We start from the raw sequence: 144,179 nt of genomic DNA on the forward strand, positions 1-144,179 counted from the left end.
GAGGGTGGTGCTGGTAAGGGGGGGTGGTGGAGGTTAGTGCTGAGATGGACCCAGATGCGTACACCACCGCCAGGGAGATTCCACCAGAGGAGGAATATGAAGATGATGTTGCTGTACTGGTCTCCCCATGGTATTCCCCTTGCCCTCCATCCCACTGGTCCCTTCAACATCGGTGGACTCTGCCTCCTGGGTCCTGTGGGCTGCAGCTTCCCCACTCACTGTTGCCCCCTCTTCCTTCGCCTGATGATGCTGATGCACACAAGGATAGAAGAGGACAGGGAGAGAGGGTGGGTGAGAAAAAAGGGAGGAAAGGGTCAATACCTACCCATCAAGTACACATACTAACAAGTAATCTACTCCTCCTCTGGCGTGGCAAGGAATGGCTATGAAACATTGTCCCCAAACATTGGTCATGAAGACATAACCCAATATGCAAGCTGGTACCTTCTAATTCTAACAAACTGACTAGATTGGACATGCTGCAGTCTGTCATTAGTTGTTCTACAATGGTAAAACCTACCAACTACCCACATATACTTACTAATCTAACAATTTTGACGCATTGTTTTTCAAATGTCCTGGATAGGTACATTGCACCCAAAATATAGGACAGGTAGGTATGGGACACATCATGTACAGGAGTCCATTGAGAATGCAATGATTTCACTATAGAAGTTCCCTACTCACAGGACTTATTGCCCAATATCAGCCTTAACTAGGTGACATTGGCTATCTAAAGCAGACACAGGAATAGGGAAATAAGGTTTTGAAATCACTGAACATAGGAGTGTGCCTATATGTATCTGAACAATGAGGTATAGCGCCAACGTATCACTGCTTACATGATGTTTAAAAGCTAGCTCACACCACTTCTAACCAGTGGAAGTAATAGCCAGGACTATATTCTTATCTAATTTACGCACACCTCATTAGTACCTACGTAATCTTACTGACACAATTGAAGCCCATACAACTGATATTAAACAGTCTGTACTCTCCCCCTTGTGACTGCTAGGCTGCTCTCAAGCGCCCATCTATCTCCAGGTAGGCTACTGCCATTATGCAGGCCATTAGAGGGGTCAGGGTCAGATGGGCACCCCTCCCTTGTTGGAGGACGTCTCCAGCAGGGCCTCTGCTGTCTTTTGGGCCGAGTGTCTCAGGTCTGCAGTGTGTGCTCCGCTGGCTATGGACCCCCAGGTGGGAGACACAGACAAAAAAAGATATTCGTATGGAGTTAGGGTACACCTACAGCAGTGGCCTACACACAGCATTCACAGCACATGCTCATACAGAGGCCTCAATACGCCATTATCATTCATACAGCACAACCCTAGCAGTCAATCATGCCATGTCTAAAGTCACACAATTTCGCTGTCAAACACCACCCTAGCTGATAAGTATACCACATTGTACTGACCTGTTTATCTGGAACCCCATACAACTGTCCATACCGAGGTGGAACCCCTTCCACCAGTTTCTCCATTTCCTCTGGGTTGAAGGCTGGGGCCCTATCTCCTGCAGGATGTGCCAATGTGGCTTCCAGATACAGAACATAGCAGCTCACGCGGTGGAGGACTTGCTTGCTCAAGTGTCAGGAGTCAAGTGAGCTGGATTATAGAAAATGGCAGTCACAGCCGCCGTGGTCATGACCGTCACCACCGGCAGTGATCATCATTTACCCCAGTTTCCTATAGACATCAATGTTAACCAATGTGGAGTTGCACGGAGGTTCCGAACGCCTTCCGCCATGACAACTAACGCCAGCGGAATTAGGTCACTTTCATCTGTCCTCTGCATGCATGCGGCTGCCATTTTACATATTTTTAGGATATCTATGTCACCCTAGTGAGTCAGTTGTGTGGTTACATTCTGCTTTCTGACACGACTGTTGGCACCCTTGGCATAGGATTACAGTACAGGAAGGATATCATGACCAACCTGATGAACATTCCTGCCAGATCTGTCAGACTTATTGGCTTCTATATGTGCATTTCAATTTACATATATCACAATAAACGGTACTGGTGACAATGATGGCACATAAGCCATTACTATGCTGAAATGTGTTTATTGTGATTCAAAGTTCATTTGCTGAGGAGTGGGGTCATGGGACTAGAAAGCATCAAAGTAGGTGGCCCAGCTGTGGGTTTCACAGGTCGAGTTTCCAAGGACCAAGGGGAAATGGAGTTTTGGCAGTGGACAGTCAACTGGGTGTCTCAGTGGCACACAAGGGAGAATGTTCAGGAGAGAGATCACTTCTTGGCCTGGTGTTTTTGGTCATGGCCTCAGGTCCTGCAGGATGCCTTGATGGATGACCTAGTTTGTGTGGGGGATCCTCAGCTGCAAAAGCAGGGGTGCTCATAGCGTGTGAGTCCTCTAGCTGGGCCTCCACTGCAGTAGCTGTGGCAGATGTAGAAGGCATAGGTGTTGATTGGCTACTGGTAGGGGTCTGCTGGTGGGTGGAGGCGCATGCAGGATGCTGGAAAGTTTTGTTAGCACCCCACAAATGGAGGCCATGGTGGTATTGTGTGTCTGCAACTGCTGCATAACCTCCTGGTGGTATTCCCTCTGCAGCCTCTGGCTCTCCTGCAAGGTTTGTCAGTATTTGACCCATCCTGTCCTGGGATTGCTGGTATGCTTCCAGGACTCTGGAGATGGCCTCCTAACCAGTCGTGTCCCGTTGGTGCTTCATCCCTTGACCCAAGGTTGCCCTCCCACTGCCCCTTTCCCCCTGTGCTTGTGACCCTGGCAAAGTGTGCCCACTCCCACTAAAACCAGGACCTTCATCATCTTGGATGTTAGGGTTCGACTCAGGTCCCTGTACTGTAGGGCACACTATAGATTGATCTGTCCTTGGGACACAGGTTTGAGGAGGAGGGGTTTCCTGTGCTGAAGTAGCAACAGAGGTGGGGGACTCAGATGAGGGCAGGTTGAGGCTGGTGGTGGTGGACTGACCAGTCATTCCGAATGGGGCAGGTGAGGTGTCCCCTTCCAGACATCCAGAGTTGTAGTCCTTGTTGGACTTGGCCCTTTCTACAGGGTCATTCTCCAAACGTCTCCTCCTCATTTTGCTGACCCTTTTTGGCTGACGTTATAACTCTGGTCACTTTATCACTGCTAATCAGTGCAAAGGTGCAGGTGTGCTTCCTTGTAAACTTGGTATGATTAGCGTATACCTGATTGGAACATTTAATTTATACAGTGACATTCCTATACCTAAGACCTGTAAAATTAAATGCTACTAGTGAGCCTGCAGTGCTGAGTGAGCCACCCACAGAAGTAGACTTTCAAACCTGTCTTAGGCCTGCTAGAGCAAGGCCTGCGTGCGTATTTTACTGCCACAGGGACCTGACATCTAAATCTGCTTGCCAGACCCAGAACTCTCATTTTACTACATGTAAGTCACCCCTAAGGTAGGCCCTAGCTAGCTCCATGGACAGGGTGCTATGTGTGTAGAAGGCAGGACATGTGCCTGGTTGCGTGGCCTGTCCTGATAGTGACAAACAGCCTATTTGGTTTCTCACTGCGATGAGTTCTGCCTTCTCATAGGATTGCATTTGAAATGCCCTGCTTTATGTATAGGGGGGATTGTCTGATTTGGAGGGGTAGCGTAGGCATGTTTGGTATGGTTGTAATGGTTGTCAGAATGCTGCTTAGTGGTGTAGGTGGGTTTTTTGTTACCATTATAGAATTGACACTTCTAGAAAGTGAGCATTTCTCTGTGCTTATGACTCTGGTATTTTGCAGCCTGACTCCAATCCACGGCGGGGCTTTGTGCAATCTTTTCAGACAGCCTGTACACAGGAAGGGGAGAGGTGTCACAGAGGTGCATCTCCATATTGAATAGTCTTCCTTGGCTGAGAAAAGGGGAGGTGGGGCACACCTGCATTTGTAAAGGCTGTGCCCTGGACTCACACAATGGGCTCATTTACCCCCAACTGATGTCTGGAGCCTGTGCTGGAGGAGAGAGGGGACACTCCTAGAACCAGTTGTAATTGGTTGGAACCTCCTCTCCCTCTCATTGAAAATGCTTTGGAAAACTGAGTATAAGTAAAGGGGATTTTTCCCCATTTTTGAGAGCACTTTCGGAACTGGGACCAAACCTCTGCCAGGGAGGCTACTGGATGGCAAAAGGACTCATCTGGACTGCACTTCTGTGTGTTGCCCTGCACCCTGGCTTCTACCAGGTAACACAAGGTACTCTTCAGGATCGCTCTTCTGCTTGTTGCCCTGCTGACGAGCTGCCTCCCTAGTCTTGAGCTGGACTGGCTTTGCTGGGTTGGTTGTGGAGATCACCCCTACCTGCCTGTGGGATGCTGGTCTGCCTCTCCACTACCGCCTGCCTTCTTGTCCCCCTGATTGTTCCTGGGGAGCGCTGTGTCTAGCTCCTTACTTTATTTCTTTTTCCTTCAGCGCATGGAGAGCGCTGCATTCTTGCAGTAGTGTGTGATGAGTGCTTCACTTGAAATTCTTTGCACATTAGAGCTCTCTCCATGTCCTACCCGAGGGAGAAATCACTGTTGCGGCCCGAGGCAGCTCATATTTTCCGAGCGTGTCTGAAATGCAGTGCAATTGGTACCACCGGGGCACAAGGAAATCAAGCCTGGAGCGAGCGTGCTCCTAGAGGTGTCCTCAGAGCGAGGCATGGGGAGAGGAGCGCCCCCCAGGGCACCGGCAGGCCTTTCCTTTTGGTTGAACTCACCACTGCGGACCGGGAAGATTGCAGTGAGGCCCGTGCACCATGTCAGGTGTGGGCACTTCACAGGGGGGGAGGAAGACTCATCAGAGGCCCCCGCTCCTCCTGGGCCCTATCCTTTGGACAAGTATTGGACACAATACAGTTTATTTTTATATAACTTGGTGTTGTGTTTCCTTTGTTGTGGGGATAGTGCATCACGTGTGTTGTGTGTGTTGTGCAGTCACTTTACACATTGCCTACGGGTTAGGCCTGACTGCACGTGGCAAGCTACCACGGGATTACCAGGGGTTATCCTGGGTGTGTGACCCCCTCACCCTAGAGTGGGTGGGTTCTACCTGGTTTAGGTGCATACCCTAGCCAACCAGAAGCCCCATTTCTAACAGTCCTCAATTGGGCCTACTACCAGGGGCTGATTGTCTGTTTCTGGCATCCTCTGCTGGGTAACAGTAGTAGGGATATCTGTGGATGGAGGGGAAGTGTAGTACATTGTTGAAATGTACTTGTTGTTCACATGGTTGTTTGCAAGCATAGCCTTGGCATGCTTTCCAGTGATGGCAATGACAGCTGCTTGGCCTCTAGAAATGTTTAAGGGCTGATGGATAGTGCTGTTGTGTACCTGTAGTATAGTAGGTTGTGCTCATCAATGCTGTCATTGCCATTTACTAATGTGCAGTTCAAGCATCCTGTAGGTGAAGGGGGTGACTTTGTTATATCTGCAGGTGTCCTAATGTGGAGTGGAATTGGCAGTTATACAAGGGTGGGGAGTGTTGCCTTGTGGTAGTGTAGTACTTGCTACAGTGGTAGATATCCATGCACTTGGTGGGTGTGTGTGGGATTAGTGGTAGTGGGGAGGAGTGGCATGCAAGGGAGGGTATTGGGTTCACTTTCTAAAAGTGCATTTCTAAAATAGTAATATAAAATCCAACCCCACCAATAAGCAGGATTTTTTTATTACCATTCTGGCCATACTGAATATGACCTGTTTCCCCATTTCAGATTTGAATCTACCACTCAAAATATATATGAGACCAGTCCTAATGCTATCCTATGAAAGGAGCAGCCCTCACAGTAGTGGAAATGAATTAAGGAGTTTTTCACTACTAGGACATATAAAACACAAATGTACATGGCCTGCCTTTTACCTACATAGCACCATGCTCTATGGGTTACCTAGGGCCTAGCTTAGGGGTGACATATATGTAAAAAATGGGGTGTTTAAGGCTTCGCAAGTACTTTTAAATGCCAAGTCGAAGTGGCAGTGAAACTGCACACACCGGCCTAGAAATGGCAGGCCTGAGACATGGTTAAGGGGCTACTTATGTGGGAGGCACATGCTGCAGGCTCACTAGTAATATTTAGTTTACAGGCCCTGGGCACATGTAGTGCACTTTTGCTAGGGACTTACAAGTAAATCAAATATGCCAATTGGGTATGAAGCAGTGTTACCATGTTTTTAGGGTAAGAGCACATGCACTTTAGCACTAGTTAGCAGTGGTAAAGTGTCCAGAGTCCTAAAGCCAGCAAAAATGAGGTCAGAAAAAGAAGAGGCGGAAGACAAAAAGTTTGAGGTGACCCCTCAGAGAGGCCATTTTCCAACAGTCAGAAGTAGAAGTTGTGAATAAAACTAGATCTACAAGTTCCAAAGTAAATATGATAGCCACTAAGACATCTCTTCCTCTTTATCTACAGTAGGGCCCACATCCAAAAGACTATGGGGGTCATTACAACCCTGGCGGACGGTGTTAAAGGTGCGGTAATACCGCAAACAGGCCGGAGGACAAAAAAAGGGAATCATGACCCTGGCGGAAACCGCCAACAAAGACAGCCACTTTAACACACCGCCCGCCACGGCGGTACAGACAAGCAGCGCAGCGGTTACCGCCAACAGACAGGCGGGAGACAATGTACCGCCCACACTATTACAACCCGCCAATCCGCCACCTTTTCCGGGGCGGATGCACCATGGATAAAAACACGGCGGAAACAGCTTTTGCCATGGGAAAACGCTCACCTCAACAAATCCCACGAGGAAGTAGGACACCATGGAGCCCGAATTACAAATCCTACCTGCCCTTGTTTTTCTGCTCCTTTACGACCAACAGCTACGTAGGCGCAGAAGATACCGGTGAGTACTGCACCTACGACACGGGGGTGGGGGGATGCAAAAGTTAGGGGGACACCCACCAAACACCCCCACCCTCTCATATCACAACATACACACCAACGCAGTCACAAAAATCACAGTAACAACCCACAATCCCCCCGGAAGAATGCAAAGTCAATGCGAAAATCGGGCAAACATTGTAATGTGCCAATATACATGTCATACAAAAATATACAGTTATACATATCTCAAAATCACTCTTATTTACACATACAATCCGAGAAGTAGTGCAGATATGTACACAACAATGTCCGTGCACCAACAGTCCAAAAAAGCATGGGCGAGGCCCACAATAGATACCTGACCAAAATCGGAGAGAACACTGCCGGGGCATCAGATAGAAACACTACAGGCACCTCAGGGGTAAGGGAAGGGGGGACACCTCAGCCAGATGAATGCGAAGCCAGATCCACGACGGGGCTCCATGCCCATTGATGTATCCTGGGGAGTGCAAAGCCACAGTCTCTCAAGTCTCTACAGTGGGTGGTTTGCCCACTGTGCCATCCTGGGGAGTGCAAAGCCACAGTCTCTCAAGTCACTACAGTGGGTGGTTTTCCCTCTGTGCCATCCTGGGGAGTGCAAAGCCACAGTCTCTCAAGTAGATGCAGGTCTCCACTGGTTCTGGAGGGGGACTGGTGCCCAGACTGGATGAGTCTCCACATGAAAGTACCTGTCCTGTCACTGTCCCAGCTGCACATGGGATAAGGATGCCTGATGTGGCGGTCCATTCATTCCTAGACGGTGCATTCCCTGTTCAGCGGTGCTTTGCCCTGGCGTTTCAGGACTGTTCAGCGGTGCTTTGCCATGGCGGTCTTTGCCCTGTTCAGCAGTGCTTTGCCATGGCGTTTCAGGACTGTTCAGCGGTGCTTTGCCATGGCGGTCTTTGCCCTGTTCAGCGGTGCTTTGCCATGGCGTTTCAGGACTGTTCAGCGGTGCTTTGCCATTGAGGTCTTTGCCCTGTTCAGCGGTGCTTTGCCATGGCGGTCTTTGCCCTGTTCAGCGGTGCTTTGACATGGCGTTTCAGGACTGTTCAGCGGTGCTTTGCCATGGCGGTCTTTGCCCTGTTCAGCGGTGCTTTGCCATGGCGTTTCAGGACTGTTCAGGGGTGCTTTGCCATGGCGGTCTTTGCCCTGTTCAGCGGTGCTTTGCCATGGCGTTTCAGGACTGTTCAGCGGTGCTTTGCCATGGCGGTCTTTGCCCTGTTCAGCGGTGCTTTGCCATGGCGTTTCAGGACTGTTCAGCGGTGCTTTGCCATGGCGGTCTTTGCCCTGTTCAGCGGTGCTTTGCCATGGCGGTTCTGATACGGACATTGGTGTGTGGCATGACGAACTCTACACTGGGCATTGGTGTGTGGCATGACGTTCCATCATTGCCCAGCGGGGCTGTGGCATCCTGGCCCCTCATGGGCTGTGAGTCCGGCGGTGGTCTCCTGACCAGTGACGATACTTGTGCCCTCCTGGGCAATGACTCCGGTGGTGGTCTCCTGACCAGTGACGATACTTGTGCCCTCCTGGGCAGTGACTCCGGCGGTGGTCTCCGGACCAGTGACGATACTTGTGCCCTCCTGGGCTGTTACTCTGGCGGTGGTCTCTGGACCAGTGACGATACTTGGGCCCTCCTGGGCTGTGACTCTGGCGGTGGTCTCTGGACCAGTGACGATACTTGGGCCCTCCTGGGCTGTGACTCTGGCGGTGGTCTCTGGACCAGTGACGACGGTGCTGGAGGTTGTGTCTGGACCGCTGGATATGATGGCGCACTTCTCCGCCGTGACACGCACAACAGGCTGGGCAGACTTCCTCTGGACCTTCCCCACCTTTGTTGGAGTTACAGCTGACTCACCAATCGCCTTCGATCCCATGTCACTTGTTGTCCCACCAGGAGTCTTAAGACGGTCCCGTCGTCCACTCTCCATTTTCAGAGCCTTTTCAGGGGGTAGGCTGCCACTGCCTTGGTTCCGGGTCCTACTGCCTGCCCTGGTGGCCGGTGCACTCCAAAAACCTGGAACACGCACCACTGGTACTGGAGGCTTTTTGGCTGAGGCGCTACGACGGGACTGATGAATTGGAGGGGGGGGTGGGGGCAAAAAGGTCAATTTGACAGAGGGACAGTTTCTGATGAACACTGGGACGGGTAGCTGGAGGGGGTCTGGGAGTGGAGGAAGAGTAGGTGGTTGTAGGAGGTGTCACTTTAGGTGTTTTGGGTGCAGGTGCAGGTACTGGAGGCTGTCGTGAGGTGGATGGATGTTGGGTGAGTGATTGCCGGCGTTTGGGTACTTTGGGAGGGGGCGTCACAGACACATTGGGAGAGGACACAGGGGACGTGTAAATGGCAGTGGAGGTGGTGAGTGCAGGTGAGCGGCTTGTGGTGCTGGGTGTCCTGGTGCGAGTCCTAGTGCCTGTAGATGTGGTGCATGCAGGTGTGTGTGTAGACGAGACTGGAAGGGAGGAGGGAGAAGAGGAGGGGGACACAGTGGAGACAGTGGATGTTGCTGTGTCTGTATGTGGGTGAGGCTTGCGTGAGTGCCTGTGGTGTGTGTGGTGCCTATGTTTGCTTGAGCTACTTTTGTGTGTTGACTTGTGTGCATGCTGGTCTGTAGGTGTGCTTGGGATGGGCTGGGGTACATGAGATTGGGTCTGGGTGGAGGAAATGGAGGGGGGAGGCTAGACACAGGGACAATGGCTGCCATCAGTGCTGAGGCCAGAGATTGCAGGGTTCGCTGAAGGACAGCCTGACCAGAATGAATGCCCTCCAGGAATGCATTACCGTGTTGCAACTCCCTTTCTACACCCTGGATGGCATTCACAATGGTAGACTGCCCAACAGTGAGTGACCTGAGGAGGTCAATGGCCTCCTCACTGAGGGCAGCAGGGGTGACTGGGGCAGGGCCTGAGGTGCCTGGGGCGAAGGTGATGCCCACCCTCCTGGGTGAGCGGGCACGGGGCGAACGCTGAGGGGCTGCTGGGAGGGCGGTGCTGGTAGGGGGGGTGGCGGCTGTACCTGTAGAAGTGGGGCACACAGGTGGTACCGCCACCACAGGGGAGCTCCCATCGGTGGACGAGTCCGTGTCGCTGGTTGGTGATCCGGTGGCCGACGTGAAGCTCCCCTCGCCCTCCGTCCCACTGGTGCATTCAGTTTGTGGTGTGGCCCTCCAAGGCCATGTGGGATGCAGCTCCCTCGTGCTCCGGTGCCACTGTACCTTCGCCTGATGATGCTGATGTACAAAAGGACAGGGAGAGCAGGAAAAGGGGGGAGACAGAACAAAGAGAGTTTTAGTGCATGGCATGCCGCTACCGTTGGCGGACAAGACAGACGCAGCAGCCCCCTGCATTGCGCCGTTCTCCTGACCTCTGCACATGCAATTTCTGGGACATGGCCTACATGGCAATGGTGGGAATCTGCGCACATGGATGCCACAGGGGCAACTATACCTCAACTTGGCACTCTGCTGAGGTGGGGTTGAGTGCCACATGGCCTACATAACAGAGGGGCCTTGCTTACCTAACTCGCCCTGGCCTAGGGACACCCACAGCCCACCTCCCTCACCCAGACCCCTCCACTGCACGCAAACTCCGCTGAATGAGGTTGTACTCACCCCCTTGTGTCTGCTGTGATGCCCTCAAGCGCCCATCGAACTCCGGGTAGGCCACCGCCAGGATTTGGAACATCAGGGGGGTCATGGTGCGATGGGCACCCCTCCCTCGTTGGGAGGCCATCCCCAGCTGAGCCTCCGCCGTCTTCTTGCTGCAGCGGCGAATGTCATCCCATCTCTTACGGCAGTGGGTGCCCCGTCCCTGGTGGGCCCCCAGGGTCCGGACCTCCTTGGCGATGGCACGCCAAATGTCCCTCTTCTGGTGGGTGCTGACCTACATGACATGCACAAGGAAAGAGGAACAGTCATTACCAACTGCACCGTCGTTGTGAGTGGCCCCCTCCCTACTCTGGCCATGTGGCCCAATCATTCCCATGCATAACTGTTCTATGTACTCTGCCCCCTTCCCTCTTCCACCCAGCCCTCTCCACCCAGGCCTAGCCCATACAACGTGCTCCCTGTGTACTAACCTGTTGGTCTGGAGGACCATAGAGTAGCGTGTACTGGGGGAGGACCCCATCCACAAGTTTCTCCAACTCCTGTGCGGTGAAGGCAGGGGCCCTTTCCCCAGACGCAGCAGCCATCGTCGCTTCCAGACCGAGGTCTCAGCAGCACTAGCAGTGTAGGTCCTCTCCTGTCGAAGGTCAGGTATCTAGTGAGTGAACAGATAGAAAATGGCGGTGACGTCCGCGGCGGTGCGCATCATCACCGCCGGCGCACCTGTTCATTGGCTCCTGGGACCCATAGGGTCCAATGTTAACCAATGCAGCATTGCGCCGCGGTCTATGACCGCCTACCGCGACTGGGTGCAACGCCAGCGCAGTTACCCCACAATCCCATTGTCCCAGTTTAGAGGTCAGGCAGCCGCCATTTCAGGGGCCCACATGGCTTCATTTACTACTGCGTCACGCATAGCTAGGCCTATACTCAACACACATACAGGAAGGCTTTTTTGTCTCGTGTAGTCTTGTGTGTAACTGTGGGTACATACCTGGAGGAATAGTGACTGGTTCTTCGCTGTTGTCCTTCTTAGGCACCATCAGCTGGGACATATGAGAAGATGGCGGAATCCTCCGGTGTACCGACCGCTGGTGGACCTGTTGACAATGGAAGAAAGACATATCATCGTCACCTACCGGTTTGACTGTGCCACAATCCAGGAACTATGTACCCAGTTGGAGCCAGACCTGATGTCACCAATCCGCCATCCGACTGGAATCCCCCCTGACGTGCAGGTGCTGTCAGTGCTCCATTTCCTTGCAAGTGGGTCATTTCAGACAACAGTGGCCATGGCATCAGGGATGTCCCAGCCTATGTTTTCCAACGTGCTGTCCAGAGTGTTGTCTGCCCTGCTGAAACACGTAAGGAGATACATCATTTTCCCTGAGGTTGAGGATTTGCCTACAGTGAAAGGTGACTTCTATGCCCTTGGACATATCCCCAACGTCATCGGTGCTATTGATGGGACCCATGTAGCTCTGGTCCCCCCCGCAGGAGTGAACAGGTGTACAGAAACCGGAAGAGTTATCATTCCATGAATGTCCAGATGGTCTGTTTGGCAGACCAGTACATCTCTCAGGTAAATGCTATGTTCCCTGGCTCTGTGCATGACGCCTACATCCTGCGGAATAGCAGCATCCCTGATATGATGGGTCAACTCCAGAGGCACCGTGTATGGCTATTGGGGGACTCTGGTTACCCCAACCTTTCGTGGCTATTGACCCCAGTGAGGAATCCCAGGACCAGGGCAGAGGAACGGTACAATGATGCCCATGGGCGGACTAGGAGAGTAATCGAACGCACCTTCGGCCTTCTTAAGGCCAGGTTCAGGTGCCTCCATATGACAGGTGGATCCCTATTCTACTCACCGAAGAAGGTGTGCGACATCATCATCGCCTGCTCCGTGCTCCATAATTTGGCATTGCGATGCCAGGTGCCTTTTCTGCAGGAGGATGATCCAGATGACGGTGTTGTGGCAGCTGTGGAGCCTGTGGAGCCAGTGGACAGTGATGAGGATGAAGCTGAGGATGAAGAAAACGACAACAGGGAGTCAGTCATAAAGCAATATTTCCAGTGACACACAGGTGAGAACATTTTCTGGTTTAACATTACATTAACTTTCACACGTCTACCTCTATCCTGTACCTACATTTCACTCACTATTTGTTAATTGAGTTGTACCCTTTCATTTCAGTTTCACAAGTGTGGTAACCTACATGTCAACTGCTTGCATCCCTCAAGGGCTTTTGATGTGTGACATTGGTATGTTAGCCTTACATTGGGTAACCCATTATGACACTGTAATTGATAATACAAAGTTCCTAATCATAGACAGACTCAAGATTTTTTTGGCTTTCAAGGGTGTTTATTTAAGTGCTAAAAAAATCAAGGAAGGTTGTAAAATTGTGATGGGTGATGGTGGAGGAATGTCCATGGCAGAGTCCAGTCTATTCGTCTCACAGGTGCACTGCCCATCTGGGCATTGGAAGTGGAGCTGGGGCAGTTCCAATCTGGACAGGGTGACAAAGTGGGACAGTGGGGGGACAATCAGGGTGGTCTTATTTCCTGGCGGGGGTCTTGCCATCTTGCTTTGTCCTGTTCCTGGATCTCAGGGACTGCTTGCGTGGTGGTTGTCCGTCTGCAGGGGATGGGGTGCTGGTGTGGTGGTCCTGTGGCGGGGCGTCCTGTCCACTAGTGCCGGCGGAGGTGGTTGGCAGTTCGTTGTCCTGGCTAGTGTCAGGGGCCCCTTGGAGTGCCACGGTGTCCCTCAAGGTCTTTTGAATGTCCGTCAGCACCCCTACAATGGTGCCCAGGGCGGAGCTGATGGTCCTGAGCTCCTCCCTGAACCCCAAATACAGTTCGTCCTGCAGACGCAGGGTCTCCTGCAACTTGTCCAGGACCGTGGCCATCGTCTCCTGGGAGTGGTGGTATGCTCCCATGATGGAGGAGAGGGCCTCGTGGAGAGTTGGTTCCCTTGGCCTGTCCTCCCTCTGTCGCACAGCAGCCCTCCCAGTTCCCCGGTGTTCCTGTGACTCCGTCCCCTGGACCGTGTGCCCAGTACCACTGCCTCCAGGTCCCTGTTGTTGTTGGGGTGGTGGGTTAGCCTGGGTGCCCTGTAGTGGTGGACACACCGCTGATTGACCTGTCCTGGGTAGGGTGTTTTGGGCCCGCTGTGTGGGTGCTGTGCTGGTGTTACCAGAGGGTGGCAGCTCAGTGTTGGGCTGTGGCTGGGCAAGGGGAACCGACTGTTCTGAGGCCCACGATGGTCCGGGCTGGTCATCAGGATCCAGTGGGGCAGAGCTGCTGTCGTCACTGTGGGCCTCTTCTGGGGGTGGAGTGGTGTTGTCTGGACCCTCTGGTGTGGTGACGTTCCTTTGGGTTCCTGCAGGGGTATAAGCACATGATTATTGCATCTGTGTGTGTAATGGTGTGCAATGGTTGGGTGTGCGTGATCCCCAGTGCAGGCATTCCTGTGTGGGGGCTTGTGTGGTGATGGTTGGGGGGGTGTTCTGGGTATGTGCAGTGGGCATGCTTTAGTGGGGGGTCCCCATGCTTAGTTGTGTCATGCAGGGCTTGGTGTTGGGATGGGTGCTTGGTGTCATGGGTAGATTGGTGAGGATTTGGGGTGATAGGGGAGGGTGTGAGGGTGGGGGGTGTGATAGCATGCAGGTAGGGTGGGGGATGTGATAGTTAAGATTTGACTTACCAGTGTGACATCCTCCACCGACTCCTCCGAGGCCCTCAGGATGCAAGATGATCAGGACTTGCTCCTCCCATGTTGTTAGTTGCGGGGGAGGAGGTGGGGGTCTGCCGCCAGTCCGCTGCACCGCAATGTTGTGCCTGGAGACCGTTGAACGCACCTTCCCCCGTAGGTCGTTCCACCTCTTCCTGATGTCCTCTCTATTTCTTCGGTGCTGTCCCACGGCGTTGACCCTGTTCACTATTCTTTGCCATAGCTCCATCTTCCTGGCTATTGATGTGTGCTGTATCTGTGATCCAAATAGCTGTGGCTCTACCCGTACGATTTCCTCCACCATGACCCTGAGCTCCTCCTCGGAGAAGCGGGGGTGTCTTTGGCGTGACATGGGGTGTTATGTGTGATGTGTGGGGTGGTGTATGTATTGATGAGTGTGGTGAGTGTAGTGGTATGTGGTGTTTTGTGCGTGGATGTTGTGTGGGTGATGGTGTTGTGTGCCTCTGTGTGATGGGGTTGTCAATAGCTGTGCTGTCTCTCTGGCCTTCTGTCAGAATTTCTGGTTGTAGGGGTTTGTGGGTGATGTGGGTGTGTGTTTTATATTGTGTTGGGTGTGTGGGAGTGGTGTGTGTATGTGTATCAGGTGTGTGTATTTGGAATTGTCCAATGTGACGGTGTTTTGGAGATGTGTGTGTATTTTGAGCGCGGCGGTGTGTACCGCCAATGGAATACCGCGTTTGAAAGACCGCCGCGTGGATTCGTGGGTCGTAATAGCATGGGCGTGTTTCTGTTGGTGTGGAGGATTTGTTTCCTCCAGTTTATCGCTGACCTTTGGTGTGGCGGTGTTGTGTGGGTGTCTGAATTTCGGCGGATTCCGTGTTGTGTGTCATAATAGCTGTGGCGGTCTACCGCGGCCGCGGCGGTGTATTGGCGGTCTTCTGCACGGCGGTAAGCACCTTATACCGCCAATGTTGTAATGACCCCCTATATTACAGAGACAGCAAAACGTGGAACGTAGGTGACCTTTTCAAAGAACACCTACACAGTTGAAGGGTTAGACCATGGCATCTGAAAGCTCATCTGTTGCATTCTCCACATTTCTGAATGTCCTCTAGGAAGCAGTAGGTGGACAAGTTCACACAATTTCCATCTTGGCACCAGCTAGGACATTTCAAGATGCATTTCCCAGTAAACCTCGTAATCATCAGCTTCTGTGTCTTTCCTTATTCAGATTAAAGTAATAGCAAATTAAGGGGCAGATTTATGAAAAGGGGAGCTGCACCTAGTTCAGTGCCACTTTTCTTGCACCCCTTAGTGCCCCCCCCAACGCCACCATGTGTGCACCATATTTAAAATACGGCACACAATGGCAGTAGTCTGGGGGACTAGCATCGTAATTTTTTACGCTAGTCCGGTGCTTTGCAGGATCACTGTCACAATTTATGACGCTAATCCTGCAAAGTACCCAGAGACCCTTTGTAACCAATTGGAGACTCTTTTTAATGCCTGCTTTCACCAGGTGTTAAAAAACGCAGATGAAATGACGCAACAAAGTCTCATAGATTTCTTTGTGCCATTTTTCGCCCCCCCTAGTGCCAGAACGCTCCCCTTTCATACATTTTGCCTGGCGCAGGCATAATGTAGCGCAAGGGGTTACAAAGTGGCGCAATGCAACCATTGCCCACTTTGTAAATATGGTGCAGCATTTTTGGCCTTCTATCCACGCATTAGCATAAAAAAATGATGCTAATGTGGCATTAGAATGACACTAGGCCATCATAAGTCTGGGCCTAAGTGTTATTTTTTCTTCGAGCTCCTGCTCTGTATTTCTCCCACTCAGTTACCATTTTGACCCTCTTTAATGTATCACATTTAGGCCCATATTTATACTTATTTTGTGCTGCATTTTTGTTATTTTTTGATGCAAAAGAGGGCGTTTCGGCACACGGAGGCACACAAAAATGGCGCAATGGACTCTGCAAGATTTTATTGTGCCATATTTGACATAATTTGTAATGCCTGCTGTTAGAAATGGGGTCTTTGGTTGACAGTCAGGTTACCCCCTGTTCAAGCAAGGACCCTCACTCTAGTCAGGGTAAAAGAGAATCACCCTCAGCTAACCCCTGCTTACCCCCTTGGTAGCTTGGCAGAGCAGTAGGCTTAACTTCAGAGTGCTAGGTGTAAAGTATTTGTACACACACACAGTAACTTAATGAAAACACTACAAAATGACACAACACCAGTTTAGAACAATAGGAAATATTTATCTAAACAAAACAAGACCAAAACAACAAAAATCCAACATGCACAAGTCAAGTTATGAATTTTTAAAGATTAAACTAAAAAAATAGCGCTTAGAAACAAAAATGCTTCAATGAGATGTTAACACGGCGTCGTGACGGAGTCGTTCCCAACAAGCCGACACCAGCGGCGCCGGACACGGAGTTGTGTAGACCCCCAAGTACAGTACCTTTGGTGAAGAGTGAAAACAAGCCAATGTGCGAAGTCGGGGATCGCGGCGTCTGTGCGAAATGTTGAATCCGTGCACTTCGAGCGGCGTCGGTCAGGACGTGGTGCGGCGACTTCCACGGAGTCGCGGACTTCAGCGGGGCTGCTGCGGCGTCGGGCCTGCGAAGAGCGTCGCGTTCCAGCAGGCGGCGTTACCGGATTCAGCAGCGGCGTCGGTCCAGAGTCGTCCGAAGTCGAGTTCCTTAGATTTCCACCAGCTTTTCTTTCAAGGGCCCAGGGACTGGATAGGGCACCACTTGTCATAGCAGGAGTCTCTCCAGAGACTCCAGGTGCTGGCAGAGAGAAGTCTTTGCTGTCCCTGAGACTTCAAACAACAGGAGGCAAGCTCTAACTCAAGCCCTTGGAGATTTCTTCACAAGATGGAAGACACACAAAGTCCAGTCTTTGCCCTCTTACTCTGGCAGAAGCAGCATTGCAGGAAAGCTCCACAAAGCACAGTCACAGGCAGGGCAGCACTTCTTCCTCAGCTATCAGCTCATCTCCAGGCAGAGGTTCCTCTTGGTTCCAGAAGTGTTTCTAAAGTCTGTAGATTTGGGTGCCCTTCTTATACCCATTTTAGTCTTTGAAGTCACCTTTCTTCAAAGGGGACTCACGCCTACTTGTGAAATCCTGCCTTGCCCAGGAAAGGCATCAGACGCACAGCAGGGGGTTGGAGCCGGCATTGTCAGAGACAGGCACAGTCCTTTCAGATGAGAGTGACCACTCCACCCCTCCCTCCCAGCAGAGATGGCTAATCAGGAAATGCAGGTTACACCCCAGCCCCCTTTGTGTCACTGTCTAGTGCGAGGTGAAAAACAACCCAACTGTCAAACTGACCCAGACAGGGAATCCACAAACAAGGCAGAGTCACAGAATGGTTTAAGCAAGAAAATGCTCACTTTCTAAAAGTGGCATTTTCAAACGCACAATCTTAAACTCAACTTTACTAAAAGATGTATTTTTAAATTGTGAGTTCAGGGACCCCAAACTCCACATGTCCATCTACTCTCTAGGGGAATCTACACTTTAATCATATTTAAAGGTAGCCCCCATGTTATCCTATGAGAGAGACAGGCCTTGCAACAGTGAAAAACGAAATTGGCAGTATTTCACTGTCAGGACATATAAACCACATTACTATCTGTCCCACCTTATCCATACACTGCACCCTGCCCTTGGGGCTACCTAGGGCCTACCTTAGGGGTGCCTTACATGTAAGAAAAGGGAAGGTTTAGGCCTGGCAAGTGGGTACACTTGCCAAGTCGAATTTACAGTGTAAAAATACACTTACAGACACTGCAGTGGCAGGTCTGAGACATGATTATAGGGTTACTTGTGTGGGTGGCACAACCAGTGCTGCAGGCCCACTAGTAACATTTGATTTACAGGCCCTGGGCACCTCTAGTGCACTTTACTAGGGACTTAACAGTAAAGCAAATATGCCAATCATGGAGAACCAATTACGTACACATTTTACACGGAGAGCATAGGCACTTTAGCACTGGTTAGCAGTGGTAAAGTGCTCAGAGTTGAAAAGCCAACAGCAACAGGTCAGAAAAAAATAGGAGGCAGGAGGCAAAAAGACTGGGGATGACCCTGCATAAGCAAAAGTCCAACACCTGCTGAAAGCAGGTGTTAAAAGGACGTACCCATTGTAATCAATGTGCCTCAATGTGCCTCTTTGCACTTTGCTCCCCTAGTGTCAACATTTTTGACGCTAGTGGAGCAAAGCACCACAATAGCATAAACAATTTTGACGCTATTGTTCCTAATACCTCGGTGCGCCGAATCATAAATACAGTGCACACATGGTGACATTAGGGAGTGCCGGGGGGCGCAAGAGAAGTGGCACAGCATTGGATGCAGTGCCACTTTTCTTAAATTCAGCCCCTAGTTTGTTCAATTTACTTTCATCTATTTATTGATATATAAAGAAATCGGTCACTCAAAGACCATCATTGTGTTAAGGGACACTTCATTAATACCTATCAAGCAGTAGTAGATTGGTGCACAGAAAATTAGCAGAAGAGGATGATTTTAAGTGCCTTCAAAGGTGAGATAATTGTGTTGCTCAAAGAGATTAGGTGACAAGTTATACCAGAGCTTAGAACCAAGGTCATTCAAAGACCGTTTATCAACACTTTTAAGTTTGTAAAAAGTGAAAGAAAAAAATCGTAGAGAGCCTGCCAGGTTATCTAGCAAATCTGTTTTTATTATAGGATCTTTCAAGGCCAGAGACTATCTTGAGCATGATGCATAGGATTTGGAAACATCATTTTTCACTAGGAGCCAGAAAGTTGTGTCCTTGCTGCTCACACATGATCAGCTTCTTAAATTCAGTTATTTTCCTCACTGCAGAACTCTGAATCTGCCACAGTTGGAGTACTGTGGGGTCTGCTAGGCAGAGATAGAGACAAATACACTGATCTATTAGAGACAGTACATATGTAGAGATGATCTTTGCTTGGTGGGACTTAAAAATGGAAGGGAGCAAATATCAGATGACAAAAACGCATCCAATTGTTCTTTACAAACAAGATTATCATCAAACAACACACGCAGGGACCTCTCCTTTGGTGCTGGTAGGCGATGTGTCCCAGAATGGAAGGTTAGATGAAGCCATGTCAATGATGTTTGCAACTGGCCACTAGCAAAAGTCTAGTTTTCTTTCCATTCAAATTCACAAAGTTGTCACTCCTCCAGACCTTGGCATCCTTCAGTCAGTTGCTGAGGTTAACTGTTAATCATCAGAATACATTAGCTATGACCAGTTTTCTAATGTTAAGTATGTGGGCTAGCAAGGATGATCCTGCAGCATCGTGGATGGCAAAACTACAGAAGTAAAAAGCAATGGGACACGGGCATCATGAATCAAACAAGTGTGCAACTAATCCAGGGATGTCCACTTCCACAAGCCTAAGGTTCAAGATAGAGTGGTCTCCTCTTTCCAAGTTGCCATGTCTCCCTCACCATGCATTGCTTTCAACTCCAGCAGAATTTATGGGCACAATTTGGGCTTCCATCAAAAGTCTGTTATTAAAGATAAGGTAATTGATGAGTAGACTATTGATCTATTCAAACGGAAAATGTGTTAAGCAGAAAGAGATAATTATTGTTTATCTATATATTTGTAACATTATATTAATTAAAACTGCTTAGTGTTAACGGACAGTCAGAAGTGAAATTAAGGGACTGTGGGAAGTGAAACTTGGATAATCAATCAATCAGCCAATCAATCAAACCATCAGGATTTCTATAGTTCTACTAATCTCCAGGTAGAGAATTTAGGTGCTTTCAGGTCCCAGTAGGTTCAATAGAACAGCCAGATCTTAAGGCCCCTTCAGAATTCCGGGAAACGGTCTGACGGTTCGGAGCTGCTTGGGGGAGGGGTTATTCCAGGTCTTTGCTGCAATGTAGGAGAAGGATTGTCCTCCACTTTTGCTTCGCTTGATGTGGGACTTGTATGCAAGTGAGAAAGAGGTGGAGAAAAGTGTTCTTGGTGGTTGGTGGAAGAGTAGAGCCTTGTGTGCTTGGGTCAGCAGCTTAAATTGACATCCCTTATGTATGCGGAGCCAGCGGACTTGCCTCAGGATTGGTGAGATATGGGTTCATCGGTGGAGGTCAAGAGTGACTCTGACTGTGGCGTTCTGTATGGTTTGAGGTCTCTGCAGGAGGTGTGCCGTGATTCCTATGTAGAAAGCATTACCATAGTTACAGTTTGCTGGTGATGAGGAACTGTGACCTGGTGCATCTCGTGTGTATGGGTAGCGACTTGAAGATCTTCCGCTTCATGTGCAGGGTGAGGATGCAGGCGGAGGAGACAGCGTTGATCTGCGTGAGCTTGTTGTCGTTAATGATTCTGAGGTTTCTGGCGTGATCGGCGGGTAAGAGTGCACGTCCCAGGTCCAGGGGCCACCAAGAGTTGTTCCAGAGATTGCTGTTGGTGCTGAATATCAATGCTTGCAGCATGAAAGCAGCATTAGGATTGGATGGAGCACCCAGTCAGGGTGCTCCGAGGCAGAGTGAAAGTCTCTGCATGCTGTCTCCAACCCAGCAATGCCACAGTGGCGGAGCCACCTCTGCATTTTTTCATGAACGACTGGGACATGTTTGATGAGGATAAATAAGCTGCTTTTGTGATCCACATTCTATTGTCCTGTAAATGAGCATTAACATTATCAAAGGAGTTTTCTTCATGAGAAGGGCTGTGATTACTGGCAGGAAACCATTTTACTTCGCTCAAAATCAAGAGATAAAATCAATTATATGTTTTGACGATCTATTGAAGCAGTTCTTACAGAAAAAGGTAAGTGTTGCTGTATGTCTTTATTATACAAACGTTGTTGCATTAAGTATTGTTTTGACACTTGAAATATTTAAGGTGGTAGAGGAATCATGTTTGTGGGTCGTCTCTGTAGTGGATGTTTATTATTGTGTGTTTTACTCTGGTCTGTTTTTGGATGCATTTATTTATACCTCTTATGTGCTCGACATGGAATCATTTTCTTTTTGTGTTCATAATGCATTCATAAATGACATGCAAAATAGATAAAATCCTGTCAAAATAATATTTTAGAGCTTTCTGTAACAAAGTAAATACCAGTATGCATCTACTCATCTTTTGGAATTCAAAGGGTGAGATTTCCAATTTAATTTAACATATCCCCACAAAAAAATGATATCCCTCAGACATTTCAGATACTGGTTCAAGACATTGTTTGAGAAAAATGTACAAAAGTTAGTATGTTATATGTTTAATGACAAATTAGCCATTAAAAGAGTGAAGTATACATTTTTAAGGATGTGTGTAAATTCGGGTGGGGTTTAAATTCTATTAAAACACTAGGGACCAGATGTACAAAGATTCTAGTGTGTGATTTTCTAATTGCAAATCTTTGCAGTTTGCAATTAGGAAATTGCAAACTGCGATGAACTATTGTGCCTCAGACACACATAGTGATTCACAGTGGATCGCAAATGGACCTGCCTCATCAATATTCATGAGGAAGGTCGCCATTTGCGATCCATTGTGTTGGCTACAGTCACAGGGATTGTGGAGTGCTGGGGTCAGCAGACCACCATGTCTGTGACTGCTTTTTCAATAAAGCATTTTTTTGGTAATGCAGCCTGTTACTCTTAAAGGAAAATAGGATGCATTACAAAAACAATTGAAAAGTTTCACGCCGAAGGGCCATTTGCGACCTGTAAAATACTTTGTACATCTGGTCCTAGAGGCATTGCATACCTCTCTTTTCTATCCCCAGAGTTGAGCTAAAAGCCACTCCTGTGTGGTGAAATAGCAGTATGGTACCTCAGTCCCCTCTTGTTGGGCCATACACATTATTGGAAGAGATATTTGAAGGCGAGCAGACTTGATTGAGAATTCACAGGGTTTATAAGTGGGTTACCCCATGCCAGGACCCTTCCTAAATCAGTACAACCACATGCACAAGAAATAATTTTGGTGGGATGTGTTATATTCTAATCTAGTAAAGCATGTGTGGATTAGAAATGTGGATTAGTAATGGTTGTTTGTGTTCTGTTCCAGTATCAAGATATTTTCCTGATCACCTCTTAATTCCCCTTAGTTAAGCACAGGTATACCAATTTACCAGCTTCAATGGGTAGAATGGTATGGCTCATGTTAATGCAGAATAAATGTAAAAAATATGTTAATGAAGATTCATAACCAATAGTAGAGAACATAAAAAACTTTATGTAAAATTGATTAAAGAAATCGACATTGAACATTGTGAGGATCATTACACATCTGAACCTAGCTAATATACATACTTTCATCAAATATTTTCCATTCTATGAAGGTTCAATATTTAGATGTTTCTGTTGCATACCTTCGAGCCATTTATATTAAAGTCCTCAGCAGGTCAGCTAGACAAGGCTGATTTATGCCGATGTGGCCACATTTGTTAGGGTTGCAAAGTTCCTCTGTCTCTCATTGAGAAGGCTGTTAATGATCATTTTATATAACACGTAAAAATATTTTGGAAAAAGTTACCCTTGTTATTCATTATGTAAGGTGGTAAGAAACGTACGGAAATTTGCTTACGTAGTCATGTCAAAGCTACTATACCTTTCTCCAGACAGCGAACATTCAATTAGGATGTTTATATACGCTATATGTTTACATACTATTTCTGTGCATGATACATGTAGCATGCAATGTTGCACTATTATAATGGTATGAGCAATCATTTAATATAATTTGTATAAGTATTTTGGAAAACGTCACCCATTCATTTTGTAAGGTGGTAAGAAAACATCAGAATTTGCTTACATAGCCACGTTACAGCCACTAGGCCTTTCTCTAAACATCAACTGTTGAAATTAGTTTATTTATATAAGAGTAAGAAGCATACTGTCACAATGTATGATACACGCACAATAATAATGATTAAGACATAAGCGTCTCAGTGACTGCAAGTAATAACTTGTAAGAGCTGAGGACACGTTCAGAAAATTAGCAAATTCAAAATAAAATAATCTAAGGCGCTCCTAAAAGGCATATATGACAAATCACCTGACAGAGCAATCAATACCCCGTAATAAGGCACTATACATTACTTTATGGTTCATTATTTAATATAATTACGTAACATGTAAAAGTCCTTCCCTGGGTGGTTGAAAGCACACCACAGGCATATTTTTATAGATTCAATTTAGAAGAGTTTGAGGCTGCTGGACATCTTTTAGGATAAAAACCGTTAGGCAAATATATCCTATTGTAGACTACTGGAGTGACTGTTCTAGTAATTGGTAATACGTTAATGCCAGAAATCTTAGGTATAGAAAACAGCGACATTATAATGCAGTATATGCAGCTACAGTCTTGATTTGTTTACAGTCAAATTAGCAGTTCAATCGAGGAAGGAAGAGGTGGCAGAGAAATCCAACTGAAAAACAAAGCTGCTCCAGTAAATTACAAAGGGGTTGCCTTCTTTCCATCTACTATGAGGCTGGTGCTTCTGCCCCCTTAAGGGTGCCTTCTTGCATAGCATCTGATGAAGGCCAGGCAATGGATCCTCATGGTATTTGCAGGGAATTGCAAGATGAAGGAGTATGTTGTATTTGTGGGAACACAACATATACTGGGGGAACAGCTATCTTGGCATCAGTTTTAATTGGATCTGTTAACCAGAGCACTATCCACAGCTAAGGCCCAAGCTCATGAGATGTACTATCTGGTTTGTTTGATAGGATTCTATTGAAGGGGGCAATTTAAACCAAAGACAACTTTAAGCAGTGTTGTCTCTTAAACAGGGTTGAAAGGAGGAAGTCTAGTGCAAAAGTTAGGAACAATTGCCCACTGTTAGTATGCCATGATTCTCACCTTAAGGCAAGGAAAATTGAGGAAAACGAATTACTTCAGCCCTTGACGTGGAAGTAGGAAACATTGTACTACATGAGGCAAACAAAGCGACACAGAATAGAAAGTGATTTACTGGGCTGAGATTAAGAGTACACTCGAATTAATTAGAGACTATGGGGGTCATTCCGACCCCGGCGGGCTGCGGGCGCCGCCCGCCGGGCGGAGACCGCCAGAAGATCGCACCGCGGTCAAATAACCGCAGCGGTCATTCTGACTTTCCCGCTGGGCGGGCGACCGCCAAAAGGCCGCCAGCCCGCCCAGCGGGAAAGCCCCAGCAACGATGAAGCTGGCTCCGAGTGGAGCCGGCGGAGTTGCTGGTGTGCGATGGGTGCAGTGGCACCCGTCGCGATTTTCAATGTCTGCTTTGCAGACACTGAAAATCTGAATGGGGCCCTGTTAGGGGGCCCCTGCAGTGCCCATGCCAGTAGCATGGGCACTGCAGGGGCCCCCAGGGGCCCCACAACACCCGTTCCCGCCAGCCTCTTTCTGGCGGTGTAAACCGCCAGGAACAGGGTGGCGGGAAGGGGGTCGGAATCCCCATGGCGGCGCTGCTTCTCTGGGGCAGGAGAAAACCGGCGGAGTCAGAATTGCCCCTGAAGCACCGCCAGCCTGTTGGCGGTGCTTCCTCCGTACCCCCTATGGGCCAGATGTACAAAATACTCATTTTGCATTTCCTAAATAGCAACTCCTTAGAAATCGCTTTTTAGGAAATGCAAAATGGTATGTACAAAAATAGTGATTTACTAATTGTGATTCCTACAGTGTAGGAATAGCTATTAGAAAGTCCCTATTTCGATAATACCAAACTATTTGTTCCTATGAGCCGGCCCATAAGTACGAATAGTTTAGCATTTCCTAATTTGCAATTGCCTAATAGGAAATCGCAAATGAGGAAATGCTAAAGCAAGGGTGACATTCAGCCCCTAGGCCTCCCTTGCTGCACCCTGAAAAAAGTGGTGCACAGGGCCCTAGGGTCATGTGTGTACTTTATTGCACTGTAAAAAATATTTTGGGGTGTTTTTTTAAAATTGCACATGGTTACCATCAACTTGAAGTTGATGGTGATTGCATTTTCTAAATGCTCATTTTGCATTTAGAAAATGCTTTGTACATGTGCCAAGAAATCGCAAATAGGAAATCCCTTTTTGCGATTTCCTATTTAGAGAATCATAACTTTGTAGAAATCGCATTTTGTGATTCCTTAAAGGCCTTTTTACAGAGGAAAAGCCTGTTTTACATTTCTTACTGGACCAAAATTGAGATTTGGTCCGTTAAGAAATGCAAAAGTCCTTTGTACATCTGGACCTATATTGAGTAATCATTGCATCGCAAAGAAGCTAGGCCTTAATGAACTGCCCTGCATTAGAGATAACAATGTAAAGGAGACCCACATCACTTTGAAGGTTTGTTGCAGGTCACCCAACCTTTGATGAGGGACCTGTAGACCTCCACTATTGCCTGGGTCCGACAAATATTTCATTCAACCTATTGGAGGTCTAACTTCCTTCTCCAAGGGCCAGAGTTGGGCGTGCCTGTGTTAACTGTTTACATAGTCTTAACCTGAAAAGCGATTATGCATGCTTTCTAATATGTAAAATTTAGCATGGCACTGCTCCCTCTCAGCACTTGGGCCCATGTGCGCTCCAAAGCTCCACCACTTTTGGGCTGCAAATGTTCTGGATGACTTTAGGGTACCATTACACTTTGGTCAACCGAAAAGCCCCCTCACAGTACATTAAACTATTACTGAAGGAGCTGGCCATATGACCCCTGTAATACCATAGGTCGCGGAGAAAACGATTCGTTTGCCTATTTCTCTCTGTCCATGCTAATGTATTTTTTCAGTATTTCTGCCTGTTAGACACTTGTCTTTGTTTACTTGTCTTTTTCGTGCATGTGGCATTGTAGCCACATGTCCTGTTTATCATTTGTATTTTAGATCAGTGCTTCATCTGTGCTTATTGCTTTAGTTACCTTTGATGCGCATTGGGTGTTTGTAGCTGTCCAGACTTTTCATGCTGGTGTTCCCCGGAACTTATCAGTTGCCAAAATAATTACAGTGTAATGCTGATTTGTTTCTCCATAATGTGTTGTCAGTTGCTTTATAAAACAGATGTAGTCATTTGGCAGCTCTTTGGTTCTAAGGGCCAGTTGTAGCAATGGCAGAATTTGCGATTCTGAAATTGTGAGTCGGTGCGACTCGCAATTTCCGAATCACAAATCCTGATGCTGAACGGTGTCTCAGACACCGTCTGCGAATCGCTATGGGGTCGCAAAGACCAACCTCATTAATATTAATGAGGTAGGTCGCAAGTTGAGACCCTATAGCGATTCCCTGCACTCTCAGGGATGGTGGCCTGCTGAAGACAGCAGACCTCCATGTCTGTGACTGCTTTTTGAATAAAGCAGTTTTGTTTTTTTTATTTTGCAGCCCGTTTTCCTTAAAGGAAAACGAGTTGCAAAATAAAAAAAATAACGAAACCATTTGGTTTCGTTTTTTCAGAGTAGGCAGTGGTCCATTGGACCACTGCCTGCTCTGAAAAAACCTTTTTGGCAACATTCACAAAGGGGAAGGGGTCCCATGGGGACCCCTTCCCTTTTGCGAATGGGTTTCCACCAGTGTGACACTGGTGGTAACTGCGAATTGCTTTGCGACCGCATTCGCGGTCACAAAGCAATTTAGCATTGCGATGCAAGTCGCAAATAGGAAGGGGGCACCCCTTCCTATTTGCGAGTCGCATTCACAATTTGCGAGTCATTGTGAATGAGCATCGCGATGAGCATTTTGCATGGTGCAAACTGAGATTTTCACAGTTTGCACCATGCAAAATGCTTGCTACATCTGGCCCTAAAGCCTTATTATAATACCTTTGTACAGTATACTATCTCAGACCATGTACAATTAAAATTTACTGATTATAGTTGTCTACTTTTTATAGGCTTATGGAGATTTGCCATCGTCTGAATAACAACACATTTTAAATAAATCACAACACTTACATAAACCAATATACGAGAGTTAGAGAAAACACAGGATTACTCTTGTGGCCATTAAAAGAAGAGGGCGGGGGAAGGATAATTTAATGTTTTCCCATGGGCGATCTTAAATGTTTTGTAATAGTTTTAGTCCAGTAACTTTCCAATTTCAAGCTAGAGATTTCAAAGCATTTAATAAATTGTCATTTTTGTTGTACAATGTGGTGCTGTTTATCATAGCCCTTCAGGGACCGCGAGCAGTGCTCTTGTTGAAATGTAGAATGCAGCCTTGCTTCCATAGTGCACGTCAGCATGAGAGCTTTGCTTGACAGTCTACACACATTTTCCTACATTTATCTGTGTGTATGCATATACAATGAAGATATGCGCATTTGTGTACACATTCTTAAAAAGAAACACATACACATAAATAACATTGACGGCAAAGAGTGCATACATGTCTATGTTCATAAAAACATCTTTAGTTGGGGACGCCATGGTAGGGGCTAGGGGTGTAGCAGGGTAGCCTCCATGCTTAATTGTTGGCACACCTGACACCAGTGAGAGACACAGGCACACCAGTGGCTGTTTATGGGTGAAAGACCCTGTGCGGTCTAACCCCAATTATTTTATAGCCCCGGGCCATGCCTGGCCAGAGGATGTACAAAGTGCACACCGGGGGCAGTACAACACCACAGGAAGGTTACGAGTGGCTTACCACATACCTTCCAAACTTTGTATTGAACTTTATGGCATAACATACCATATAAAGTCTCTGGGGTGTTGGTTCTGCATGGTATTTGGTCTGAGGTTATATAGTTCTTAATATGGGCAGTCTTCCACTTCCCTTGCACCCTGATTTGTGCTGTGTCTCTCGGTGTTGGTGGTTGCTCTGGCACATGGTTATCTTGAGCGGCACTGGTTTACTTGTCATTGTCCATTGAGGCATCGATCAGTATGCTGTCTTCTTCCATCTCAGGTTTTTGTGAGCGTGGAAGATCAACTTTTCAGAATTACAAGATGTTCCTGGTCACTTGTTCATCTGCTTTCTGAGCCAGACACATTGACCACTGTCCATACAACTGGTTCAAAAAGTGTCTGGAACTTCCACCCAGATCTTTGGTCTTTGATGATCATTTTGTCTCGGGAATGATTTTCCTTTCTCTTGCCATTTGTTTCAGGCTTGAATGCATGTTGTTCTGTGTGCGTTGGGCATGGGTATTCACAGGATCATATGGTGGTGGTACCTACTCTGGATGGACTGGAATCATGCTCCTCCTGGGCCCATCGAGCATTAGTGACCAGAGGGCACCTTGGGTGGTGGGGTGTGGTGTCCCTCTATATTCAGGTAGGAATTTCTGCAGGCTAAACTCTGGGTTAGCTCTTTCCACCGTGGCAGTCTGAATGGCTCTGTTCAGGGTGTGCATGAAGCATGCAGCTCCTCCGTTTACTTGTGGCCACTTGTGCATAATGTGATAATGCTGTATTCCCAACCATTTGAGTAGCTCTTTAAATTCTGCCTCTTGGAAAGGCAGCCCATTATTCGTCTTGATTTCTTCCTGGAGGCCAAAGAGTATGAAGACTTTTTCAAGCACTGGCGTGACACTGGTGGACCCTGTGGAATCCACAAGTTCATGGATTGGATATTTGGAATAGCCGCCCACCAGGACAAAGGTAGATCTCCCATTTCGGAAGCTCCTGAAGTCCAAACTCACATTGGACCAGGGGGAAGTGCATGGTCCTTCTGTTATGACAGACCCGGAACCTCCTGAGCTGGTGAGTTGGCACATGGGCACTGTTGCCCTTGTTTATCTACTGTGGTTTCAAGGTGGGGAAACCATACCTTTCCCCACGTGTGACTTCATCTTTATGGTGCCTTGATACCCGCCATGGGCCAACATGGTCACTTGCTGTTGGAGGCCTTCTGGGATCATCAGCCGGTGGCCCTGCGGTATGAAGTCATCTTGTGTGGCACTGAGTTCATCACGCATCCTCCAGAGTTTCGTGAGCCTTACCTTGTCAGGTTCCAGCCAGTCATTGGCATCGTCTAAGAAGTCCAGCCAAGAGCCATCTTGCAGGACACCATTTACCTTCACTAGCACGGCAGCAACAGTGATGCTATCAGCGATTTGGCTCAGGCTGAGTGCTTTTGGGCATGCTCCTTATGACACCGTGTGAATGTACTCTTCCACAGCTTAGGCGTTGTCATAGCTTTCATCCACTGCCTGGGGCAGATGGTGTGAGAGGAAATCTGCTTGGGTCTTGGAGCCTGGGAGGTCATTTAATTCCAATGCTGGAATGTTGTAATTGGATGGTCCAGCGTTCGATCCGTGGTGGTGGGTGAGGTAAGGTGCTGTGCCTCAAAACACTGGGATGAGTGGTTGGTGATCGGTGACCAATTGGAAGGGTCTTTCCCCTCAGGTATAAGTGGAAGTGTCAGCATGCCCATTTGATGGTAAGGGCCTCTCTTTCAATTTGAGCATATCATGCTTTGGTATGTGTGAGTGCTTTGCTGGCAAAGGACAGCAGCACCCATGTTCCTGGATTTACCTCTTTGGTGAGCAAGGCTCTGAGGCGTACAGGGCTTACATCAACTAGCAATTCTGTCCTTTTCTTTGGGTCAAAGTAGGTAATTGTTGCTTTGCTCAAAAGTGCTGTCTTTATTTGTTGGCATGCCTCCTCCTCCTTTTGGCCAAATGACCAGAGGGCATCGATCTTGGGGGTAAGGGTCTCCAGGGGCTCTACAATTGTCACTAGGTTGGGGATAAACCTACCACAGTGCGTGGCCATTGCAAGGAAACTGCACACCTCTGAGGCAGTGTTTGGTGGTTGGCCTTGTTTGATTGCCCGTGATTTGCAGGGATCAACTTGCACTCCTTTTGATTTAAAACATGACCAAAGAATTCAATCTATGTCTGGAAAAAAGAGCATTTTTCTTTATGAAGTGTGACATCATGTTCTTAGAGGTGCTTGAAGGTATTTGTGGTGGTCTTCAGCAGTCGCTGAGTAGATCAAAATGTCATTGCTTACGTTCATAACTCCATTGAGCCCTGATCATTTTTATTACATTGCATCCTGGAATACTTCTGCTGTTGAAGATATACCACAGTTTAGTCTCTAGTACCTATGCAGCCCGAGGTGCATGGAGAACATCATTATGTACCTACTGTCTTCTGCGAGGAGTAGCTGAAGGGACGCTGCGTTTAGATCTGCTTTCGAGAACCATGGAGATCCATTGAGATCTGTGATGATATCATCCATTGTAGGAGAGATATGTCTCTCTCATTTTATTTCCTGATTTGGGTGGTGCATGTCAATGCACATTCATAGCTTTCCTGACTGTTTTGGCTTTTCAGCAATCACCAGGAATGAGACCTGGGGCGTTGGTCCACATACCTTCTCTATTACCCCTTGGCTTTCGAGCTTGTCGAGCTCTTATTCGACCAATGGCTACAGATGGACAGGCACGCATCAATGGTGTAAGGCAATGGGTTTCACAGATTTGTCAATGTGCAGTTTGATTGGGGGAACTTTCAGGTGTCCTTGGCTGCTGACCAATTTGGGGAATTGGTTCAGCATTTCATTAAGCTGGAATGCCTTCATACATTTAGCAAATGACACCAATCTGAGGTCTTCTGCGGAATGTCTTCCTAGGAGGTGGCTTCTTTGTCAACCATGCGCAACGTTGTTAGAATGTATTCATCATCTGAGTGCAGTGGCAGTGGACAGTGAGTTTCATATGTGAAGATCTTAATGTTGAAGGGAACTTGTGTTGGTTTGGACCGGAGGCGTCGGTACTGGTGGATGCCTATCACATTGACGGAGGCTTCAGTGACTAGGAGTGCTTTGACTTCAGACCCAGCAAATTTCCACCATGCATGTGGTTCTGGCTGCCTGTGTTGCTTTAATTTATTGGTGAAGTAAATAAGGACTACTTCTTCTTCATCTTCAGGTGACAAATCCTCTTGATAGTGCTTGTTTCGTTGTGGGCATGTGGTGATGCTTGGGAGGTCTGGTTCGTTTAAGGACAGTAGCCTGGCTGCTCCTGTGGGGATTATCCTTCCTCTGGCTCATCTACCTCTGGGCCTTCCACGGCATTCTGTCTCGAAGTGATTAATTTTTCCACAGTTTGAGTACGTGCGCCCTTGCTCTAGGCAGTTATGCTCGTGTTCACAACATCAGCACATTCTGTCTTTATTGCTGGGACCTTTTCGGGCTTCTGTGTTATGGTGATGTCCATTTCAGTGGCTCTTGTGGCTGAGAGGTCATGGGACCTCATCATGATTAGAATGTCATCAAGCCTGATGTTCAATTGCTTCAGGCTGAGGCCTCTGTGCATCTTGTTATAGCATCCTTGGATGATTTGCCCTCTTATTTCTTTAGGTTGATCATCTGCAGTGCATGTGCTGGCTAATGCTCTTAGGCATGCATAGAATGTGTTAATGGCTAACTCAACGAATGGCTATATCACACCTACAAGCTTGTGTTGTGGTGGAAATAGTCTCCGTGTATGAGCTTGTGGTGGTGGCGCATTGGGGTTATCAGCCATGACTGGGCATGATGTGAAAGCGATTACTTATTTCACAATGTTCTGGAGGTCACCAGGTACAAATTTGTTGGTGTGCTGTTGTGCCTTTCTTTGTCTCTTTTGTGTATTTCTATTGTTAATACTGTCATTAATTTCTGTCTCCTTTTATTTTATTTTTTTCCAGTTGGTGCTTTGGCTTCCTAGGGTGGAGGTCATAGTGTGGGGATGAGAGCTTATGTGAAGAGCCCAGTGAGAGTCTATGATTGGATGATTTCTTTGAATTTATTTATTTAATCTAGTTTTTCTTTCTGCACCTCCTTCTCACTGATGCTGAAGAATTTAGGGGCCACTGAGCTCATTAGGGGCCTGAGAAGTACTGTCCAAGCTGTAGGCAGTCCCAAAGATGAGAACAAGCTTGCAGCATTTAGCCAAAGTAGGGGTGGGCGGGGCAGCACTGTTGTGCCATGGGATGCAGGCGGCAAGTGAGGGTACGCTGTAGGGTTGCAGCTGGTGTGTTATGGCGGTCATTGCCAGGTGCGGCGTCAATGGCAGTAAGCGTTAGATGTCTCTGAGCCTTGTTGAGTATAGTGCCTGGTGGGCTGGGGTCAGGGCGGCAGGCTAACTGCCAGCTTCAGGGCTCTTGGCATGCCGTGGAGTGCTGCAGCCTCGTGGAGCAGGAGCAGGCCTGTCAAGCAGCAGCTTGGTGTCAGGTCCTGGTTTGACCTTATAGGGCCTGTCAGGATAACCCCAAGGCATTGAGGGGCACATGCAAGTGAGCACCTTAATCAGCAGTGCAGTAGGGTAGCCTCTCTGCTTGGTTATCAGCCCACTGACACCAATGATAGACACGCACACCAGTGATTGTTATGGGTGAAAGACTCTGTGCGGTCTAGTCCCATTTATTTTACAGCCTCTGGCCACTCCTTGCAAGAGGGTGTACAAAGTGCACATCTGTGGCAGTGCGACACCACGGGGAGGTCCTGGGTGGCTAACCACAAAGGTAAGCCATGTGAGGAAACTCCTTCATTTTGTAATCTATAATTGAATTTTGACACATTTGATTACAGCAAGGAAATTATCTAGAGTACCTGAGGCAAATGGCATTCTCATGGATTTGCTAAAACATGACCCTGGGTTTTGGGGTGCTCCTTTAGGCAGTTCTGCCAAGTGTCATGTATCAGGGGTTAAACTAATGAATTTCGGTCATAGCCCCCTCAATACCCCATTGACACTTTTAAATTACACATTGTGTGTTTCTTGAGCCATGCCCCTTCATTTACTTAGCATTTACGACATAATGAAGATGTCAGCAAGCACTTGTTTGTGTCTCTGATCACATTTAGCTGCTTGGGAATCCATGACCTGCTCAGGATTAAGAGGAGAGCCTTCATGATTTGGTAAATGCCAGGACACTTGTGATGTGGGTGAGGGCCAATTGGAAGAGTTGGTACTGCTTTCTAAAACTACCTAGGGAGAGTGTCTGAGTGATTGGTAAACTGTAGTGGTCGCTGGGCAGCCTGCTCCTTGATTTAGATGATGGCTTGTGCATTCTGCACAGAATCATTCAGGTACGTTAGAGCAAAGAAGGATAGATGGATAAATGTATCTACCGGTAAGTCTCTGAGTTCAATCAGAAAATTTGTATGCAAGGGGAAAAAAAGACTTGCTTCCATTGCTACTCAATAATCCATATTCCTGTATATAAACAAAGTAGAATATATTTATCTTGGGCATATGGCTCAGTGCTTCATAGTTCCTTGGTTCTAAAGAAAAGGCATGAATATAAAGAAAGTCAAGCTTCTTTTAACATGCCAATGCAGATGTTTCTTGTTCGATTCTAATAACTGCCAGGGTGCGCTGACTATAAAAAAGATCTCCTCAACCAATGCTCCCTGCACACCAGAGCTTCTTTCTGAGTACGGTAGTGGCTATTTGGGCAACCGCTGAGAAAACATTGACTTTTATCTGCTATTTACTTGGCAGTTGGCAAAATAGAAGAGATTATTTATGGCTAAAAAGTAAAGATTATTTACTATTTGGCCAGCAGCCTTCCAAATAGCAGAGAAACTTTGGTTTGGCAGTTGGCTAAATAGTAGAAATTCTGCACTGTTTGGCTGGCAGCTGTGTAACAAAACAAGGAAGCTTCACTATTTACTTGCGACCAGCACTCAAGCAAACAGCAAATAAGGTTTACTCATTACTTGGCTGCTTGCAAAACAGAAGACATGATTTACAGTTTGGTCAGTTGCCATGCAAATAGCAAATAATCTTAACTATTTTCCTAGCTGCTGGTAAATAGCAAGGTATATGCTATTTCACCAGTAGTTGGCAATTTTTTGTGTGTGAGCTTTGCCAGTGTTAAGTGGCAAGTGTGGTACGTGACAGCTCTGCCCCTCCACCCTGCAAGAGATGGCACATCCTGCCAACACCCAGACCCTCTAGTGTGATAATATCTGGGAGGAATACACAAAAGGCCAACTGCCAACTACACCTAGTCATGTGACCCAGGAACTGGCTTTAGACACCAAGGGGGTCATTCCTACATTGGCGGGTGGCGGTCGCCGCCCGCCAAGCGGGAACCGAAGAATGACCGCACCGCCGGCCCAGCGGGAAACCCCCTTCTACGAGGATGCCCGCTCCGAATGGAGCCGGCGGAGTCGAAGGGGTGCGACGGGTGCAGTGGCACCCGTCGCGATTTTCAGTGTCTGCTTTGCAGACACTGAAAATCTTAGTGGGGCCCTGTTAGGGGGCCCCTGCAGTGCCCATGCCAGTGGCATGGGCACTGCAGGGGCCCCCAGGGGCCCCACGACACCCGTTACCGCCATCGGAATCCCCATGGCGGCGCTGCAAGCAGCGCCACCATGGAGGATTCCCTGGGCCAGGGGTAAACCGGCGGGAAACCGCCGGTTGCCCTTTTCTGACCGCGGCTTTACCGCCGCGGTCAGAATGGCCAAGGAAGCACCGCCAGCCTGTTGGCGGTGCTTCCGTCATTTTAGCCCTGGCGGTCGCCGACCGCCAGGGTTAGAATGACCCCCCATATGGTTAGAACCCGAAAATGCTAACTTTCTAAAACTGACCTTTTCAGACTTGAGCTCATAAATTACAATTCAACAGACATCAAACATGACTTTCTAACCTGCTCCCAATAAAAAAATATCACTTATTAAATTCAGAAGGTAACTCAAAGTTATCCCATTGGAGGTATAGGCCTTGCAATAATGAAAAAACAAATTTGAGAGTTTTTCACTACCAGGTCATGTAAAACTTAAAAGTACATGTCCAACTTTTTAAATACAGCACACCTTGTCTTCTGGGCTGTTTAGGGCCTACCAAAAGGGTGACTTGTATGTATTTGTTTGGACAGAAAGGTCCTCTGCATGGTAAATATGTACACCCCTGTCCTGAATATCAAACTGTACTCTTGTCTAGATCCCTAATGCCCTAATTTTGTTATAGGAGAACACGGCTAGTTCATGTGCTCCATGACATAGATCTGTTTCACAGATTGAGATATTGTTGAACCAGGAGGGACACACAAAGTGCTACCCTAAAAGTGTTGAAAGTCTACCATCTTCCCCAGGAGTTAAGCAGCACAGACATGATGGTGGCAGCATACCTCCGAAAAGCAAGACAAGAATTTATGCAGGGCATCATTCCAACTCTTCCTGTGGGCAATTTGAATGTTTCTCCTCACACCTTTCCCATCCGGTGGCCCAAATGTTTCTGTTACTGCTTTTTGCAAAAATGCTGTGGTGTGTGGCTTTAAAACAAGCAGCATCTTCGAAGCGCAACCCGAAAGCATGAAAAACTGACAGACAGGCATAAGGGAAAGTGTGATCTAGTGGAAAATGGGGGAATTTAGTGATCTGCCATTGTGTCTGTAGGGCAGCAAGGCAGCGAGCAACCTTCCCACCCTTCAGGAACAAGGAATATCAGAAAATCCCCCATTTACACTTAAACCAGGTTTTCAAATTATCAAACCTCATCCTTTTGGGATGTACAAAAAACATGGGCCTAGTCGCAGTCCCTTTGTCCCCCCTCCCTGGTACCTGCAGCAGCCCCCGGCAGCCGAGTCTTTCTGGTGGCCCAGCCAGGTCAGACCATCACCCAGCTGCAGTAGTGGCGAGCAGCCATGGGGTGAGCCACACGGGTTCCATTTTTGAGCTTTCCAGTGAGCTGAAAGAGAGGCCCCTAACCTGAAACCTTGAGTTGAGAGAAGCAGATGTACTCAGCCCTCTCTGACCCCACCTCATGAGGTGTGTCCCTGTACCTGAGTGGCGCTCCCTCCTCCTCTTCCCATCCAGACTCCTTCCCCTCCTCACCCTCCTGCACAGGAAGTCAGGAAGGATTTATTTAATCTCCCATACCGCTGGGTGTGTTTTGTCATGCTGAATAATTCCGCCTGTGGAGCAGAATGGCGGAATTTCTGGGTTACAAGTGTAATGCAAAATTACTAAATTCCTCCTATTCTGCTGGTGGAATTAAAACTTCCACCCACCCCTAATTGAAAGGAGAAGTGCTGACAAGAAGCAGAACCCCAACATAAAACTTTAAAGACCCAGACCCTAAATTATATTTGGTGCCTGTAAAAGGAATATAAGAAGGGAAGGTTGAGCGCCAAAAATATTGTCATCTACCAAGCAGCTAGACGGGCTGCATGAGGAGGGGAAGCTCTGCAAGACTTCTGCCTATGAACTGGGGTGGGGCCCTGCTATTCTCTCTGCTGGGTGAGGGCACATCACCCAGGAAAAACAAGATAATCTGCCCCTGGAGCACCATCGCCTGCCTGCTTGTCAAGACCAGTGTGCCCTGCAGGGAAGAGGAGAGCATTGGCAGAAGAGAGGTCCAGTGGGGACCCCTAACAAGAGGAATCCCTGAGCAAGATTTGAGGAGAGCAGATGCACACCAATCAGGACATTGCCTGTGTGCAGGATGGGGCTAATACCCCTATATGCCAGGAGAGGGCTGTTGTCATGATCTCAGCCATGTGAAGTGTGCTGTGTGGGACGCACCAGGCCAGCACCGTCACACAGCAGTGACCCTGTATGCCAGAAGGGGTCACCAGTGATATTAATTAGGCCATAGTCTGAGACTTTTACCCATCATATTTAGAGCAATGGCACCCAAGAATTTGAACCTGATTGTGAGAAATGCGACAACCCCATATGCCAGAAGCAGCTGTTGGTATCGCTGTGACTAACTGTTCTGGTCATGGCCCAGACAAGAAGAATACTGCCTGACCAGTGCATCTAGCCCACCAACTGCACCTAAACGTTTCTTCGAGGATCACAGACACCACTAAAGAAGCCTCACTCTCTCAAACTGCAGTCTGGAGCCAAGGAACTCCCCCCAGCCCCATTATTTTTAGGAGAAGAGCAACTTACCTTTTGTGGGCACCGAGCGTGAGCAGCAGCAAACACTGGAAATCAACTGGCAGTGCTGCTCGACAGGAAAAGCTTGCGTCGCAGGGTGCTGCTGCATCCACCTTGAGCAGTCTGACTATACCATATAGTATTCAGACTTTGGAGCTTCTGCTCAGCCACAGCACTTGACTGAGAGTCAAGTGCAGAAGGGGTACTTGGCCCAGTTACGCCTGGATCCATAGTATGTCCATCTCCAGGACATCAGGAGTAAAAGGTTTCAACCGCAATGGGTTCCGCCCTGTACTTTAAATATGAGCAGTGGGGCCCAGACATAATAAACAATCCCTCTATAGTGCAGATACAGCACATTCCTGCCCTTTTCTTTTGACGTAGGGCGCCGCATGCAAGAAGCCTTGCGGCTCTGCCCTGTACCAAAACACTGTAAATAAGCCCCTATATAATACCTATTTTGGATACAGGCCCTCACAGGGACCTTCCCCCTCTAAACACAAGTATGTTGCCAATTCCATAGCTGCCATCTTAGAAGGGACCTCTCTCTAGGCTTGTATCACAGCTTCCCTGCCTATTATTATCTTAATAGCCAGTTAAATTATGAGATCTAGCGTTCACTCTCTATAATATATCATATCCCTAAGTTTATCACATCATCAGAATGTAAGGTATTGATCTAAATTCCACATGTTGGGAAGAATAAAAGGGTCGCTGGCGTGTCTCCAAGAATGTCATACAGGGCGCAAAATAGGCTAGAATAGTCTGACAAGCAAATACTTCATCATCTATTTAGCTATATTTTCCCAACTATGTAACTTATGATTGTGTAAATTAGTGGACGAAGAAGTATAGGGTTTTTTCTTGATAAAAGGTCTGTTCTTTTTTATGTTGTTTTTCTAGTTTGTGCTTCATAATACAATGCCCTATAGCAATCGTTGTTAGCAATTCAATATTTTTTGGATTTAAGATTGATGCTGGAATGTTTGTTAAAATGATTAATAAGTTTTGAAACAATAATGTTAATACACATGTGGATGGTTATGGATTGTTCTATGTCATAGACCGTGTATATGTTCTGAGGCAATACTGCTGTTAACGCGTCCTTCTATGTTAATTTATACACATCGGGACTCGTTTTAGGCAGATGAATCTTTGGACCCAGTGGTGAGACACCGTAAGACGAGATAACTGATCAATATATCAATCAATATATTAATAATATTGTCAACATATATCACCACAATATATTTCACTTTAGACATTAGTTAAACCTTCGGCGCAACCATGACCTTTCAGTTATGAATAACCACACCTTATTGAAGTTTTGTGAATTTTATTCCCTATTGATTACCATCTAATAGCAAATGTATTAATCTCAGAACCAAAAAGCAAAAGAGCATAGTCACAATGTGGTAATAATGCAAAGATCACAGACATAGGATAGTAATATGAAGATGAACAAATCTAGACGCATAAAACCTCATATATGTTTAGTTCAGCATAGCACCACGTCAGTCACGTCAGTCACGTCAGTCACGTCAGTCAAGATGAAATGCCTCATCTAACCACAATTAGCATCAGCATGTTGGACTTCATGCAAAACAATTTAGAACATCAATTTGGAAAACATCTAACTAAGGTCTCTAATCAAAAATACACAGCAGTTGGTACCTAGAAAGAAAAGGCCCATAAGTGAATTTCAATAGCAACAACATAATTTACCCTCCTCGGAATAGGTCAGCATACAGGATCAGTCTTCGTCTTCAGGACATCAGTTAGATCGCCGTCAGTCTATCTAGTCTATGGGCAGGGGACACTTCCCTCCTAAGGAAGAAAGTGTAATGGGGCAGTCTATGGGTGAGGATGGTTTTGTCTAAGTCTCAAGTCACCAAATAGAGTGACAGAGTTTCTGGATGCAATCGATATCATTCCCTACCTAATGCTCTCGAGTCTCTTGTGTCATGGGTTTTTATCCCTTTTTTGTAATACATTCCCCCAAAATTCTATTGGATAGTCACTACACCCCACTATCTGTAACCTATCAAATTATACATTAAGTAATGCATTTGTCATTCTACGATAATTTACATCCTTCTGATTGGTCTTCATAATTGACGTCTTTCGTAGGTGGCATATCCGGGGTTACTTCATTTTCTGGCATGTTCTTCGGGTCAAGAGTTCTCTTTTTCGTGGTTCAGTGTCCTTGAAAGTGTCCATATTTGTTGCAAAGCGTGCAACTTTATCCTAAAGCAACTAGCATGCGGATGAGAATATAATGGTCAATTATACAATAAGCGGAGAAAAAAAGAACAAATGCTGGGTCATGGCCTTTTGCAAGTCAGCACACTGGAGAAACCGAAAAATATGCTTTAATATGAGAGTTACACAGCTAGTTTTTGACTCACGCTAACTTAAGGCTTATGGATTCTAATAAAATGCAATTATCGTACGTATTAATATATTCAATTAGTCATAATTCAAGCAATTATTTCTTACCGTCGACATTAGTTTATGCATGTGGAAAAAAATTCTCCACGTTTAAAATACGTTTCAATGAATAATATTAGCGTTGTTAATATAAGCATTTCACATCTAAAATAGGTAATGTTTAAACTACGCTCTCTCAGTCACTCCTCTGATGACGCTCGTCATCACACAATCTTTCTCTTTGATCTTAATTTTTCACCTTGCGCATAATACGCATTTCAACATCTTGCCCTTTATGTGAGCTTTCCCATATTTCATTGAACATTTTCTCTCTTTCACTTTCTTCATTTCTTCTGGTTCTTTTAGTCCAATTTCTTTTCACTTTGTCATTGATTTTACATGCCCCCCATAATCCTAATAGACAAATTAAAACAATTAATAGACCCATCATAAATTTAGCAAGTACCCCATTCCAAATGTTGGTAAACCAGCTTCCCACTCGGGCAATTCCTTTCCCAAATTTCTCCCAAACACCAGGTTCTTTCAAATCCTTCAAATCTGTACCATCTCTGGTAAGGTTAGTAAGCATGCTTCTAATATATATGAGCAACAATGACGCTCATTAAGCATTTTGCAAACACCTCCACTCTTTGCTAAAAGAATGTCTAAAGCAAGCCGATTTTGAAGAGTCATAGCTCTTTCTGCAGCAAGTTCAGTATCCATCAGGAGTATGTCTCCTGTAAAATTTGTCAGCATGTTATCCACTATAGTAGACAACTTTTGAATTTTCATAAAATTTAAGATAACCCCCACTGATGGGATTATGGCTCCAAATATATCACCAATGACAGCCGCCACTGATTCTCGTTTTTGTCTAGGATGTTGTAATTCAGACGTTTTAGGTATTTGTTTCAAGTCATCAATCTGGTATATCTTTGGAAATACTATTCCCAAATAACATGTCCCATACCATCCCTTAGGGAGACGGTAATATGCATTTAGTCCACAAATATAATAGACTCCAGGGATCGCTGGATCTTGTCCATTTAACATAAAGGTCCATTTACTCTGAAACAAGAACACATGCCTACATTCACTCGTACCTACAAACAAATTGTCTTGATCAGATTTTGGTCTATATATACAGAGCCTACCTACGTCTAATGCATCTATAGCTAGTTTGCCTCGTGTTTTGATTGCAGTGTAAGCATAATCATTTGCATAAGTACGTTTTTCTAGTCCTTTTTCTAACCTTTCTTTCAGTGCTTTGCGTCTATCATCTGTGTGATCTAAAAAGCTTTTCTCTACAGGAGATAATAAACAAGTCAAATGATTGCGATGTGCATAAGCAGTTCCAAATGTAAGTGTTGGTTCAAAGAATTCTCTAACTATTTTAATATCATGCTCTTTAGCTAATTTATTTAGGAATCCAATCACAGGCACAAAAGAAAACACAACATCTAAGTTTGAATAAAAGTACTGCACATGCTCTTGATTATAGAATCTTGTTAATAGCAGGCTGCAACTAATTCCATAAGTAAGAGGGAGGCTATGATAAGTAACTCCCTCCTGCACAGATGAAGGGATTTTAGTACATACATAACAATCTTTCGCATCCATAGTTTACACATACTCATTTAATAAGCGATAGAAGACGTTAGTAGAAAGTTCCCCTTTTGCATTAGTTCCCTCATGCCTATGTCTTGCGTCTTGCTCAAATCTCTCCCACGGTGATAGTTTAGTAGTGGTAGTTTCAGGTTTCAAAGTTGCATTAATAGTTTCTTTCTCTCTCCATGGCATTCCCACAATCACTCCCACAATCATTACTGCACATACAACACCTATTATAAGACCTAACCAACCACACACCTTACTTCCTTTGCTACTGTAAGCCATGTTTGTATAGAATCAGAATAGCAGTTCAACAATCAACTCGAGGAAAAAAAAAAGAAAAATTCTTTGCGTATATTACAGCGTCTTCACTCACTCCAGGACCCTTTTCCGTCAATTCCGGTTAGCAGCTTGTCGTAATCAGGTTTCTTTAAAGTCAAATCCGGTTTTAGTGTCACTTCCAGTAATTTCTAAAGTCTCTTTCTCTTTTCAGCTTTCACAATTTCAATTTCAGTCGAGTTTTCCCTTTGAATATCTTCAGGTACCGTAATAGTGGCCTGGTACTTCTCGATCAAAACAGAATGCTAATAACTCTTGTTGCCATTCAGAGGTTGTAGCATATGCCCATTCAGGACCTGTATATCTTCTGTTGGCTATTCTTTTTCTTTTTAACCTTCGTTTATCTTGTTGCTCTCCTTCACTCAGATCATCTGCTTGTGAAGTATCACTTTCTTCTATTATTGTGTAATTCGATACTTCTCTTATTTTAGGATGTGACTTGTTTGGCCAATTATCGCCTCTATGTGTCTTGGTTCGATGTTTTCCTTCAGGACGTTGGACAGCACCCTCCTCTTGTGATATGGTGTTTTCTCTTGACGGACCTGCAACTGGTTCAGGAGACTCTAACACGTTTCGATTTGTATCTACAGTTTCTCCTTCTCTTTCGTCTTCTGGTTCTATGTTGAGTTCGGACTCTAACCCGTACTCGTCTACTTCTGGGAGAACCTCTCCTTGACTTAGTTCTCCTGCTGCCTCGACTGAGATAGGCACTCTGTCACCTCTCTCGAACTCATTGACAGTTTGAGGGACAAGGCTGTTCTCAGTGGGCTCTCCAGTAGTCTCAGTTCCTTCTTGACTGATCTCTGACTCTGAGATTTCTCTTCCTGAAGTTGCTGTACCGGAAACTTCAAGTTCCTCTTCAACAGGACACGTTACCCTTTTTGTGTGACTGGCATGTATTCAGTTGGGAACCCCGGCACATTTCACAGCAGTGGTGGTCGTCAATATTACTTGATACGGCCCCTTCCAACGCGGCTCAAGACATGATTTTCTTACGTGCTTCTTGACAACCACCCAATCTCCAGCTTGCAGAGAATGACCAGGTTCGCCAATTGGTGGCAACGTGTTAGCTTCCGCCTGGTGAGAGAAAGAGCGAATCACGTCAGCTAAGCCTTTGCAGTAATCCAACACCATATCATCTGTAATATTCACTAGCGCATTTGCAGGTACCGCTGGTAATCTCATTGCTCTGCCCATGAGGATTTCATGGGGGACAGTCCCGTTTTCTTATCTGGGGTGTTTCTCATAGACATCAGTACTAGAGGTAAAGCATCTGGCCATTTCATGTTTGTTGCAGCACACATTTTTGCTATTCTTGATTTTAAGGCACCATTCATCTGCTCAACTAGTCCTGATGCTTCAGGGCGATAGCTACAATGCAACTTTTGTTCAATGTTGAGTGCGGCACACAAAAGTTTAATCACCTCATTGTCGAAGTGTCTCCCCCTATCTGATTCTATAGAAACCGGAAACCCGAATCTTGGTATCAGTTCTCTGAGTAGTAGTTTTGCAACTGTAAGACTGTCATTCCTATGTGTGGGATATGCCTCAATCCAATGACTGAAAACACACACAATCACCAACACGTACTTCAATCCTCCACAAACAGGCATTTCGATAAAATCCATTTGCATTTTGTTGAATGGACCTCCAGCTCTCCCAATGTGACTCAAAGTCACCACAGTTCCTTTTCCAGCATTCATCTGTTGACAGATGACGCATCTGTGGCAAGTGATTTCTGCGGCATGTCTGAATTTTGGATTGAACCAATCAATCTTAAAGGATCTGATCATGGCATCTCTTCCCAGATGGGTCTGCCCATGGTATAACCGGGCAAACTGTGACAAAAGACTATTTGGCAGAACCAGTTTTCCCTCTTCTGAAACCCATAGATCATCTGCCCTTTGTACACACTGCATTCTTTGCCAGGAAAGTTTTTTTTCCTTGCTAGCACGACCTTGTAATGTTTTCAGTTCATCTAAGGTATGACAACCACTCGTAATGCTAGACTTAAACTCGTGTCGTTTTCAGGTTGTGGTAACAATTCCCACTGCTCTTTAAACGATATACAATTTAATGCACAAAATCTTGCAACCTGATCTGCATAACTGTTTCCCATGGACACAAAATCTTGTGATCTGGTGTGAGCACTGCACTTCACCACGGCAATTTCAAGAGGTAACTGAATCGCATGTAACAAATCTCTTATTTGTTCACCATTTTTCACAGGAGAACCAGAGGAGGTCATGAAACCCCTCCGTGACCAAAGTTGGCCAAAATCATGCACAATTCCAAATCCATATCTGCTGTCAGTATAGATAGTGACTTTCAAATTTACAGCTGCGTGGCATGCCTTTGTAAGAGCTATTAATTCTGCCACCTGTGCAGAAAACACTTTCTCGAACCAGGAGGCTTCGACAATGCCTGTTATGGTACATACTGCGTAACCGGCTATCAATGTTCCTGCTGAATCTCTTAGACAGGACCCATCAACAAATATAATGCAATTGTTTTCTTTTAACTGGGTATCCTGTATGTCTGGGCGAGGTTTGGTACAGAGCTCAGTCACCTCAAGACAATCATGCTCAAATTCTTCCCCGTCTTTGATTTCTGTATTTTCATTGGGAAGTAAGGTTGCCGGGTTCAGCACAGTGCATCTCTTTTGTGTGACATTTGGTGACCCCAGTATAATCGTCTCATATCTAGTGAGTCGTGCATTTGTCAAGTGTTGTGTCTTAGTTCGTGTCAACAGGATTTCAACTGAATGTGGAACCATTACTGTCAGAGGGTATCCCATGACTATGCCTTCACATTGTGAAAGGCTTTGACCAACTGCTGCGACTGCCCGCAAACAACCCGGTAAGGCTGCTGCGACAGGGTCCAAGGTAGCTGAAAAATATGCTACAGGACGATTTGCATCTCCGTGAACCTGTGTTAAAACAGACAAAGAACAAGCATCACGTTCATGACAGAACAACAGAAAAGGTTTTTCATAGTCAGGCATTCCTAATGCTGGTGCCCTGCACATGCATTCCTTCAGTTCTAGAAATGATTCAAGCTCCTCTTTTGTCAAAGTTATTGTGTATGGCTCGTCCTTGACTTCTCTTCCTGTCAATTTTATTAAAGGTTTTGAGATGATCGAGAAGTTGGGTATCCACTGGCGACAGTAGCCCACCATTCCCAAAAACATCCTGACGTCTCTTTTTGTTATTGGGGGATTCATCTGCAAAACAGCTGTTATTCTTTCCTTTGATATTCTTCGGGACCCTTTCTCAATCAAATGTCCCAAGTATTTCACTTCTTTTTGACAGTACTGCAATTTTCTGGGTGACACCTTGTGTCCATTCTTTCCCAGATGATTCAACAATGCAATGGTATCATATTTACAACTGTCTCTGGTTTTGGATGCAATCAGCAAATCATCAATGTATTGCACAAGAGTCGAATTAAAAGGCAGCACAAGAGGTTCCAAGTCCTTCTTCTATATCTGATTGAAGATGAATGGTGACTCAGAAAACCCCTGAGGAATTCTGCACCAATTGTACACCTTATCCAGGAATTTGAAACTGAACACAAATAGGCTGTCTTCATGAAGAGGTATCGAGAAGAATGCTTGTGATAGGTCTACCACAGTAAACCATTCAGCATCACAAGGAACCTGGAACAGCATTACTGCTGGGTTAGGTACCACAGGGCAGCATTTTATCACAATTTCGTTTATTTTTCTCAAATCCTGCACAATTCGAACTTTCCCACAAGGCTTCTTTCAACCCATAATGGGAGAGTTACACGGACTGCTAAAAACTTCTTTCAGGACTCCCTGTCTGAGAAAATCTGCAATTATTTCTGACACCTCAATGAGGACATCCTGGGTCATGTGGTATTGCGGACTTGTGGGAACACTGCATTCGGCTTTATCTGAACCTTGACTGGTTCTACTCCTTTTATAAACCCTACTTCTTTCCCAGTCAAATCCCACACTTTCTCTGTTACGGTCCCTTGTAGATCAACAGGTAGGTCGATCAAAGTATGCATTGGGAATAAAGTAATCAAAGGGTAGTCTTCATTTGTCTCTCCTCCTTCCTCTATGAATTGATTCTCATCTCCCTCATCGTCACTGTTTGTTTGTACTTCTATTCCATCGTTGGAACAAGTAATCGAACATTTTGTCTTAGAATAGTAAGTCCCTTCCTAGTAAGGATACTGGGCTTGAATCGCATACAACAAATCTATGCAGGCCTTGGAAATTACCAATTTCAACCTGCACCGGATCAGTAATCGGATTAGTCAGGTACTGGTTTGCCACACCAACCACTCGTATAGTACGCCCTGAGAGAGGTAATCTCGGGACTTCTGCACTTTGAACTGTAGAGCGTGTAGCTCCTGTGTCGACCAAAAATGAAACCTTATAGCCCATTACTTTTCCCTCTACATATGGGCCTCTCTGATCCACCTCTAAAGATGCTGCAAGCCTGCACTCTTCACTGTCTGAGCTGTCATCTGACCAATCCTCATTCATGCCACTTTCACCTCGTAATGGGAATTGTTGCACAGTGTTATTTTGATTGGTTACCTGGCCTGTGACCTGCTGAGGAAGCATCACCTGTTGCTGTCCCATCGGAGCCATTGGTAATTGCATTTGCTGTCTAGGCACCATAGGAATCTGCTGCTGCACTGGTTGCATTGGTACTGACTGAAAACGTGGCATTTGCATCTGCTGCATGGGCTGTACCCCTGGCATTTGTACCAAATTATTCTGAAAATTCGGGTTTTGATGTCTCACTTTTGGACCTCGTGGATTTTGTAATGTACTGACGTAAATGCTTTGCTGAACTGCACCATCCTGCACCATATTCGGACAATTCCGTTTCCAATGCCCCACGCCCCTGAACGCGTGACATGGTGACATCTTTTTCACTCCTTGACCGTCATTTTGAATAACAACATTATTCATGTCCGAACTACAGTTCACAAACCCTCGACCTCTGCCTCTCGGCTGTGCCTGAAACACACCATTCATTTGTGGTTGTTGCTGTATCATTTGTTGAACTCCATTTCCCTGTATTCCAGCTTGTGCATCCCTTATTTGCATCACCATCACTTTCTCCTTCAACTTTTTCTGCTTCAACTCAATCTCATCACTACAGTATTTCGCATACTGCAACACTTCATCAATCGGTTTAGCTTGCCAACAAATCAAATGATTCTTAATCATCTGGCTGACCTCCGGTCTTAGCCCTTCGACGAATCTAAACACAAGGTGATTCATGTCCTTCGGTTCGATAGTCTCAGTACCACTGTAATGTTTGAACGCTTTCAATAATCTCTCGTAATACGCATGTATTGACTCCTTAACCTCTTGAGAGGTCCGGTTCAATTTTCTGCCAATCGGTCACCTTCGGCGACACCTTTTGTTTCAAGAACTCAATTACTTTATGATAATATTTCATCACCTCTTCTGAAGGTGCTCCTTTGTGGGCCAATCTACCCCTCTCTTGCACTCGAGCCAGAAGTCCGGCGTAACAATGATCTCAAACAAAGTATTCAAGTCTTCCCAGAGACACTTTGCAAGCTTCACAAACCTGTCCGTCTGTTGATACCACTCGATCGGCTTCTCTCTTAGCCTATGATAATCATTTGTAAAAGATAAAATGTCTCCTCTAGTCCATGGCACATGCACTAAAACACCACCAGCTGTCTCTCTCATAGGTAAACTTTTTACTGAATCCAGATTAGGTGTGGTCCTAACTTCATTGGACCCTGGACTATCTCCCTTTCCCTTATCTCTTTTCTTTGCCCATCGGCCTTCCCATTTCTCCAATGCACCCCAAATCTGTGCACTTTGCAACAGTTCTCTCAGGTGTGCCTTCATGCCTGCAGATCTCATGTGTTCAAAATCTAATCTGTAACTTCTTTTCAAATGTTTAGTATTTCCGATATCGATATTGTATTTGTCTGCCAAATTCGCTAATCTCTGATGTACTTTGCCTACCTCTTTGGTAATCTTGGGACATAAGTATCTCAATTCTGCCTCAGTGTATGATTCCAACCTATTTACTCCCATTGTTCCTTCCACTAACTCGGCAGCTTCTGTCCCTAGTCGTAGAATATTCAAGTATTCGTCTTGTTTTTCTTTTTCAGGTTCAAGTGTGGTTACTGTAGTCTTTTGTGAGGTACAAGTTTTCTCTAACCACTCATTTAACTGTTGTACTGTAAAACCCTGCAGTGAAATGTTCCCTGCATGTATCATTGGAGAGTGTGAAGTATTTGTACTCATGGTTTGGGGAGTTAAAACTCCCAACCCTGCTTGACGCATCGCTTCGAGAGGTGCCCCTACTGGACTAAGGTCCATCAAGGGTCTCGGTGGCTCATTAACTTGCTCTCCCGGGGCCGTTATCTGTGGATTTCTCGTAGGGCCTCCTCTTATCGCTTCCTGAGTCATAATTCCCTGATCACACGTCCCTGTTTTATCTTGCGCATATAATGGCACTGGGGGACCAACAGTAATAGGTAACGATATAGCGGCAGGTGTCTGACCTGAACCCAGACTTCTTGGAGCCGCAACACCATAGGTCTGCTCCAGTGTACCCGGTACAGGTACTAACGGTGGTCCCGCTACAGGGTTATACCCAGGTATCAGCTGTGGCGGTTGAGACACCAGCTTCGGGGTCGATTCAATCTGTATTAACTTTGGCTTTGTGTATATCGGGTCTGGCGGCACTATCAAGTTCGTAGTAGTCTCAAGCACTGGTACATCAGGATAAATTCTTTTTATCTGCGGTGGAGGCTGCAACTGTATCGGCAAGTCTGGTGCAGTGGGTACACTGACACTATTCTGTATCAAAGCTGTATCGCTAGTCTGTACCGTATCAGTAACTCCCTTCTCCTGCGTCTGGTTCCCAGGATCCAAGCTGGTGCTTGGAGCACTGTCGCTCACCTCATACCGTGGCAGACGATCATGTAACAATCTATCCATAAATTCCTCATCATCTGAATCATCTTCCTCTTCCCAGGACCTCTTATTTTCTTTAGTTTTGCCAGAATCTTTGTCGGTTTTACAAGAGGCTTTCTTTCCCTGTGTCTCTTCTCCCTGGGTTATTGCCGGGAATAACTTCAACCCATCTACGATTCCCCTTCTCCACATCTTGTTCTCGTTGTCCCACCTAGCTTCTGCATATGATTTTTCTGCCCTTCTCAGCCTTCTCTGAAACCTTTCTTGTCTGTGTCTAAGAGCCATTAAGTCCCAAATCGCTAAAGCCTCGTATTGTGCCGGTCTCGGAGGTGGCTTCTGTGTACTTAACATCCACCTCAGATTTTCTAGTACCTTTGGATTAAATGTCCCATGCTCTGGAAACGCTAAACACCCTTCTTTTTCTGTTAATTTGCACCACTTTTTTATCCATAAACAAGGCGCGACACCTTTCTCTTCCATCACTATGTAAGCCGGAGTACCCTCAGGTGATGTAGGTTCCCCATCAGTTGCTACAATATATACATCTCCCTTTAGAGCGCTCTTAAATGCCTTGACAAAATTCATTTTTGCGATTCCTTTTATTTCGTATTTAATCTGAAATGGCTTAGTTCCAAGGACACTCTTCACCTGCCCTTTCTCAACCTATTGCCTCTCACGGACGGCAGCCAATCCGTGCGCGACCCCTCTCGGCATCTGACCTATCTCAGCCCGGCACCACTGACGTCACACCCACACACTCTGCAGCTGACAAAGTCTTGCGGCTTGTCCACTCTTCACTGACCACTACAACTCATACAAACTAATGCAAATTATTGCGAGCACCTTAAAATGACAACACAAATCTGTCGGTTTACTACAGGGAAGGTAACACATTCGCTTCAGAACTTTACAGAGATTTCACTTGAAGCCTCGGCCGCTACTCTCTCCTTCTCAGTTCCCGCATACGCAAGCAAAATTCAACCCGCAAATTCTACTCTCTACTTGTCAATGACTTCTTCTAGTGCACTTTAGAATTTGTCAAATCTCCATAGAAGATTTCATACATGCATCATAACTCAAACTCGACTTGTCAACCACGCCCGATTGACCTACTAAAACCACTCAGATTACAACAAAAACCACATTTATCATCATACTCCAGAGTCTTATACCTCAACAGGTCCATACACGACAGCCAACCACGTGGATAATTTTGAGCAACAAGCGCTACATTCACATGAAGTACGCCAACTTCCCTACTCTCATACTGTGGAGTACGCCTACTCCTGCTAAACAACACTTAATTTGGCCTAAATACACACAAACTTTTCACAACCACCTGCAAAATGCATAAGCTTAAGTAAGCGCAAAGACCCTAATCACACACACTATGGCGCCGAGAACATTCCTAACTCATTTAGGCAGGCTCCGAGATCCCGGGAAAGCCATGGCGAACTTAGCAACCCATCATCTCTCCAAATTGCATTATCACAGAAAAACAAATTAAACAATGAAACTCCGTCCTAGGGCCCCCAAGGGCCTAACCGTCGCTCTGCTACCAGAACTGTTAACGCGTCCTTCTATGTTAATTTATACACATCGGGACTCGTTTTAGGCCGATGAATCTTTGGACCCAGTGGTGAGACATTGTAAGACGAGATAACTGATCAATATATCAATCAATATATTAATAATATTGTCAACATATATCACCACAATATATTTCACTTTAGACATTAGTTAAACCTTTGGCGCAACCATGACCTTTCAGTCATGAATAACCACACCTTATTGAAGTTTTGTGAATTTTATTCCCTATTGATTACAATCTAATAGCAAATGTATTAATCTCAGAACCAAGAAGCAAAAGAGCATAGTCACAATGTGGTAATAATGCAAAGATCACAGACATAGGATAGTAATATGAAGTTGAACAAATCTAGACGCATAAAACCTCATATATGTTTAGTTCAGCATAGCACCACGTCAGTCACGTCAGTCACGTCAGTCAAGATGAAATGCCTCATCTAACCACAATTAGCATCAGCATGTTGGACTTCATGCAAAACAATTTAGAACATCAATTTGGAAAACATCTAACTAAGGTCTCTAATCAAAAATACACAGCAGTTGGTACCTAGAAAGAAAAGGCCCATAAGTGAATTTCAATAGCAACAACATAATTTACCCTCCTCGGAATAGGTCAGCATACAGGATCAGTCTTCGTCTTCAGGACATCAGTTAGATCGCCGTCAGTCTATCTAGTCTATGGGCAGGGGACACTTCCCTCATAAGGAAGAAAGTGTAATGGGGCAGTCTATGGGTGAGGATGGTTTTGTCTAAGTCTCAAGTCACCAAATAGAGTGACAGAGTTTCTGGATGCAATCGATATCATTCCCTACCTAATGCTCTCGAGTCTCTTGTGTCATGGGTTTTTATCCCTTTTTCGTAATACATTCCCCTAAAATTCTATTGGATAGTCACTACACCCCACTATCTGTAACCTATCAAATTATACATTAAGTAATGCATTTGTCATTCTACGATAATTTACATCCTTCTGATTGGTCTTCATAATTGACGTCTTTCGTAGGTGGCATATCCGGGGTTACTTCATTTTCTGGCACGTTCTTCGGGTCAAGAGTTCTCTTTTCCGTGGTTCAGTGTCCTTGAAAGTGTCCATATTTGTTGCAAAGCGTGCAACTTTATCCTAAAGTAACTAGCATGTGGATGAGAATATAACGGTCATTGATACAATAAGAGGAGAAAAAAATAACAAATGCTGGGTCATGGCCTTTTGCAAGTCAGAACACTGGAGAAACAGAAAAATATGCTTTAATATGAGAGTTACACAGCTAGTTTTCGACTCACGCTAACTTAAGGCTTATGGATTCTAATAAAATGCAATTATCGTACGTATTAATATATTCAATTAGTCATAATTCAAGCAATTATTTCTTACAGTCGACATTAGTTTATGCATGTGGAAAAAAATTCTCCACGTTTAAAATACGTTTCAATTAATAATATTAGCGTTGTTAATATAAGCATTTCACATCTAAAATAGGTAATGTTTAAACTACGCTCTCTCACTGCTTTAGTGGGAGTTTCTATTTATTTCTGTGGTAAAAATCTCTCATGACATGCAGGATGTCTTGAGTCTTTTTCTTGTGCAGTTCACATTGTAAATGATGTGGAGTTTACATCGTGAGGCCTTTTTTGTTCATTTGAAGGCCAGCACAAGGATCTCTAGACATACATTTTTACCAAGCATGTGGATGTGTCTTTTTTATTTAAAAGCAGTGTTGGAAATGTCTTTCTGCACGAAAATTAAGACAATTACACAAGGCACTTTACCTTTCTGTCCTGTGCACTGGTACATATTAGGAAACACAGAGAAGTGGTTGCCTATACATGTTTCCAAGCTGTACTGCTTACAGTTTCTACAATAACATAGATTTTGTGAGTTAATGTATGCATTAAAACAACACAGTTTCACTTAAAACAATGGATGTTCTCCTTCTAGGTCTGCAAATGGGCACTAACGATGTTTCTGATATGGTCCTTGATGTTTCTGATGTGGTCCTTGACACTTTTGTATGAGGTGAATGCAGCTTATATAGTCATGATTTTCAGACCATCATTATGTAACTCTAATAACTGTGGTGTTTGAGGCAGGGTTTTATGATAGGACAAAGAATTCTGGAGACATCTGTATGCACAGTGGTCTTTGTTTCCACAATCATAAAACCTAACCAACTGTCAATGAATGAGGATGACATCACGGAGGTACCACTTGCCCTGGACTGAGATACTACTCAAAATTCTAATGCGAACCGGATAGCCAGTACTCAGCAACATGCAGTAAACTGTGAGCTGAAGACTTGTGAAGTGAACCATGTTCCCAAAACAGGAGACGAAGTAGGTTCTGGGGGTCTTGAAACCTTGTAGGTGTTCACAATGTCATATTGGTGGTTTACCATGGCCCAAGTGAGTAATAGCAGGAGCATCCAGCACAGAAAAGTGCATAGAGTTAGGGACTGAATTTATACTGTTTGGCACAAGAGGGTCCAAAACAGTAAAGTGAGACAAAATCTGGTGTTTTTCTACTGAGAAGTAAATTATCTGTTTGGAACTGGAAACTGGAAACCCCAACAAAGATCGTTCTACCACTGCTCAAAGGATGGTGGTACGGTTTCCTTACAGTTACTTGCATTTGTATAGATGTAGCTCCCTTCATGGCCAAAAGTTGCATTTGACACTAAGAGAGACCTTCCATTGATGAAAGGGATAACCAAATTAGATCTTCTTTGTTATAGGAAGATCTAGTAAGTAAACTACTGCTGATCACAGTGTTTATTTTCTTCCAAAAGGGAGTCCAAAAAGGTGTGAGATAATTAAATGTTCAAGTATGGTATCACTGTTATTATACCTCTCGAATGCATTGTTGGCCAAGAGGCTTGCCTTAAAGAGTTTTCTAGGGTAGCAAAAGTCATGGCGTTATGAAAAGAAGAAGGTTCAGGTCATCATCACTGAGCTGGAGTAGCTAGAAGTTCTTCTCTATATTGGATGCTGTTGGAAGTTGGGTCTTTAGTTGGCAGAGGTTTGCACCTTGTCCAAGCAGAGACCACAATCCTATTCAGGGTACATCAGACACACACCCTAAATTAACCAGTGCTCATCCCCTGGTATCTTAGCACAGAGCAGTCAAGCTTAACTTAAGAGGTAATGTGTAACGAATGTGTGCAGCACTTAATTATAGTAACATGGTAAAAGACACCACAAAAAGACTCCACGCCATGTTAGAAGCATAGAGAATATTTATGCGTAAAACAAGACCAAAATGACAAAAATCCAATCAGTAGAAGTCACAATGTGAATTTTTAAATATTAAATGCGTAAACAGTGTATAGTGGTAAAAAGGTTACTTGAGGTCACGAGGGAACGGTGCAAATCTAAAATCCAGGCCAACGGCGATGTAGGGTAGACTGGATACAAATTCCATGCAAAGTCCACTGAACAGTACCTTTGCAATGCGTAGAGGCAAGGACATGATGAGTCGATATTTCTGCCGCACTCGGGACGATGCATTGCTTTTTGAAGTTTGTAGCCGAAGAACTCAATTCTGATGCCCAGGAGTAGAGGGGTATACCTCTTTCAAAGGTAGGACTCACAAGCGGCAACGTTCAGCAGTACCAGGAGACTTGCAAACAAGAAGTCTTCGATGTCCCTGAGACCACAGAAGAACAGGGGGCAAGCCAATAAGCTCTTGGAAACTCTTGGGTTCAAGGTTGTAGAGAGCAAGTCCATTCCCTTTTACTGCAGGACAGAAGCAGCAGGCAGCAGGCCAACACAGCAGAGCAAACAGCAAAGTGTCAGTCCCTCCTATAGCACAGCACTCAGCAGCAGTAGGCTCACACAGCAATGCAGTTGCAGAGTGGCAGTCCCTTCTGGCAGCACAGTAGTCCTTTTTTTCTCTCAGTGTCTTTGGTTTCAGTAGAAATTGGACTTAGTAGGGATTGGGGTCCAATATTTATCCTTTGGAGCCCTGGTTCGGGAAGGTGGAAGAAGCTTCCAGAGTCAGGTCTTTGAAGTGTACAGATGCCCTGCCTTCCCTGTCCTTGCTCCAACCAGGCTGGAGTGACAATACAGGGCTGTTAAGCCCTATTGTGGGTGGACAGGACAAGTCTATGCAGGTGTAAGTGAGGCAGTGCTAAGCTCCACCCTCATCAAGCCAGTTAATGGCCCATTAAGGTCCATCAAGTCACACCTAATCTTCCATTGTTCTGGCTGTTTAGAGAGAATGTACAGTGTTCAGCTGTCACCAACCCAAATGTGTATTCAGAGGCAGGTAGAGGCACAGAATGTTTATAGTAAAAAAAAAGTAAGAACATGCCATTTTCTAAAAAGGGCATTTTCAGACTTACAATTTAAAATCCAACTTCACTGGTCAGCAGTGGTGAAGTGTCCATAAACCTAAAATTCAGCAACAATGAGTCTGAAAAAAAGGAGGAAGGCACAAATTCTGGGGATGACCTTGCAGAAAGGGCCATTTCCTACAGATGTCCTGCTTTGTTTAAGTTTGTGTTGGTATGGCATTCTCTGATCCTTCAGAGTCAAGTTGAACCACAATGCTTTATTCAATCATTATCTGTGTAGTAGCTATGCACAGCCTGTAGACTTGCTGTTGCTTCCATGGTTTGTACATAAGAAAAGTGCTTCTTTAGAAAATGCCTGAGCAAAAATACAGCTCTGTCTATGGTCATTGAGGGTGAGGGCTGAGGTAAAACTGAAGTGGGGGGAGCAAATAGGGATCATTCTATTTCATGTAAATGATCAATCTATTCTAAAAATGTCTGTATTGATCCAGGCCTTTCAATACTCATTGTCAATAAACAATTGTGATCTCATTAACTGAGTAAGTTTGCCAGGCCATTCACCCCTAGAAGAATCTTCTGTTCTGCTAAAGAAAACTAATTCTTTTGAAACATTGTCATTATTTCCCTGGTTTTCAATAAACATTTCAGTTTCATGCTAACAAACATTGAGAAGGGAATTAATAGGAAAAGTGCTTATAATTTTACCCAAGTAAGGATTTGATCTTTGTCTGAGTTACAAGAAAACAACACCACATGCTGCAAAAATGCCTGTTAGCACTTCCCATACTTGGGGAAGTGTATTTCTCTTCTGTTTTAGTGTCTTCAAGTTTAGATAGATGTATGAGATCTTTTATTTGATCATAGAAAACTTTGTAGGCTTCTGGAGCTGTTTTTGCAGAATGTTGTTTTGGGCTGCAGATGAATAATTAATGAAACAATATTATGGATGTCTCCTTCTTCTTTATCAATTGACAGCAACAAGTACCCACTAAACCATAAATTTCTTATGTAATTTATGAACGCCCTGTAGCTATACCATGCCTCTCGTCACTATTATTTCATAAAGAAATGCTTTTACTATTGTTTTTTTCAGACAGTATCTTCCCTCTACCATACTCTTAATGCTCACCGAATGTTCAAAGCCTTATTCAAAACATACACTGAAATATATTGTGGATTTTAAACTGTACATCCACATTCATCAGTGTCCAACATATAGTTAAGTATTTTATCAACGAATATAAGTGTCAACAAATATGTGTGTCAACAAACGTATAGAATCGCCATGTACATTACTTCTTAAACCACCATAGTGTCCAACACGATTATTTTATTTCAAATGCTTGGGATGTATAATTGTCCTTCACAAGTGTGATCCTCCAAGTATCATGGGAGCCCCTAAGCAATAATGGCATATTATTATTAGAACATTTAAGATGTCTGAAAGATACAAATCCTCTCAATCCTTGTCATATATTTTTTGACTTTATGTAGGTGTGCAAGCCCCCAGTCTGAACTTTAAAGTACTCCGACACGTTTTGACCTTCTGGGTAGGCCAGTAATTCATAATGAAGGTCTTCCTCAGGGCTAAATGCTTTTTAATGAAGGACACTATATGAGGGAAATAAAAATAAGGGAGACATGACTAATATAATATTGCAAGAACGGTGTAAGGAGTCATATAGGGGGAGTACGTTTAGTCATACTCTCCACACCTACCCTGTAACTGTGACTCATCCATAGGATCTTCATGGAGAAAACTCAGAGTGTGTGGGTATTAGTTTTTATTTTGTTTTTCAGAAACAAACTGCATTTGCTACAGCTTCAATCACTCCCCACTTCTCACCACTGGACAACAGTACACTGCCTGAAACCAGAGGCAGAAAAGGTTTACTGCTTAATTTCTCTAGCAAACCACCCCCTATTGGAGCCTAGCCAGTTTTCCTTCCTCTCAAACAGATAATTTATATATAACACCATCTATTCTCCCAGTGATTACATAGCTGTAGGAGCAGCATCTGGCCTTGTATACATCATCCAGGAAAGTGCCATTCAAGCCCTTCTCCACTGCACTAAGCACTATCTGCATACTTGGTCCTTGTGTGTGAAATGTAGTATGATGTTTCATAGTGGTCAGCAAAGAGGTTTGGTAAGGGAGATCACTATAATGCATAAAAGCACACTCCCCTCCTACTCTATAGTACACCCAGTAGCATGGACATGGCTTTCTGTAAAGAGTTGTTTGAGCAGCAATAGAAAGTGTGTATGCACGTGTTAGTGTACCTCACTGCTGCTCCCCTCCCCTGTGCACATTGTAGAGCAGATTTGTCTGTAAAATTTACATCAGGTTCAAGTCTACAGTCTTTTTGTTGGCGGTTTTCTCTGTTTTTTGTCACTTAACTTCATACTCCTCATCAGAACTAAGGACCCAATCAAATCATTTGTCTAGCCATCTTTGCCTAATTGCAAAGCTTTCATCACTACTAAGCTGCCTCAAAGCACTTTGCATGGATTGGAAGCAAGGTTGTTGTATACCTGCCATAGATCATAGAATTGTGGGCAATCAATGCGTCATTGGTATTATTCCAGACAACCACCTCAGTGTGCAGGCATAGTTTTGGAACTTCAGTTGTAGAAGAATGGGGTTTGGAAGTGTGCCGAAAATTCTCTGGTCCCTCTTGAGGAGCCAAGGCCTGCTAAAAGACATTGTGGAAGACAACCATCTAGAACGAAAGCAAGTCTTTCTGCCATGCTTGGGAGGGTGATTGGAGGAAGTTATCCCCATTCTGTCATTCTATCCCCAGGACAGCATAAGTCCCCTACATACCAGACAAAAAGGTAAAAATGGTAGTGTTTGCCTGCCCAGGTATTGGCTATGCCTCCACCCCAGAAAATACCCTGAATCTTTCTGTCCCACCTTGGGGTTAAGATTGCAGAGTGCTATACTAACCTGCCTCAGAAACACAGGAACAATGGGTAGTGGGAATTTTGTGAATCCCCATACTCTCTGCTACATCCTCTTATGGAAATGTGAGGAAAATGAATGATGTTAATGAGATATGAAACACATTTTTTATCTTTTTAGGTAACCTGAACACAACACGCAAACTAGTCATGCACCAAACAGCAATGGTGATCCATTATCTGTATTAAACAATTAAAATTTCTACATTTCGATTGTACAAGCATTATTGACTCATTTGGCCTTTAGTATACCTCCTGCACTTTTTAAAAAGTATGAAAAAGAGCAAGTGTTAATATTTTTCCCTGGATTACGATGAGCACAGTGGGGTGATTGGTTGCAAAACACTCATCTTGGGACCAACGTTTATGCTGCAGGAGTTGAGACAATGATAAAAAAGAGCTGGCAGGAACTTCTCAGCCCTGCAAGTTTCCCAGGTACAGCTTGTGACTAACTGTTCCATAATGGATGTTTTCATTGCATATTTGGACTTGCGGTACTGTTTATCAATGTAAATCTAGGACAACAAATCCCAGAATCCAAAGGAAAAAACCTGGACTGGTATAGCTAGCCAGGTCTAGATCTTGGCAGCTATGAGGAAATAGCATGGTGATTAGGGAGGAAAAGCCTGGGAGGGGCAGATACACCCCTCAACCTTCAACCTTCAACCTTCAAAGGTTTAGCTTTCTAATTTAATAAATTGATAAAGATTCAGAGCCATGCAACTAAAAGTTTGCACTGGGGCAAATCCAGAATATTTTAGCACCTCGGCTAAGCATGAGGCAAAGGGATTCCACACTAGTTTTCCATGTCTGTTAAGTAAGAGCATACATTCTGACTAGTTTTCTAATATAAAATGTATTACTATGTTTGAGACAAAGCCATTGTGTTCTGAAAACTATTGCACATTTATCGCAAATAGTGCAGAAGTAGTTTATTTTTCCAAAAAGGCTATTAATGGAATTAGATCAGTTAAGCTTTGTATTGCACTTATTAAATGACGTATAAACAATAAATATGTTAAATATGATTTCACAACCCATCTGTAATGTGGACACAAGTATCAAAATGCACTGGAAAAGCCAATGCATGTGCCTGTAATGTGGTAGGATGGAAAGGAGAAGGACGAAGTGGGTGCTAAAAAGTGTGAACTCCGGAGTAAAGATGAGCTATCCCGATAGGGCTTGGAAACATAGAGGAGACGTCAATGGGACGAGAGGTTGTTTAAAGGATTGTCAGGGCGACATTTTAGTGTAGCAATTGGACACATTAGTTATGGAGGTGGAGTAGGTGATGTGATATGAGGATGCATTGTAGACACAATTTCTGAAGGACAACTACAGAGCATGCACATGTGGCCAAATGAATACTCAAAGGAATGGTTCCTGCCCATCCATTCACTTACCCTTTTTCTCACAGAAGAGGGATTGATTTAGAACATTTCAGGGTTCCTGCTCTGAAACATTCCAGACATGCCATGCCACAGTGGCTGATGTGAAGGCACAAAAACATTGGGGGAATATGCTGTTGACGTATTGCACCACTCTCCACACTTACATTGCCTCTCGGACCACCACAAAAGAAACATCTCTTTTCATCAGTCATTAGTCTTGATGGTTTGTTCTGCCTAATTTGAAAAATGATTATACGTTCCCCATTGTCACACTTCTTCCAGAATCCACCTTAGTTGCATTGGATTGGATAAATTCCAGGATACACTTTATGATGTATAATGTGAGATACATTTCAGAATTCACTTTAGATTGCATGAAGAGAGGTGCATTCCAGAACCCACATTAGATGGTATGTAGTGAGGTAAACTTGTCCAGTGCCACAAATACATAGATTTTTATGAGTGCTTTAATTGAGAGGTCAGTAGTTGCCACATGAAGAAATTAAACACTCCATTGCCGAGACAAGCTGCCACCGCCCACCAACAAGGTCACATTGAAACTCATGGCATTCCCAGACACTAACAAATGGTAAATGGGATTCTCCCTTGAGTGCAACAAAAGCACCTTCCAAAGGCACCTGCAGTTTTTCATTATACCTCTATGGCTGAATTTTCACCCTCTGAAATGAGCATTCAGATTCATGAGCATAATTTTCTCTCATAAGTGAATCAATGCAATCACACTAACAAGGAACACTGAGACTTCTTCAGTATTAGAGGAATCATGAATGCACCAAGCTCTTGCACACAATGTGACAGCAAAAGCTGAAGACATCTCCTAGTTTTAAGACTAATAAAGAATGCATTTTCCTGTGAAAACAATTCTGAATGCTGTCATAAACAAGATATAGAAATGGAACCAGTAAATATCTGGCTTGACTTGTGAGATTCAACTAACCAAGGTTCCTTCAAGCATTCTGATCTATCTCAGACTTTCAGTCCCATCAGTCTACACCATCACTATTCTGTTTCACAAATAACTGCCCATCCCTGCAATGGTTCGACCCACACACCCACTCCCCTCACGACAAACCTTCTATTTTCACCAGTGTGTAGTTTCTTACCATTTGATGTCCACAATCATAAGGTGCAAGACTTGTACTGTCTCTCATATTCAACTTGTACAGGTGGGATGGCTCCTGTGAAGACACCAAAATGAGAAAAAATGAACATCAGGCAAGATACAGTTTAGGAATCATCCTCACCCACATAGCTCCTCCCTTTTTATCCATTCATGTGCATTTCCTTTTATCTAGACATCTATCCATGTACGCACTCTAAGACCATTCAAGCACTAATTTCTCCATCTATGCACTCCATCTGGGTGCCTTTTATCATTGGTGCCTAGTGCCACATATAACCAGGACATGACATGGCTAATGCTTGTTTGCAGCTGGTAATAGTTTTGAAGTGCAGGCTTTCATATCCTAAGCCCAATAGGGAAACCAACTCTTCCTCCAGAACCCTGTGTAGACTGCCTTATCTGGGCCATTGAGTCCCCTGAGAGTATAGTGTGTGAGTGCTGCATGGGTGTATGAGAGGTGAGATATCCCTCGTTTATGTACGTATATATGCCATAGGGTCGTAGTGTGCATACCAGGGGATAGTCACAGTTAGATATTTTCATGGCAACTGTGCCACCAGGATACTTATTTTGACGTAACTACAGCATAAATGTTTTCACATCTTTTGTACGCACCAACGAAAATATGTCAGGCATGTTTTCTAAGGGATGATTCACTTAAAAAACATTGTAGATTTAAAAAAACACTACTGTGTTCTATTAATTCCATTGAAAGTGTGATGTTCAAAAAATCTGATTTTGGTTTGTGTTTGCATGAGTGCTTATCTGCACACATACGTATGTGTCTGTGTACGCATGTATATCTGAGAATCTGCATGCTTGCATCAGGAGTGTGCAAGTGTTGTACTCACTGCACACCATGGTAAAATCCTGACCCTGGCACAATGGTGCTGATGAAACCTATTGTCCACCTGTGGGCATTCATGACATATTGCCCAGTCCCATTCTACTAAAGTGGTGGCACTGGCATAATGGTTCCAATTCTTGGCAACTTGTGGGCTTCCATGAGAGAACGCCATTGTTTAGCCAATGTAAAGATTTTATATCTTGGCAGCTTGTAGTCATCCATGACATAATGGCCTCCCCTGGGAAATTCTGGTTGTGGATAAATGGGGATAAATCCTGGAATGTTGTGGGCATTATTGACATGGCGGTGCCCGTCTTTGACATGATGATGGTCCTGAGAGAATGCTGGGCGTTCTGGACATATTGAGTAGTGTGTTAGGGGTAGATGGAGGCTGCGAGAGAAAGTGAAACTAGAAATTGGTTGAGGTAGATTGCCTGACTATAGGTTATGGAATATTCTTGAATATTTTTATTTTATGCATTTTTGATAATTTAGTAGGTGCAAAATATATATCGTGCCTCAAGCATGTTTGGATTGTCTGTTGTGTACAGCCTAATGGTAAAAAATGGCTAGGCATTGTTAAGGAATTGCCAAGTAGTCAAAATAGTCTAGTGGGTGTGGGTATTAGCATGATAAACATGCCGTTCTAATTGTACCCTCTAATATGCTGTTGCTAGAGGGAGGCACCTTTTTAAAACTTAGAATGAACTTCAAGACAAGGAATTCACTTTGTTATCCAATGCAAGTCTCTGTATTGTCTGGGGTGCTGTTGTAGGTGACGTGAAAATACACATGCTTTTGAATGAACAAGCAAAATAAACTGTAAATATATATATAAGAAGCCATACTGTATAGTTATAATACAAGCCACTTTTCAGCACTAGAATGGGAGAACAAGGAGAACATTCGAAGACACCATTCAATTTCAATCCACTAACATCCTCTCTCACTTAATAATTCTCCCAGCGATGTGATGTATTAGTGTAATTACAGGGAGCTCCCATGTCTTGTTCTAAATTGGTAGCTAAGGAGATATCAAAAAAGGACATCAGTCAAGGCCAAGTCCAGGAGTTAAATGCACTAACCATCATCCTCTTGCTCCTTTCTCCCTTGAATAGCCTAAAGTGCATAACATTATTCTTACTAATTAGAAAGATAATCACAGACGGTTAGCAATTGAAAATGTTTTTACAGTAACATAATTTAGAGCCCATGAACCAACCTGCACCAAATTAGGCATTCATTTAGCATCACTAGCTATAGTCCTGCGTGCCATATTTAATGCAGTTACATACATCGGGGAAAGTTGAGGGGAAGTCAAAAACTCGAAACATTATAATCCTAATCAATAGTCATTCTTAGCTGCATCCTGAAGAGACAGCTTCAATAATCTCGCCACCCTATATCAAGAATTCGTTTTGTAACTCAAATTTTATTTTTTCTCAAATTTCTATATTCTTACCTATATGCTTAAGTATTATTTTCTTCATTTTAACTCTGCCAACGAAACAGCATAATCAGGTATTTCACTTCCTACTGTAAGTAAACATGTCCTAGTTTGAAATTCGCCTTTTCAAGTGAACTAACCCCAAATAATCAGGAAAAATTAAAAACATGAATAATGAGCTAATTGTAATAAGGCCCAATATAGCCATGTGGTTGTTGTTACATAACAGGAGGAATGCTGGGTGGTCCGCAAATGTAAAATATGAGTTTGTGCCGAAATGACATTGGCATCTTCATTTGGTTGACAGCCATGGTGCCCTTGTCACCTCAACTGTATAATCACTAATGACAGAATTCTGTAAAAATCTTGTAAGGGGACTGTGGACCAAATGTGAGGACATTTCATTGGTAATGGCTTGTGAACAGTCAGCAGAGGTCCTGGACGCTTTGATATGTGGATTTGGAAGTATGCATTCTGCAGATGTAGGAAGTGAAACGCAATCTGTGAGTCACCAGTAGAATAAGTGCAAAGTCATGATGAAAAATTGTGATGATTTCACAAATGTGTTTAATCTACATAGGAGCAGAAAGGGGATGTATGGGATGAAACGAAATAGTCGGAAAGGGGATTAAGAAAAAGATGAGGGACCCTTGATGTGGCTTCTGTTGTGTAAAACAGTGTAAGACTGAGCCTGTCTGGCAATACAATGGAGGAAAGACAAGATTGTGCAGTATAGAGTGAGCGGCAGGGAGCATCCACTGCTAGAAATCAACGAGTTAAAATGCATTAAAGTAAAGGACAAATTCTAACTCTTGGTGGCCCATGATATCCTGTCTCAATTTCTGTTTCGCCATGATAATATACAAGGCTTCTGCTGTCTCTCATTAGCTCTGTGGCCGGCCAAAATAGCTGCTGTAATGGTAAAAAATGGAATGAGGCAAAGCCTAGTGCAAAGTCAATTTCCACAGTTCTCAGCAACAATCCCCAAGTAACCACAACAAAAGAACCTCATAAAACCTTTCAGAAACATTCAAGTTTAAGTAGGGAGGTGATTACATATTTTTGTTGACATCAACCTAGTTTCTGGTATGTCTTGTGAAACAGTGGATGACAATTTAGCAATGTAGTTTAGTTATAGAAAGGGGCACAAGGCAAGGGATCAGAATAGCTTTGTAGACAATCCACTGCTAGAAACCAACAACATACAATGCAATGGAGCAATGGAATTACTCACACATATTGTGGCCTTTGATATTATGTGTCACCTACCCTTTGGACAGAATAAGGTACAAGGGTTCTATGCTCGCTCATTGTCTTTGTGGTGAGCCAGAATGCCCGCTGTAAAGGTAAACAAGCATTTTCAAAGCAACGGGGATCGCATTTGCTCTAGTTGGAGCTATTTGCGTTGTAAACTCCTTACCTAACTTTTCTTGCCACACAAGTTAAAAGAAAAAATACACAGCGCGATCGCCCTATGTAAAATGCAGCGCAATCTCGCTGAAATTGAAAACGAAAAAACGGAGCGCGATTGCCCTTTGTAAAACCACAGCGCGATCGTGCTGCACACAAAATAAACAGAGGAAGTAGTCCAGAAACCAGGCTCAAAACATCGAGCCTCGTATGTTTCTAGTAGTTTACCGGTGCTGTGTAGGTGGGCTAATCCTCGGAAAAGGCATGAAGTATGCATGCCTTTCACAAATGAAAGCAAGCGGATTTTAAAGAGCAAGCCCAGGAACCAATGAAAGAGACTGACGTGACCTGGGAGTGGTTTGAAGCCCAAAGAGTGATTACTTTATGGACGGGCGCTTTGCGCTCTCCCATAAAAAGGGCATTAGGCAAAACTTACTCCAAAGTCCACTTGCACATCACATACCAACACCCCCCATAACCACTACAAAAAACCCTCAATAATCTTTTCAGTAACACCCAATTTTAACTAGGGTGATCATATAATCGTTGTTGCCGTGTTATTTACCTGTAAAGTCATACATTTGCTAGATTCACAAGTTTTGAATACCCAGTGTCAAAGCGGTATAGATTAAATACATGTAGTTTTTGCCACTGGGCAAAGGATTCAGTTAAAATTAAACGAGAAATTCTAGCCATGACACATAATCACATTTTTGTGATGTAAAGGAGTAGATAGGCCCATATTCAATTAAAAGAAATATGAATGCTAGATACATATGCTAATTCAAAGGAAAAAGTATTAAAGTGTAAGATTCCTGAAAGGAGAAACTTATGTATAATTTGTCAGTGAAAGGTGGAGGTTAGACTGACATGCAAAGTGAGGCCCGTTTTCCAACACATCAGCTGGGTTATGCAGGGTGTGCCACCCATGGGTACCACACTAAAGCATCTTTAGTCAATTTTGTGTTTGTCACTCTCTGGCCTACTGCACAACTTCTTGTGTCCACGTACGAATTAGGAATGTCCTGCAGAGGTCTAATCTAGAGTTGACTGTGTGGTGTTAATCAGAATTGCTCTCTAATAAAGGTGTTAACACTGATCAATACCATCTTCTGAGTGCATCCACTTCTTTTAATGGAACACCATTAATGGGAGGGGACATAATGACAAAGGGTAATTAAGAGATTTTACCACTGTGGAAAAATAACTATTAGCATCAAGACCACAAAACTCACCTCTACAGAAGACCAACAAGCCACCTACAAATGCCAGCTTCTTGTCCCTGATATAGACCTTCACTGATTCTAAAACATGGGCACATAGAATAGTTAGTGTGACCCTTCCAAGGCTTTGAGTAGGTGAGTCAGTATTCATGGAAAAATCTAAATATTATATTCATATTTAGTTTGCCCATGCAGTTGAAGAAAGCTGAATGTACAATTCTTAAGTATTTTGTACCTTACATAGAAAATTATTTTTTAGTTTTGGTATTAACAAAGAACGTTTGTTGAGTGATTATCCCAAGGAATAAAGACAACACAGTCTTCCAGGGCGCACCCACATTTAGGTTGATGCTCTTTGAAATATGCATTCACTAACAACAGGCACTCCGTTCAAAGCCCCTCAACATCAAACACGAAACAGAAGATTCTTTAAATGTTAGAGTTATCTACCCTATGCAATCTCATGAAGAGCATGCACACATACATAAGGAAAAATGAATTTGGTTAATCTAGCTAGCCAAAAAATGTCCTTTGACACTTGTCACATGGATTATATGTCTTATTACATATAACCTATGTGTCATCTATGACATATGAGAGGTGTGTGTGCGTGTCTGTGTCTGTGTGTGTGTTTTGACTTGATGGCTGATGACGAGCTGAATTCCTTGCTGGGTCTATGGCCTAACTACATTTCTTTACACTGACAATATTAATGTATTAGCCCTTAGGAAGGTGTTTGAGACCATGTATCTTCTCTGTGCTCACGGATATAGTCACTGACATTTGGGCACAAGAAAGATGTACTGGGTGTGATGAAAAGCCTTGTCAGGCTCCACACTCATTGAAGGCTTGCAAGGTCACCATCAGAAACTCTTGTTTACTGTATTTGCATACTCTGCATTCATACACTGGGGATGCAGCAGGAGAGAAAGAATTGGGAAATTAAAATAAGAGTATTGTGTAATTCAAACACAATGGGAAAGAAGAGCATAGGGTAAATACTGCCAGTAACGTTGGCCATAGGGTGATGGTGGTTTTATGGAAATGTGAATGCAACACGAATAGGTGCTAAGAAGTTGGACTGGGCTTTCAAGAGGTAACATAAGGGCTGGTCAGGAATGCTATAAAGGGATTCTTTGGAGACAGGGCATGTTAGTTATGGACTAAAAGCAGAGGTGAGAGTACATTTATAAAGGGTTCAGTGTTAAAGGACTGCAAACAACATGCATAGAGGGCAACTGAAACACTCAAATACAATGTCTCTCTTCCTCAAATAAAATACCATTTCATTTCTCCAGCCTCTGTCAGCAAAAGGATGTGTGGGACTGAACTTCATTGAAGAACTCCCGAGTCTCAAATTATTTCTGGAGGGCTGTAATGAAAGCTGTGAAGAATCCAAAAAAGGATGTTAAACAAGGACAATTTGAGTGTCCACTAATGAGATCCACTCTTCCTCTCTGCCCTCAGCCAAAGATCGCTGTCTCTGATTACGTGTTAGAATGTTAAGATTTTAATATTGTGTTACCATGATATGGTAGCACAAATATTGGCAACCAACATTTTGGTAAGATATATAGGTAAAGATGGACTATTCTTAACATCTGCCATTTTTTATCATTAAAGATTAAAGCACACGTATGTGGAGTTGTGTGTATACGGTGTTACTTTGTACAACTGGAAGGTCTAGCATCTCTTCAATTGTTCTTCCTGAAACAACTTCTATTCGGAACTCTGTCATGCGGCATTGCACATATTGGTTTACATAAATGATGGATCGGTGACCTTTATTTCCTTCCTCAAACAACATTTATTTGCAGTTAAAAACACAAGGTAAGAAGACAAGATCGTTGACTATTTAACCAAGAAACAATGCTCAGTTTTTTATCAAATAATATTCTAACCTATAGGGTGTATTGTCTTATTTGCAAACAGTACAAATAAATCTCCTTGTTAAATATGTCTAATTTTCCACTTCTTTGTAATTGCCTCACAATTATACTCTTCATCCAGTTTAGCATGTCATAGCAGTATAGTTTAAGAAGATGTGCCTCTCTGCTAAGGCATAATCATTATGGCAGAGCTGTTGTCCAGTGCTCCATCAAGTTTAGCAGGTAGGAAGAATATATGTGTTTGAAACGCTGGACATCTTCGGTATGTTCCATGGTGTACACCTATGGTCGTTCTGGAAGCCACTCATGCTGTGGTGCACTTCTCTTTGCCTGATCATACTCTGTTTATGCACCTCACTGTGCCTGTTGCAATAAACCCTGGGCAGAGAGAGAGCAACAGAGGTAGTGCGGCCTTTATAAGATTGGTCTTTAGAGGCTCCAATCCCCTAGGGAAATGTCAGGTGAGATAGCTCGCAAATCTGCCAATGACTGATCATTCTTCAAACGTTACTCTGTAGGCCTAAGTCCCAACTCGAAATGCTTGACAACTCTGATGACCTGGCTGTGACATTTTACATATAATCTGGTTATGTTCAAATCTATCACTTTATTTTTCAAGTATCTTATCTGACCATTAGAAAGCCCTCAGAGTGTGATATCAACCTATTGCTTGTACTGGCCATGTTCCATGATCTTTCATATATATCAGGCATGACAAGCAACTGGGGATGATGGTTTTCTATATATCTGGCACATGAGGAAATAAGCATCCTGGGAAGGTGGAATTCAGCTGAGGTTTTAACTCAATGTGATGGGCTGCAAGAACTCATTACTATTGTGGGGCATTAAGAACATATTAATAGACTTAATTATCAAGTTTCTATTTTTGATAAGATCATAGTTCCATTACTTTCTACTTTCAATCAATAATGCTGTCTAAGAAATTTAGATCATAGGTATCCCTCCAGCATACTCATGCCTCTGGACATCAAAATATGCACCATGCAGCTCTAGTTCACAAAAATATCCTGCATCACCAGTAAGATGGACTGCAGAGTCACCATCATCAATCATTGCAATTTAATGAATTTGTCCTACTCGGCCTCAGTTGAGATGGAGCAGTAAGGGATAAGTCAGGATAGGAAAAGGATAATGTAGAGAGATGGACTATACCATTGTTCCTGATATGAAGGGAAAGACCAAGGAGAGAAGGATATTGGCCACCAAGGAGTGGGGGGGATTGTGTTAGTAGAAGGCAGGCGGGTACGAGTAGGAATGATGGAGGCGTTATCAGTAGGATATGTGCCAGTGGATAGGAGGATGCACTAAGAATGAAGAGGCGTTGAGGATATGTTAAGGTGCACAGAAACCTACTTTAGAGATGAGACTGTTATGTTACTGAGGGTGAGCCAGGGACAAAGGATGATAATGAGTTTATAGTGAATCCCCTGGCAGAAAACAATAGTGATATTGTGTTCATCACTTGCATCCCCAATCTACACACATTTCCATTCACTTACCATTTCAGTTTGGCCGCTGTGAGGTACAAGACATCTATTCTTTTGAATGTCTTCTATGTCATCTTTTAGAGGTCCAGAGGTTTTTGTGAAGATACCAAAAAAGGGCATCAGCCAAGACCCCCAGTCCCAATACAGGGACCACCATAGTTATCCATGTCCCCACACCCTTTCTGAAGACAACAAAACACACTCTCTTAACTGTTATAGAATCCCATACATATTTTACCTATGTAGTAAGTTGATGTCAGACTGTGGATGGTCAAAGTAGTCATTAGGACCATAAATGTAACAGCAGGGTTAATTGTTCTAGCCAATAAGAAGGCAGGCATGTCAATGGAGCTAACTAACAATGACAAAGTCAATAGGTCTGACCTGCAATTTGGGTCATGACTAAAATATTTTTATAAAGCATGCATATCTGCAATGCATTTCTGAGATAAACATTATAATGGGTCACAATTCAGTGCACTTTTGAGATGTTAGCTATGCATTCCAGTGAAAGCACTCCATAGGAGGTAGAATGATACAAATAGCCAAAAGCATTAAGTGATATAGAAATGCTCCTCAGGGCTGGGCCAAAGCCCACTCTGTTTATTTTGAAGAATTCATAACAAAAGGTTGATACTCAGCATTAATGACAATCCATCAATTCGAAATGTGTGAAGTAAAGCAATGGAGATTATCTTGTAAATCAAATATCAAATTGTTCAGTGTTGCAGATACATGTTTGATGAAAGCATCAGCTTGAAAGACTAAAGGGAAAGGGAGCAGCAGGCAAACATTTTAAAAAACTAGCACATGGATAAAATGAGGGGCATATTTATACTTTTTGATGCAAAACTGCACTAACGCAGTTTTGCATAAAAAAGTTTAGCACCAACTTGCGCCATTCTTGTGCGCCAGCTGGCCACCATGTTTGTGGAATGCACAAGCCGTTGCAAAGGGTAGGCTAGCGTTAAAAAAAAAAAAAGACATTAGCTGGGTGGGGCTGGTGGTATGGGAGAAGGGGGTTTTGGAACATAAAATTACGCTAGGCTGGTTAGGGGCAAAAAAAATGCCTGTAACCAGCCTAGCATCATTTTCCGACGCAAACCATCCATACCACATGAGTCCTGTCTTACAAAAGACAGGAGTCATGCCTACCACCCCAATTACCAGCACAGGGGACCAGTGTCCCCTGGGCATGGCCATTGCACCCTGTACCATGCAAGGGGCCCCAAGTTGGGCCCGATGGCACTTTAATTAAAAAACACAAACTTACCTATAATTACCCTACTTACCTGGGATGAGGTCCCCATGCTCCGGTGTCCCTCTGGTGTGGGTGGGGGTGTTTCTGGGGCTTGAGGAGGGCACCTGTGGACCCATTTCATGGTGTTTAACCATGGAAATGGGTCCACAGGTGCCCAAACGCCTGGTCTGACCTAGACGTGAAATAATGGTGCAAAGCAAGCTTTGCATCATTAGTTAGACCCTCCTCTCACCCATGCATCATTTTAGCACTGGGGGGTAAATATGGGGCTAGAACCATTTTTTAGATGAGAACGCCTACCTTGCATTTCATTAACGTAAGGTAGGTTCACACATCTAAAAAATTGTGCAAACTCCAATATTGTTATGTTAGACGGGAATATGGAGTTCGTTTTGCGCCAAATTTGTGTGAAGAAATGACGCAAATTTGGCGCAAATGGAGTATAAACATGCTTTATAGTGTCCATCATAAATCAATCCACAACAGTGTAAGCAGAAAAGGAGACGAGGGCCACAATACGTAGACAGCATAGGGAACAATGGGCTTGTGACATAAGTGGTGTATTACAATGCACCATGAGGGGCAGAACCAGTAACAATATCAACTTAAAAGAAACAGGAGCCGTGGAGGAGCAGGTGGCCCCCTCACATAGGAAGTAAAGAAAGCATACTAGGTATATCAGGTGGACAGCGTATGACCCTGTCAAGCAAGCAGCATCAGTAACTATCAGCATCCTGGAGCTTACTGGAGGGTCAAAGAAGAACATGTAGAGAATTCAGTCTTTGGTCTTTTACTACATCCTAACGTGGTAGAGCCCCTGGATAGATGGCTCCTAAATGGCATTATCACTTGTGTTATGTTATGTTATGTTATGCCATACTCATGACAAAACAGCATTACACAAATGTATTATTATGACATTTCATATAGTACAAAACACGTTCTGAAGTTTGCCACACAACAAAATACTACATGCTGGGAATCAAAGGAAACAGTTGTAGATCTACCAAGTCTTACGCTGCTTCTGTAACCTCTGGTGGTTGGCTGTCAGAGGAAGCAGCTCTAGTAATCTTTTCCCTTGCCTCCTGAAGGCAGAAGAGGAGGAAGAACTGAGGCTGTGATGCAATACAGCAAAGCAGCACACAGCTCTATGAACAATACATACAACTTTTATAGGCATCAGTGAAACCAAGGGTCTGATTTCCATTTTCAGTTATAACCAGACCTACTAAGTTGGACATGTGTCCTTTCACCTTGAGAGAGCGTAGTTTTTATATTACACATTATAGACGTGAAATGCTTATATATATATTAACAATGCAGTATTAATAATTAATAATTGAAATGTATTAATAAACTTGGAGAAATATTCACTTGTGTAAACTAATGTCGAATAGAAGAAATAGTAATTATTACTATTAGAACCGCATTCATTAGAATTTGTACATCTTAAGTTAGCATGAGTCGAGAACTAGCTGTGTAACTCTCATTTTAAAGTGTATTTTTCTGCTTCTCAAGTGTGCGGACTTGCAAACGACCATGACCCAGCGATTGTTCTCTTCTGTACTTAAAAGAAACATTTTTGTATTTTCCCATTCGCATGCTAGTAGCCTTTAGTAGGGATTGTGAAGCTTCGAAACAAACATGGACACTTTCAAGGACAATAAAGCGAGGAGAAGAGAACTCTTGACCCGAGACGTGTGCCAAAGTGGTGAAGTAACCCCGGATATGCCACCTACGAAAAACGTCAATTATAAAGACCAATTAGGATATGAGTAGATATCGAGAAATGGCAAATGCATTACTTAATGTATAATTTGATTGGTTACCAATAGTGGGGTGTAGTGACTGACCAATAGAATCTTGGGGGAATGTATCATGCAAAAGGGGATAAAAACCAATGACACAGGAGACGAGGAGACGAGGTAGGGAATGATATTGAAAGCATCCAGAAACTCTGTCACTCTATTTGGTGACTTGAGACTTAGAAAACTATTCTTGTCCATAGATTGCCCCGTTAACTTTCCCCCTTAAGGGGAGAGTTTCCCTTGCCTTTAATTAGATAGACTGACAGTAATTCTAACTGATGTCCTGAAGACGAAGACTGATCCTGTATGCTGACCTGACCAGAGGAGGGTAATAATAATATCACTAATGAAATCTATTTTGCCTTTTCTTTCTAGGTACCAACTGCTGTGTATATTTTGAATAGAGATCTTAGCTAGATGTTTTCCAAATTGATGTTCTAAATTGTTTTACATGAAGCCCCACATGTTAATGCTAATTCGAGGTTAGATGAGGCATTCATTTGACTGACGGAACTGACGTGACTGACATATAGCCATGCTGAACTGTGACCTATGAATTATTATGCACTGTGATCTATTCTTATTGATGCATCTATCTTATGTTTCTGATCATTGAATTATTGAAAGCTTATCGTAGTTGTCACTTTGTGATTATGCTTCTATGCTTCTTGGTTTTGAGACTAATGCGTTTATTATTAGATTGTAATCAATAGGGAATAAATTCACAAAATCATCCTTTAAGGTGTGGTTATTTGTGTCCGAATCTAACGATTGTACTGAAGGTTCACTTATGGTTAATGCGAAATATATTTTAATGATAACTTTTCACAATGTTATTGATTTATTGATTAGTTTATTGATTGGTTATCTCGTCTTATGGAGACTCATCACTGGGCCCAAAGATTCATCGACCTAAAACGAGTCCCGATGTGTATAAATTAACATAGACGGACGAGTTAACAGTTCTGGTAGCAGAGCGACGGTTTGGCCCTTGGGGGCCCTAGGACAGAGTTTTTATTGTTAATTTTGTTTTCTGTGATAATGAAGTTTGGTAAGACGATGAGTGGCTAGGTTCGCCATGGCTTTCCTGGGATCTCGGAACCTGCCCAGATGAGTTGGGAATGATCTCGGCGTCATAGTATGCGTGGTTAGGGTCTTTTGCGCTTATTAAATCTTATGCATCCTTGCAGATGATTGTGAAAATTTGTGTGCTTAGGACAAATAAGTGTTAATTAGAAGGAGTGGGCGTACTCCACAGTATGAGAGTAGGGAAGTCGGCGTACTTCATGTGAATGCAGCGCTTATTGTTCAAAATTATCCACGTGGTTGGTTATTGTATACGGGCCTATTGAGGTCTAAGACTCCGGAGTATGATGAGAAATATGGTTTATGTTGTAATCTGTGTGGTTTAATAGGTCAATCGGGCGTGGTTGACAAGTCAAGTTCGAGACATAATGTATGTGTGAAACCTTCGATGGAGATTTGACGAGTTCTAAAGTGCACTAGAAGGAGTCATTGACAAGTCGAAAGTAGGATTCGCGGGTCGAATTCTGCTTGCGTATGAGGGAACTGAGAAGGCGAGAGTAGCGGCCGAGGCTTTAAGTGAAATCTCTGTAAAGTTCTGAAGCGAATGTGTTACCCTTCCTGTAGTAAACCGACGGATTTGTATTGTTATTTTAAAGTGTCTGCAATAAATCGCATTAGTTTGTATGAGTTGTACGAGTTGGTGAGAGGTGAACAAGCCGCAAGACTTTGTCAGCTGCAGTGTGTGAGTGTGACGTCAGTGGTGCCGCGCTGAGATAGGTCAGATGTTAAGAGGAGTCGCGCACGGATTGGCTGCCGTCCGTGAGAGGCAATAAGTTGAGAAAAGGGTAGGCGAAGAGTGTCCTGGGAATTAAGCCGTTTTCTGATCAAATACAAAATAAAAAAAGATTTCAAAATGAATTTTGTTAAGGCATTCAAAAGCGCTTTGAAGGGAGATGTGTACATTGTCGCAACCGATGGGGAACCTACACCACCCGAGGGTACTCCAGCTTATACAGTTATGGAGGAAAAGGGTGTTGCACCTTGTTTATGGATGAAACAATGGCGTAAATTGACAGAAAAAGAGGGGTGTTTAGCGTTTCCAGAACATGGGACATTCAACCCAAAGGTATTAGAAAACTTGAGGTGGATGTTAAGTATGCAGAAACCACCTCCGAGACCGGCACAATATGAGGCTTTGGCGATATGGGACCTGATGGCTCTTAAACATAGGCAAGAAAGATTTCACAGAAGACTGAAAAGGGCAGAAAAATCTTATGCAGAAGCTAGATGGGACAATGAGAATAAAATATGGAGACGGGGAATAGTAGATGGGTTAAAGCTGTTTCCAGCGATAACGCAGGGAGAAGAGACACAGGGAAAGAAAGCTTCTTGCAAAACTAATAAAGATTCAGACAAGGCTAAAGAGCATAAAAGGTCCTGGGAAGAAGAGGATGATTCAGAGGATGAGGAGTTTATGGAAAGATTGTTACATGATCGTCCACCACCTTATGCAGTGAGCGACGATGCTCCAAGTACTAGCTTGGATCCTGGGAACCAGACGCAGGGAAAGGGAGTTACTAATACAGTACAGACTAGCGATACAGCCTTGATACAGAATGGTGACAGTGTACCCACTGCACCAGATGTACCGATACAGTTGCAGCCTCCACCGCAGATAAAAATAATTTATCCTGATGTTCCAGTGCTTGAGACTACTACGAACTTGGTAGTGCCGCCAGAACCGATATACACAAAGCCAAGACTGATCCAGATTGAGTCAACCCCGAAGTTAGTGTCTCAACCGCCACAGCTGATACCTGGGTATAACCCTGTAGCAGGACCTCCATTAGTACCTGTACCTGGTACATTAGAACAGACCTATGGTGTTGCAGCTCCTAGAAGTTTGGGACCAGGTCAGACACCTGCCGCCATATCACTACCTATTACTGTTGGTCCTCCAGTGCCGTTATACGCACAAGAGAAAATAGGGACATGCGAACAAGGGAGCATGACTCATGAAGCGATAAGAGGAGGGCCTATAGGGACCCCACAAATAATGCCTCCTGGAGAACAGGTAAACGAACAGCCGAGACCCTTAATGGATCTTAGTCCAATAGGGGCACCTCTGGAAGCAATGCGACAAGCAGGGTTGGGAGTATTGACTCCCCAAACTATGAGTACAAATACCTCTCACACACCAATGATACATGCAGGGAACATTTCGCTGCAGGGGTTTACAGTACAGCAATTAAATGAGTGGTTAGAGAAAACTTGTGCTTCACAGAGGACTACAGTAACCGCAATTGAGCCTGAAAAAGAAAAACAGGATGAATACCTGAATCTTGTACGATTAGGAGCAGAAGCTGCCGAACTGGTGGAAGGGACTATGGGAGTAAATAGGTTAGAATCATACACTGAGGCAGAACTAAGATACTTATGTCCCAAGATTACCAAAGAAGTGGGAAAAATACATCAGAGATTAGCAAATCTGGCAGACAAATATAACATCGATATTGGAAATACTAAACATTTAAAGAGAAGTTACAGGTTAGATTTTGATACTAAAGATTTTGAACATATGAGATCTACAGGCATGAAAACACACTTGAAAGAATTGCTGCAAAGTGCACAAATCTGGGGAGCTCTAGAAAAATGGGAAGGCCGGTGGGCAAAGAAAAGAGACAAAGGGAAAAAGGATGGCCCAGGGTCTATTGAAACAACGACCACACCCAATTTGGATGCGGTAAAAATCCTGCCCATGAGAGAAACAGCTGGTGGTGTCTTAGTCCATGTGCCTTGGTCCAGGGGAGATATTTTGTCCTTTACAAATGACTACCCGAGGTTAAGAGAAAAACCGATCGAGTGGTATCAACAGACAGATAGATTTGTGAAACTTGCAAAGTGTCTTTGGGAAGACTTAAATACCTTATTTGAGATCATTGTTCCGCCGGATTTGTGGCTTGAGTGCAAGAGAGGGGTAGATTGGCCCACAAAAGAACCGGCAAGAGATAAGGTGACCGGAGCACCTTCTGAAGAGGTGATGAAATATTATCATAAGGTTATTGAGTTTTTGAAACAAAAGGTGTCGCCGAAAGTGACCGATTGGCAGAAAATCGACCGGACTTCGCAAGAGGTTAAGGAATCAATACATGCCTATTATGAGAGATTGTTGAAGGCATTTAAACATTACATTGGTACTGAAACGATCGAACCAAAAGACATGAATCATCTTGTGTTCAGGTTTGTCGAAGGGCTGAGACCAGAGGTCGGCCAGATGATTAAGAATCATCTGATTTGTAGGCAAGCTAAACCGATTGATGAGGTGTTGCAGTATGCAAAATACTGTAGTGATGAAATTGAGTTGAAGCAGAAAAAGCTGAAGGAGAAAGTGATGGTGATGCAGATAAGAGCTGCACAGGCTGGAATTCAGGGAAATGGTGTTCAGCAAATGATGCAGCAGCAACCGCAAATGAACGGTGTGTTTCAGGCACAGCCAAAGGGTAGAGGTCGAGGTTTTGTGAATCGTAATATGGACTTGAATAATGTTGTTGTTCAGAATGACGGGCAGGCAATGAGAAGAATGTCACCATGCCATGCATGCGGGGGTGTGGGGCATTGGAAACGGGATTGTCCAAATATGGTGCATGACGGTACAGTTCAGAAGAGCCTTAATGTTGGTACACAACAAAACCCGCGGGGTCCACGAATGAGACATCAGAACCCGAACTTACAGAATAATTCGATACAAATGCCAGGGGTACAACCTATGCAACAGATGTTAATGCCGCGTTTTCAAAACGTGACAGTACAACCGATGCAACAGCAGATCCCTATGGTGCCTAGACAGCAAATGCAGTTACCCCTAGCTCCGATGGGACAGCAACAGGTGACGCTTCCTCAGCAGGTCACAGGTCAAGTAACAAGTCAAAGTAATACTGTACAACAATTCCCATTGCGAGGTGAAAATTATATGAATGAAGAATGGTCAGACGATAGCTCAGACAGTGAAGAGTGCAGGCTTGCAGCCTCGTTAGAGGTAGATCAGAGAGGCCCATATGTAGAGGGAAAGGTAATGGGCTATAAGGTTTCATTTTTAGTCGACACAGGAGCTACACACTCTACAGTCCGAAGTGTGGAAGTACCAAGACTACCTCTATCAGGGGGCACCATACGAGTGGTTGGTGTGGCTAACCAGTATCTGACAAATCCCATCACTGACCCAGTACAGGTTGAAATTGGGAATTTCCAAGGCCTGCATAGGTTTGTTGTGTGCGATTCTAGTCCAGTATCCCTACTGGGAAGGGACTTGCTGTGTAAGACTAAATGTTCAATTACCTGTTCCAATGATGGAATAGAAGTCCAGACAAACAGTGATGATGAGGGAGATGAGGGGCAGTTCATAGAAGGAGGAGAGACGAGTGAAGATTACCCTCTAATTACTTTATTTCCAGTGTTCACTCTAATCGATTTACCTGCGGACCTACAAGGGTCTGTAACAGAAAGAGTGTGGGACTTGACAGGAAAAGAGGTTGGATTAATTAAAGGGGTTGAACCAGTCAAGGTGAAAATAAGACCAGATGCAGTGTTCCCACAAGTACCACAGTATCACATGACTCAGGATATACTAATTGAAGTGACACAGATAATTGTAGATTTTCTCAGACAGGGAGTTTTGAAAGAAGTTTTGAGCAGTCCATGTAACTCACCTATTATGGGTTTGAGGAAACCCTGTGGGATGGTTCGAATTGTGCAGGATTTGAGAAAAATAAATGAAATTGTGATAAAATGTTGCCCTGTGGTACCTAACCCAGCGGTAATAATGTTCCAAGTTCCTTGTGATGCTGAATGGTTTACTGTAGTAGACCTATCACAGGCATTTTTCTCAATACCTCTTCATGAAGATAGCCAATTTTTGTTCAGTTTCAAATTCCTGGATAAGGTGTACAGTTGGTGCAGAATTCCTCAAGGGTTTTCTGAGTCACCATCCATCTTCAATCAGATATTGAAGAAAGATCTGGAACCTCTTGTGCTACCTTTTAATTCAACTCTTGTGCAGTACATCGATGATTTGTTAATTGCATCCAAAACCAGAGACAGTTGTAAATACGATACCATTGCATTGTTGAACCATTTGGGAAAGAATGGGCATAAGGTGTCACCTAAGAAGTTACAATATTGTCAGAAAGAAGTAAAATATTTGGGAAATTTAATTGAGAAAGGGTCCCGAAGGATATCAAAGGAGAGAATAACAGCTGTCTTACAGATGAATCCCCTAACAACAAAGAGAGATGTCAGGATGTTTTTGGGAATGGTGGGTTATTGCCGCCAGTGGATACCCAACTTCTCAATCATTGCAAAGCCCTTGATAAAATTAACAGGAAAGGATGTCAAAGATGAACCATATACAATCACTTTGACAAAAGAAGAACTTGAGTCATTCTTAGAACTGAAAGAATGCATGTGCAGGGCACCAGCATTGGGAATGCCCGATTATGAGAAACCCTTTCTGTTGTTTTGTCATGAACGTGATGCTTGTTCTTTGTCTGTTTTAACACAGGTCCACGGAGATGCAAATCGCCCTGTAGCATATTTTTCAGCTACTTTGGACCCTGTCGCAGCAGCCTTACCGGGTTGTTTGCGAGCAGTCGCAGCAGTTGGACAAAGCCTTTCACAATGTGAGGGCATAGCCATGGGATACCCTTTGACAGTACTGGTCCCTCATTCTGTTGAAATCTTGTTGACGAGAACAAAAACGCAACACATGACAAATGCACGACTTACCAAATATGAGACGATTATTTTGGGGTCACCAAATGTTACACTAAAAAGATGCATGGTACTAAACCCGGCAACTCTACTTCCCAATGAGAATTCAGATATGAAAGATGGGGAAGACTTTGAGCATGATTGTCTTGAGGTGACTGAACTCTGTACCAAACCTCGTCCAGACATACAGGATACCCAGTTAAAAGAAAACGACTGCATTATGTTCGTAAATGGGTCCTGTTTAAGAGATTCAACTGGGACATTGAGAGCTGGTTACGCAGTGTGTACTATATCTGGCATAGTCGAAGCCTCTTGGCTCAAAAAAGTATTTTCTGCACAAGTGGCAGAATTAATAGCTCTCACAAAAGCCTGCCATGCTGCTGTAAATTTGAAAGTCACAATCTATACTGACAGCAGATATGGATTTGGAATTGTACATGATTTCGGCCAACTATGGTCACAGAGGGGTTTTATGACTTCCTCTGGTTCACCAGTGAAAAATGGAGAACAAATAAGAGATTTGTTACATTCAATTCAGTTACCTCTTGAAATTGCCGTGGTAAAGTGCAGTGCTCACACCAGATCACAAGATTTTGTGTCAATGGGGAATGGTTACGCAGATCAGGTTGCAAGATTTTGTGCATTGAACTGTATATCATTTAAAGAACAGTGGGAATTGCTACCACAACCTGAGAACGACACAACCTTGAGTCTAGCATTACGAGTAGTTGATACTTTGGATGAATTAAAGACACTACAAAGTCGTGCTAGCAAAGAAGAAAAACGTTCCTGGCAGAAAATGCAGTGTGTACAAAGAGCAGATGATATATGGGTCTCAGATGAAGGAAAGTTGGTTTTACCAAATAGTCTTCTATCACAATTTGCCCGATTATATCATGGGCAAGCACATTTAGGAAGAGATGCCTTGATTAGGTCCTTTAAAATCGATTGGTTTAATCCAAAATTCAGACATGCCGCAGAAATTACTTGTCACAGGTGCATCATCTGTCAGCAGATGAATGCTGGAAAAGGAACAGTAGTAACTTTGAGCCACATTGGAATGGCTGGTGGTCCATTTAATAAGATACAAATGGATTTCATTGAAATGCCTGTTTGTGGAGGATTGAAGTACGTATTGGTAATTGTGTGTGTTTTCAGTCATTGGATTGAGGCCTACCCTACACGTAGAAATGACAGTCTCACAGTTGCAAAACTACTACTCAGAGAGTTGATACCAAGATTCGGGTTTCCGGTTTCTATAGAATCAGATAGGGGAAGACACTTCGCAATGAGGTGATCAAACTTCTGTGTGCAGCACTTAACATCGAACAGAAGTTGCACTGTAGCTATCGCCCTGAATCATCAGGACTGGTTGAACAAATGAATGGTACCTTAAAATCAAGAATAGCGAAAATGTGTGCAGCAACAAACATGAAGTGGCCAGATGCGTTACCATTAGTACTGATGTCCATGAGAAACACACCAGATAAGAAAACAGGACTGTCCCCCCATGAAATCCTCATGGGTAGAGCAATGAGGTTACCAGCGGTACCTGCGAATGCACTAGTAAATATTACAGATGATATGGTGTTGGATTACTGCAAAAGTTTGGCTGATGTGATTCGCTCTTTCTCTCACCAGGTGGAAGCTAACACATTGCCACCAATCGGTGAACCAGGACATTCTTTGCAAGCTGGCGATTGGGTGGTTGTCAAGAACCACGTGAGGAAATCGTGTCTTAAACCACACTGGAAGGGGCCATATCAAGTAATACTGACTACCACAACTGCTGTGAAGTGTGCCGGAATTCCCAACTGGATACATGCCAGTCACACAAAGAGGGTAACGTGTCCTGTCGAGGAAGAACTTGAAGAATCCGGTACAGTAACTTCAGGTGGAGAGGTTACAGAGACAGAGATCAGCCAAGAAAGGTCTGAGATTACAGGTGAGCCCACTGAGGACAGCCTTGTCCCTCAAACTAACAGTGAGGTCGAGAGAGGTGACAGAGTGCCTATCTCAGTTGAGGCAACAGGAGAACTAAGACAAGGAGAGGTTCTCCCAGAAGCAGACGAATACAATTCTGGGCCTGAATACAGTATAGGACCAGAAGACAACAGAGAAGGAGAAATCATAGATTCAAATCAAAACGGATCAGAATCTTCTGAATCGGTTGCAGGTCCGTCAAGAGAAAACAACATATTGCAAGAGGAGGGTGCTGTTCAGCGTCCTGAAAGAAAACCCCGAAGCAAAACGCACAGAGGTGATAACTGGCCAGACAAGCAGCACTTTAGAATAAAAGAAATAACAAATGAAACAATAGTAGAAGAAAGCGATACCTCACAGGTAGATGATCTGAGTGAAGGGGAACAGCAAGGTGAACGAAGATTAAAAAGAAAAAGAATAGCAAACAGAAGATACACAGGTCCTAAATGGGCATATGCTACAACTTCTGAATGGCAACAAGAATTCCTAGCATTCTGCTTTGATCGAGAAGTGCCAGGCCAATATTACGGTACCTGAAGGTAAACTACAAAGGAAGACCTTGATGAAAAATTATAATCGTGAAAAATAAAAGAAAGAGACTGTATAATCTTACCGGAAAGAGACAATTAAACCTGGATTTGAAAAAAAAAAAAAAATTACGACAAGCTGCTAACCTGAATTGAAGAAAAGGGTCCTGGAGTGAGTGAAGACGCTGTAAATACGCAGAAAAGTCTGTCATCTTGAGTTGATTATTGATCTTCTATTCTGATTCTATACAAACATGGTTTATAGTAGCAAAGGAAGTAAGGTGTGTGGTTGGTTAGGACTTATGGTAGGTGTTGTATGTGCAATAATGATTGTAGGAGTGATTGTAGGAATGCCGTGGAAAGAGAGAGAAACTATCAATGCAACTTCCAAACCTGAGACTACTACTACTGCTAATAAATTATCGCCATGGGAGAAATTTGAAAAAGATGCTAGACATTTGCATGAGGGAACTAATACAAAAGGGGAACTTTCTACTAATGTCTTCTATCGCTTATTAAATGAGTATGTGGAAACTATGGATGCGAAAGATTGTTATGTGTGTACTAAAATTCCTTCATCTGTGCAGGAAGGAGTTACTTATCACAGCCTCCCTCTTACTTATGGAATTAGCTGTAGCTTGCTATTAACAAGATTCTATAATCAAGAGCATGTGCAATACTTCTATTCAAATCTGGATGTTGTGTTTTCTTTTGTACCTGTGATTGAGTTTTTGAATAAGTTAGCTAAAGAACATGATATTAAAATAGTTAGAGGATTCTTTGAGCCGACACTTACATTTGGAACTGCTTATGCACATCGCAATAACCTAACTTGCTTACTGTCTTCTGTAGAGAAAAGCTTTTTAGATCACACAGATGATAGACGCAAAGCATTAAAAGAAAGGTTAGAAAAAGGCTTAGAAAAACGTACTTATGCAAATGATTATGCTTATACAGCCATTAAAACACAAGGCAAATTAACTATAGATGCATTACACGTAGGTAGGCTATGTATATATAGGCCAAAATCTGATCAAGACAATTTATTTGTAGGTACGAGTGAATGTAGGCATGTGTTTTTGTTTCAGAGTAAATGGACCTTCATGTTAAATGGACAAGACCCAGCGATTCCTGGAATCTATTACATCTGTGGGTTAAATGCATATTACCGTCTCCCAAAGGGATGGTATGGGACATGTAATTTGGGAATAGTTTTCCCAAAGATATACCAGATTGATGACTTAAAACAAATACCTAAATCTTCTGAAATACAACATACTAGACAAAAACGAGAATCAGTGGCGGCTGTCATTGGTGACATATTTGGAGCTATAATCCCATCAGTTGGGGTTATCTTGAATTCCATGAAAATTCAAAAGTTGTCTACTATCGTGGATAACATGCTGACAAATTTTACAGGAGCAATACTATTGATGGATACTGAACTTGCTGCAGAAAGAGCTATGACTCTTCAAAATCGACTTGCTTTAGACATTCTTTTAGCAAAGAGTGGGGGTGTGTGCAAAATGCTTAATGAGCGTCACTGCTGCTCATTTATACCTGACAATAGTAAAAAGATTAGAAGTATGCTTACTAACCTTACTAAAGATAGTACAGATTTGAAAGATTTGAAAGAACCTGGGGTTTGGGAGAAATTAGGAAAAGGAATTGCCCGAGTGGGAAGCTGGTTTGCCAACATTTGGAATGGAGTACTTGCAAAAATAATGATAGGCCTATTAATTGTTTTGGTTTGTCTATTAGGATTATGGGGAGCATGCAAAATCAATGACAAAATTAAAAGAAACTTGACAAAAAGAGCCGACAAAATGAAGAAAGTGAAAGAGAGAAAATGTTCAATGAAATATGGGAAAGTTCACATAAAGGGCAAGATGTTGAAATGCGTATTATGCGCAAGGTGAAAAATTAAAAGTCAAAGATTGTGTGATGACGAGCGTCATCAGAGGAGGGACTGAGAGAGCGTAGTTTTTATATTACACATTATAGACGTGAAATGCTTATATATATATTAACAATGCAGTATTAATAATTAAGAATTGAAATGTATTAATAAACGTGGAGAAATATTCACTTGTGTAAACTAATGTCGAATAGAAGAAATAGTCATTATTACTATTAGAACCGCATTCATTAGAATTCGTACATCTTAAGTTAGCATGAGTCGCGAACTAGCTGTGTAACTCTCATTTGAAAGTGTATTATTCTGCTTCTCAAGTGTGCGGACTTGCAAACGACCATGACCCAGCGATTGTTCTCTTCTGTACTTAAAAGAAACATTTTTGTATTTTCCCATTCGCATGCTAGTAGCCTTTAGTAGGGATTGTGAAGCTTCGAAACAAACATGGACACTTTCAAGGACAATAAAGCGAGGAGAAGAGAACTCTTGACCCGAGACGTGTGCCAAAGTGGTGAAGTAACCCCGGATATGCCACCTACGAAAAACGTCAATTATAAAGACCAATTAGGATATGAGTAGATATCGAGAAATGGCAAATGCATTACTTAATGTATAATTTGGTTGGTTACCAATAGTGGGGTGTAGTGACTGACCAATAGAATCTTGGGGGAATGTATCATGCAAAAGGGGATAAAAACCCATGACACAGGAGACGAGGAGAGGAGGTAGGGAATGATATTGAATGCATCCAGAAACTCTGTCACTCTATTTGGTGACTTGAGACTTAGAAAACTATTGTTGTCCATAGATTGCCCCGTTAACTTTCCCCCTTAAGGGGAGAGTTTCCCTTGCCTTTAATTAGATAGACTGACGGTAATTCTAACTGATGTCCTGAAGACGAAGACTGATCCTGTATGCTGACCTGACCAGAGGAGGGTAATAATAATATCACTAATGAAATCTATTTTGCCTTTTCTTTCTAGGTACCAACTGCTGTGTATATTTTGAATAGAGATCTTAGCTAGATGTTTTCCAAATTGATGTTCTAAATTGTTTTACATGAAGCCCCACATGTTAATGCTAATTCGAGGTTAGATGAGGTATTCATTTGACTGACGGAACTGACGTGACTGACATATAGCCATGCTGAACTGTGACCTATGAATTATTATGCACTGTGATCTATTCTTATTGATGCATCTATCTTATGTTTCTGATCATTGAATTATTGAAAGCTTATCTTAGTTTTCACTTTGTGATTATGCTTCTATGCTTCTTGGTTTTGAGACTAATGCGTTTATTATTAGATTGTAATCAATAGGGAATAAATTCACAAAATCATCCTTTAAGGTGTGGTTATTTGTGTCCGAATCTAACGATTGTACTGAAGGTTCACTTATGGTTAATGCAAAATATATTTTAATAATAACTTTCACAATGTTATTGATTTATTGATTAGTTTATTGATTGGTTATCTCGTCTTATGGAGACTCATCACTGGGCCCAAAGATTCATCGACCTAAAACGAGTCCCGATGTGTATAAATTAACATAGACGGACGCGTTAACAACCTGTACAGTGACATATTGAGCAAATGGGCAAAAACTGAAAGTAATGTCATATATGTGGTACCAAGTTAACAATTTGGAAAGTTTGTATTGAGAGATCTTGCCTTAAAATATTTGCATTAGTTACATTTATGCTTCACTCAGGAATGCCTGAATCCCCTTGGGATATTTTTGCTGTCCCTGCAGAGACCTTCTTATGAGCCCAAAATGATAATTTTGTCAGGTATAAACTGTGAACACCAGACACAATTTCTATCTTCAGCGGAATAGAAAACAGTGGACCACAGGAACTGTGCCTCTTAAAATCACTGCCAGTGTACATTGTTTCCAAGCGCAAATTGTCCACATCTGAAATGCAATACATGGAGAACTGTGCCATCAAAAGCACTGCACCAAGAGGTGCAAGTGTCCACCAAGGGCTCTGAATACATGCTTCCAGCGTGTTGCCTTGGAATGTAAATCTCTTTCTCAGCAAGGCAGTAGGTGTGCCTAGAGAATATCATTGTGATGAGATGCCTACCAGTTCCTGCCTGAGCTGCTTTATAAGTTGTTCATTTTTTTTTACAAGTGATTTTGAACAGAAGCTTTTTAACCTGTTTAGCTTGACGAATGTGCAGGTGGCATGAGTGAAAGGCAGAGTTACACAATACTTTAACCTCCATGCACTCTGCTGCCACTCTAAAACATACTGCATAAAAACCATGTTTTGTTTCTAGGATTAGAAGCCGGGTCATTGAGCATGGAAGCCACCTCTCCCTAGACTGCAGATGAAAACAGATAGATTACTTATATACCTCCAGAAAGGAAGTTTGAAATAATTGTAGCAAAACAAGAAAAATAACTTTTACGCTAGCTGCATCGCTCCTCCTGCACCTCTAAACAACCTATATTTTTGCCTTTTCTTTTAATTTGATGTTATTTCATTTCACCTTAATGAGCTGCTGACTCTACTTTAGGAACTGTGTGCTAATAAAGCACTGGCGTAATGAGCATGATATATGCTGTCAGTTTTTGAAAGAAGCACGCACACATGTCCTACCCTATTTTGTGTGCTCAACCATCACATTACTAGCTCTTAGACTGGGACCACTCAGAAGTTTCCTCATCAACATTTTATAGGTGCACTTATGAATCTTTATAGGTGTTTATCAATAAGATTGTGAACCTTTAATTGATCTCACAGTAACCCTCCCGCCTCTCGCTTCCTCGCCCTCTCTTAAGAATGCCGCTTCTCTGAGTCTACTCAGGAGGTGATCATCCTTTGAAGATGTTGGCTCAGTCAATCAATCAATCAATCAATCAAATACATTTCTTAAGTGCACTACTCACCCGGTAGGGTCTCAAGGTGCTGGGAGGGGGGGGGGAGGAAAAGAGGGAGCAGTTACTGCTCGAAAAGCCATGTTTTGAGGTGCTTTCTGAAGGTTAGGAGGTCCTGGGTCTTGCGTAGGTTGGTGGGGAGGGAGTTCCAGGTTTTGGTGACAAGGTGGGAAAAGGATCTGCAGCCGGAGGTGGTGCGTTGGAGGCGGGGGACTGTAGCGAGGGCGAGTCGACTCGTTCATTGAGGTAGGCCGGTCCAGTGTCGTGGAGGGCTTTGTGAGCGTGGATAAGAATTTTGAAAATGATCCTTTTGTTGATGGGCAGCCAGTGTAGGGATCTAAGGTGGGTGGATATGTGTTTGTGGATTCGCTGGAGTTTTCTTTGAAGCTTGACCGTGGTCCCTGAGTAGAGGGCGTTGCCGTAGTCCAGTCTGCTGCTTATGAGGGCGTGGGTGACTGTTCTTCTTGTTTGTAAAGGAATCCATTTGAAAGTCTTGCGTAGCATGCAAAGGGTGTTGAAGCAGGAGGATGATAAGGCGTTGATTTGCTGGGTCATGGAGAGAGACGAGTCCAGTATAATGCCAAGGTTGCGTGGGTGGTGTGTGTTGGGGGTGGTCAGAGGATGGTGGGCCACCAAGAGTCATTCCATGCTGCCTTGTTGGGGCCGAAGATGATGATCTCTGTTTTTTCTGAGTTCAATTTGAGGTGGCTTGCTGTCATCCAGTTGGCGATGTTGAGGAGTCCAGCGTGCAGGTTATTCTTGCCGGTAGTGGGTTCCTAGTGAGGGAGATGTAGTCGGCATATGAAATGTTGGTGATGCCGTGGGGGCACAGGATATTGGCGAGAGGAGCCAAGTAGATGTTGAAGAGGGTAGGGCTGAGGGAGGATCCTTGGGGGACCCCACAGATGATCTTGGTGGCTGTAGACCGGAAAGGAGGGAGGCAAACTCTTTGGGTTCTTTCGGAGAGGAAGGAGGTGAGCCAGTCCAGGGCTTTGTGGCCAATTCCGGCGTCGAAAAGGCAAGCGCGGAGGGTTTGGTGGCATACAGTGTCAAAAGCTGCAGATAGGTCTAGGAGGATGAGGGTGACGGTCTTGCCCTTGTCCAATCTGGTCCTGATGTCGTCTGTGCAGGTGATGAGGGCAGTCTCGGTGCTCTGGTTTTTGCGGAATCCATACTGGGAGACGTCGAATATGTTATTGTCTTCTAGGAAGTGAGACAGTTGTACGTTTACTATCTTCTCCATGACCTTTGCAGGAAAGGGGAGAAGAGAATTGGGTCAGTATTTTGTGAGGTCTTCAGGGTCTGTTTTGGGTTTTTTGAGAAGAGCATTGACTTTGGCGTGTTTCCAAATATGTGGGAAGGTTGCGGTGTCGAAGGAACTGTTGATGACAGCGCGGAGCTGGGAAGCGATGACTTGGCTGGCCTTGTTGAAGATGTGGTGGGGGCAAGGGTCTGTTGGATAGCCTGAGTGGATGGAGCTCATGGTTTTGCCGATTTCTTCATCGTTGGTGGGGGTCCAGGTGTTCAGTAGGTTGGGATGGTTCAGCAGGGTGTTGTGGTGTTGGTTGTATCGGTGGTGGTGATGGTGGGTGCTGACGATGTGAAGCTGTCGTGTATGTCTGCGATTTTGCAGTGGAAGTAGTTGGAGAGGGTGTTGCAGAGGTCTTGGGAGTGTGGAGGGAGGATGGTGCAGGATTTGGGTTTGGTGAGTTCTTTGATGATGGCAAAAAGTTCCTTGCTGTTGTGCGTGTTGTTGTCTATGCGTTCTTTGTAGAAGGACCGTTTGGTGGTCCGGATGAGTTGGTGGTGTCTGCGCATGGCTGTTTTGAGGGCATAGAAGCTGCTCATTGAGGGTTCTTGGCGCCAGGCTTTCTCAATTTTTCAGCATTCTCGTTTGGAAGATGGAAGTTCTGTGGTGAACCAGGAGGCGGTCTTGATGGTGCGGGTGTTGTTGTTCGTTTTCAAAGGGGTGAGTGAGTCTGCGCAAGTTTCTAGCCATCGTGTGAGGTTGAGGGCGGCGGCGTTGGGGTCGTTGGTGATGGGAGGTGGAGCTTGTGCGAGGTTGGAGATCAGGTGTTCTTTGGAGATCTTGTTCCACTTGTAGTAGGGTGCTGTTGGTGGTGGGTGGTGGGTTCAGGAAGGAGAAGTGGATGCAGTGGTGGTCAGTCTAGTGGAGTTCGGTGGTGTGAGTGAAGGTGATGTGGCTGCTGGAGGTGAAGATGGCGTCTAGGGTGTGTCCCGTTTAGTGGGTGAGTGAGGTGACCAGTTGCTTGAGGCCGAGGTTCACGAGGTTGTCCAGCAGGGCCGTGGAGTTGCAGTCGTGGGTGCTTTCCAGGTGAAAGTTAAGGTCACCATGGAGTAAGTAGTCTGTGGAGGTGAGGCCGTGGGAGCTGATAGTATCAGCGATGGTGTAACAGAATGGGGAGCAGGGTCCTGGTGGTCTGTAGATGAGGGTTCCTCTTAGGGTGGTGTTGGCGGTAATGTGTACTTGAAAGTGTAGGTGTTCTGCATTGTCTAGGGTGTCGTTGTTGTTGGTGGAAATTTTGATGGAGTTTTTGTGTATTATGGCAATGCCTCCTCCTGGTTTGTTGGTGCGGTCTCTACGGGTGATTTTGTAATCTTCTGGGATGGCTATGGCGATGTCGGGTTCTGATGAGGATTTCATCCATGTTTCAGTGAGGAAGGCGATGTCAGGAGAGTTTGTGGTGAGCAGGGCCCAAAGCTCCATGTCGTGCTTGTGCTCGGAGCGGGTGTTAAGGAGGATGCAGTTTAGGTGATTGGGGGGTTTGGTGTTGTCGTGGTGCTTGTTGGTGTTGCTGGTGGTGGTGTGAGTGCAGGAGAAATGGCGTGAGTGGCATGTGAAAGGTTAGTGTGTGTGTTTGGGGTTGGCCTGGGAGCAGGCGGGGTGTTGGCCTGGGTTGAGAGCATGGAGTTCTGTGGAGGAGTAGTGGCGCTTGGTGGGGCTGGAGGAGCGTGGACCAGGGGGACGGGCGCTGGGCACAGTCCAGGCGGGGCCGGACGCAGATGGGCTTGCGTCTGGTGCGTCTCCGGTGCGCCAGCGGCATGGCCGCATAGCGGCCGCCATTAAGAAGGGGAGGTGGGAGGACACAGACAGCAATGCAGGGAAAATATCAACACTTCTTTCGAGACGTGGCTGAAAAACAACACGCTGCAGCTTCACGCCAGAAATCGACGGTCCACCAGCAGCGTGACTAGGAGATCGACGCATGAAGCTGGAGAAACGATGCACAACACCGGAGCTGAAACGTCACAACCCACATAGTGCGGTTCTGGTGATACTGTGCAGCAGGATTTTCGACGCACACCTTGCTGGGCACGGAAAAATGATGCAACACCTGCCCGGACCCGAGTGCTTGCCCTGATCGGTGCATCGCTCTCCTGCGGAGAGGAAAAATGATGCATGCTGACCCGACCGGAGAAGGAGAAATGACGCACGGTCTCACTTGCGGGTGAGAAATCGATGCATCGCTAAAAACTTTTGATACACACTTGCCCGTGCATGTTATTTTGACGCTACCCAGGTACTTTTCAATGCTAACAGTGTTTTTACTGTTTACTAAAGGATTTAAGACTCTTTTGCTTTAGAAATGAATACCTTGACTTGTGTATGGTGGATTTTTGTCATTTTGGTCTTGTTTTGTTTAGATAAATACTACCTATGTTTCTAAACCTGTGTTGTGTCATTTTGTAGTGTTTTCACTGAGTTACTGTGTGTGTTGTTACAAATATTTTACACCTAAACTCTGAAGTTGGGCCTGCCTGCTTGTGCCAAGCTACCAAGGGGGTGAGCGGGGGTTAACTGAGGGTGATTCTCCTTTACCCTGACAAGAGTGAGGGTCCTTGCTTGGACAGGGGGTACCTGACTGCCAACCAAAGACCCCATTTCTAACACCTCCTTGCCGGACAAAGTAAGTCGATCGTCCGACAGGGGAGTGGGATGAGAGGATGGGGGGTATTGTGCATGCATGTGTGAATGTAAGTGTGTATGCATGTGTGATTGTAAGTGTGTATGCATGTGTGTATTCGTGTGTGATTCTTGAAGTGAGTGCGTGTTGGTATGTTTGTGTGAATGCATGTCTGTTGGTGCGAGTGAATGCGTGTACATATGCAAGTTGGTGAATGCATGTATGTATGTGTGCTGGTGAATGCGTGTATGAGGGCTGCGTGTGGGTGTGTGTGTGCGTGTATGCAGGGGGGTGTGCGGTCTTGAGTGCTGTCTTGGAAAGGTGGGTGGGGGGTCCTGTCTTGGAAAGGGGTGGTGGGAGAGGGGTGCTGTCTTGGAAGGAGGGTGAGGGGAGTCATCCACCGGTGACAGGAGGAAAGGAATTTCCTGTCACCGGCAGCCTTTCCAGCAGGGTTTTCGTTGAGGTGCTACTGCCGCGAAAACCCTGGTGGACAGGCGACTCCTCATATCGCCGGTGATCTTCAGTGGACAGCCGTGCCGGGAGGATGTGGCGGTTTGGCAGACGCCAAACCGCCACACTCGTAATGTGGTGGTCTTCACTGCCAGCCTGTCGGCGGTGAGGCCGCCACCGCGGCCCTGGCGGACTTTGGACCACCAGGGTCGAAATGACCACCAAGTAATATCTCCGCCACCATCAATGAGATTGTGAGCTAAATTTGCATGATGCGGTAGTGGAGAGTAAACCAATTTTGCGTCAATTATCTAGATCTTTTGGATCTACATGAATCCCCCAAACAGAAGAATGTAAAAAAAAAAAGAGGCCATGACAGACAGAAGACTATCTAGAAGTGACTGCCACAGTAAAAACCTCATCAAACAAACCCTAGTTAAAAGGATTATTAGCGAACCAGGATCATATAGATCCTCCCACAAAAAGCAGGCTGTTTCTAACAAAGTACTTGCAAAAAGCACTGACACTACTCATTCAACTGTAAAACACCCTTGTATTCTGAATAGTAAATTGGCATCTCAAAACAAGCTGAAAGGGATTCATCTGTGGAAAGCCTGGAAATGACCAATGGATTATTTAGGAACAGAAATTCTGAAAACAAAATATAGTGTGAATGAAATACAACAGCTGATACATTTAGTAGCACATTTAGAATTGTGGAGTATCAGATACTATCTCTAGTCATACTAGCCAGCCTTCCATTGAAGACACAGCTCAACTCTCCTAAATAGTAAATGGATAGCTAAGCTAACATCAATTTAAAAAAAAATCAAAAACGTTTTACTATGTATCCGTCTGTGAATGATAGAAGATAATTAGACATAAATTATGTATCCCTTTGATCCAATGACTCTGCTAAAGGTTGGCCCTCACTCCAAACTGAAACAATACTGTCTCCCTGTCTAGAACTGTCCCCATGCCCAGTCTACTGCTCAGCTAACGGTTAGTGCAGCTGCTCACTAGTTATATGGTACATAACATTTTGGCTTCCTCCAGGCCCTCTGTGGTAATTCACTGTCACGTTTCATGACTAAACCCCATCCCTACCTGCTTGACAGAGTAAAAGGGATAAGGGAATGAGAGTATGTACGTGTGTGCAGACTTAGGTCTTCATTTTTTAATTTTGTGGTTTGTGTGTGAAGTGCCCTGGAGCCGTTATTAAATTCAACTTAAATTCATATTTAACTAATAGCCTGGCTCCATGATACATTATATTTGCAAGCTTAACTGCCTGGGGAACAAATTTTACCAGCAGTATTATAACAGCAGTATAATAACTTGAGATCAATTATAGTAGAATATTTACTTCTCAGCGTTTAACAAAACTCCCCTTAGCTTAGAAGTAATGACAATTATTACTCTTATTGGGCTACCCTAACTCTGAAGAAAATGTCCTCCCATAAAAGTCATTTGTATTGGCAGTGCAACTATGAATGGAGAGAGACCATGCGGACAAAAATTTCCATGAAGAAATTTAAAAATATATATTTTTGCACATTTCACAAATATCCAAACGCCCACCTGAAAATGTTGCACAATGTACACAATCCAGTCACAGTATTAGTTAACACAGACATACATCAGTATAATTAATAGAGCTTATTGTGTAGGGAGTAGCTTGGGACCTTCGTGAATCGGGCCATACTGTGAACTAACATTCAACTTTTGTTTTGATTCCACTCCTCTTCACATATGACCGCATGCCTACATATATACTTCTGTACTACTAATACAAAGTCTCTTTTCATGGGTTCCAGATCCAGAGATCATGTTAGGAGAATGCCACAAACTTTTAAGTTGTAAGAAAAGTGGTGCGATATGCAGTGCAGCGCCACTTTCCTTGCACCCTTAAGCGACCCCCCTCACGCCACCATGTGTGCGCCTTATCTAAGATAAGGTGCACCATGGCGGTAGTTAGGGAACTAGTGTCAACATTTTTGAAGCTAGTTCAGAGATTTGCAGGAATAGCATCAAAATGTTTGGCGCAAATCCTGCAAAGCCCATTGAGGCCCAATAGTGTCACTCCTTTAAACTCCTGCTCTGAGCAGGCGTTAAAAGTGTCCAAAAAAATTATGCAAAGAAATCTCTTAGATTACTTTGCAACATTTGTTCAGGCCCTCTAACAGGGGAACACCCTCTTTGCATACATTATGCCTGGCGCAGGCATAACGTAGCGCAAAGGATTACAAAGTGGTGCAATGCATGCATTGGTGCAGCAATTATGGCCATGGTGGGCCACATTAGCATAAACATTTGAAGCTAATGTGGTGCAAGGAGCATCTAGGCGCTCTTTAAATCTGCCCCATAGTAATTATTAAAGTAAAAATTTTACAACCTACACACAATTTAATTAGATTAGTACTTTCAACCTTAAATGTGGTTAGAAAAACAAGAAACCCATTTTGCAGTATTTAAGAGAAGAAGCTTGCACAAACAAAAAGTATTATGTGACCACACATTTACATCATTAGTCAAGTCAATTCAATTAGGTCTTGTAGAGCACAAATCTGTCATCCCACGGGATCTCCTGTTGCCGAAGAGAGGCTGCAGGCCTTGCCCTGCTGGTGATGGTGGTCGAAATGCCAGGTCTTGAACTGTTGTCTGAAGTTCAATAGAGTAGGGGAGGTGCACAAGTGGAAGGAAAGGACTTTCCAGGCCTTGGTGGTGAGGTGGAAAAAGGAGCGCCCTGCAAAGCATTTGTGGCTGATGCAGGGGATGTGGGCCTGGGCGAGGGTAGCTGAGCCCAGTTCCCTGGTTGGCCGGTAAAATGTGAAGCAGTTGTTGATATAGGCGGGTCCGGTGATGTGTAGGGTTTTGTAAGAATGCTTGAGAAGTCTGAGCTGAATGGTCATACAGCTGAGTTTAGGCACACTGAGGAGCAGGAGGTAACTCTCTATGACACGACTGATGAGGTAATTTCCATTTTTTCTACAACTTTCACAGTGGGGTTTGTACAATGGCGGTGCCTTTTGTTTGCCCTCTCCTTCTTTTATTTGCCTTTTTTAGTATATTTTAATTGTGTTTTTTCTTATCTACTCTATTCAAAGCACAGAATGTTGCATTTAACAGCAAAACATTTTATCATTTTAGAAAAATTGAGTTGGACATATGCTTTGAAAATTAGAGAAAGAACCGGTCTCTTGTTTCTGAAGATCCTTACTTCCACTGCCATAATGGAAGAAAGTCTTACCCAGGATTAGACTACAGGTATTATTTTCAACCAGGATTTTTTTAGCTAAAAAACACCCATATTGTTAGTAAGGCAAGGGGAGGTTCCTAAACCTGTCCTCAGAAATGAAAGTTGCTAAATCATCACAAAATGTGCCATATGGTCTTAACTATATTGTCTTCCATGGCCTAGCCCTCTCATTCTGTTCAACCGTAATAATAGTAGGCACCACCAGTTTACTTAACAATGTGATACCAAAGGATATTTTGAGAAAGGATGATCTTACAGATGCAACATAGCTCCTGGTGGGAAGGCCTCAGTAACCCTCTCTGATTAGACTACAACCTGCTCTCATCAGTAAATTGTATTTTCCTCAGTCAATCGGTCTATAGTATCTGAAAGTCCATGGAACATTTTTATAAAACTCTTACACAATCTAACTTGATTGCTCAAGGTTAGTAGGCATTTCTCCATAATCTGATTAAGGCAATCATTGACTCCTACTTTCCCTTCTTCAAAGCAGTCTCCTTTCTGAGATGGGGGCATTGTCTCACTTTATCTTCTATGCATGCTTATATCCCTTCTATCAAAAATACACTCCATCCTCAAATGTCCCACCAATCTGCGAAAATTAAAATAAGTGAAAGAGGAATTGAAAATTATGTTCCATTAATTCACGTTTTGCAATATGCCGGCACATCTGAAAATTATTGGAATTGAGGGAGAAGCAAATAGGAAAACTGCCCTCTTCTACTTCTCTTCTGGTATCTTCCATTGTGCTTTGAACTTTGGAACTGGAACTTTAGGGTGGATAGGTCTATTAAAAGAAACATCCATGTAACCCTTTAAGCTCCCTAAGTCTTGCCACTGTCAACTCCAACAGGGTATTCAAGAAATTATGATACGAGAAGACAGAGGAAGACAGCTTCAAATTTCTTGTGTGAAAATTTGGTAACAATGAGTTGTCAGAATATGTAGCAAACATCCCAATTTCCTATATTAGAATGTATACATTCAAACAATGACTTTTAGCTTGACAGCCTGTTCATTGGTGTGTATGCAATTGATTGCTTGTGTGACATTTGATGAGCTAAGCATTTATATTAAAAAAAAAAAAACACACCAACTTAATTGAGTGAAAATGTTCAGCTTTGAGACTGTAAAGTAAATCACCTAAATTCAAAGCAACTTTATCAAAAATCCACAAAATGGACCGTTCTTCATGTGGGTATGTCACGGATTCAGGTGGGTCTGACCAGGACTCTGGTTAGGACACCCCTTGAGGTCACCGAATATCCTAAAGAGGTAGTGTACTGTGGCAGAAGAGCAGCTAAAGGCATACACGGAAAGGACAGCTATGGACAGACACAGGAAACAGGAAAGTAAAAGCAGAGCAACCCTTGTGTGAACAAATAGGAAACGGATTACTAGTGGACAAACACGCTGGGGTTGTACACAGAGTAAGGCGCAGAACCTCCCACAGTGACAGGGAATCTCAATGCCTCTTTGCAGTTTGCTCTAACAGATAGTCACCCTGCCAGCTCCATAGAAAGGAGGCAGCAGAAGTGATTCTGTCTCTGGACCCTAGAGCACAAACAAGGATAGTACTTACATACACAGGACACACTCTTGTGGGTCCAGCTGGAAACACAGTGGCGATTCCTGAGAAAACAGCAATAGCACACTGTCACTGTTAGGCACGAAAGACAACGTATAACACTAGACAAGGATGGAGGCTGGAATTGCCTCCTGGAAACCAGGAGCCAACCCCAGTACAGAGGAGGACACTTATACACTGGTGAAGACTTATAGAACACTTACCAGACACAAAGAACCAAGAAGAAACAGAAACAGAAGGGAAAAACCAGAGAGGCAGAGGAAAGAACTTGGAGCAGTCTCAGACTGAGGTAAAGGCAGGACTAGGACTTGAATACAGGGTGCAAACCTCTGGCTGGAACAAACAGAGATAGGACTGGGAAACTGAGAGCAGGCTCTGGCTGGAACAGGCAAGGAGAGGACTGGAATACAGGGAGTAGGAATGAGTAGTAAACAGGACTGGGAAACAGAGAGCAGGTTCAGGCTGAAACAAGGCAGGAGCAGGGCAGAGAAACAGGGAGCAGGCTCTGGAAGAAACAAACAGGTACAAGGCTAAGAGATAGGGGGCAGACTCTGGCTGGAACAATTAGGAGCAGGGCAGAGAAACAGGAAACAGGATAAAGCTGGAACAGCACAGGAACAAAACTGGAACACCATAAGACAAGGGGTCTGTAACACAAAGGAATCGAACTCCAATGCATGACGAGGATCTTGAGGAAATGGCTGCTTATAAGCAGTTCCAAGCTGGGCTGCACAGGAGAGGTCTCAGGTGTGTGTAGTTTCAGACACTTGCAAGTCCTGGAGGAGAGGATCCAGTGAAAAGGAGCAACTGGACTTCTCCCATAGAAAACAATGGAAAACAGAATCCGGGCTTTCCTGATTACCAGGTTGTGCATTATGGGATTTGCAGTCCCAAGAAGCAAATGTAGTACTACACAAGTGTACCATGGTGAAAAGTGAAACAAACAGGAGTCAGCAAGGGACTCTAGATAAGTGTTTAAGGTGTAAGGTGATTCCCAGGCTTCCGACAGCCCCCCTACAGTGTCCCCTAGAGATGGGACGACAGAGTCATAACAGTATACCCCCTCCCACCAGTCTGCTCAAGAAGAGAAGGCGATCCTTTGGCTGAAAAAAGTTGAAGAGGAAAAGCCACAGCAAGAAAATCCAATACCAACCTTGGTTGATAAGTTTACAGTCCTGTCACAGATGAATCATACAATGAGCAGAGCATGTATTAATACCCATATGGGCTCCGATGTCTTTCCTCTTTATTGTTCGATTGATATGAAAGGAGTGCATGGAGTTGGTTTCTGGTGAAGTGGATTCAGCAGCAAGGAGATCTGGAATGGCATTATGGGCGGTACTCTTTAGGACATCAGTTTCCTGTTCAGTACTTTCTTCTTTGGAGGAGATAATTGGTGTATTATTAACTGTCTTGAACACCTTCCGACAAGCAGGATATGTCTGTTTCTGCACCAGTATTTGCATTGATTGTGGTCTGAGGCTTGCAAAGCATAGAGACTTGGGAGACATGGGTAACTGGTGTTCTCAAGGTAAACATGAAAAAGTCAGAATTTTCAGTTTTGGATGGATTCGGAGAATCAAATTCAGAATCAACAAGAGTTTTTAAGTCTTTAGAAACTGGATTAACATCTGAAAATGTAGAAGTTCCACAAGCTAATTCTTTAGGGTAATCTTCAGACAAGATTGGGATTTCTTCATTGCAAGTGCTCTGTGGTGTGTTCGTGGTATCAGAAATGGTTTCTTTGCAAGGCGTTTTACTACAGGTAGTTGATCTTCACCACTGTTAATAATGAAAGGTTGTTCTTTGGAAAGAAATAGAACTGGAGTCTCTTCAGAAATCACTTTTACACTGTTACCTACATTTTTCAGCTTTAGCCTTTGAATTGATGATGGTTTCTTGCAATAAAACACTAAGAACAGTGCTTATCATCAGATCTTCGAATACAAGATTCAAATTCAAGTCTTTAGTTTTAGTGGGACTTATTACATCTTTCAGTACTTGAGCTTCGGTTTCAGATTGCTGGTTTTCAGGAGTCTTTAATTTCACAGACACAGCAGGTGGCATTGGTGTGGCTGATTTTACATCAAAGTCAGATACCGGTAGATCAGAGATCTGTTCTTCCCTTATCGTTGAGCTGCAAACAGGAAACCTAGTGGCAGGGAACAGCAAGTCAGAATCAGTGGTTGAGGCTGCAACTGTGTCCTGTTCTAGGAGAAGGCTCTCATTTCTTATGGCAGGCTGTTCAGTTTCAGATTGCTGGCTTTCTTCCTTGTCTGAAATCTCCACGGTTTGCTTTGACACAGAAGAGATTTTTAAACTTTCTGAGAAGTCCATTACATTCTTAGTAATTCCGGGTATTTCTTCACGGTCAGATAAATCCATCAGTTCACTTGAAACAGGAACAGTCTCTTCATTATCTGAAAATTCTATGATATTGTTTGAAAGGGCAGGAGTAGCCCCACAATCTGATAATTCTGGTGTGTGCGCCATTTGTACAGCACTATCTGCAGGTTTATTCACGGCAAGGCAGGAACCACTGTCATCACTAGATTCAGATTCTTCAACACCGTTGCACAACTTGCCATTAATCTCCAGTAAAGTCATATCTTGGTTTCTTAAGGTGCAGCTATTGGAGTCTGCATCAGAACTCTCTTTTTCCTTTGGCTTTATTTGTTCTGTTAGAGGGGATGAGACACTTCCTTCTGAAGACTCAGATCCATCCTTTGAATCAAGAGGTATCAAATCTCTCAGAGATGTCAGAGATTCAGTCAACTGTACAGGAATTTTCACTGGAGAACTACAGGCTGAGAGAGAGTCTGAAGAAGAGGCTGATATATTTATAACTGGAGCTGTCTTTTGACTGTCATTAATAGAAGGGACAATCTGCTCTATAGAAGTCTTAGGAGAGGCACACAGAGTAGCATACTGTTCTTTAAGCCAAAACTGGTGATCAATTTCTTTTTTCAGGTTTTCAAATTGCCTTGCAGTAGTTTCCATCAGCTGCTCTGTTACTTCTTCTACCTTACCGATAAACCGAATATCTGGTTCTGGCAACAGTGAAATATGCATTGATGAAAAGAGCCCACGTGCACGATTTCTTGTGTATTTTACAACATATTCATCATAGAAGTCCAATATCTGCCTTTTAATCTGCCAAAACTGCTCTTTTAGTGTGTATATGTCCATATTGTTATCAAACCCACTCAGAATAGAAAAGGGTTTAGCAGAGCTTTTAGGGATTGTTACTGGTGTATTATCATCCAGTTTGGGAAGAGCACAAGCCTTTTGAGTTGAACTAAGGAATTCCACAGTCTTTACTGATCCCTTTGATACAGGTTCTATCCTGCTGACTTGAAAGCACTGAGGGACTGGTAGATCCATACACGAGTCAGCACAACACTTAGGAATTGAGACTGATGTACTGTCATCCAATTTGGGAGGAGCACAAGCCATTTGAGTTGAACTAAGGAATCCCACAGATTTTACTGATCCCTTAGATGCAGGGTCTAGCTTGCTGACTTGAAAGCACTGAGGGACTGATAGGTCTTTATAAGAGTCAGCACTGCACTTTGAATTCTGAGAAACTGGCCTAGATGGGCTGAAGCACTCAACAGAAAACAAGGGAATACCTAGTGTGGCTTCTTAAACAGTGTCAGGGTTCTTTGTTTTGACAGAGTCCTGGAAGTGAATTTGGGATGCACTAACATGAGGAAAGGAATTAACCAGGTTTTCTTGAGAGTAAGGCCCGTATTTATACTTTTTGACGCTAAACTGCGCTAACGCAGTTTAGCGTCAAAACTTGTTGCGCCGGCTAACGCCATTCTGAAGCGCCATGCGGGCGCCGTATTTATTGAATGGCGTTAGCCGGCGCAAGCAGACCGGCGCTGCCTGGTGTGCGTGGAAAAAAACCACGTACACCAGGCAGCGCCGGCGTAGGGAAAAATGGCGTTAGGGCGTCTTAAAAATGGTGCAAGTCAGGTTGACGCAAAAAAATCGTCTTAACCCGATTTGCGCCATTTTTAACGACGCCCAGACGCCATTTACATGACTCCTGTCTTAGTAAAGACAGGAGTCATGCCCCCTTGCCCAATGGCCATGCCCAGGGGACTTATGTCCCCTGGGCATGGTCATTGGGCATTGAGGCATGTAGGGGGGCACAAATCAGGCCCCCCTATGCCAAAAAAAATATTTTAAAAAAATATATATATACTTACCTGAACTTACCTGAATGTCCCTGGGATGGGTCCCTCCAGCCTTGGGTGTCCTCCTGGGGTGGGCAAGGGTGGCAGGGGGGGTCCCTGGGGGCATGGGAGGGCAGCTGTGGGCTCATTTTGAGCCCACAGGTCCCTTAACGCCTGCCCTGACCCAGGCGCTAAAATCCGGCGCAAATGCGGGGTTTTTTGGTCCACCCGCTCCCGGGCGTGATTTTTGCCCGGGAGTATAAATACGACGCATTTGCGTCGCAGTCATTTTTTTGGACGGGAACGCCTACCTTGCATCTCATTAACGCAAGGAAGGCGTTCACGCAAAAAAATTACGCTCTTTACTCATAGTTTGGCGCTAGACGCGTCTAACGCCAAAGTATAAATATGGCGTTAGTTTTGCGCTGAATTTGCGTCGAAAAAAACAACGCAAATGTGGCGCAAACGGAGTATAAATATGCCCCTAAATGTCTTGTGTAGAAGTAGCAAAAGCACTTTCACTGTTAGGAACATTCTCCCCTGTTTGAGGTAATAGAACCTCCAACAACTTGTTATTACTTTATAATTCTTCTACAGACAGGGATTGGGGATCATAATCACAGATATTATAATAGTTGAACATTGATGGATCAGCAAGCCACGCAGTGTAGTACTGAATTTGCAATCTTTGATTTTCTTTAACAAGTCCATCCTTTAAACTAAGGCCTTTTTTAGAGGTCTTCAGAGAATGTCTAGGTTTAGAAAGGGGTGTCTTAACGTGACAGGAAAGCATTTTAGGTCCGTGTGTGCCTTTACTGCCTGGGGAGCTTGACATTTTTGGGTCGTGCATTCTGTCACGGTTTCGGGCGGGTCTGATCAGGACTCTGGTTGGGACACCCCTTGAGGTCACCGAATATCCTAAGGAGGTAGTGTACTGGGGCAGAAGAGCAGCTAAAGGCATACACAGAAAGGACAGCTATGGACAGACACAGGAAACAGGAAAGTAAAAGCAGAGCAACCCTTGTGTGAACAAATAGGAAACGGATTACTAGTGGCCAATCACGCTGGGGTTGTACACAGAGTAAGGCGCAGAACCTCCCACAGTGACAGGGAATCTCAATGCCTCTGTGCAGTTTGCTCTCACAGATACTCACCCTGCCAGCCCCATAGAAAGGAGGCAGCAGAAGTGATTCTGTCTCTGGACCCTAGAGCACAAACAAGGATAGTACTTACATACACAGGATACGCTCTTGTGGGTCCATCTGGAAACACAGTGGCGATTCCTGAGAAAACAGCAATAGCACACTGTCACTGTTAGGCACGAAAGACAACGTATAACACTAGACAAGGATGGAGGCTGGAATTGCCTCCTGGAAACCAGGAGCCAACCCCAGTACAAAGGAGGACACTTATACACTGGTGAAGACTGATAGAACACTTACCAGACACAAAGAACCAAGAAGAAACAGAAGGGAACAAACAAAGAGGCAGAGGCAAGAACTGGGAACAGGCTCAGTCTGAGGTAAAGGCAGGACTAGGACTTGAAAACAGGGTGCAAACTTCTGGCTGGAACAAACAGAGATAGGACTGGGAAACTGAGCGAAGGCTCTGGCTGGAACAGGCCAGGAGAGGACTGGAATACAGGGAGTAGGAATGAGTAGTAAACAGGACTGGGAAACAGAGAGCAGGTTCAGGCTGAAACAAGGCAGGAGCAGTGCAGAGAAACAGGGAGCAGGCTCTGGAAGAAACAAACAGGTACAAGGCTAAGAGATAGGGGACAGACACTGGCTAGAATAATCAGGAGCAGGGCAGAGAAACAGGAAACAGGATCAAGCTGGAACAGCACAGGAACAAAACTTGAACACCATCCGACAAGGGGTCTGCAACACAAAGGAATCGAACTCCAAAGCACGACGGGGATCTTGAGGAAATGGCTGCTTATAAGAGGCCAAGGTGGGCTGCACAGGAGAGGTCTCAGGTGTGTGGAGTTTCAGACACTTGCAAGTCCTGGAGGAGAGGATCCAGTGAAAAGGAGCAACTGGACTTCTCCCATAGAAAACAATGGGAAACAGAATCCGGGCTTTCCTGATTACCAGGCTGTGCATTATGGGATTTGCAATCCCAAGAAGCAAATGTAGTACTACACAAGTGTACCATGTTGAAAGGTGAAACAAACAGTAGTCAGCAAGGGACTCTAGATAAGTGTTTAAGGTGATTCCCAGGCTTCCGACAGTCCCCTTACAGCGCCCCTAGAGATGGGACGACAGAGTCGTAACAGGGTAAGTCTGCACCTTCCCAGGAGATGACAAGTCTCTCAACAAGGATAAGGTCTTGAATAGCTGTGAATCTTATCCACCTAAAGTTTTCTGTCTCACAAGATAGATTCTTTACATCAAACTCTACAAATCATGAATGTGGATCAGGATTCAAAACAGATCAACAAGAGTAAATAAGCTGCAAATACTTATGTTTCAGTCCTAAAGAGCTGATAAATTGAGAAACCTCCTAACCTATCCCCATCTGAGCAGAATTGGTCGCACAGCTTAGTTTAGGCACACTGAGGGGCAAGGTGTAACTCACTATGACATGGCTGATGAAGTAATTTCTACGTTTGTAAAATGCTGATGACTTTTTTTCACTAAATATACACATCATATATATGTACACACACACATGTGTATATATATATATATATACATATATGTATATATGTATATATATATATATATATACATTTTTAATGGTGCTATTTCTATATTCTGCTCTTTGTAAAGCACAGAAGCACAGAATGTTGACATGTGCTTTAAGAATAATGGATGGAATCAGCCTCCTATTATGGGCATATGTATTGCAAACACCAAAGGCATTGTTTCTCCCACTGCCATCATGAAAAAGCAAGACTTGTCTGGCACTAGAATACAGGCTTTGTTTTCAACCATGAGTTTTTAGTTTAAAACACATACTGTTAAAGGGGCAAAGTAAGGTTCTTCTTCAACCTCTGACCTCAGCAATGAAAGTTGCTAAATCACCACAAAATTGTTATATGCCCTTAACCATGTTGTCTACCATGGCCTGGCCCTCTCATTCTTTTCTGTTCCAATCTGTCACCTATACTGTGGCATATACTGTAATACCCATATTTACATTTAGCTGAGAAAGGGTGATCTTGCAGACTCAATAGAGCCCATGATGTGAAGTGGTCAATGACTCTGTCTGTTTAGACTCCAACCACATCCCATCTCATCACTAAATTGCATTTTCGTCAGTCAAGCAGTCTAAAGTAACTGATCGTCAACATGAAACAGTTTTTAAAACTCTTCAATAAATCTAACTTGTTTGCTCAAGATTAGAGCTCAACCTTCTTGATTGTGATTGTGGCAATTGTTTGTATTGCTGATGTCCCCTCTTCAAAGCAGCCTCCTTTGTAAGAAAGAGGAGCTATCTAACTTTATCTTCTCTGCTTTTCAGTTTCCTTCCATTGAAACGTCACTACATCCCCAAAATGCCACAAACGGAAGAAAATTAGCAAAAGTGTCCTTTCCTTCTCCCTTCCTGTCTACATCACTCAAAGTGTTCTATTGATATACCTCTCCTGTTTCTTCACCATTTATTATTTATTTATAACACATAAAATTAAAGGTTCACATGAAAGGTGCACATAAAAGAGATGACAACACATTTTGTAAAAGAAAAAATATATAATCCTAAAATAAAAATAAAATTCTAATTTAGTCCATTTACCTACATCAAAATTAGCTCACATTACACCATAAATACTCTTTGAAAATAAATTGATAATTCCATATTTTCCCATCCCTCCTTTACTGGAACCCTCTCCAAATGTCTTGGTCATGTAGTTGCATTACATTTCCATATATTTGCTTTATCACCTGAGTTTACTTTCTCATCCACTGTCTTCCTTTCTCTTTCTCTTCTCTCCCCTTCTTTCAAGTATGCTTGCTGCTTCTTTTCATGTGGCACTCTGGCATTCTCTGCTGTTGAGATTTATTTTCACCTTGTTACTTAAAAACCTGAAACATTTACCTCTTTAACAGAGATAGGGTAATTTTCTTAAGTTATTGCAAAGCTCTGAACTAAAAAGTCTAGAACTCAGCACAGAAAATTGAGGGCCTTCAAGCAGAAAACCAATCACTGCAGTATCTCCCTGCTTTGCTCAGCAATTGTATGGATAGGTCTATTAAAACAAATATCCATGCAGACATTTAACCAGCGTCATTCCTGCCACCATCACCTACACTTGCATATTAAGCAAATGATGACATTAGGAGAAAAAGATAGGCAACTTCACCAAATTACATCTGTTTAGTTAGGAATGTTTAGTTTTCAGAATATAAAGCAAGCCGTCCAATTTCTGACATTAGAATGTATAAGATTCAAACAATGACTTCTATCTTAGTATTAATTGAATTGCTATTTTGAATGTGATTGTATGCTTGTGTGGACATTTGAACATCTGAATGAAGATTTATATTGAAAAGAACTCCCCAACTTACTGGACTGAAAAGGTGCAAATGTTCTGCTTTCGAACAGCAAAGTGAGGCATCCAAATTCAAAGCAAGTTTCTAAAAGTCCGTAAAGTTGACATTTCTCCACGTGGGTGATACTGCCACTCAACATGATATGATGGGCCTCTGAAGAAGGATAAGGTATTCAATGATAGAAGATCTCACCCACAAAAAAAGGTTTATGTCCCCCACAAGATGTGTACCATCTCTACAAAACTACAACATGGGTCCGGATTCACAAAAAAATATATAAGAGTAGACTGCAAATGCCAACGTTTCTGTCCTGAAGAGCAGAACAAACAGAGAAACGTCCAAACCTGTCCCTTTCTGAGTTGAAATGGTCGCACAGCTGAGTTTAAGCACACTGAAGGGCAGGGGCTAACTCACTATGACATGGATGATCAGGTCACTGCCATTATTTTATAAAGTGTTATTGACTCTGTGGGGCCAACTGGCCTCTCCCCATTTTCTCTTTTTTTGCTGTACATTTTAGCTGTGTATTTTATAGTTTATTGTGTGTAAATCACAGAATGTTGCTTTCAGTGAATTCTTTTGGGCCATATGCTGTGCCAATTAAAGAAGGAATCAGCCTCTTATTATCAGCATGTCTATTCCAAACCCCAGAGGCATTGTGCCTTTCCCCACTGCCATCATGACAAAAAAGGCATCCCCTGGACTAAACTACAGATGCTATTTTTAACCAGGATTCCTTAGCTTAAAAACACACACTTATTGTTAAGATGGTAAGCTGAGGTTCACCAACTTCTGTTCACAGCACCAGAAGTTGCTAAGTAACCAGAAAATGTGTTATATGCTCTTAGCAATGATATCTTCAATAGCTTAGCTCTATGATTCTGTTCCTCTGTAAAATTATCAGGCAGCACCAGTTTACTTGACATATACCATGATACCCAGGGATACCTTCAGTCGAGAAAGGATGATCTTAGAGACTTAATATACCACCTAATGGAAAGGGGTCACGGACCCTGTCAGTTTGGACTCCGACCTTCCCTCTTCAGTAAATTGTATTTTCCTTTGTCAAGCATCCTATCAGAACTGAAAGGCAACATTAAACATTTTTATAAAACTTTTAAATAAATCTATTTGTGTGTTCAAGCTGAGTGGTAATACCTCTAGTTTCTGATTAAGGCAATATTTGTCTTCTCCTAATAGCCCATTTTCAAAGCATCCTCCATTATGAGATGGTCATAGTATCTCACATTATCTTGTATGCTGTTACATCCCTTCCACAGAAAAGTCACTGCACCCCAAAATGCTACATCAATGTAGAAAAATTAACATAAAATTGAAATTGAAAACAATCTTCTAATAATTCATATTTTACAATATGCTCATCTGTAAATGATGATGATTGAAGAAAAGGCAAATAGGAGTTGTGAAACTGTCCCCTTCTACCTCTCTTTGGACATCTTCATGTGTGCTTTGAAACTATTGGTTAGCTTTGCTAGATTGATCAGAAGTTACTAATTCACCCATCTTACCCACTGTGCTTAGATTCGCATATTCTCATTGTTCTTTCCATTTCACTTCCTGCCACAGTCTTCTAAAGATACACTTTTCCCTTTTCTTCCTCACTCATTATTTATTTATACATTCCCTACAATGAGACCTTCAAGGTGCACGTGAAAGAGGTGTCACCACATTTTATTTAGAAAAAATAAAATTCCTAAAGGAAAATAAAACTCTAATTTAGTACAGTTAACTGTATGAACATCAGGTCATATTACACAATAAATATTCTTTGATATAATTTGATAATTCCTATGTTTCCCCATTTCAAACATTCTCTGTTGTCGTTCTTCCATTTACTGGAAGCTTTTCCAAATTTCCTGATCATATATTTGTATTATCCCTCTTTATCCCTCTGTCCATTTCACCAGTGTCCATTTTTCTCACCTTTCTCTTTCTCCTCTCTTTACTCCTTCTTCAAGAATACACACTGCCTGAGGTGAAATGTGAAAAGAGATTTCTGTCTCTCACAAGATGAATTCTTTACAAAAAACTTCACAAAAAAACTATGTGGATCAATACTCACAGAATAAGAGCTACAAGAGTAGATAGGCACCAAAAAACAATGTTTTTGTCCTAAAGAGCACATCATGCTGAACAGAAATGGTCACACATCTGAGTTTAGGTACACTAAAAGGCAGGGAGTGACCTGCTATGACCTATCTGATGAGATCCTTTTAGTCATTCCTTTGACCTTCAGAGAGGGGCTTGTAAAATGCCAATGACTAAATGGGTCAATAGCCTTCTGCGTATTTTCTCAGTTTAACATACCTTTCCATTTTATTTTTGTCTAGCTTTAGCCTACTCTGTTTAATGTATGTAATGTTGTTTAAATAACAAAAATGTTTCTTTTTGTCAATACAGTGATTTCTGTGCTGTCATATGCTTCTAAAATTCAAGAAGGAATATTAGCCTTCTTTTGTGGACTTATTGTAAAGATTAGATCCAGTATCCAATCTGTTGTCTTTTAAATATTTATTGAAGATAGCAAACATTAGGATACATATGTAAGGGCCCAGAGAAGATTTTTAACTGCTGCAACATTCAAATGCAAAACTTTCCATAACACAAGAGAATACCACACTATCCAATGAAGAGGTTTATCTAGCTATTACATCTCTATGGCGCAAACATTCCAGTAACCCAAGATACCACATATCCCCCATGATAATTTAAAATAATAATATATATATATATATATATATATATATATATATATATATATATATATATATATATATAACAACATACAATGATCACAGAGACTGAGCTAAAATCATACAAATAATCATTTCAAATGCTTCAATGAGAATTACATCAACCTTAAAACTGAAAACTCCATTAATCTTCTTTCAGGCCGGCACTCTTCTTTTTCTAATGCTTTTGCGTTAAGTTGGTTCTTGACACATTGAACTGACATTAACATTTTTGTTACTCACAACGATTTTTTCTCTACTCATATCAATTGTAAATGTTGATTCCTGGCTACCATTCTTAGTCAAATCATTTGTCACTATTGGTTCATCGTACTTTGCTACCCGAACGACGTTCCACCATTGGGTAATTTCACAGCCTGACCTCAAGTGGCTGTTATATAAGTAGCATCTCTGAACTTTGAAACTTCTTTTTCCAAAAACACAGGATCTTTAAGGCAAATCATGTCTTCAACTTTAAATTTGAATCTGGCCTCAACTCTAATACATTTTTCCTTATTTTCTTTCTCACTTCTCAACCTGTTTAGCTTGTCACTGGTATTCATAGCATCCTTTTTAACATTGCAGCATTGATCTATAATTTTAACTTTCCAAACAGGACACAAGGAAAATATCACATTTCTTCCCCCTGAGTTCAAAAGGGACCGTGCCTGTCACAGAGTATGGTGTGGTTCTGTATGTCCATACCAACTCCCTGGTCGCAGTTTCACAATGAACCTTAGATTTAATAGAACTTTGAATACATTCCACCAACACATGATTAAATCTTTGCACTTTCCATTTGCTTGTGGATGACGCAATGGTGTGCATAAATGTGTAATCCCTAGTTTCCTCAGAAGCTCTGTCATAGTATAAGAAGTGAATTGCACACCATTGTCTGTAAGTATTTCACTTGGGACACCTTATTAAGTAATACTTCTTGAAAAAATCAAACCACGGCTTTTGTGTTTGGTTCACATACACAATTCACTTTCACCCATCTGGATAAACGATCCACCATTATAATGAAGCATTTCATCATGTTAGCTAATACATGAAATGCACCTAAAAATCCACAGCAATTCTCTGCCAAACCTTTTCTGGACATACCACAGGAATGGCATGAGGTGTAGCTGTGACGAAATGCTTGTGTCTATTACAACACTGTATACATTCTTTCACCAACATTTTCACTTTGTGATCCATACCAAGCCACCAGAAATCATGTCTTATACTACGTTGGGTGGCTGTTACTCCAAAATGACCAGAGTGAGCAGTTTCCAATATTTTCTGTTTGAAGTAATCAGGTTGAATTAGTTTGTCACCGCTCATTAACAAACTACCTTCAATAGATAGTTTGTCAGCCACTTTCCAATGTGGTCGCAAAGAACAATCTATAAACTTTTCTTTTGGCTAACCAACTATTACAAATTTCTTGACTTGATTCAGCATCTTGTCCCCTTTGAGACCACTACACCAGACATCCATATCTTGACAAATGACACAATCTTCCACCATGGCTATGATGCATTCCTGAACCTCATCCTGCACCAATTTCTCACTCGATTTGTATCCTTGACAAAAGATCTGCTCTTACATTCTTTCCTCCAACAATATGGATCACTGTAAAATGAAACTCTAACAATTTTGTGGCCATCCTGGACAGTCTCACAGGAGTTTTCTTTAACTTATTGCCTGAAATAATGTCCAATAGGGATTGGTTGTCTATCCTTAAACAAAATGTTCTCCCCCATAGGTATGGCTTGAATTTTTCTATACCCCACACACATACCAGCATTTCATTTCTATTATAAAATATCTAGGCTCCACCTCTTTCATTCTTCTCGAAGCAAACCCAATGGTAACTTCTTTTCCGCCCTCAATCTGTGACAAAAACCGCTCCCATGTAATTAGGACTTGCATCCACTGTAACAAAAGTGTCATGTCCCTCTACATACGCTTGTAGGCCAGGTGCTTCTACTACACATTTCTTGATGAGTTCAAAATTGCTCTGACACATGGAGGTCCATACAAATTCAAAATCTTTCTTCACAAATACTCGGAAATATTCTGTTAATTCTGTGAAATTTCTGAGGAACTTTGAATAGAGTTCTCATAATCCTATAAAAGAGCGTCAGTGGTCTTTATCTGTAGGGTGAGGTGATTTAATTATTCCATCTAGAATACCTGGTTTAGGTTTGACTCCTTCATCAGAAAGAACATGACCTAACTAATCAGTTTTATTCACCCAGATGTACATTTGTCCTCTCTCAGCTTAACACCATTAGTTTGCAAAATAGTCAAAACCTTTTCTACTGCTTTAATATGAGTTTCAAGTGTACTGGAATTAATAATTATATCATACTGAAACACAACTACATCATTTAGGACAGCAAACATCCTTAACCTAACTTTCTGATAAACAGAAGCAGCAGAGGCCAGTCCAAATGACGAGAAAAAACTGAAATGTGTAATAAACGCAGTGAGATGTTGTGAGTTTTCATCTAAAACTACGTGATGATATGCCGCCAGGAGGTCTAGTTTTGTGAACCATTTGGACTGTCCTACAGTTGTAATAAGGTCTTCAATTCTTGGTAATGGATAATTATCAATCTATACAGCTTTGTTGACTGCTCTAAGATCAACACATAAGCACAAATCTCCTGATTTTGTCTTAGCTAGAAAAATTGGTGAAAGCCATAATGTAGCATCGACTGGTTCTATGATTCCATAATCATGCATATCTTTAAGAATCTCAGTCCTTGGCGAACACTATGGGGGTCATTACAACATTGGCGGTAAAAGCCGTTTACCGCCGTGCAGAAGACCACCAGCACACCGCTGCGGCAGCGGAATTCTGCCACGGTTATTATGACCCACTGCTCGGAATCCGGCAAAATTGAGACACCCACACAAGTCCGCTACACCAAAGGTCAGTGATAAATTGGAAAAAACAAAACCTCCACCGTCACGCCAACAGTAATACGCCCACACTATCACGACCCACAAATCCACACTGCGGTCTTTCAACCGTGGTATTCCATTGGCAGTGCCCACCGCTGCGCTCAAAATACACACACATTTACAAAACACAACCACATTGGACAATTCCAAATACACACACCTGATACACATACACACACCACTCCTACACACCCAATACAATATAAAACACACACCCACATTACCCACAAACCCTTATGACCACAATTGCGACTGAAGGCCAGAGAGAGACACCACCATCTACAAACGAGCATCCACAGGCACACAACACCATCACTCACACAATATCCATGCACCTCACACAACACCCCACTAAATATCACCCCACACATCACAACACACACCACCCCACATATCACCCACACCACCCGATGGCACGGCAAAGACACCCCAGGTTCTCTGAGGAGGAGCACAGGGTCATGGTGGAGGAAATCATCCGGGTAGAGCCACAGCTATTCGGATCACAGGTGCAGCACACCTCCATAGCTAGGAAGATGGAGCTATGGCGAAGAATAGTGGACAGGGTCAATGCAGTGGGACAACACCCAAGAAATAGAGATGACATCAGGAAGAGGTGGAACGACCTACGGGGGAAGGTGTGTTCCGTGTTCTCAAGACACCACTTCGCAGTTCAGACGAGTGCCGGCAGACCCCCTCCTGCTCCCCCACAACTAACAACATGGGAGGAGCAAGTCTTGGCTATTCTGCATCCTGAGGGCCTCGCAGGAGTAGCTGGAGGAATGGACTCTGGTAAGTCAAATCTTAACTATTACATCCCCCACCTGCATGCTATCACATACCCCCACCCATCACTCAAACTCCCCACAAATGTCACAATATCACAAACCACCAAGCCCTGCATGCAACACCAAAGCATGGACACCCATCACCAATGCATGGCCACTGCACATACCCATACACCCCCCTAAACCATTATCACACAAGCTCCTACACAGGAATGCAAGCACTGGGGTACACGGTCACCCACCCATTGCACACCATGGCACACACAGATGCAATAATCATGCTTTTACACCCCTGCAGGACCCCTACCCAACGTCACCGGACAGGAGGGTCCAGACATGTCCACTCCACCAACAGAAGAGGCCCACAGTGATGACAGCGGCTCTGTTCAACTGGATCTAGACGACCAGCCCGGCCCATCTGGGACCTCCGGACAGTCGGTCCCCTTCACACAGTCACAGGCCACTACAGAGCTTCCCCCCTCTGGAAACACCAGCACAGCACCCACCCAGCGGGCTCATACTTCTGTCCCCAGGACACGTCAATCAGCAGTGTGTCCACCACTACAGGGAATCCAGGCTAACCCACCACCCCAACAACATCAGGGACCTGGGGGCAGTGGCAGTGGGCACACAGTTCAGGGGACAGAGGCCCAGGGAAACAGGGGAACTGGGAGGGCTGCTGTGTGACAGGGAGAGGACAGGCCCAGGGAACCCACTCTCCCTGAGGCCCTCTCCAAAATCATGGGAACCTACCACCATTCCCAGGAGACGATGGCAACGGTATTGGCCAAATGTCAGGAGACCCAGCGGCTGCAGGAGGAACAGTATTTGAGCTTCAGGGAGGAACTCAGATCCATCAATTCCACCCTGGGCACCATTGTAGGGGTGCTGAAGGAAGTCCTCAACACCAGGAGGGAGACTGTGGCACAACAAGGGGCCCCTGACACTAGCCTGGACGATGAACTGCCCACCACCTCCGCCGGCACTAGTGGACAGGTGGCACCACCACAGGACCACCACACCAGTACCCCACCCCCTGCAGATGGAGAACCACCCCGCAAACGGTCCCTGAGATCCAGGACAAAGACAGAGAATGATGCGAAGACCCCTGCAAAGGAATGAGACCCCCCTGATTGTCATCCTTCTGTCCCACTTTTTCACCCTGTCCATACTTAAACTGCCCCAGCTCCACTTCCTATGCCCCTTTGGACAATGCACCTGTGAGACTAATAGCTTTGACTCTTCCATGGACATTCCTCCACCATCACCCCTCACCATTTAACAACCCTCTCCAATATTGAGCACTTAAATAAACATGCTTAAAGCACAAAACAATCTGGAGTCTGTCTGTGATTTTGAATTAGTGTATTAGCAATTACAGTGACAAAATGCTCTTTTAATGGTAATGTCAACATACCTATTTCACACAGCTCTAGTCCTTGAGGAAACAAAGGAGATGTCGCACAGTGGGACCCACATCTGTGAAATCGTAAGAGAAAGTGACCATACACTGGGTGAAAAGTACAGACAGTAGAGCGGTAGTAGTGTTAAAGTACATGTAGTAGGCAGGTTTGTCTTCTTACCTGTGTCTCACTGGAAGTATTGTAGGATCAAGGAGTTCCTGTTGTCGATGTCCTCTTCTTCTGCTTCCTCATCTTCACTGTCCACAGGCTCCACAGCTGCCACAACACCTCCATCTGGACAATCCTCCTGCAGAAAAGGCACCTGTCATCAAAAAGCCAAGTTGTGAAGTATACAGCAGGCCACGAGGATCTGACACACCTTCTTTGGTGTGTAGAATAGGGAACCACCTGTCATATGGAGGCACCGGAACCTGGCCTTCAGGAGGCCAAAGGTCCGCTCTATAATCCTCCTAGTTCGCCCATGGACCTCATTGTAGCGTTCCTCTGCCCTTGTCCTGGGATTCCTCACTGGAGTCAGTAGCCATGACAGGTTGGGGTAAACAGAGTCACCTGCAAATGGCAAGGGACAACTGTTAGACACACACTAACTCTTAGGGATATCCCCAGACCCAGACAACTATTCCCACTGAATTGGTTCCAGGTGCTCACCTAGTAGCCACACACTGTGCCTCTGGAGTTGGCCCATCACATAAGGGATGCTGCTATTCTGCAGGATGTAAGTGTCATGCACTGAACCAGGAAATTTGGCATTAACATGAGAGATGTACTGGTCTGCCAAACACACCATCTGCACATTCATTGAATGGTAACTCTTCCGGTTTCTGTACACCTGATCACTCCTGCGGGGGGAACAAGGCCACATGTGTCCCACCAATGGCACCTATGATGTTGGGGATATGTCCCAGGGCATAGAAGTCACCTTTCACTGTAGGCAAATCCTCCACCTGAGGGAAAACGATGTAGCTCTGCATGTGTTTCAGCAGGGCAGACAACACTCTGGACAACACGTTGGAAAACACAGGCTGGGACATCCCTGATGCTATGGCCACTGTAGTTTGAAATGACCCACTTGCAAGGAAATGGAGTACTGACAGCACCTGCACTTAATGGGGGATCCCTGTGGGATGGCGGATAGCTGACATCAGGTCTGGCTCCAACTGGGCACACAGTTCCAGGATTGTGGCACGATCAAGCCTGTAGATGATGATTACATGTCTTTTCTCCATTGTCCACAGGTCCACCAGCGGTCTGTACACAGGAGGATGCCGCCATCTCCTCACATATCCCAGTGGACGGTGCCTATGGAGGATAACAGCGAGCACAGAGTCAACCAACTCAGAGGTACGTAAACACAGCTTACTCAGAAAACTATTCATAACCCAAAATTTGCCTGTATGAGTGTTGAGCCAAGGCCTAGGCATGTGTCACGCAGTTAAAAATAAAGCCATGTGGGCCCCTGAAATGGCGGCTGCCTGACCTGTAAAGTGGGACAATGGGATATGAGGTAACTGCGCTGGCGTTGTACACCGTCGCAGTAGGCGGTCGAAGACCGCGGCGCAATTCTGCATTGGTTAACATTGGACCCTATGGGTCCCAGGAGACAATGACGATGTACGCCGGCGGTTACGGTACGCCCAGCCGCAGACGTGACCACCATTTTCTATCTGTTCAATTACTCAATAACTGATCTTCGTCAGGAGAGGACCTACACTGCAAGTGCTGCTGTGACCTCAGTCTGGAAGAGACAATGGCTTGTGCGTCTGGGGAAAGGGCCCCTGCCTTCAGCACGGAGGAGTTGGAGAAACTTGTGGATGGGGTCCTCCCCCAGTATACGCTACTCTACGGTCCTCCAGACAAACAGGTAAGTACACTGGGAGCATGCTGTATGGGCAATGCCTGTGTGGAGTGGGGTGGATGAAAGATAGGGGGGGAGAATGAGGTGTGCATGAAACGACGGTGAGTGCATGTGCCACATGGCAACGGTAGGGATGCGGGCCAATGACGGTGCACTTGGTAATAACCTTTCTTTTTCCCCTGTACAATTCCTGTAGGTCAGCGCACACCAGAAGAAGGATGTTTGGCGTGCCATCGCCAAGGACGTCCGGACCTTGGCGGTCTACCACAGACGGAGCACCCACTGGACCGAGGGCGAGGGGAGCTCCACGGCGGGGACAGGAGCTGAGACAAGCGACACAGACTCATCCTCTGATGGGAGCTCCCTTGTGGTGGAGGCAACATCTGTGTCATCCCCATCTACAGGTACAGCCGCCACCCCTCCTTCCAGCACCGCCCTCCCAGCAGCCCCTCAGCCTTCGCCCTGTGCCCGCTCACCCGGGAGGGTGGGCATCACCTTCGCCCCAGGCACCTCAGGCCCTGCCCCAGTCACCACTGCTGCCCTCAATGAGGAGGCCATTGACCTCCTCAGGTCCCTCACTGTTGGGCAGACTACCATTTTGAATGCCATCCAGGGTGTAGAGAGGCAGTTGCAACAAACCAATGCATTCCTGGAGGGCATTCACTCTGGTCAGGCAGCCCTTCAGCAAGCTTTTCAGACTCTGGCTTCAGCACTGATGGCAGCCATTGTCCCTGTCTCTAGCCTCCCCCCTCCAACTTCCTCCAACCAGACCCACACCCCTGTACCTCAGCCTATCCCAAGCACACCATCAGACCAACATTCACACACCTCAACGCACAAAGGAAGCTCAGGCAAACATAAGCACCACACATCCCACAGGCACTCACGCAAGCATCACACACATGCAGACATACCAACATCCACTGCCTCCACTGTGTCCCCTCCTCCTCGTCTCCCTCATCCCTCCCAGTCTCGTCACCACTCACACCTGCATGCACTACATCTTCAGCCACTACGTCCATCACCAGCACACCCACCACCACACCCCGCTCACGTGCAGTCACCACCCCCACTACCATTCACACATCCCCTGTGTCCTCTCCCAGTGTGTCTGTGAGCCCACCTCCCAAGGTGCACAAACGCAGCCACACACACACACCCAACAGCCATCCACCTCACGACAGCCTCCAGCCCATGCACCTTCACCCAAAGTCACCAAACGTACAACTCCTACGACCACTACCTCTTCCTCCACTCCCAAACCCCCATCTACCCATCCCAGTGTTCCTAAGAAACTTTTCCTGGCCAGCCGTGACCTCTTTCCCTCACCTCCCCCACCTCGTCAGTCTCCTAGGGCCCGACTCTCCAGGTCCCAACCTAGCACCTCAGCCTCAACATCGGCTGGACCAGTGGTGCAAGTAGTCACCGGATTATGGAGTGCACCAGGCTGCAGGGCAGGCAGTGTGGCAAGGAGCCACAGCACGGACAGTCCCCCACCTGTCAAGCATCAAAAGTTGGCAAGTGCCCGGCGGGAGAGGGGGAAGACACCAGCCACCAAAGCCGCTTCCAGGGGTACAGGTGGGAGTGTGGAGTCAGCTGCGACACCTTCCAAGGTGTGGAAGGGGCACAAGAAGGAGCAAGATGGTGTCGGCGTAGTGGAGAGGCTCGGAAGCCCCGCCCACCGGAACCAAGCACCAAGCCGTTGCTGCCTCCCCCGTTGCTGAGGAACGCCGTGCTGCAACAAGGATTTCCCTTTGCCGGAGGAGCCCAGGCGCTGCTGCTGGGTTGAGGATTGCCCCTGCTCCTTCGCTGAAGAACGCGGGGACGCAGGGGTGCCCGGCTATTTAACTTTTTGGTTTGTTTGGGGATCGGAGAGACGCGGAAAGACACGGAGAGACGCGGTCAGCACTCGGCGCTCTCAAGGCTGTACCGCGGTCAGAGTAAGGACGCTGAACTGCTGCGCGTCTTGCTCTGGTAGGGAAAAAAAACGTGAGAAAGCATCTGGATAAGCGCACAGTGAGTACAGTGCAGTGACTTTTTTACTGGGAAGCGCGCGGTGACCCCTGAATTTTGCTGCTGTCCCCTGGAGGGCTTTTGAAAAAAAGATTCTTTCTTTCCTTTTGATTGCCTTGCACTCAAGAAACAAAAGGGCTCAAGGAAACTGGGGTATCTTTGGGCTCCTTTAAATGTGATTATTTCCGGGATTGCAGGAACCAGGCACATGGAGGACGGAAATGGCAATTCTCAAAAAAAAAAACTGCATAGTAATTAACTAATCTCTGGTCTTTAAAAAAAAAAAAAAAAAGAGAAAAGAGAAAAAAGGGGAGTGAAAAATCTTCTCTTCAGCATTGATACAGATGTATAAATACTAAACATTAATGGTTGGCGGTCTTTTCTGACCATTTATTGAACGCAGGACTACGATATTAACTAGTAGTATTAGATTCCCCCATTCGACAAAGCTCTCATCTCCAGGGAAAATAGAGAAGTGAGGCTAAAATATTCAGGGCCATATTTATACTTTTTGACGCAAAACTGCGCTAACGCAGTTTTGCGCCAAAAAAATTAGCGCCGGCTAACGCCATTCTGAAGCGCCATGCGGGCGCCGTATTTATTGAATGGCGTTAGCCGGCGTTAGCCGACCGGCGCTGCCTGGTGTGCGTGAAAAAAAACCACGTACACCAGGCAGCGCCGGCGTAGGGAAAAATGGCGTTTGGGCGTCCTAAAATGGGGCAAGTCAGGCTGAGGCAAAAAAAACGTCTTAACCCGATTTGCACCATTTATTTTTGGCGCCCAACCCCCATTAACATGACTCCTGTCTTAGCAAAGACAGGAGTCATGCCCCCTTGCCCAATGGCCATGCCCAGGGGACTTCTGTCCCCTGGGTATGGTCATTGGGCATAGTGGCATGTAGGGGGGCACAAATCAGGCCCCCCTATGCCACAAAAAAAATAAAAACAAATACTTACCACAACTTACCTTTTCTTCCCTGGGGTGGGTCCCTCCATCCTTGGGTGTCCTCCTGGGGTGGGCAAGGGTGGCAGGGGGTGTCCCTGGGGGCTTGGGAGGGCACCTCTGTGCTCATTCTGAGCCCACAGGTCCCTTAACGCCTGCCCTGACCCAGGCGCTAAAATCCGGCGCAAATGCTGGTTTTTTAGTCCCGCCAACTCCCGGGCGTCATTTTTGCCCGGGAGTATAAATCCGACGCAATAGCATCGGTGTTACGACTCGGTCGTCCCATTTCCAGGGGGCGCTGTAAGGGGACTATCAGAAGCCTGGGAATCACCTTGAACACCTATCTAGAGTCCCTTGCTGACCCCTGTTTGTTTCTCTTTTCTCTATGGTACACTTGTATAGTACTACATTTGCTTCTTGGGACTGCAAATCCCATAATGCACAGCTTGGTAGTCAGGAAAACCCGGATTCTGTTTCCCATTGTTTTCAATGGGAGAAGTCCAGTTGCTCCTTTTCACTGGATCCTCTCCTCCAGGACTTGCAAGTGTCCGAAACCACACACACCTGAAACCTCTCCTGTGCAGCCCAGCTTGGAACTGCTTATAAGCAGCCATTTCCTCAAGCTCCCCGTCGTGCATCGGACTTCAATTCCTTTGTGTTACAGACCCCTTGTCGGATGGTGTTCCAGTTTTGTTCCTGTTCTGTTCCAGCCTGATCCTTTTTCCTGTTTCTCTGCCCTGCTCCTGATTTTTCCAGCCAGAGTCTGCTCCCTATTTCTTAGCCTTGTACCTGTTTGTTTCTTCCAAAGCCTGCTCCCTGTTTCTCTGCCCTGCTCCTGCCTTGTTTCAGCCTGAACCTTCTCTCTGTTTCCCAGTCCTGTTTACTGCTCATTTCCTACTCCCTGTATTCCAGTCCTGTCCTTGCCTGTTCCAGCCAGAGCCTGTTCTCAGTTTCCCAGTCCTGTCTCTGTCTGTCCCAGACAGAAGTTTGCGCCCTGTTTTCAAGTCCTAGTCCCGCCTTTGCTTCAGCCTGAGCCTGTTCCTAGTTCTTGCCTCTGCCTCTTTGTTTGTTCCCTTCTGTTTCTGTATCTTCTTGGTTCTTTGTGTCTGGTAAGTGTTCTATCAGTCTTCACCAGTGTATACGTGTCCTCCTGTGTACTGGGGTTGGCTCCTGGTTTCCAGGAGGCAATTCCAGCCCCCATCCTTGTCCAGTGTTATACGTTGTATATCGTGCCTAACAGTGACAGTGTGCTATTGCTGTTTTCTCAGGAATCGCCACTGTGTTTCCAGCTGGACCCACAAGAGCGTGTCCTGTGTATGTAAGTACTATCCTTGTTTGTGCTCTAGGGTCCAGAGACAGAATCACTTCTGCCGCCTCCTTTCTATGGGGCTGGCAGGGTGACTATCTGTAAGAGCAAACTGCACAGAGGCATTGAGATTCCCTGTCACTGTGGGAGGTTCTGCGCCTTACTCTGTGTACAACCCCAGCGTGTTTGTCCACTGGTAATCTGTTTCCTGTTTGTTCGCACAAGGGTTGCTCTGCTTTTACTTTCCTGTTTCCTGTGCCTATCCATAGCTGTCCTTTCCGTGTATGCCTTTAGCTGCTCCTCTGCCCCAGTATACTACCTCTTTAGGATATTCGGTGACCTCAAGGGGTGTCCCAACCAAAGTCCTGATCAGACCCGCCCGAAACCGTGACAGAATGCACGAACCAAACATTTCAAGCTCCCCTGGCAGTAAAGGCACACACAAACCTAAAATGCTTTCCTATCATGTTAAGACACCCCTTTCTAAACCTAGACTTTCTCAGAAGACCTCTAAAAAAGGCCTTAGTTTAAAGGATAGACTTGTTAAAGAAAATCAAAGATTGCAAATGCAGTACTACATTGCGTGGCTTGCTGATTCCTCAATGTTCAGCTATTATAATATATGTGATTATGACCCCCAATCCCTGTCTGTAGAAGAATTACAAAGTAATAATGAGTTTTTGGAGGTTCTATTACCTCAAACAGGGGAGAATGTTCCTAACAGTGAAAGTGCTTTTGCTACTTCTGCACAAGACATTTACTCTCAAGAAAACCTGGTGAATTCCTTGCCTCATGCTAGTGCATCCCAGATTCACTTCCAGCACTCTGCAAAACAAAGAACCCTGACACTGTTCAAGAAGCCACACTACCGATTCCCTTGTTTTCTGTTGAGTGCTTCAGCCCATCTAGGCCAGTTTCTCAGAATTCAAAGTGCAGTGCTGACTCTTATAAAGACCTATCAGTCCCTCAGAGTTTTCAAGTCAGCAGGCTAGACCCTGTATCTAAGGGATCAGTAAAAACTGTGGGATTCCTTAGTTCAACTCAAATGGCTTGTGCTCCTCCGAAATTGGATGAAAGTACATCAGTCTCAATTCCTAAGTGTTGTGCTGACTCGTGTAAAGATCTACCAGTCCCTCAGTGCTTTCAAGTGAGCAGGATAGAACCTGTATCAAAGGGATCAGTAAAGACTGTGGGATTCCTTAGTTCAATTCAAAAAGCTTGTGCTCTTCCCAAACTGGATGATAATATACCAGTCTCAATCCCTAAAAGCTCTGCTAAACCCTTTTCTATTCTGAGTGGGTTTGATAACAATATGGACATACACACACTAAAAGAGCAGTTTTGGCAGATTAAAAGGCAGATATCAGACTTCTATGATGAATATGTTGTAACATACACAAGAAATCTTGCACATGGGCTCTTTTCATCAATGCATATTTCACTGTTGGCAGAACCAGACATTCTGTTTATCTGTAAGGTAGAAGAAGTAACAGAGCAGCTGATGGAAACTACTGCAAGGCAATTTGAAAACCTGAAAAAAGAAAATGATCACCAGCTTTGGCTTAAAGAACAGTATGCTACTTTGTGTGCCTCTTCAAAGACTTCTATCGAGCAGATTGTCCCTTCTATTTATGACAGTCAAAAGACAGCTCCAGTTATAAATATATCAGCCTCTTCCTCAGACTCTCTCTCAGCCTGTAGTTCTCCAGTGAAAATTCCTGTACAGTTGACTGAATCTCTGACATCTCTGAGAGATTTGACACCTCTTGATTCAAAGGATGGATCAGAGTCTTCAGAAGGAAGTGTCTCAGCCCCTCTATCAGAACAAATAAAGCCAAAGGAAGAAGAGAGTTCTGATACAGACTACAATAGCTGCACCTTAAGAAACCAAGATATGACTTTACTGGAGATTTATGGCAAGCTGTGCAACAGTGTTGAAGAATCTGAATCTAGTGATGACAGTGGTTCCTGCCTTGTCGTGAACAAACCTGCAGATAGTGCTGTTCAAATGGCGCACACACCAGAATTTTCAGATTGTGGGGATACGCCTGCTCTTTCAAACAATATCATAGAATTTTCAGATAATGAAGAGACAGTTCCTGTTTCAAGTGAATTCATGGATTTTTCTGACTGTGAAAAAATACCCGCAGTTACTAAGATTGTAATGGACTTCTCAGAAAGTTTAAAAATCTCTTCTGTGTCAAAGCAAACCGTGGAGATTTCAGAAAAGGAAGAAAGCCAGCATTCTGAAACTAAATAGCCTGTCATAAGAAATGAGAGCCTTCTCCTAGAACTGGACACAGTTGCAACCTCAACCACTGATCCTGACCTGCTGATCCCTGTCAATGTGTATCCTGTTTCCAGCTCCACAATTAGTGAAGAACAGATCTCTGAGCTACTGGTATCTGATCTTGATGTAAAATCAGCCACACCAACGTCACCTGCTGTGTCTCTGAAATTAAAGACTCCTGAAAACCAGCAATCTGAAACTGAAGCTCAAGTACTGAAAGATGTAATATTTCCCACTAAAACTAAAGACTTGAATTTTAATCTTGTATTCGAAGATCTGATGATAAGTACTGTTCTTAGTGTTTTATTGCAAGAAACAATCATCAATTCAAAGGCAAGAGCTGAAAATGTAGATACCAATGTAAAGGCGATTTCTGAAGAGACTCCGTTTCCATTTCTTTCCAAAGAACAACCTTTCAGTGTTAACAGAGTTGAAGATCAACTACCTGTAGTAGAAACGCTTTGCAAAGAAACCATTTCTGATACCATGAATACACCACAGAGCACTTGCAATGATGAAATCTCAGTCTTGTCTGAAGATCACCCTAAAGAATTAGCTTGTGGAACTTCTACATTTTCAGATGTTAATCCAGTTTCTAAAGACTTGAAAACTCTTGTTGCTCCTGAATTTGATACTCCGAAGTCATCCAAGACGAAAGAAAATTCAGACTTTTTCATGTTTACTTTGAGAACACCAGTTACCCATGTTTCCCAAGTCTCTATGCTTTGCAAGCCTCCGACCACAATCAATGTAAATACTGCTGCAGAAACAGACAAATCCTGCTTGTCAGAAGGTGTTACAGACCTTACAGTTACTAATACACCAATCAGCTCCTCCAAAGAGGAAAGCATTGAACAGGAAACTAATGTCATAAAGAATACCGCCAGTAATGCCATTCCAGATCTCCTTGCTCCTGAATCTACTTCACCAGAAACCAACTCCATGCACTCCTCCTATATCAATCGAACAATAGAGAGGAAAGACATTGGAGCCCATATGGGTATTAATACATGCTTTGCTCATTGGAAGTTTCACCTATGGCAGGACTGTAAACTTATCAACCAAGGTTGGTGTTGGATTTTCTTGCTGTGGCTTTTCCTCTTCAACTTTTTTCAGCCAAAGGATCGCCTTCTCTTCTTGAGCAGACTGGTGGGAGGGGGTATACTGTTACGACTCGGTCGTCCCATTTCCAGGGGGCGCTGTAAGGGGACTATCAGAAGCCTGGGAATCACCTTGAACACCTATCTAGAGTCCCTTGCTGACCCCTGTTTGTTTCTCTTTTCTCTATGGTACACTTGTATAGTACTACATTTGCTTCTTGGGACTGCAAATCCCATAATGCACAGCTTGGTAGTCAGGAAAACCCGGATTCTGTTTCCCATTGTTTTCAATGGGAGAAGTCCAGTTGCTCCTTTTCACTGGATCCTCTCCTCCAGGACTTGCAAGTGTCCGAAACCACACACACCTGAAACCTCTCCTGTGCAGCCCAGCTTGGAACTGCTTATAAGCAGCCATTTCCTCAAGCTCCCCGTCGTGCATCGGACTTCAATTCCTTTGTGTTACAGACCCCTTGTCGGATGGTGTTCCAGTTTTATTCCTGTTCTGTTCCAGCCTGATCCTTTTTCCTGTTTCTCTGCCCTGCTCCTGATTTTTCCAGCCAGAGTCTGCTCCCTATTTCTTAGCCTTGTACCTGTTTGTTTCTTCCAAAGCCTGCTCCCTGTTTCTCTGCCCTGCTCCTGCCTTGTTTCAGCCTGAACCTTCTCTCTGTTTCCCAGTCCTGTCTACTGCTCATTTCCTACTCCCTGTATTCCAGTCCTGTCCTTGCCTGTTCCAGCCAGAGCCTGTTCTCAGTTTCCCAGTCCTGTCTCTGTCTGTCCCAGACAGAAGTTTGCGCCCTGTTTTCAAGTCCTAGTCCCGCCTTTGCTTCAGCCTGAGCCTGTTCCTAGTTCTTGCCTCTGCCTCTTTGTTTGTTCCCTTCTGTTTCTGTTTCTTCTTGGTTCTTTGTGTCTGGTAAGTGTTCTATCAGTCTTCACCAGTGTATACGTGTCCTCCTGTGTACTGGGGTTGGCTCCTGGTTTCCAGGAGCCAATTCCAGCCCCCATCCTTGTCCAGTGTTATACGTTGTATATCGTGCCTAACAGTGACAGTGTGCTATTGCTGTTTTCTCAGGAATCGCCACTGTGTTTCCAGCTGGACCCACAAGAGCGTGTCCTGTGTATGTAAGTACTATCCTTGTTTGTGCTCTAGGGTCCAGAGACAGAATCACTTCTGCCGCCTCCTTTCTATGGGGCTGGCAGGGTGACTATCTGTAAGAGCAAACTGCACAGAGGCATTGAGATTCCCTGTCACTGTGGGAGGTTCTGCGCCTTACTCTGTGTACAACCCCAGCGTGTTTGTCCACTGGTAATCTGTTTCCTGTTTGTTCGCACAAGGGTTGCTCTGCTTTTACTTTCCTGTTTCCTGTGCCTATCCATAGCTGTCCTTTCCGTGTATGCCTTTAGCTGCTCCTCTGCCCCAGTGTACTACCTCTTTAGGATATTCGGTGACCTCAAGGGGTGTCCCAACCAAAGTCCTGATCAGACCCGCCCGAAACCGTGACCATCGGAGTCATTTTTTAAGACGGGAATGTCTACCTTGCATATCATTAACGCAAGGAAGGTGTTCACACAAAAAAATGACGCTAACTCCATGAACTTTGGCGCTAGACGCGTCTAACGCCAAAGTATAAATATGGAGTTAGTTTTGCGTCGAATTTGCGTCGAAAAAAATTACGCAAATTCGGCGCAAACGGAGTATAAATATGCCCCTCAGAGTTGGAATTGAAAAACTGAGAGCTTCAGGTGTGTAATGTAATGCAATGTAATGCATCTTGGCATCTGTATACCCCTCATGGCTCTTTAAGGAGTGTTATTGAACTAACAATATCGGATGTAATAATTACAGTGGCAGGAGTCACAAGATTTATTAGATTGTTATCTTTTGTTGTAAAACAAATATGGCGCCTAAAATTGTCCGGAGTCTTGGAGATAAGAGTGGGGGAGCTAAGACAACACGTATCAGCAATGATAAAGGAGAGGCAGCAGGGGTAAATAAACGTCTGACCTCAATAACTGGCAAAGCGGCTGGGAACAATATGTCTGGACCACTGAGAGATGCCAAGATGGGTAATAGCAATATCCCCCCATCGGAAACTAGGTCGATAGGTAAAGATAGTAATAGAGAGATAAATGAGAAGGTGCCCGGCTTCCCGGGGTGCAGGCAGTCTCGAATACAACAACCTGATCAAAATGAGCAGTCGGAGTGTCAAAACAAGGAAGGAGCAATAAAAGCACCAGGACCCTCATTAGAAAAGGACGACCTAACTATCCCTTTAGGAAATGGGACAAATTTGGATAAAGTAGCCGGAAAAGACCCCCAACTCATGGACTGGGGCAAAGACTGTAGCGATAAATTCTACTCCTTGACCGAAGAGTCGGATCTCAGCAGTGTTGATCGCAGTTTTAGTGAATCGGAAGGGAGTGAGACATCTGATGTTGGCAACAAATCTCCAAGTAATGAACTTACAGTACGGCAATACCGACAACGGAAACTTGTCAGAATACGCCCTGGCTCTCAGGAGGGTGTTGAAAATGCAGCATCTACGAGTGGTAGGACCTTAAAGTGGGACTATTCTGGTATTGGCTTAGCAGATATTCCCACCAGTTGCTCTCAGGGCCCTGTTAATGAGAAAATAGACATGGGAGCCTCTGCTGGTAGCCCTGGCAACACATCTACGATGGGCACCGAGGCAGGGATCCTGCAGTCAATATATAACTCAATTAAAGAACTGCAAACTGAGACCAGGATCGAAAGTCGGCGTGCAAGGATCGCTACTAAGAGACTGCAGGGGACGGTCCATAAGGTAGCGAAATCATGCACAGAGATTGAAGCCAAGCTATGCTCAATGGAAGAAAGGATCGTGGCGGTTGAGGAGGATGTGGATACTCTGAAAGAGCAGAACGCTGCAAGAGACGGACAACTGACGGATGTGATGTGGAAAATGGAAGATTTGGAAAATAGACAGAGAAGGAACAATCTTCGATTTCTGGGCATACCGGAAGGGCTAGATGGAAATAATATACAGGCGTATATGGTCAATCTCCTGCGTGGGGATTTTCCAGAACTGGGGAACTGGGACTGGCATAACGAGTTACAACGGGTCCATAGGTTTCTGATAACCCAACGGGAGGGGGGCCAACGAGCAAATTCAAAATATCCAAGAGCGATTTTGGTCTATTTTGGGAATTATCTGCTACGACAGGAGATTGCTGACAAAACCCGTCCTAACACCCCTCGTTCTTTGGATGGGGTCACTTTCTTTACCCGCCCCGATTTTTGTCATGCTACTGTGGAGCGGAGATGGCGGCTATGACAGCTCATTAAACCATTCTTTGACAAAGGAGGGGAAGCATATCTGTTGGCCCCTGCTAGACTTAAAACAGTAATGAATGGAAAAGTAAAAGTGTTTACCTCAGAAATTAAGGCAAAAGAATATCTGATGGGGGACAAGCAATAGAATGTAGAAATATAGAAATATAGGGGAGGAAGTGGTGCTTGGGAGACGGGTGGGCGGGTGAGCCGCTGTATTCACGACACCAATATTCAGGCCATTGGTGGTCTGATTGCTCAACAAGGTGGGGGGCAGTCCCGGGGGGGTGGGAAGGAGATGGGGTGGGGGAGGGCGGAGACTGGCCCAGGGAGATGGAAGGGGGTTTGGGGGGTAATGGGGAGGAGGGGAGGGACAAAGGGGGAGGGAGGGGGGAAAAAACGAGGGGAGAAAATGGAAAGGAAAGGATCAAGGGAAGCAAGAGAAATTGGGTGGAAAAATAAGAAGTGTGGAGCAGTTGGAACAGAGAATTCAAGAGAAAGTGAAGTTAAATGTAAGGATCCAATGGAGCAGAAGGAGAGGAGGGGGAAGGAGAAGAAGGGAGAAAGAAAGGGAAACAACAAAAATAGTAAATGGCTAGGCTTAGAATTGTCTCAATTAATATATGTGGATTAAATGACCCTCGTAAAAGAAGGAGGGTGGCCGAAGAATTGAAAACTTTTAAGGCAGATATTTTTTGCCTACAAGAGACACATGTGGAATATAAAAATTCTGGGATCCTTGGCTCGCTTGGTATGAAAGTGATTGCTCGGTCAGAACAAGAAGCTAGAACTAAAGGAGTAGCAATTTTAGACCGGACTAATAAACTAAATATTACTCGGCAGAAGGCAGATACGGGTGGAAGATGGGTAATAGTAGAGTGTAGGTATGGACATAGTAGCTTTACATTATGTTCTCTGTACGGGGTGGTTACGGACAACCCAATAGTTGTAGATACTCTCGCCATCGAGTTAACAGGCTGGGCCCCTCCCTATATTATATGCAGGGATTTAAACTTCAATGGATCTTGGGAGGGACTACAGGATTTATTAGTACCTACAACCAAGAGGTACCAGGGGCGCAAACCTCGGGTATATAAGGCAATGGTTTCTATCCAGCAAGAATTTGGATTAGTGGACGCTTGGATGAAGCTGCGTAAGCCAGACCCTGGATATACTTATTATTCAGCCCCTCATGCGAAACTAGCACGACTAGATTATTTTTTAATCTCTCCCGTACTTTTGAAGCCGGGTAAGATTGAGCTATATTCACGGATTGTATCAGATCATAACCCTTTAGTGTTAGATTTAGAATTGGATGGGCTAGAATCAAAGGTTGGTATATGGACATTTGAACGAGGGCTCCTTAAGGACCCGGAATATTGTGAGCATATGAGAAAGTGGATAGTGGAATTTTTGGGGTTTAATCAGGGGTCAGCTTCAGTAGAGATAGTCTGGGACACTTTGAAAGCAGGAATTCGTGGTGAAACATTGAGTTTTAGTGCCAAAAGACAGAAGGTGCAGGAGGCAGAGAGGCAACTGATTATAGCTAAAGAAACTGGATCCGACGTAAGGAGGGCTCAGGAGGAAGTTGCTATAGTAAAAGCAGCAATGAATATGGATACGGCCCAAAGAATAGCAGAGAAATATTTAGCACAGCGTGCACAAGGGTTTGAGTATGGAGAAAAAGTCGGGCGATTGTTAGCGATACGGGCAAGCCAGAAAACAGCATCTGGGTTTATCAGAGAGATTAAAGACTGGCAAGGCCAGATAGTAGCAGAAGTGAATGGAATTAGAAAGGTGTTCCATAGATATTATCAGGAATTATATAATGATATATCTGTACTTCCAGAGGAAGAGATGTCGGAGTTTTTATACCCCATTAAGGTTGAGAAATTAGCCGAGAGTGACAATCTACGCCTGGGAGAGCAGATAGACATTTCAGAAATCGACAGGGCAATGAGCGATCTACCTACCGGAAAAGCTACTGGGCCCGATTCGATTCCTTTAGAATTCTTTAAAGTTTTTAAAGTATTACTACTCCCGGTAATGGCAGAGCTGTTCATACAGGTTCAGAATGGAGGGGAAATCCCCCCATCTTGGGATCTGGCTAATATAGTTATGTTTCTGAAGAAGGGGAAACCTTCATTAAATCCGGCCTCATATAGGCCGATCACATTAATAAATAGTGATGTTAAAATATACTCAAAGATACTGGCTGCACGGCTATCGCTGGTGATCAAGAAGCTTGTTTCCCCTAGGCAGCATGGGTTTGTCCCAGGAAGAGATACTACTAATCATATCCAGAGAGGTATTGCACTATTGGATGCTACGGTGGTAGCAAAGGAGCCTTTGGCGGTCGCATTATTAAACACAGAGAAGGCGTTTGACGGGGTGAACTGGAATTATCTGTGGTATGTTATGGAATATTATGGGCTAGGGAAGAAATTTATTACAGCAGTAAGGGCTCTATATAGATCACCGGTCGTGAAAATACAGTTAATGGGAGGACAATCCGAGAGCATTTTGATCAGGAAAGGCACTAGGCAGGGATGCCCATGCTCCTCCCCCTTGTTTGCATTGTATATAGACCCTCTGCTCAGACAGTTGGAGGCAAATAGCAAGATTCCACCAGTACATAGGCTGGGTTGGGATACAAAAGTTTTAGCATATGCAGATGATAGAGCCATTTTAACGCCTTCCCCCGACTCAGCATTGAGAGGGGTTGAAGAGGTGACGACAACATTTTGAAAGTTTTCTGGATACCTGTTAAATAGTGCTAAAACGCAGTTGTTGGCTAATCAATACAATCAAAGACACTCGGAGGGTGGATCATGCAGTATATCTAGGTATCAATATTACACCACTGATAAATGAAATTGTTAATCTGAATATAGATCCTATACTGGCGAAAGCCAGAGAAGATATGTGCAGATGGAATAACTTACATCTGACTATTTTGGGGAGGTGTAATATGGTGAAAATGATCCTATTTCCTAAACTGTTGTATCTTTTTCGTGCCATTCCATTGAGCTTTACTAATCTCAGATTTAAAGAGATAGAAAGAGTGATTATGAGATTTATTTGGGCATATGGTAAGTGTAGAAGAGCAAGCAAATTTATGTCTCTTCCTCGAGAAAGGGGGGGGTGGTCGTTACCGAATATAAAATCATATCAATTGGCAGCAGCCTTTCAGTACATGCGTCCATTATGGGGTCCCAAGAAAGAAGGAATCACGGAAGTGGACTGGCCCAATATTTATGAGTTGCAGATAGGATCAGCTGCCAATGGGTGTCTGGTAACATATCATGAGCCTGGATATTATAAGAAAATTAGATATAAGGTTTTGGGAGCAGCCTATAAGTGCTGGCGAGTATGGTATAGAAGAAAGGACTCGGTAGATATAATCATTATACCATGATTGAGAAGAATCCATCGCTCCCTGAGATTTTTCAGGATAAATACATGGCAAACTGGGCGTCTTTAGGCATAAGTAGGTTAGGGAATCTTTTTGATAATTTCGGGGTTAAGGCATTTGGAGATTTACAGGAGCAGCATGGCCTTGAGCAAAGGGACTTTTTTAAATATTTACAGATACCGGATTTTTTAGGGAAAAAAACAGGAGGTGTGCAGGGATTTAAAAGTAACCAACTGCTGATTGATATCCTGGCTAATCCTAATATAACCATCAGGTCGATTTACCCTTTAATGTTGGCGGATCAGCTGGATGATTTAGAGAAGTAATAGGAGAGGTGGAACAAATTGCTGGTGGATGGGAGTAATAACTTTATGAGGTCATTGGAGTTGGGATGCACCATTTTATTATCTTCTTCCTTGCAAGCACAACATTATAAGACCATATTCGACCTGTACCATACTCCAGCTCACCTCGCTAAATGGGGGTGCATGGCAGGAACAAACTGTCCAAGATGTGGGATGTATGGCACGGATATCGTACATATGATGGCTACATGTGGGGAATTAGAGGCCTCGAGGGAAGGTATTCAATCTGTTCTGAAGGAGGTTTTGGGATGTGATTTCGCCCTTACTCCCGAGATTATGGTTCTCGGGGTAGCTGGCAATTTGGGTGGTCCACATAGAGCATTTATTTTTGTAGCCATGGCAGTGTATCGAATATGTATATCGTCCGCATGGCTGAATGTTCGACCCCCGTCCTGGCAGCAATGGCTGGCCAGGCTGCTTTCTGTATATTATTTGGAGATGGCATTATATGAACGCAAGGGGAAACATGCTAGGAGGAAAGGGAAGGCAATATGTGAGCCACTTCAGGTTTGGATCCGGACTCACAATGAATAACGTTTACCTGTCTCTCCACTATTGGTTCAGAATGTTATGTTTTCAGTGTAAAGTGATGTAAGAATATATTTGTTGTATGATTCTTTCCAATAAAAAAAAAAAAAAAAAAGGAAGGGGCACAAGAAAACCGGCATGTCTGGGAAGATCAGCACAGTGGAGAAGACGCCATCAGCCCCGCTGCCCAGGAGCCGACCGCCAGCAGCCCCACTGCCCAAGACAGGACCGCCAGCAGCAGCCCCACTGCCAAGGAGCCAGCCAGCATCAGCCCCACTGCCCCAGACAGGACCGCCAGCAGCAGCCCCGCTGCCAAGGAGCCGACCGCCATCAGCCCCACTGCCCCAGACAGGACCGGCAGCAGCAGCCCCACTGCCAAGGAGACGGCCAGCAGCAGCCCTGCTGCCCCAGACAGGACCGCCAGCAGCAGCCCCGCTGCCAAGGAGCCGACCACCATCAGCCCCAATGCCCCAGACAGGACTGCCAGCAGCAGCCCTGCTGCCCCAGACAGTACCGCCAGCAGTTGAACCGCTGCCCAAGACAGGACCGCCAGCAGCAGCCCCGCTCCCCCAGACAGGACCGCCAGCAGCTGAACCGCTGCCCAAGACAGGACCGCCAGCAGCTGAACCGCTGTCCCAGACAGGACTGCCAGCAGCACAGGACCACCATCAGCTGAACTGCTGCCCATGACAGGACCGCCAGCAGCTGAACCGCTGCCCAAGACAGGACCGCCAGCAGCTGGACCGCTGCCAAAGACACCGCAGCCACAAGTACCGCTGCCAAAGACACTGCCGCAACAAGCACCGCTGCCAAGGACACCGCCACCACAAGCACCGTTGCCAAGGACACCACCGCCACAAGCACCGCTGAAAAGGACACCGCTGCAACAAGCATTGCAGGCCCATGAGCGCCAAAAGCTCTGACGCTACTGAGCCCACCACGAGCAGAATAAAGCACTCTGGGCACAAGGCCCCCTCCAGAACCAGTGGAGAGTTACATCCACTACCTCAGTCCTTGGCAGGATGAAGCACTCTGGGTACAAGGCACCCTCCAGAATCAGTGGAGAAAGGCATCCACTTGAGAGACTGTGGCTTTGCACTCCCCAGGATGAAGCAGTGGGCAAACCACCCACTGTAGAGACTTGAGAGACTGTGGCTTTGCACTCCCCAGGATTGAACAGTGGGCGAACCACCCACTGTAGAGACTTGAGAGACTGTGGCTTTGCACTCCCCAGGATTGAATAGTGGGCATGGGGCCCCCTCGTGGATTTGGCATCGTGCACTCAACCGGCTGAGGTGCCCCCCCTTTCCCTTCCCCCTGAGGTGCCTGTTTTATTTCTATCTGATGCCCCTGCAGTGTTCTCTCCGTCTTGTTCGGGTATCTTGTGTGGGCCTCGCCCATGCATTTGGGGCCCAGTGGTCCACGGACATTAATGGTGGAATACCGTGGACTAATATTATTGGTGTATATATTTGTAAATAGTGTATGTATATTTTTTTAATACTGAATTTGATTATATTACAATCGTTCACCTCATTTCCTTTTGTCTTTGCATTCTTCCGGGGGGCTTGGGGGGGTGTAACTGTAATGTATCATGCTGTATTAGTGTGTGTGTTGTCGTTGGTGAGGGTGGGGGTGGGGGTGTTGCGTGTTGCGTGTGTGTGTCACTGTTTTATCCCTCCCTCCTCCCCTGTGTCGTAGGTGCAGTACTCACCATGGTCTTCGCCGCCGGCGTTCGTGCTCATGGTAGAGGAGCAAGAAGATAAAGGCTGGAAAAATGTGGAGCTCTGGTTCCATGGTGTCCTGGTTCCTGGAGGGGTGTGTAGAGGTGAGCGTTTTCCCTTCGAAGTCCTGTTTCCGCCGTGTTTTTGTTCGCAGTGAATCCGCCGCGGAAAAGGTGGCGGATTGGTAGGTTGTAATTCTGTGGGCAGTACATTGTCCTCCGCCTGTCTGTTGGCGGTGACGCCGCGCTGTTTGTTTGTACCGCTGTGGCGGTCAGAGTGTTAAAGTGGCTATCTATGTTGGCGGTTTCCGCCACGGTCGTAATTCCATTTTGTTTACCGCCAGCCTGTTGGCGGTCTTACCGCCGCTTTAACACCGACCGCCAGTGTTGCAATGACCACCTATGTGGTACATTTCAAAGTTTATGTGTTACAGGTAATACTCTTTCTTTTAATTTAATAGTGTGTAGAAATTATTTAATAATGCCCACTTTTTTGTGAAACACACTTGGGAACCTATCTTTCCATGACTGATGTGTTACTGATCCTACCAGTGTAACAGGACATTTCTGACCAGGCCTAATAACCATTCCGAAATCCACTTGATGCCACCATCCCAGCATCTTAATTCCTTTGTATGAAACAAACACTTTTCCTTTTATTATTTTATCCTCGAAAGACAAATTGGCCCAGAAACATCCCATAAGATCAATTCTGCTCCCTTCAAAAGCAATAGTAATAGATATGTTGGCAATAGCACTTTACTGGACCAAAGAGTCTTATGCCTATCCACATAACAGTGTGCCCATACCATCTATTTGTACTGTTACCAGAGGGTCTCCATAATGTTTCTTATTGGATACACTATTTATCTCAACACAATCTACACATAACACTAGTTCCTCTACTTTTGTGTCCAAGTAATCCTCCTCATTGGACACAATATCTTGCACACATCTGATAGGCAATCCTTTTCCACCCCTACACACCTTCCCAAAGTGACCAATTTCTTTACATTTCCAATGCTCCTGTGAGATCGCTGGACAATTGCAAACATATGATACATGATAATTTGAATCACTTCTGTAACATATTTGTTTATAAAGGGATCTAGTTGGGTTTCTAGATTTGTTATGACTATCTGATGTGGATGGTGTATTTTGCACTATGTGAGATCTAAATTATTTTTTGCTTTGCACATCAGAACTAGCCATGGCAATTGGTGGTTCTAACTGCTTAGCAACTTTGTCTGAACACTCTATGCTTTTCATTATGTCAATTGTTTCATCCAATGAAGGATTTTTACACATTAATAATCTTTGTTGGATCTTCTTTGAATTACATCTGCAAACAATTTGATCACAAGTCACTTGAGAGGTAATAATATGATGCCAGCATTTTTAAAGCAGTAAAATAGGAATCAATAGATTCATCTGGTTTTTGAATTCATGTAAAAAATGTGTGCCAGTGTACTACTAAGTCCACCTGTCCCTCAAAGTGTGTGTCCAGTTGTTTTACAGCCACCTGAAACTCATCAAGCACCTTGTCGTCTTGATACGTGTAATCTGGCAAATGATCAAATACATTTTGCTCTTCTACTCCTAGATAATAATAAAGTATATGTTGTTTCCTGTCTGGCTTGTACCTATGACCATCTATAGCACCTCAATATGTGTTAAAAGATCTGTACCAAAGCCCCCATCTCAACAATGGTTCTCCAGAGAACTGAAGGAATGTACTGGGTGATGTAACAGTTTGCACAGTAGTAATAGTTAGTACCTGCAAAATATATATATATATATTTTTAAAATGCAAATATGACCACACCCAAAAATATTCAAAGTATTTAAGGTGAAGCATGTTCTTAACTGTAAATGTCACACAACAAATAAAAACATGCCTATCACTGCTGAAAACACCATTGCCGAAGGCAGAACACAGAAACACTCTACAAGTATCCTGTAATGCCCAAGATTAATTTACTAATGATAACTTATACAGTGGTTGGTATGGAATTAATAGTTTGCATATCACTGATGGGTAAACACTAGTAGCCCAAACCAGTGTGCTTAAAACAACTGCTGATAACTAGTGTGCATATAACTGGTAGAGACACACTTGTATTTAGGTGTTCGTCTCATGGATGCGCATTGCTCCTGCTTCAATACTGCCCCAATATGGCCACCAAGGACTTGACATCATGCTCCACAATGCAGAGCAGCCCGGACACCAATTGACATGGAGTTGTGATGTTTAGGATTCCTGGGCCACCTTCGAAGAAAGTGGGCATCCAGGCACTGCACGCTGCTTGGGGTCAATAGTCAACAAATAGAAGCTGTGTTGCTTTTTATGCACAGTGCTGCATGTGCAGCTACAAGTAAGCAACACAACTTGTATGCATAGATCAGAATCGATCTGTTACGCTAAACCAATAAATGGTCTTCATCCACACCCCCAGAGTCATATAATAGGGGTGGGACTTTGAATTAACACACAACCTGTACAATAACAATGGCCAAGGTAAAAGCACAGCAATCTTCGTACAATAACTTGATCAGATCATAACAAAGTAGATGCCCGTTACTTTAACAAGCCTTCAACCATCCCGTAAAACCAAATAGTAGAGGTGGGAGCTTTATCGTAAGCTCATTTTCTACCATTGTACAATATGTATTAAGTGCCTACCTGACATCAAACTGCATTCAGGTACTCATGGTACGGCACAACCCATAAAATGAAAAATGAGCACCTTGTACATGTTATTAACTTGTCTCTGATGGGTCACTCACCACCAATATGTAAAGATTAGATCCATTATTTAAATTATTTTTGTTTAAATATTTATTGAAGATGGCAAACATCATAATACATATGAAAGGGCCCAGAGAAGATTTCCAATTGCTGCAACATTCAAATACAAACCTATACATTCCACAAGAGAACACCACACTATCCAATGAACAGATTTATCTAGCTAATACATCACTATGGACTAAGGATTCCAATAACCCAGGATACCATACTTATGTAATGCAAATGCTGGAAGCTCTGTCCCTTTGTCCACCAACATCATAAAAGTATAAGAGTTCATCACGACTAGGCTCCAGGTTTTTTCTTTAACCAGGAGTTACCATAAAGCACACATATTGGTAATGAGGCAAGGTGAGGTTGAAAACCTCTTACCTCATGCAATGAATGTGGCTAAAACACCACAAAAGTAGTTAGTTTCCCTTGTATGTTTTGTCTTTCACTGGTTGACTCACTCATTCTTTCTCTCTGTAACATCACTAGGCACCACCAGTTTAAGTAACATGAATACTTTGATATTCATTGTAAGGCAATGTCATTTTTGCATGATCACCCCCAAGGTTTTGGAGTTTTGGACTAATGCTGCTGGTTTATCGACTCTGAGAGCTCACTGGGGCCTGCTTTCCAGACTTCAGTTCCAGTGCTATGACCCTTAAAAGTATATGTTTGATTGACTTATAACCAATTTGTATAACGTTACTTACTTATAAGTCCATAGAATATGGCACCAGGTGTACCCAGGGCCTGTAATTCACAGTGTCCCATCAGGCTTGCAGCACCTATTGTGCCACCCTGGATGTGAAAAGTAAAAACATGTCTCCTAGTCTGCTATTGCAGACTGGCTGAGCAGTTTTAAACTGCGGACTTGTCTTTGCCATTTATACTGATGGCACACCCAAACCTCCATTTCCAATATATATGTCACCAACAAGCCTATTGAGTCCTAAGACAGGGTGCTGTATATTAGAAAGCAGGACACATATTTTACATACCCTCAAAGTAAAAACCTTAATTGTCATTTTGACTGTGGAAAAGCAGGAGCCCAATTGGCACAGTTACACATTGACAACTTAGTTATGCTAACTTCTGAATTGGACTTCTAAAGTTGATACTTCAAGATATCAAAATAATCATCATAAAAACCTGACTTGATGCCCAGGTTGAACTGAATGTAACTTTTACGTTAATGCAACTTTTAGAAAGTTGCCACTCTGTTGGAGTACTGGAGAAAGCCCATTTGTGATGATGACGGGTCGAGAACCTATAAGTAAGGATTTGGCGTGGTTGCCAGGTGCCAAAAGGGTTGAGTGGTCTCCTGAGAGTGTAAAAGCTAAAATTATGGCTGCTAAACAGGCGTACAAGGATTGGTACAATAAGAAACAAAGGGGGTCATTCTGACCTTGGCGGTAAAAGTCGATTACCGCCGGCCAGAAGGCCGCCATAACACCGCCGCGGTAAACCGCCACAGTCATTCTGACCCGCAACTGGCAAACCGCCAAAAACCCGACATCCAAAAAAATCCGCCACACCAAAGGTCAGCGGGAAACTGGCAATGACCAAACCTCCACCGTCACGCCAACAGAAATACGCCCATACTATTCCGACCCACAAATCCCCGCAGCGGTCTTTCAACCGCGGTATTCCATTGTCGGTACACACCGCCGCGGTCAAAATACACACACCTTTACAAAACACATCCACATTGGATAATTCAAAATACACACACCTGAGACACATACACACACCACTCCCACACACCCAATCCAGTATAAAACACACACCCACATCACCCACAAACCCCTATGACCACAATTGCGAGTGAAGGACAGAGAGAGAGAGAGCACAGCATAGAGTACACCATCACACAGACGCAAATCACAACATCACCCACACACTTTCCACGCACAAAACACCATACACCACCACACTCACAACACTCTACAACACATACACCACCCCTCACCTCATCCACACCACCCCATGGCACCCCAAAGACACCCCAGGTTCTCTGACGCAGAACTAAGGGTCATGGTGGAGGAAATAGTTCGTGTAGAGCCCCAGCTCTTCGGGGCACAGGTGCAGCACACCACCATTGCCAGGAAGATGGAGCTATGGCAAAGAATAGTGGACAGGGTCAACGCTGTGGGACAGCATCCACGCAATCGGGACGACATCAGGAAGCGGTGGAACGACCTACGGGGAAGGTGCGTTCCATGGTGTCAAGGCACAACATTGCGGTGCAGAAGACTGGCGGCGGACCCCCACCTACTCCCCCAGAATTCACAGCATGGGAGGAGGAAGTCTTGCACATCCTGCATCCTGAGGGCCTCGCAGGAGTAGGCGGAGGAATGGACTCTGGTAAGTCAAATCTTCACTACTTCATTCCCCCCACCCCACCTGCATGCCAAATCATACCCCCACCCTCACCCCCATCACACCAACTCCTTGCTAATGGCTCACCATCACAACCCACCCATCCCAAAACCTAGCCCTGCATGCCTCCCCAAAGCATGGACACCCATCCCCAAAGCATGCCCACTGCACACACCCATCATCCCCACAAGCCACCGTCACAAAAGCCCCCACAAGGGAATGCCAGCACTGGGGGACACGGCCACCCACCCATTACACGAAATGCCACACACAGAAGCAATAACCATACTCTTATACCCCTGCAGGACCCGAACGCCACCACACTGCCACGGAGGGTCCAGAGATGTCCATCCCACCCCCAGAAGAGGCCCCCAGTGATGACAGCAGCTCTGTCTCCCTGGAGCCTGATGACCAGCCCGGCCCATCGGGGACCTCGGGACAGTCGGTTCCCCACAGACAGCCACAAGCTACACCAGACCCAACCCCCTCTGGGAACACCAGCACAGCTCCCACCCAGCGGGCCCATGCCTCTGTCTCCAGGACACGTCAATCAGCGGTGTGTCCACCACTACAGGGCACCCAGGTTGACCCACCACCCCAACAACAACAGGGACCTGGGGGCAGTGGTAGTGGGCACACCGTCCAGGGGACAGAGGACCAGGGAAACAGGGGAACTGGGAGGGCTGCTGTGCGACAGGGGGGGGACAGGCCCAGGGAACCGACTCTCCAAGAGGCCCTCTCCTCTATCATGGGAGCATGCCACCACTCCCAGGAGACGATGGCTACGGTACTGGCCAGGTTCCAGGAGATCCAGGTCATGCAGGAGCAACAGTACATGGGGTTCAGAGAGGAACTGAGGAACATTAGTTCCGCAATGGGGACCATCGTCATGGCCCTAACCCAGATAGTCACCACATTGCGGGACCATGTGGCACCACAAAGGTCCCCTGTTACTAGCCTGGACCAGGAACAGCCTACCACCTCCGCCGGCGCTAGTGGACAGGAGGCCCCCACACAACGACAGGCCACCAGAACCCCACCTCCTGCAGAAGAAGAACCACCCCGCAAGCGGAACCTGAGATCTCACAAGAAGACAGAGTAGGATTGCAAGACCCCCGCCAGCAAACGATACCCCCTGATTTCATCCCACTGTCCCACATTGTCACCCTGTCCAACCTTGAACTGCCCCTGCTCCATCCTTCCACAGGCATATGGACAATGCACCCGTGCGACTGAGAACTGGACTCTGCCATGGACATTACTCCACCATCACCCATCCCCGTTTTACAATCATGTTCCATAAATTTAGCACTTGAATTAAATCACTTTTTGCACTAAAAGAATCTGTAGTCTGCTTGTAATTTGAACAAATGTATTAGACATAACGGTGCCAAAATGTTCAGTTACATTGTGATGACAACATACCACTGTCACACAGCTGTAGTCCATGGGCAAACAAAGCAGAGGTCACGCAGTGGGGTCCACAGCTCTGAAAACGGTAGGGAAAGTCACAACTCAGTTAACAGGAACTGGGGGGGAACTCAGACAGTAGAGAGGCAGGAGACTTTAAGTAAATGTAAAATGGCGTGGTTGATTCGTACCTGTGTGCTACTGAAAATACTGTTGTATCACTGTGTCCCTGTTGTCTGTGTCGTCCCCGTCGTCCTCCTCCTCTTCACTCTCCACAGGCTCCACAGCTGCTACAACACCACCATCTGGACCATCCTCCTGCAGGAAAGGCACCTGGCATCGCAAAGCCAGGTTGTGAAGCATACAGCAGGCCACGATGATATGGCACACCTTCTTTGGTGAGTACATTAGGGATCCCCCTGTCATATGCAGGCACCTAAACCTGGCCTTCAGGAGGCCGAAGGTTCTTTCTATAATCCTCTTAATTCGCCCATGGGCCTCATTGTAGCGTTCCTCTGCCCTTGTCCTGGGATTCCTCACTGGGGAAAGTAGCCACAACAGGTTGGGGTAACCAGAGTCACCTATTAGCCACACACGGTGTCTCTGTAGCTGTTCCATCACATAAGGGATGCTGCTATTTCGCATGATGTACGCATCATGCACTGACCCAGGGAACTTGGCATTTACATGGGAGATGTACTGGTCAGCCAAACAGACCACCTGGACATTCATAGAATGATAACTTTTTCTGTTCCTGTACACCTGCTCACTGCCACTGGGGGGAACCAAGGCCACATGGGTCCCATCAATGGCACCAATGATGTTGGGGATATGTCCAAGGGCATAGAAATCACCCTTCACTGTAGCCAAATCGGCCATCTCAGGGAAAACAATGTAGCTCTGCATGTGTTTCATCAGGGCAGACAACACTCTGGACAAAACCTTAGAAAACATAGGCTGAGACATCCCTGATGATATGGCCACTGTTGTTTGGAATGATCCACTTGCCAAAAAATGGAGTACTGACAGAACCTGCACCAGAGGGGGAATCCCTGTGGGTTGGCGAATGGGGGACATCAGGTCTGGCTCCAGCTGGGCACACAGTTCCTGTATAGTAGCTCGGTCAAGTCTGTATGTAAGTATGACATGTCTTTCGTCCTATGTCGACAGGTCCACCAGCGGTCTGTACACGGGAGGATTCCTCCATCTCCTCGCAAGTCCCAGCGGACGGTGCCTAGGAAGGACAACATGGAGCACAGAGTCAAGCAACCCACAGGTACGTAACCACAGCTTGCACAGTACACGATTTGCTATGCATTGAATGGCTTGTATGAGTGGCAATGCAAGGCCTAGGCCTGTGTGACGCCGTAGAAATTCTGCCATGTGGGCCCTTGAAATGGCGGCTGCCTGACCTGTGAAGTGTGACAATGGGATGTGAGGTCAATGTACTGGCGTGGCACACCGTGGCGGTAGGCGGTCAAAGACCGCGGCGCAAAGCAGCATTGGTTACCATTGAACCCTATGGGTCTCAGGAGCCAATGAAGATGTGCGCCGGCGGTCGCGGTACGCACCGCCGCGGTACGCACTGCCGCGGGCGTGACCGCCATTTTCTAACTGCTTAATCACTCGAGACCTGATTATCCACAGGAGAGGACCTATACTGCAAGTGCTGCTGTGAACTCGGTCTGGAAGAGACAATGGCTGCTGCGACTGGGGAAAGGGCCCCTGCCTTCACATCTGAGGAATTGGATAAACTCGTTGATGGGGTTCTCCCCCAGTATTCGCTACTCTACGGTCCTCCAGACCAACAGGAAAGTACACTGGGAGCACGTAGTATGGTCTATGCCTGTGTTGAGTGGGGTGGATGTAAGATGGTGGGGAGGGGAGTGTATGAGGAGAGCAACGCACGACAGATGAGAGCATGTGCCACATGGCAAGGTTGGGGAGGGGGTTCACTCACATCGACCATGCAGAAAAGTGATGATATTTCTTTTTCCTCCCTGTCCATGTCACATAGGTCAGCACCCATCAGAAGATCGACATTTGGCGTGCCATCGCCAAGGACGTCCGGGCCCTGGGGGTCCACAACAGACGGGGCACCCACTGCCGCAAGAGGTGGGAGGACATCCGATGCGGGAGCAGAAAGACCGCCGAGGCTCTGCTGGGGATGGCCTCCCAACGCAGGAGGGGTGCCAGTCGTCAATTGACCCCCATGATGTCCTGGATCCTGGCGGTGGCCTACCCCGATTTGGATGGGCGCGTGAGGGCATCACAGCAGACACAAGGGGGTGAGTATCAGCACATTCTGCTATATTAGCGCACAGTGGAGGCGTCTGGGTGGGGGAGGAGGGCTGTGGCTATCTCTAGGCCAGGGCGGTTTCTGTAGGCTAGGCCCCTCCGTTAGACATGGCCCTGTGCCCCCGCCCCCCATCTCTGTAGGGTGCTAAGTACAGCTATCCATGGCCCGGGCTCACCTATGTGTGCATTTGTCGTCCATAGACTTGTAGGCCAAGTCACAATAATTGAGTAGTGTACCCCGAGTGCGCGGCGTAGTGCAGGGGGCTTCTGTGTCTGTCCTCTCCGCCAACGGTGCCGCCAATGCATGCACTCAACATGTCTTTCTTTCTTCTCTCCCCCCCTTTTTTTTGGTGTTCCTGCTCATGTGTGCATTAGCATCATCAGGCGGAGGAGAAGTGGCATCGGCGCACCAGGGAGCTGCATCTCACATGGGCCCGGAGGGCCCTGCAACCGACTCAGACTTAACCAGTGAGATGGAGGGCGAGGGGGGCTCCACAACGGGGACCCGTGGAGACGTCAGCGACACCGACACGTCCTCGGAAGGGAGCTCCCTTGTGGTGGCGGCACCCAGCGCACCAGCTCCGCCCTCCCAGCAGCCCCTCAGCTTTCGCCCCGTGCCCGCTCGGCCAGGAAGCCGGCCATCTCCTTCGCCCCTGGCACCTCAGGTCCTGCCCCAGTTACCCCTGCTGCCCTCAGTGAGGAGGTCATTGACCTCCTCCGGACGCTCATTGTTGGGCAGTCTACCCTTTTGAATGCCATCCAGGGGGTGGAAAGGGAGGTGCATCGGAGCAATGCATACCTGGAGGGCATTCATTCGGGTCAGGCTGCCCATCAGCGATCGTTCAACGCTCTGGCCTCAGCACTGATGGCAGCAATTGTCCCTGTGTCTAGCCTCCCCCCTCCATCTTCCTCAACCCAGTCCCACTCCCCTGTTCCTCTGCCTATCCCAGACACACCTACAGACCAGCCTGCACACACATCAACACCCAAGGGCAGCTCATCCAGACATAAGCACCACAGATCACACAAGCATTCACCCAAGCAAAATCCACATGCAGACACAGCAACACCCACTGCCTCCACTGTGTCCCCCTCCTCCTCGTCTCCCTCCTCCCTCCCTGTGACGTCTCCACTCACACCTGCATGCACACCACCATCAGCCAGTACGTCCATCACCACCACACCCACCAGAACAGTCCGCACACGTGCAGTCACCACCCCCACTACCATTTACACGTCCCTTGTGTCCTCTCCCAGTGTGTCTGTCACCCCCTCTTCCAAACCACACAGACCAACCTTTTGCTTCCAAAGTTTCTAAAACCTGTTTTAGTTTCTCATCGTCCTCCTCCTTTGTACTTCCCATTATTAACACGTCACCCTGGAAAACATTACACCATTGATTCCCTCCAATAAGTTACTCATTCTCTGAAACATTGCGGCAGCTGAGGCTAAACCAAACGGTACTCGTAAGAACCGGAAACATCCAAATGGTGTAATGAATGTTATCAATTTTCTACTATCAGGATGTAACTTCACCTGATGATAAGCAGATTTTTAATCTAAAGTCGTAAACCAACTCATTCCTCTAGTGTTAGCAAACATCTCATTAATTTTTGGTATGGGAAATTGATCTACCAATATATTTTTATTCAATTCTCTTAAATCAACACATAATCTAACTTTCCCATTCGCTCGTCTCACTACCACCAATGGAGAAACTCATTCCGCTGATTCCACCTGTTCTATTATACCTTCTCGTACTAACTTCTTCAATTCCTGGGAAACCTCATCTCTAATGGAAAATTATATATAGCGTACTTAATGGACACATGGTTTTGCATCCTCCTTGAGTTCTATTTTATGACAAAAGTCATTCAACCATCCCACCTTTCCTGAGAACACCATTGAGTAATTTTTTACCATTTGTGTACTGTCAGATGTACTTTTTTCGTCTTCTATAGATAGCATAGGATCTGCACAGTTGGGATTTAGAATAATACCCAGTTTCCCTTGGTCTTCCCACCCCAACACCAAAGGACCTTTTTTTGCTACGTATAACTTGCATACCGCTTTCCTACCCTTAAACTCAAACTCCATGTTTCGATATCCTATGAATTCTATTTTTTCACCTGTGTAACTCTTCGCTTTTACGTCTGTTTTTTAAAAATAATCACCACCACTCTCATTCTGGAATTTTTTTCATTCCAAACATTCTTATCAACAATTGAAAATGGTTATCTTGAGTCCGCCATCACCTCAATTATGACACCACCCATATTTACGTCACACAATGGTTTCCTTCTTTCTTTCTGTTCAATATTTAACATATCATACTCTATACAAAATACACCCCTTAAATCTGAATCTTCACCTTGAGTATCCGAACTCTCTTGAGAGTGTACTTCCTCTTGAATATATTTGACCTTACTGTTCGTATTGCTTCTACATACTCTTGTATAATGTACCATCCTCTTGCAAACTGAGCATTTTCGATTCTTTGCTGGACATTTTTTACTGTTGGCTAGGTGCTCCATACTTCCACATCAATAACACTTCTTGTTACAGTCAGTTCTATTACTTGGTTTGCTTTCCTCTTTGTTTCTTTCTTTCCCTGTCTTACTCTTAGCGAAGTCTTTTCCCCCTTTTACCAAGTTCTGCTTTCTTCACCAGGGCAATGACCTCTTTTAAAGGTGCTTCTCCATTTACCCATAGTTTATCCTGTATATTTGGGTTGCTTATGTGTATTATTATATGATCACAAATTAATTTCTCCTGTAACACCCCAAATCTACACGTTTTTGCCAACTGTTTAAGTGCAGCTATGTACTCCTCCACAGTCTCTGTTTTCCCTTGCTTCAGTTGGAAAAATGTATATCGATCCACAGCAACACATACTACTGGGGAGAAATGCACATCCAAATCTTCCAGTGCTTGGGTAAAAATATCTCCTCCTCCATCTAGTCTAGTTTTTTTTATCCATGTCATTGTAAATTTTCAATCCCCCTGGACCAATACAATGTAAAATATATATTTTTCTTTTCTGCTGTAAACTCTTCTTCTTCAAATGTCTCAATATAATTTAAAAAATACTCTTTCCATTCTTGCCATCTCATTGAGGGTTCACCTTTCGCCAGTAGAAATGGCTGTGGTGCAGTTAAATTCAAAGTACTCATGTTCTTAAATTTTCTTTTATTTTTATAGTATAAATACTATGTACTTTTGAATGAAACGATCCAAAACGGCACCCATTTTCACTGTGTAACCCCTTCGCTGCCAGGCCTTTTCCCCCTCCTGTGCCAAGCATTTTTTTGTCTATTTGGGGCAGTTCGCGCTTAGGCCCTCATAACTTTTTGTTCACAAAAGCTACAGACGCCAGATTTGCGTCATTTTTTCCCAACATCCTATGGATTCTAGAGGTATCCAGAATTTGTGGGTTCCCCTGAAGGAGACCAAGAAATTAGCCAAAATACAGTGAACATTTTGTTTTTTTTAAAAAATGGGAAAAAAGGGCTGCAGAAGGCAGCTCGTGGTTTTTTCCCTGAAAACGGCATCAACAAAGGGTTTGCGGTGGCAAGATCACCATCTTCCCAGCTTTCAGGAACAGGCAGACTTGAATTGGTAAACCCCATTTTTCAATACAATTTTGACATTTTACTGGGACATACCCCATTTTTACTATTTTTGGTGCTTTCATCCTCCTTCCAGTTAGTGACCAAAATGGGTAAGAAACCCATGCTGGATCCCAGAAAGCTAAACATTTCTGAAAAGTAGACAACATTCTGAATTCAGCAAGGGGTCATTTGTGTAGATCCTACAAGTGTTTCCTACAGAAAATAACAGCTGAAATAAAAAAAATATTGAAATTGAGGTGAAAAAAACAACCATTTTTCTCCACGTTTTACTCTGTAACTTTTTCCATCGATGTCAGATCTTTGAAAGCAATATACCGTTATGTCAGCTGGACTCTTCTGGTTGGAGGGATATATAGGGCTAGTAGGTTCATCAAGAACTCTAGGGATCCAGAGCCAATAAATGAGCTGAACCTTGCAATGGGTTTTTATTCTGTACCGGGTATACAGCAATTCTTCTGCTGAAATATAAAAAGTGAAAAATAGGTATCAAGAAAACCTTTGTATTTCCAAAATGGCCACAAGATAAAGTGTTGAGAAGCAGTGGTTATTTGCACATCTCTGAATTCCGGGGTGCCCATACTAGCATGTGAATCACAGGGCATTTCTCAAATAGACGTCTTTTTTACACACTGCCTTACATTTGGAAGGAAAAAATGTAAAGAAAGACAAGGGGCAATAACACTTGGTTTGCTATTCTGTGTTCCCCCAAGTCTCCCGATAAAAATGGTACCTCACTTGTGGGGGTAGGCCTAGCGCCCACGAAAGAAAATGGCTCAAAACACAACGTGGACACATCACATTTTTTTCACAGAAAACAGAGGTGTTTTTTGCAAAGTGCCTACCTGTGGATTTTGGCCTCTAGCTCAGTCGGCACCTGGGGAAACCTAGCAAACCAGTGCATTTTTTAAAACTAGACACCTAGGGGAATCCAAGATGGGGTGACTTGTGGGGATCTGACCAGGTTCTGTTACTCAGAATCCTTTGCAAACCTCAAAATTTGACCAAAAAAACACTTTTTCCTCTCATTTCGGTGAAAGAAAGTTCTGGAATCTGAGAGGAGCCACAAATTTCCTTCCACCCAGCGTTCCCCCAAGTCTCCCGATAAAAATGGTACCTCACTTGTGTGGGTAGGCCTAGCGCCCACGAAAGGAAATGGCCGAAAACACAACGTGGACACATCACATTTTTTCACAGAAAACAAAGGTGTTTTTTACAAAGTGCCTACCTGTGGATTTTGGTCTCTAGCTCAGCCGGCACCTGGGGAAACCTAGCAAACCAGCGCATTTTTGAAAAATAGACACCTAGGGGAATTCAAGATGGGGTGACTTGTGGGGCTCTGACCAGGTTCTGTTACCCAGAATCCTTTGCAAACCTCAATATTTGACCAAAAAAACACCTTTTCCTCTCATTTCGGTGACAGAAAGTTCTGGAATCTGAGAGGAGCCTCGAATTTCTTTCTACCCAGCGTTCCCCCAAGTCTCCCGATAAAAATGGTACCTCACTTGTGTGGGTAGGCCTAGCGCCCACGAAAGGAAATGGCCCAGAACACAACGTGGACACATCGCATTTTTTCACAGAAAACATAGCTGTTTTTTACAAAGTGTCTACCTGTGGATTTTGGCCTCTAGCTCAGTCGGCACCTGGGAAAACCTAGCAAACCAGTGCATTTTTTAAAACTAGACACCTAGGGGAATCCAAGACGGGGTGACTTGTGGGGATCTGACCAGGTTCTGTTACTCAGAATCCTTTGCAAACCTTACAATTTGACCCAAAAACACTTTTTCCTCTCATTTCGGTGACAGAAAGTTCTGGAATCTGAGAGGAGCCACAAATTTCCTTCCACCCAGTATTACCCCAAGTCTCCC

This window comes from Pleurodeles waltl, chromosome 5, assembly GCF_031143425.1.
Source record: "Pleurodeles waltl isolate 20211129_DDA chromosome 5, aPleWal1.hap1.20221129, whole genome shotgun sequence".
Lineage (NCBI taxonomy): Eukaryota > Metazoa > Chordata > Amphibia > Caudata > Salamandridae > Pleurodeles > Pleurodeles waltl.